The sequence below is a fragment of the Haliotis cracherodii genome, unplaced genomic scaffold (assembly GCF_022045235.1).
Source record: "Haliotis cracherodii isolate W230 unplaced genomic scaffold, xgHalCrac1.p SCAF_2, whole genome shotgun sequence".
Lineage (NCBI taxonomy): Eukaryota > Metazoa > Mollusca > Gastropoda > Lepetellida > Haliotidae > Haliotis > Haliotis cracherodii.
The window spans coordinates 59,926,647-60,070,825 of record NW_027266275.1 but is presented as its reverse complement, the minus strand read 5'-3'; the positions used below and the strand labels follow the sequence as shown (position 1 = coordinate 60,070,825).

Here is a 144,179-nt window from a genome sequence, read left to right as displayed (position 1 = left end):
AGCCCGAGGCTTATCCTTTTATCGAGAAGTTACAGGAAGTAGTTACCGTAAATTGAAAGTGGAGTTTCCGGCAGATATGACGTTCTCCTTGTTTACGCGAAATGTATATTTGGCTCGATTTCCTACAGTTTTATGGCTGCATACACTATGTTGTATCAATATACGAAGTCATTTCCAAGTCCTGATACGGATTAGCCAATCAGCTGTTTTTTCCAGCTGAAAATAACATTAACTCCATTGTCACCTATGATACACACGACTGTGTTGTAAACTAATTGCAATTACCCAAACCCCAGAGCCAGAAAGAGACGCCGTCATGCCATAAACTGGAAACGCAATAATGTGAAGAGACATTAGTAATCCAAGTAACAGTCGGGTTCATTCTTTCAGCTTTAACAAAAACATATCGATATATGATAGATATTGATATTCAATAATTTGTCTTTACTTTTCATATCGTCACGATGTGATGTTAATCAGTCGTAGGTGATATTTTATGAAACTGCTGAAATCAAGATTACAGAGACACCATAAAATGTACATGCAAGTACTTACATTCCTTCGCAAAGTGCTTATTAGGAAAAGGAACATATTTGATATGTACATGTACTCATGCTATCATATACCGCTACTACATGATATAAGGTATTCAATTTAAATGGACTCTATGTAAGGAACTTCAAAAGACCTATTGATTCGTTTTATCCGAAATTTCATAATCGCGTGAACAAATTAAGTTAATTAAATGTAAATCCCAAAACAGGCTGACATTTGCAATATGTAAACAAATGTATGCTTCGAAATACATGCAAGACGACTCGAGTAAGATTTTGATGCTTTCATTTATCCATGTATATACTTTATGACAAGTGTCCATTTCTTTCGTCTCTTGTTTCATTTGTATTTAAACATTCTGAAAACCTGTCCATCTGTAAATAACAAGTGGAGGAGGGGTATTCTAATTTGTATATCATTTTCCCTCTCACATGTATGACTAAAATATGTTTAAATTCATTGATATCCTACGAAAGAGTTTCTGACATTAATCATGACAACATCTGACAACATGTCAGGCTGTCAGAAAAGTGTCGGGGATGACTGGTATGCTACTGAATAATTAATACAAGCTACATCACATCACAAATGATACACATCCACATTATTCGGACCCAACAGTAACAATAACTGATTTGATAAATGAAAAGCAAAAGCCCTGTCCTAGATTTCGTCGGGCACCATATTGAACATGTGTTTTACATTATTCTCTCTTGTAACAGTTACGCTTTAATCGTCCGAAAACACGTCAAAGTACGACTTGGAATAAAAAGTAAATATTACAATTCAGTGGATCTCATTTTGAAATCGGGAACATGGACTTCACATCATGTAATTATGGAGAGCAGATTCGGGATTGCAATTCAGACGAGATTCAGATACACCTGGCTTTGCCCGGAGGGCGAACATACACTTTGCAGAAAGCATTTCGTGAGTGGCATGTATACATACTAAAAATGTCGGTGGATGTTCGCAGCAGAACAACATCTTCACCAAAGCACTTTATAAGTCCATGTGACATTATGACTTATCACAACAAGAACAGTAATTCACTGGATCCTGGATCCCTGCAGTGTCCCCATGCCAACCACATGTGTAGAAATGCACCACGAAATAACTTCAACACTATTCTTTATTGACATTATATCCCGATTTTCTATGTATCTGTAGGAAAGATACCTCCGATACCTCCGTTTGTCATACATGTATGTAACGCAAAGAGGCAGAGAATGGGGCTGACAAGGTAGTATAATATTGCAGCCATAAGCAGTCATCGATTTTCTTCTGCATTTCACAATAAGTATGTTACTTCCTCAGAGAATAATTATTGTTACAGAGTACGACCTTCAAAGAGAACAACACGCGGCAAGAAGTGATATTAACTCCATAATTGACCATCTGTCGTTATTTGGCCTTGTGAATGTGGAACTTATGTAAAACGGAAGACACTTTTGCGGGGAGGTAACTCTTGTGTCACAATAGTTCCGTCAACGTGTTATGTTCACTGCAATGAAATAAAATGTGTCATGTTCACTGCAGTAAAATATCAAGTGCCATGTTTACTGCAGTGAAATATCAAGTGTCATGTTCACTGCAGTGAAATATCAAGTGTCATGTTTACTGCAGTGAAATATCAAGTGTCATGTTCACTCCAGTAAAATTTCAAGTGTCATGTTCACTGCAGTGAAATATCAAGTGTCATGTTCACTGCAGTAAAATAACATGTGTCATGTTCACTGCAGTAAAATATCAAGTGCCATGTTCACTGCAGTAAAATATCAAGTGTCATGTTTACTGCAGTAAAATATCAAGTGTTATGTTCACTGAATGAAAATATCTCGTTTCTCATCTTTAAAAAAACTTTCACACTGAAGTATATAATGAAAATATTAGATAAGCGCCACTGACAATATTCATTGTGGAGAACAGTGTAGCCTTGGCCTTATTTTGTCAATGTTTCTTGTATGTTTCTTCCCACATACGTTAAACGCGGCTGCCAATTAGAAAATCGATGCAAATCTAATCATATTTACAGAAATATAATATAATAATCACCATATATTATGTTGCATCAGGTGATATTGAGAGCGTTATTCAGATGGTGCGACCAGTGGGGTACATGCACAACAGCTGTAGACTACCTGGATCACGGACACTGTTATTAACACTCGAGATTATGAGATGAAAGCGTACAGTTCGTTGTACACGACCAACCCACACAATAGCACATGGCCTGAGTGATTAAACAGGAGTTAACAACCAGCTACAGAATTATGTGTTAGTGGCTGTCGTTCGTATTTATACCTATTCTAGCTATTACAGATGATCTAATTTTCAATCATATTGGCGATATGTTTGTTTTGTGAAGTTAAGTTACATTTATATGTATCTATACCGAAATTGCATATTTTGATTTGACCGATGTTTTCGAGTAAGGTTTTGATGAAGAATAGCTGGCCAGTTACGTGTATATCTCGAATGTATATGTGGTACGTGAGATTTCATGTTTAGATAGCAGTAAATACAGATATAGGTTTTAACGTCTCAACTTTGTTTGTGAGACTTTGCCTGACCAGCATAACAAGAGTTACTGGCCCTGAACTATGTCCAAATAGCGTTATTAACTTGACCTTAAGCATGCTTAAGATATTGGAGCGTGGCCTGTTGATTTGTAAATTCCCTTATTTCACGAATTAGGTAAATTCTCATAACACGCAATGCCCAGCATGTAACACGTATAGTGATAAAATATTTGTGAAAATATGTCCATAATTTCCATTTTTTAAGTCAGCGACTCGTAAAACATTGTTGATATTCATACCCGTGATCATATATTGAATGGATATGTAATTATTCTGTCACAAACGTAAATAGCTGTCATTATTATTTATAGTCGTACATATATGTATATGTTACACGTATAAGTCTTAAACACACAGGACCTGGCTATATGTAATATAGCCCGTTCACACGCCAGCGTTTACCTATGTGAGTATTAATACACACATTGGTAACTGAACACACCATATGCAAATGGGTCATGTAAACAGATTTGCTCATGCATGCAACATTACATAGGGTGTATATTTACGTGGGCAAGATAGCTCTCGTAAAAGTATTTCTGCACATGGGTATATTTACGTGTTATGTATTTTGTGTCATGTGAACAGCCCAAATGGTTTGCTTATGTGTGCAAACTGGTCTAATACTGATTATGCCACAGTGCCAGAAGACACATGGCGGTTACCTTACAAAAGAAAAATTATCTTAACATGATTAGCATTTTGTAAGTTGTAATTGAGCACACTAACGGAAAGTGCATTCGCACATGCTATTCCGCTTTGAACAAATTGCTCCGCAAAACCTCATTTCATTTTGATAAATTGTATTTGTATCTTGGGGAAATTGCTCGCAACTGACAAGGTGTTCAGCTTCAGTTATTTCATTGACAGATTTGTTCATTATTTCGATCTATAAAAACATAATAAGGTTACTTAAGATCCTTTGTATTTTATTCTTGCTGAATAACATCTGAATCATGCCATGTCAGAAAACTTAAACCGAGTTTTAAGCGTGGGTTTACTCAGAGACAAAGTATGAAGCCAATCCATTCCACGGAGACATTTCACTCTAAGGCTAATCTCTTCCCGCTGTACATCTTCCCCATCCTCAAACTCCTCATCCTTTATCGCCGCTTCAAAAAGGCAACGGCCTTTATTACCCACGTGGTGAAGATACAGGTGGTAAGATACTAAATCCGTACGTCACACGTGTGTCGTACAAGGTTGACCTTGTTTTATTCGTTTTGATTGGATAACCGTGATATCTGTCACACAGAGACTATTTTTTTCATAAAAAATCGCGAGACGTCATTCATTTTGCAACTACAAGGCAGAACTGAAGAAATTAATGAGAACGAGAGATATTTACAAACACTTTATTAAACCGAACAAAATAGTCACACGCATCAAATTCGGTTTGCATTATATATAAGTTATGCATAGAGCTTCTACCGACATTATATAATCGAGCTATATCCAATTACAATGTACGACTACCGATCAATAGAGCGAGGGTCCCCATGAGCGTGACGCACCCGACCACTTTCGCAACTTTCAATTTGATTTAACGTAAAAGGATAAGCGTGGTGAAATGAAGTCTGTTTAAACTATCTGGACAGATATCTAGACTTACTTGGGATGATCCGGTTGTGCCATCAGTGTCCCCTTCGAAGCGTAATTTGTGGCGCTGTTTCGGGAGGTGTTGTTCATGAATGAACGTACACGACTGCACGACCAGATCACTAAAATTGAGCAGTTCTGATACAAATCATTCGAAAACTCCGTGGAAGTGTGCCTGACTTCTGATTTTGTGGCCGCAAACATCCCAAAATGTGAACAATAACATTCCCTATCTCTAGCGTAAAATGCGGTTGTCTTTTCTTATTCCGGTGGCGACCTTGCCCTACGATCGTTCGAAGCTGTCACTGACATGCAAGCAGACTTGAGTTTGTTGATTTTCACGTCTTCAGTATAGGGTGGTAGGTTTACATGAATGTCTTAGGCGAACACTCTGATTTCCCTCTTCGAAATTGGTAGAACATGATATAAATTCAGCTGATAGTTCAAGGAAACCGAACCATTTTTATTGCACAGTCGGGACACCGGCAGTGCGAGTGACCGACTGTTAGTCCGATATTCAAAGCGCGGCGCTGATGTCACTTTTCAAATTTTCTTATAGGTGTCCTTCGTGCTAACAACATGGCTCTTGAATTACCATAAGTTGAAGAATTTCTTCAAAAAGGATCTTGAGCGTCGGTGCTGTTTTATTTGCAAACACAACTGCAGGCGCATGTTGTTAATGTGCATGCATAGAAATGTCAATAATGCCCATATTTGGGCATATATCAATATTCATGCGCAACCAGATTTTGCATCCGGTTTCAGTTTGGTCTGTCAACGAACTAAAGTTGTTATGTATTTACACTTAAATATATATTTAACGTGAGTAATAAATAAAATACCACACTCATTCTCTTCAGATACCATTTTTACGAAACTCGTGAACTTTCTTAAAACCACTCGTTTCGTAAAAGTGGTATCTGACGAGAATGAGTGTAGTATTCTCTATATCTCGCACAGACTATGAAGTACAACACATGCCGTTATCACTGTAGTGTCAAAATGAACAGACGCATCAAGTCTCTTTTTGTTCTCAGCTGGCCGAAACAGTTTATTAATGGTCATCTTAGCTCGGATTAACCTGTAGTGATATGTATTTGGGAAGCTGTAAAGGTTAGCACGATTTGTGCATATGGTTTTACCAACCTGGGTTTAATAAAACAAGGCAGCATTTTCCAGTGGTTGAATTCCTTGTCTGTACCCGAGTATCGTGTATCCTTATTCACTATCCAACGTTTATATAATTAAAGAAATACTATAATTATACAGCCATTCCTGTTCAGTAGTCTGCATGTGCAGGACCAGGAATGTGAGTCTTGTCGATAATATCACCACAGTTGTGGAATCACCAGATCTCCTGGTAACAATAACTTGCAGTCTTTTAGTCGTCATCTTTGGGATATCTAACATAAATGGGACTCGTGAAGTCAAGAACAGCAATGCAGCTGTCTCGCACCCACTCTAATCCCACATTCGCACTGATTATAATTCTGGGTATATCAGTACCTAAGCCGTAATTTATGACTTGCATCGTGTCGGAATTTGTTCCCGCATCAAGCTGACACACCGAGCTATAACAGAGACATTGGTCAAATCAGCGTTAAACCTAACTCATGCAGCCAGTCGTCAGCAAACACTGAAGCGACAAACAACAGAGACATGCTAACACAAGTGATTGAGCGACTGAGTTGGCAGTGGATCACAAAGAGCGACTCTACAATAAGATTGCCGTTATGAACTGCGTTGTTTGGTTCAGATCCGGTTGCTCGGGTGTTAACTTGATATACACTGTACCTTTGAAGCTGCATTTCTCAATCGTCAACGGGAAAGATATGCTCTGTGTGAACGTTTGAATAAACACAAGTATGACACATATACTCAGATATCGTCCATAAAAGTAATAAAACTTTATCTTTAATGGTTAAAGTCTCTATACGCAACCCTACGCTTTATTCCTTTGGTAACAAATGATCAGCAGTTTGGTTACTTTCAAAACATTCATCAACAGCATGACATACAATGTACCCATGTCGGGATTCGAACCCGGGTCTTCGGCGTGACGAGCGAACGCTTTAACCACTAGGCTACCCGTCCGCCGCCAGTTTGTTTAAGAAACAGATTTCGTGATTTATGTGCCTAGATGTTTGGGGACAGCAACAGATTCATGTTTGCAGACATTATGCTTATCATGACAACGTCGTTGACATCACATTCGAAAGATGTTCATATTTGCAGTATCAGACCATCAAAACACCGCCCCGGCTGAAGATTAGAGACGTGATTCTACAAATGTGGTTTTCTAAGACTGTGGTCGTGATCAGTTCATTTTGCTAAAGGGGTGCTCAAAAGGATTAGGAATTAATGGGTAACAAAGAAATGATTATACTCACCTGTGTGCCATACTGATTTTACTAAACACGTGTAAGAATTTATGTATTACCCTCGCTCTCGCTCGGTAAATACAAGAATTATGGCACTAGTTTCGTAACATCAGTTTGACACACATGCTCGTATAATAATCGCAATGTATGATATTTAAACAATGTGCATGATTATTTCAAGAGAGTGCATGTTTAACTACGTCCACATAACGATCTATGTTTTTGAAAGCTGATAATGTGATATGTTACACTATTTTCACATGTAAGCGGTATAGTTTGAGTCATTAGAAACATGCGTACTTCTTGACACAGCTTGCTCATAAAAGGAAACACCACTTTTGTGTAAACCAATATAGCTGTCAAACACAGAAGAAAGCCAAATCCTTAATTCATTATTTTTTTAACAAAATGGATTCTGGAACTCTCTTGTCATTATTTCTTGCAGAAATACGAAACAAATCTTGAATTTGTTATCTGTTATGTCTTCTCGAAGATTTCCTTTTTGTAAGATGTGCTGACACATGTCTGCAACTGTTATTTCTTACAATAGCTCGTTCAGACAGTAACCATTTAATCTTGCCAGTTTGAAATAATGTAGTGTAGACGTGCACATGCACGGATTTATCCGATAGAAGTCATGGTGATACTGACATCGACCTCAACGCAAGCAACAGCATCCATCCCAGTATTATAGGAGTCAGAAGGTAGTTAATTGTGACAAGTAATTCAAGAAAGTAAAGTATTAGTAATTATTTTAAAATGAGACACATTCATTGCTTGAAGGTTACCACAGACACAGACATAAAACTCTTTTTTGATGAATTGTGTTTACTGACTTTATGCCTGTAAAAGGATACTTTGAATTATCCCTAAAGTACGTGCTGAACATCAAAGAAAATAACCAGATTGAATGATGTAAGTTGTTTTTGTCTGACAGCAGGAAAAGCAGCTATTAGAAAAAATACAACTTTATCTCGTTCATTGGCATTTCATTTCACTGGCTTGTGCAGAAAACATAAAAACAATGTTTAATTCCATTGTAAAACAATCTATCATTGAGAAAGTATAACCCCACGTAATTAAGTGAGATACATAAACGGATTTGTTTCAGAGCACGTTTTTGTCACAGGAGCTATTCAATCCTAATGCTGATCAAAACAAACAAAATCCTAGAAAGTGTTATAACTATTACCCTTGTTGAGTTGAATGACAACGAATGTGGGTCATTTCAGTAAAAACGTCTACATTCTATTGATTTAGATTTTAACACAAGTTCAATTAAATCTCTGCAATCAGCTTTGTAGTTACGTTCCCAGGCGTAACTGTCATTTGATTATCAGACTGCAGGTGAAGTTGGGATTCGGAAACCCACAACTTGATTCCGAAAGCTATTTAATAAGTTTCGATAGATATATAGACCAAATGCCAAAATGGTATAAAGAGTGCTCTTAATGAAGTATCTTTGGGAATCCTCATAATATCAGACTTTACTTAACCAAGTCAACATGTGCATCTATTCACTGGACAAAGATATATATTTTCTTTTTCCCGCCTTTAAATGACATCAGACCATCGAATTGGCTTCAATGTAGTTCGTCTTATAGACTGAGGGGCAAAGGAAATAATACCTCAGTTGATTCTATCATAAAATTAGCTTTCATTAAAAACACCTTAAGTTAGCGATATTATAGAAAAATCGTAATATACTGCCGCTCAAAACACTCCACATGGTTTTATTATTTAATACATTATCTAAAACTCTAAAAACAAATAAAACCCTAGCTGATGGGCATTTTAGACATCTTATCTTTAGAAATCAATAAATTTGATCTTTTTAGAGACAATCAAATTTATCAACAGTTCTTTCTATTTCCAATTACGTAAAAATCGAACTCCGTATACTTCCCCCCTCAGTTTACCTTGATTTCTTGCACAGGCATTTAGAACGATGGGAACAAACATGTCTCCCAGTTTTGCAACAGCAAGTTTAAATTTGCTTTCATGCCATTACAGTGTAGACTAAGCCTTTTCGTTCAGACGTTAATTGGTACTCATTTTAACAAACGTCATATCATGCTCGCAACGAAATTTGGTTTTACATGCCTCTCATTGAGAGGCACAGTGGTTCTAATGATAAATGGATATATTGCTTCAACCTGTATCACGTCCTACCTGTACATTCGCCTTGGTGTTCGGAAATGATAACTTTGTCGTTGTCAAGTATAATAATCTGACTGAATTAGTGGAAATGATATGTTTACCAAGTTCATGAACACTTCTGAGACCAACCGTCTCGTTACAACTTGACAACTTGCTTTTTTCATGGAGACATTTCATGAACAGCCATCTTGAATACTGTACTTGTATCAACCACAGAGACCTCACAATAGTCGCATTAACACTCATTTCCCATTTGCAATCGCAAGTGTGATGATCAAGTTTGACCTAAAACATTCCGAACACAGTCCAACACCGGGTCCAAGTGCAGGAGAAGAGTCAAACTCTGTTTCCTCTAATCATGTAAAACGCACATCAGAACTTATTTTCGTGGTCTCGTGTATTCAATAGGAGAAATACTGTAAGATGGAGGGTAGGGAAACGTCGACAGTGGAACACTCGTCTCAGAAGGATGCAAGTCAGTGGATAATATGCTTTTACGCTCTCTTGAGGGAGTCGTCATGTTTTTATTTTATTCAGGAAGAGCAACAACAACACGCATGGTTCACAGCAGGAGAATATAGCTGTTGCTAATATGCTCATAACTCAGACATAATCACTCATCTCTTGAGATGTTTATATTCAGGATGTGCATATGTATTTGTATGCAGGCATTTGAGTACAAGAGGGAACCCTGGCTTTCGGGGGGCATGAAAGTGGAAATCTTGATATATTGCTCGTGTACATGTTTTTTTAAGATATTACAATCACACGATGTCTATAATGTCTGCAGAAAAACTAATAATGTTATGCGTAAATGAAGTAGAAGTATGCTTGTGAGACCCGTTCATCATTTGAACGTATTGATAAATGTTCAAGCTTCCACGAATATAAAAATCATGGGTAATCTCAACAGTGTCATTTCATGTACTATGTATCCCTCCTCGCGGTCGTAAAGCTCAACGTGAACCTCATTGCTTAAGTGCATAGCTATAACATAAACACATACAAGGGTGATTCGCCAACATGGAGAAATACGTTTTCACTAGGTTTAATATTTCCAAAGACGATATACACACTAAAGTAGTAGAGACAAAGCCCTTTCCATAACAATAAGAAAGTGTCCTTTGTACGATTCCCACATGAATCAGTTGAGATCATGATGCTGCAGGTACCAGGTGTTCGCAAATCAAAAGAAGCAATTATGAAGCATATTTGCGCAAAGCTAGTGTCAAAACATATCTTTTTACGTTGCTCAAGATTGAGAAGCACGGTGTATACAACAGGAAATGGACTAGGTTTTACATTTGTCAGTAAGATGGCATTTACGTTTCACGAAGTCGTGATTATTATCTTTATCGTCTTTTCGTTTTCTCAGCGTGTGAGTGGTTGCATGTGACAACAAATAAGGCTGTGAAATAGGAAAATAGGAGAGTAAGATGTATTTTAGGTTTCTCCCACGCATCATCAGAATGATATCACGAATGCATTCTTGGTGGAACGTGCCAACTGGCCGAGGAGGAAAAATCGAGGGACATTTTCATGTCATGTCATGTCATGTCACAGAATACGTTCGTTAATTCATCAGTGACATATGTCTGTGTTATGTGAAACATTAAACTGCTTTTCGTGACCATAAACGTAACAGAATTTCAAATATTGATATACAGCTTCACAATATCAACAGTTTTGAATAAATAAATCCAGACAGGAAACTAAATAAGGTTTCTTAGCTGTTTCTTTCATTTTCAATTCAAGTGGACACATGAGGTGAAGATACTCATAAGTCTTAGCATTGATGAAAGAAATTATGTCATCTATATATGAATACCATATATTTATATATATACAGCAATGAATTAGATGTGGGGTTATAAACATCGCTGAGCCCCCCCCCCCCCCCCCCCCCCCCCGCCCCCCCCATTCCTCTTTCATCTTAAGCTTCTGAACGTGTCCATAATTCGCACACAATCAAACATTAAACTAAATCACACATGCCACACACAATTCCTTCATTTCATGCCAAGTTTAAAACCAAGTTACACTGTCAGGTCCAAATAAAATCAGAGTCTCGTGGATTTTCGATGTCTAAAGCAGTACCCTCGCGTTTTAGGACATTCATTTCTGAATGTAATTTTTGGAAGATTTTGCCGTTACCTCTCTTCACAGTTTCGTCATAGTTCAAAGAACCTAAGTATATATCATCCATTCGGATGACACTACAGTTGATATATGGCTCTTAAAGTGTGTTTAAATTTAGCTTTATGCTTGCGATGTTTCTTGACACAATCGATAAGATATCGATCGTAAGATAAAATAAGAATAGATAAGATCTAATAAGACTTTATTATCCCGAAGCGAATGTGTAGTGTGTCGTGAAATATATATAGTATGTTAAGACATAGAGACCAACACACATACACACTAGCGAAAGTGTTGGAACTTAAACTACTTAAACTAGGGAATAACAGAAGATAACGAAGTTTGAGCTTACGTGTATGAATTAACAAATCCATAAAACGGTTTAGTAATTAAGAACACTGCATGTATCTAGAATTAGATAGAAACACAATTTCACATTGGGGTAAAATTAGGCGAATACAGGCTGGTATGAAAGATTAAGGACAAAAATCTCCTACAGCGACCAGAGGGTAAAAGCTTAAACTTTTAGTACCTTGTTACACAAGATGAACGCCGATCTTTCATGAAAACTGCTAACTTGAAGAGTAATGTTTTCAGAGATAGCAATGTTGATTGTATTTATTTTGAACGAACTCTAAATACTCTGCATACACATTCCATGAAACAAAGATTGCTGGGTTAGGTTTCAAATGTCTTAAACGGCGAAGTTAACATACTCTTTACTGTCCCTTTCTGTAGAATATATTATTTGTAAACATTCCACAACTGTATCGAATCAATCCTGCTGTCAAGAGACTTGTACACGTATTCACTTGATACATGCAATTTGATTTCTGTATCATTAATAATAATTATCAATAAAAACAAGATCACATTCTGATTAAATTTCTCCATCAGACAGGGGTGGTATCCGTGGTTTTCTTATTACATTTTAAAACAAAATCTGTTCCCCCAACAGTCTGCATGTAGAAATATCGTTTTCTAAATAAAAACATGATTGACTTCTGTTTTGCAACTCTGTTTCTTTCAACGACGTTCCGGTAGGCTGCTGGTAAGTAAGTGATACTTTAAAATTTCATATGTACTGTAAGGGCACATTAAAGAATTATTAAAACTGAAATAAGATAGGTCAATCTTGCATTCATTCACTGCTACTACATGCTACTCCTTGATTACATTCAGTTTTATAAAAACAATACGCCCCGTGTGGGTTTGATAAGGTTTGATCTTGACATATTACTTAAATAATCAATAGCAGTTTCATTCATATAGAACATACATCTACATTAACAAAACTGGTGTCGTTCACAATATCATCACCAGCAAATGTACGGCTTTTGACAGATTGATAGCAAGTGGTATGTGGTAGTAGATATTGCTGTAAGTGTTTTTGTAGTGATTGTCAGTGTCAGCAAAGGACTCAAACGCTAATAAGATGTCGAGTATGGTAGTAGACATGAAAAGGAAATGATTAGAGTCTTCTGCCCCTCATTGTTGTAAACACATACGACAGGCTTGATCGTTCGAGGAGTTTCGGCATGGGACAGTTTCAAGGAGGTTATCTTTACCTATTATATTATAAGCGTGAGAAGAGGGTGATTCGAGGCCTTTCACGACCCTACTTGCGTCTAATTTATTTGCCAAGTCCGGATTAGATACCGTTTTGAAAACACCGAATTCCTGCCAGCTCCCATTACTATTACCAGATTTAAGAACGGAAACAGAACTCCTTCAAAACTTTCGAGCGTGACAAAATTCTAAACATTCTAAAATTCATTAGCATTTATTAAAAGGTCTGATAATAATTGTTGCTGCCACATATGTGTTCCATTGTCTTGTCTCTTTTGATTGTAAACTTAAAACTGTGTGTAATTTTTAAATGTATTAATAATACCTTGTTCTCGGGTGATCATTTACTGATTTCACAAATTAGTTATGGGTTTCGATTTGGAAATCACCTCGTAACACAAAGTATGTAGCGAATTCAGCCAAAATGCAAGTGCAAGTGGAACTGACAGTTATAATTATACAATGAAAAGTGGATAATGAATCTCTTACATCATGCTGACACAATCTAAGTAAACATTTACATTTCAATCTGCATGGATATTCCGCGTTACTTAAACACGTCAAATATGAAATAGAAAGTTACGTATCATTCATGTGTAGTTATGTATGGCGGTCTGTATGATTCTTATTATAATTATAATATTTTTCTGACGATTGCAGGTTGTTAATGCAAGTGGTGAAATGCTTGGAACGGAAGCATTTTGTTATTATCATCATTTATCTCTGACAAACGGAAGCATCTTACTGTCCATTGTGTATTGACTCTAGTTGTATCCCTCTTCCCTGGTGTGTGGTTTTATGAGTGCTTGAACTGAATGGTGTGGTGGATGGGTGTATTACACCACTCAAAAGTCTGTTCATGTTGAAAATGGTTTATCAAATCATTGTCTTATTTATGACAGACAGACAGATTTATTTGTATAAGGCCATTTGACCCATTGTACAAAATACATTTACATTTTATTTATCTAAGAGTTACCTAATTGATACTTTGTGTGTGTGTGTGTGTGTGTGTGTGTGTGTGTGTGTGTTGAGAACACGTAGAGTCTTTCTAAACAAAAATAATTATGATTAACTGTCTTTGGGATATACATTTCCCGCCGACTTGCATAAAGAGGACAGTTTTATATAACATGAAGTTCATCCTCAATTACATGACAGTGTTTTATAAGACGGCATCCTCCTCAATATTAGCAACACCCCTACGTATAAGTTGAATACCAAGAGTATTCTGTCCACATCTAAATTTGGTTATTAGCCTTCTATATTCACAATGCTTAATATTTGATAAATATTTTTCACAAACGATATTAGATTTATGCAGTTTATAGAATGAGAGGGTCTTGCTGCCTAGAGATGCATGCCAATCTTGAAACGAACAATCTTTAACTCTTTCTCTGAACATATGTACAAATAATTCTGCATTGCCAACGCCTTGTGCAGCCCATACATCCCCAAAACCATAATGACTTAGCAAAAGTCTGATATGCGATGCCCAGTTAGGACGTTTTCTATCAGCAATGGATAATAACATTTTATAACACTGGTATGGGTATCTGTTTGGACTCATTTGCAAATTCTTAAACCAATATTTAATGCATTTTACATAATAAATAGTATGAAGTGGATACCTACCACATTCATCATAGGCTACTGCATTTGCAGTCCTGTAGCCCGTGTGAAGTAAAAATTTACAAAATTTGCGGTGAACAATTTCAATCGTATTCCATTTTTGGTATCACCAAATCTCAGCACCATACATTAATATCGGAACAATTTTTTTATCAAATATAAAGAATGCTTCCGTAACCGAAATGTCACAACGTCTTATTAACGATTTAACTGACCAAAGTGCTTTGCTTGCTTGCTCACATAGAGTTTTACAGGCCTTAGTCCAAATTAATTTGGGAGTGAAAACAAGTCCCAAATATTTATAGGCGTTAACCGTATTCATACGTTCACCGTTATAATACAATTTCTCATTTTTTGACAAGGGTCCTCCCATTTTAAACACAATAATTTTACTCTTTTCAGTATTAATATCCATACCTCATTTATCAGAGTATAAATATAATTCATCAAGACGCTTTTGTAATTTTAATACACTGTCTGCAACAAGTATTAAATCGTCGGCAAACAACAGGGCAATTATATTTAACATTTCCTCTGAGATAAAAACACCATCCTGGAATTTACTTTCCAAACATATAACTAATTCGTTGATAAACAAAGAAAACAGTACTGGACTAAGAGTACAACCTTGTCTTACCCCACATGAACTATCAAAATACTCAGTAATTTTCTTGCCATAATCGTATGTTACAGTTGCTTTAACATGATTATACATACTCTGGATAATACATAAAAACTTGCCATGAATACCATTTTGCAATAAAATATACATTAACTTACTCCTATCAACCATATCAAATGCTTTTCGAAAATCAATAAAAGCGCAATATACTTTTCCTTTTTTGCGGGTGATATACTTTTGTATAATAGCTTGCAAAATGAAAATGTTATCAATAGTTGAATGATCTTTCTTAAACCCCCCTTGATATTCACCAATTATGCCTTGGTAGTCTAAGAGACATTGTAGTCTTTTATTCAGAACATAAGAAAACATTTTACCCATTATATTGAGAAGTGATATACCACGAAAGTTATTAGGATCACTTTTGCTACCTTTTTTATGCAGTGGCATTATTATTCCCGTTGACCATAATTTTGGGTAATGTCCACTGGTCAACACTGCATTAAACAAAATGACAAGATATGGAGTTAATACATTTTCAACTGATTTGTAAAATTCTGGTTAAATGGTGAAGAGCGTTTACAACATCTTGTTCGATAAAATCACACGATAAAATAGCATCTTGATTTTGACAGTCTGGGCATAAGCTATCATTATGATGTTGAAGAAACTCACTGACTTTAGCTGAGAAATTCTCATCCCCTATTGACACTGGATTAAGTAATTCCTTAAAATAATCTACCCATTGTCTTATTTACTTGATAAATAATCTTATTTTGTTCAAGCTTCTATAGACACTGCTTAACATGACTTAGCAAACCACGAATTCAAACTTTCTCATTTATTCTGAACAAAGTGTATAAAAAAAGTATGTACGAGGTTGTGTTATGTGTGGCAAATGAATGTGTGTACGGTCGTGAAGCCATGCTACAGATGGTGTCATTTCCTTCTCAGCTTGCAACCGAGCTCTGCTTTTGGTAGGGTGGACAAGGCGTCCGGCCTCGGATCTGGAGGTCCATGAATCTGATCAAAACACGCAACCAGAAAATATTATGATCACTACAAAATATACAAAAGGAACATTTGACGTTTTAATTATTACCTTACAGAATGGAGAGAAAATCTACAAGAAAAACATAATTAGATCAATTTTATAAATTTAATCTCAGAGTACGTATGAGTAAACAAAATGGTAAGTTTACAATTTAACTGACCATGTAGACACGGCAGCCTATACATAATCGAGTCTGGATCATATAAATCAGTGATTGATATTCTGAACAACTCCACATGCCGTCAGGTTTCGATGACACGCAATCAACCATGTCACCGAGGCTGACCACTGATCCGTTTTGTCGCCTCTTACGTCAAGCATAAGTTGCTGAGGAGTTTTTATACCCCGGAATCCCCATGCGTTTTGATTGCTCCATGTTCTGTAAACGAGTGACCTGACAGATATTCATAAGGCACTTTTCATGACATAACTGTTCCGAAGTCACGTCTATTGCATTATATCACTCATATATACCATCTACTATTCGTATGTTAATAAAACAACATCTGGGTTAAGCAAATAAGCATCTCCTAAATTACACCTATTTTAATATATGTGCTACCATATACACGATGACAAATCGATTGAAGTTTCCAACATTGCGAACACTGAGCAATGTTATGCTCAGACAAACTTATGTTTTGGTAGATCGCTGTAACCACGGCAACTTCTAAGCGGTAAAATATTAATTATTTCAACCGAATCATTTGACAAGATCACAAGGGATACCATTGAATTTAATTTGACTGTAGACATGGGACTCGCACTGGACTGTTCGTAAGCTTTAATGTAATTTGTTGGGAGATTATGTAAGCTGATTGAAGGATTTGTTGTATGTGCTGAGGGACTGAATGGAATGTAAAGTTATTGCATTGTAACGTGATGATCAGTGCAATCATTTGAGAAAACGTACATAGTTCAGACGGTTTGGGTTTGGTGACATCGATGTTTTCCCAATCTCGAGGCGTGAGTAATATTTGTATGTAAACAATATAAAAGAAACCCGTGAAGATTCCGGGTTAGAATAGGTCTTCAGCAACCCATACTTGCCGTAAAAGGCGACTATGCTTGTCGTAAAAGGCGACTAACGGGATCGGGTGGTCAGGCTCCCTGACTTGGTTGATGCATGTCATCGATCCCAATTGCGTGGATCGATACTCATGATATTAATCACTGGATTGTCTGGTCCAGACTCGATTATTTAAAGACCGCCGTCATACAGCTGCAATATTGCTGAGCGCGGCGTGAAACAACAAAACAACCAACCAATGTGAGTAATTTGAAATCATAAGTGTGAATGATATGAGTGACAGAAAGAGAGTGGTTTCAAATGAAGTGAGTTAGTTTTTTGGTATTAAAGTTAATTGGGTTCGTGTATGTCGTTACGTTTAGTTAATAAATCGATTATATATTCTCATTAAATTTCATTCTTCTATTTTACGATTTTAAGTGCTGATGTGGGAACTATTTCAGTTATATCACAACGTGTCAGCTTGATATTTAACATTTAAAAAAATTACACATTTACCAAGTTCGTGAATCACACCAGCACAGGTTTGGTTCTACATCGTGATTCAACTGACATACTTCTAAACTCTGCATTGAAGCCAATTCACTCCCTCACGGAATGAGTGAATAAACCATTTAATTAACAATACACGATTTTTTATCTTCACCTCAGGCAACAGCAGTCGTTATCTTCAATCTTAATAATCCAACTACAATTCATCAAGTATTTCATTCGCGGCACACTGTTTTCAACAAACTTCGTGTAACACCATATAAATATAATGTCAGTTCAAACAAATTTGAAGTAACTTCCACTCATTCCAACTAAAATTGATTCTGCCGTTATTTCTGTCTGAGGAAGAAATATCTCATTTTGCAGAATTGAAAAGTTAATCGTTGAGGAGCCGCATTGCGAAATTGTTGTAACAAGAACCATGCTATAAATGTGTTCACACACGATTGCGAGGCACTATCATCGATGGAGCGGTGAAGAAGATTGATTTGGGTACGGTGTATTCACTAATTCAAAAGCTCATCCACTGTGAGAAAGAGAGCTTTGAGCGAAAATGTGAAAGCTGCATTTCGTTCTTTACATAGTTATGTAAAATATGTAATTAGTATTAACAAGATACATGGGTGATGGTGAGTGAGAGAGCCAGTGAATGGTGAGCAATATTCCAGCTATGTCATGGCCTTCTGTAGCTGATCAAGTCTGGAGCATGAAGAAACGTCATCCCTACCCGGGCGTGAAGACATACAAGCAAACAACTCAGAGGGCCTGGCCATAGGAATCAATGCATTGTCCTCTTACGAGACGAAACAAGAGTCCTGGAAGCTTGTTCATGTTGGGGAGAAGGGGTGGGATGTTGGGAGGTCGGTGGATTTAAGAAAGTAATACATGCATCCTTTTGATGGTGTTTGTGCATTTTAAGTGAAATGTAGGTGGACATTCGTACTTAGATATTTAAATTTCCAACGATGTGATGCATATACCTTGGATAGACGTTTATCAACAGATTTTCTACTTTAGTATTTTGTATACACGCTATCTAAGATAATGCAACAAGAACCGATAAAGAACTACGGGGGCATGTCGTCATCATTTCAATTTATCGACTCACGTTAAAAAAACCCTAATCGCTTTGTTATCTCCCAGATCAACACTCAACTATATGTTTAGGTATCACACAATATCTCCTTCAGATGCACTAGCCCTAAAACTGACGGCTGATCAACCAATGGAGTGCCAAACCTACTTTTGGTCTCTATTGCACATTCAGGATTGCACGTCACAAAGAAGGTATATATATATACATGTTGACATTTCATTTTTAAGTGTTATCTTTACACATAACGGGGGTGGTGAGGTAGCCAAGTGGTTAAAGCGTTCGCTCGTCACGCAGAAGACACGTGTTCAATTTCCAAAATGGGTATTATGTGTGTAGCCCATTTCTGGTGTCCCCCGCCGTGATATTGCTGGAATATTGCTAAAAGCGGCGTTAAACTATACTTACTCACTTTACACATAACAATCTTACAGGTTTAAATTTGATAAAGCAAGTTTAAATAAAAACCAACTGAACGGATACAGATACAAGTAGATGTTATAGTAACAACGATTTAATTGTTTTGTACAGTTTGTTACACGGGGCGATTTCAGATAAATTTATGATGTTCTTTATAAGCTGAAGAAAGACACTTGCAAATAGGTTACAATTCTAATTCTAACTTGAAAGTTGTCTTTGTAGTATTTACTCAAGTGGTAACATCATACAGCACTTACCTATTGCTATGACCGTGTTTATTGGGAGTAAACATGCTGTGTACGCTAGTAGCAAGTAATGTGTCTTTGTCTTTGTCAAGGTCACTCACTTTATATATATATATATATATATATATACACCTGTGTGTGTGTGTGTGTGTGTGTGTGTGTGTGTGTGTGTGTGTCCGCATCCACATCTTTTCTGTGCCGTGGTAGACTGCTGGTTGCGTTCCTGTCCACGTCTCACAACTCGATTCCGGGATGTAGAAGGGACCAAAAGAAGAGGGTTTCACACCTTTATCCAGTATTGGTCATAATTCACGCACCGACTGATTCATGCTCAAACGGGGTATTATCTCTGTGCAACTAGGGTAACCTATACTATACTTTCTTGATCAACATCAGAAGATGTGACGTTTGAATGATTTGATTTGGCTGTAAAGTTCTTGCGTACATGTGGTTCGTTTTGAATGTTGGAGGAAAAGCCTAAAGTGACACAGATCTCAGACAATTACTTCTTGAATGAAGCCAACGAGCACGGCTATATATATCACTAACTCCACTGGACTGAAGGTGAGGTACAAGTACACTCGTTGCGCAGTTTTGTGAAAACAACCACCCGTGAGAATCTGGGTCATAATAGGTCTTCAGAAACCCATGCTTGTCATACAATTGCACAAATTGCTTGAGATTATGCTTGTCGTAAAGAAGCGACTAACGGGATCGGATGGTCAGGCTCGCTGACTTGATTGATGCATGACATCGTGTCTCAATTGCGTGGATCGATGCTGATGGTGTCAATCACTGGATTGTCTGGTCCATACTCGATAATGTACAGACCGCCGTCATATAGCTCGAATATTGATGAGCCCGGCGTTAAGCAAAAAACAAACAAACTATGAAACAAACAAATATGAACACAACCTAGAATGTGCAGGAATAAGGGACTTTAAATTTATTCCATTGCGTTTTTTTCATACGCCTCAACGGAGATATGTGATAAGCGTTCAATACTTGTGTCCTTTAAATTGTTGTTTGGCATGTACAGGTACGCTGGGGAACATCGTATGGAGCGTTTCTCTAATCTGAACGGTCTGAATTCTTCATGATCCACACGTGTGTCGAATATCATTGTTGGTACTACGCTGCACATATTCACTTTAGGTCAAATAGTCAATTATAATACTTGTGTAAGTATACAATGAAATATGTAAATGTATATAAAATGTCATTTATGCTCCACAATGTATACCGTAATATATTTTCTTCATAACAATGTACATGTGTATGTCACAAAATGTTCCATTACTGTTTTGTTTTATTCGTATGAATAAAATTTCAGCTCGGACTGGTAAAATGCTGACAGGGGAACCTGGTCACGATGTTTAACTTTAGCTTCAGGCATATCGATGATCTGATCTCGTTCAATTTGGTCAAAATGACAATTCCCTTTCACTGATTTAACCATCTGAACATAAAATAAATGAGAGCAGTGAAACGGTCTCATTTTTACACAAGATGTTTGGTAAGAGGGATGGTGTCTTCAACTTCAAACAGTTAACTTTCCCTTCAAAGCGTGTACTAGGACTCTTGCTCAAATGTTGTTTGAATGGGATTACATCATACAAGGCCTTAGTAAAGCTTTCAAAATGTTTGATGGCGGACACGTACAGGACATTTCCATACCTGAAGCACCAGTGACAAAAGTGATATCCGATCCATTTCCTATTTTGACTTGTACCATATGTTTTCCTTCTTAGTTCATATGAACACTTACATGCCTTTGCATGTGTTTGTGGCGGTTGCCAACGGTGAGGCAGGATACGTTCATCGATACGCAAAGCACCTAAACACATATGCTTATGGTATAGTCTGAATCATACAGTGGACTCGCTATTTTGCTTTTTACGCCAAATGGCTGTTTCGTCGAGATATATTGAAGACTGGTTATTCTCTGGGGTTGACGTTTTTCATGTACATTTCAAAGTGACTTACATCCGCATAGTTTCACTGGAGTAATTGAAACCACTTTCGTCGTGTACGCAGCCTCTTTGTGTTATTTTAGGATTGCGTTTTGCCGTTGAGTTTTTACAAAGAAATCTTGTAAAGCCTGTTGAGTATAAAGTTACATTAACCATACAATGACATTTAGTCACAGCATGTTACCTCCGAAGTATGTGGGGATATTTCTTTAATTCACAACATAAGTTCGTCTGCAGGTCCTCAACACTTTATTGTGAACTCCTAACTGGGTGATTAGTGCTCAGCTCCCAGATCCAACTTGCGTTGGTTTTCAATGTTGATCATATTCGTAATAAGGTAAAACGGCCAGACCACGCATTACCTCGTCTACAACCCACATGCCTCTCGTGCAGTTGTCGTCCTGAGGATCTTACCTTTGGCCTTATAAGACAACAGCATCAAGTTGCAGTCCCTGAACGCCCAAGAGTGAATTGTCCCTCAGCACCCTTCACTCGCCACCGGCAAAACAGATGCTAGTGCGTGTAACCTCTGATCTTGTTACACCCTCCATGAAGGGTTTGCCTTTCGATACTGCAAGGGCCGAGTTCGCACGGCGCCCAGTTCAAGTGTCGACATTATTCATTTTTCAAGTTTCTTGAAGATAATGAGAGAACTTTTCAAATTCTTGGTTAGGCTGTTGTAATTTTGAGTTTGTTTTAAAATATTTACATTCTCATGAAATATTTTTTTCAGATGGACAGTTAGTTTATTAATCAAGAACAAATGCCATTATTCTTCAGTAAACAATCAATAAAGAGCCTAACATACAGTAAGGATACAATATCAGATGTCACATTACTAATGCTTCGAGGCAATATGTGACATTAAGGATTTTGTTACTGTAATCCAAAACTTACTGTTACTTTATCGTCCCAATAGGGACATTAGTGTACGACCGTTATGTCCAATGAACGACTGGTAAGATCATTTACATGAGATATATATATACCACACCATGTAATCTCAGACGGTTTCTCAATTTGTTACACTAATTATTAAAATGCATTCCCAGAAATGAATTTAACTTAATTTAACTTAACAATTACCACCCTGGGCGCAAAGGTTCCCATACAAGGTTCTATTAACAAAATAGGTTCACATTCCATTAAACTTAGAAATAATTATCTCTTCAATATTTGTAAGTGTTGTTTTCGAAATTGCCCAAGCTACCTGTCAACGGTAAAACTATGTTAATGCACCATTTCCAAACAAGAATCAGTTCAAACAATCACATCTACAAAAGGATTCACATGTACCTTGAAATTAAGATCGCGTTTAAATGTGATGGTCGCCAATTTGTAATTATCGATGTGATGTTTTAGAGTTTCCAATAACGCTTTGCTTTGAAACTGAAAATAACAACGAACCCTCGAACTGAAATAGTGCGTGCAGGATCGTTTTCTATATTTTTACCGAGTTTGCGTTATGTGGTCCCACAGAGTCGATGGAACACAACACCGAATTACATTAATGTTCTGAATAGCAGCAAGTCCATGATGGCTCTGATAAACACATTAGTAATAGTATATATATATATATGTACTTATTTCTTGACACATGACAGATGTTATATTGCAGCTATTGCCATTTCATCTGGTCAAGGACACGATTTTGAATATCAGAAATAGTGCCATATCATACGACTGTAGCTCACCTGGATAAGAAGTGAACAGGTTAACAGTACACCCAAAAAAGCATCTTCAGCCTTGTTGTCAGCATTACAAATTAATGCATTTACAAATTTTCTGCATAAATATTGAGGATTAAAAACCAATGAATAAACACCGCGTATATATAATTTTATCCGGTTCTATTCAATCAGAATATCATTTTGAATATGCAGTATTTTCTGTTAAAATATGAGACTGTTGGTTCTCTTTGTGGCATATCAAGGTGAAGCTTCTTTCCACTACATGTACAAGGCACTTTCATGGTACTCGGTATGAATTAACAAACAGCAGTCAAAATTAACTGGCCTCATGGGATCATAACCGTCCCTTTCCAGATGATGAAAACAACCCGTTACGTAGCCAGCTTCTGTCTTCACAACTGGACAGCGACTCCAGCCTCCGATCTTGGGTCGGGGACACCGGCAAGAGCGTACGATCAAGTTGGGGACTTCTCTCCCAGAGGAAATACAGCATGAGCTATGTTTACATCAAGCGGACGTCGAAGCAGGTGGCCTCCGCTCGGTTGGTGGTAGGAAGCCAGCCAAGGCTATTAAGTGTGTTTGTTGACACACATCAAACCTGTTCTACGGATCAGTATTTAAACTAATATGAATAATAAGATCATCATGAAAGATGCAGTGTTTGCACTTTAGGAAAACTGTTTTATATACACTAATGGTCCAAGTTGTCACTTCGTTACGGCGTAAAAGGTAACTAAAACCATAAAGGGAATTAAACAATTAACATACGAAACCCATAATAATACAAGGGGCAGTCCTTCAATCCTCACCTCGTCACAATATGTCGACCTGCATGATCCGAGAGATGGTTTATCGATGAGGGGTCGTGTGAGCGTCAGGCAACACGGGTTACGTTAAAGACGTTGAGCAAGTCCTGGATTTTCTTATCCCTTGTGGCTGTCTTTTGACAAAGGGAAGATAACTGGATGCTGCAGAGTGATATCCCTGTAACGTTGGGTGTTTAAATTTCCAAGGAGAACGACAAGATGTGTCTTTCTTCCACTACAAATCCTGCTTACATCATGACGCCACCGCTTCGAAAATGGGGCAACACTCTTGGATGCATTCTAACCGATCACCTCTTCGCCGATACGCTCGCATCCGACCACCACGATGAAACAAGTTGAACCCGTTCTCGACCAATCAGTTTGAGACCATTGACATCTAATTCGCCGACGTTTCCGCGTTTCCGCGGTAATGACTGTAGACCCGAAGCCCTGCAGCAGATAATCGTCTTGACGATGTAATGTGCACAGATGGTGGTCCTTTGTGGGGTGGCCTTCCGCTTCGTCGCCTGTTCATTGTGTCCCTGGTAGTCATGATATCGCAGAAGTAGTCTGCCAATGGTCAGTCTGCTGCGTTCATGCAATAAGGATCTGCGTAGCCAAATGCATCAGTCCAGCCACATAGAGGTACACATACGTTTAGCCACATACAAATGCAAACATCAGTTCAGCCACATAGAGGTACACATACGTTTAGCCACATACAAGTGCAAACATCAGTCCAGACACATACAACTACTCACAAACTATAGCCACATACAAGTGCAAACATCAGTCTAGACACATACAACTACTCATAAACCATAGCCACATACAAATGCAAACATCAGTCCAGACACATAGAGGTACACATACGTTTAGCAACATACACGTGCAAACATCAGTCCGGCCACATAGAGGTACACATACGTTTAGCCACATACAAATGCAAACATCAGTCCAGCCAGATAGAGGTACACATACGTTTAGCCACATACAAGTGCAAACATCAGTCCAGACACATAGAGGTACACATACGTTTATGAAAACATACAAGTGCAAACATCAGTCCAGCCACATAGAGGTACACATATGTTTAGCCACATACAAGTGCAAACATCAGTCCAGACACATAGATGTACACATACATTTAGCCACATACAAGTGCAAACATCAGTCTAGACACATACAACTACTCATAAACTATAGCCACATATAAGTGCAAACATCAGTCCAGACACATAGAGGTACACATACGTTTAGCAACAAACAAGTGCAAACATCAGTCCGGCCACATAGAGGTACACATACGTTTAGCCACATACAAATGCAAACATCAGTCCAGCCACATAGAGGTAGACATACGTTTAGCCACATACAAGTGCAAACATCAGTCCAGACACATACAACTACTCATAAACTATAGCCACATACAAATACAAACATCAGTCCAGCCACATAGAGGTACACATACGTCTATGAAAACATACAAGTGCAAACATCAGTCCAGCCACATAGAGGTACACATATATTTAGCCACATACAAGTGCAAACATCAGTCCAGCCACATAGAGGTACACATACGTTTAGCCACATACAAGTGCAAACATCAGTCTAGACACATACAACTACTCATAAACTATAGCCACATACAAATGCAAACATCAGTCCAGACACATGGAGGTACACATACGTTTAGCCACATACAAGTGCAAACATCAGTCCAGACGCATAGAGGTACACATACGTTTAGCCACATACAAGTGCAAACATCAGTCCAGACACATAGAGGTACACATACGTTTAGCCACATACTAGTGCAAACATCAGTCCAGACACATACAACTACTCATAAACTATAGCCACATACAAGTGCAAACATCAGTCCAGCCACATAGAGGTACACATACATGTACGTTTAGCCACATACAAGTGCAAACATCAGTCCAGACGCATAGAGGTACACATACATGTACGTTTAGCCACATACAACTACTCATAAACTATAGCTACATACAAGTGCAAACATCAGTCCAGACACATACAACTAGTCATAAACTATAGCTACATACAAGTGCAAACATATGTCCAGCCACATACACGTGCTCATAAGTTGAGCCCCATACAATTCCGGGTCGGTTGAGTAGCCTGGTGGTTAAAGCGTCTTAACACCAAACTCACTCCCTCACAGTGCAGACATAAGTCCGACAAACGTGATATAAACATGAACTCGGCATGTGTCATCTCACACAGTAGGGATAGTACGCGGGCTTGGAACCTGACAATAATGGTGGCATTTTAAATATATAAAATCAAAATATATATCAAACTAAAAAGTTAGAGCTTTGGAACGCGTACATTGCCATTAATTACAGAAAGTATTGATATGTCATAAAGTTTGACAAAACTATATGTGAGACAAGGATAATAATTTATCATTAAATATTTCGCTTCAAAATATGAAAATGATATGATGCCATGCCATCTACTTCCACAGTGATGTATCTTATAATTAAAACTTAGTGACTTTATCATAAATGTGTTTATGTTGTTATAAAGCAATGGAAACGTCATGTCTGGTAGGGTGAAATTGTCATATTTCAGAAATAATTTAAAAACATAAAATAAACCTCAGGCTACCGCAAGCTATCCCACTTCATTATATGTGCTCTTCAACTGTATGAGGGAGGGGGCAGTGAGGTGAAATCCGCGAGCACGGATATGGTTCTGACAAATAAAGAACCATATTCATTATTCAGCCACGCCCAAGGGATACAACTCTACTGAGCGAGTTCCGGCACTTTAATCGACTGGACCACCTGTGGTATATAGCAACACTGATTAACAATCACGTCAGAAAATATAGGACGTGCATTTGTCAAAGCAGCGTTGCATCAAACTCGCTAACATAGATCATACCACTTGGAAACGCTTCCGTGAAAACAAATAATACTAAATGTCAGAATTGGTAAATTGAATAATTATTTCCAGTTGCATAAGAAACTTACAACTTTGTTTACCAATATACATATACCATACATTTTGTGTTAAGTGAATAACTGTAAAAGAGAGAGAGAGAGAGAGAGAGAGAGAGAGAGAGAGAGAGAGAGAGAGAGAGAGAGACGAATCACTCCTTGAGTAATATAACTCAAGAGAGAGAGAGAGATATTGTACCCATGTGGGGAATCGAACCCGTGTCTTTGGAGTGCGGTGTGAACGTTTTACCCACCAGGCTACTCCGCAGCTCTTTCAGCACTAGAGGTGTAACGGCATTTTAGATTCACTAATACTTATTTGGTGCCCTTTTTGTGGGTTGTTCAGGTGAAGACTTGACCTGCCTTTTCACGTGTTTGTGATGAATGCAGCCGGTGGGGCAGGATACGGTCGCCTTTTCCCAAACAGCTGGTATCATCACTATCTGATAGTTATTCATAAACAATTGCTCTTGATATAGTTGGGATCGTGATTTCTTGTGATTATGGAAAGTGTTTTGTTGCTTGTAAAAAGTCTGTTTGTTATTATCAAGATGTAATGTGACGTCCTTTCATACTCGGCTGATATGGCGTATGATACAGCGACTTAGAAGAGAACTAAGTAGAAATATTATGTAATCAAAAACTTTTCGACGATTTGTTTCATCATAATATGGACTTACGCTGTGATTCACATACATTAATGAGCGATGAACCGCCTTGGTGGTCTAGTGGTAAAACGTCCCCTCGGTGAACTTGTCACAATATCGGGGACCGCCTTGTCTGGTGGATAGAGCGTCTGTCTAGAGTGGAAGGTCGTGGGTTCGATCCATGTCAAACCAAAAGACGTTAAAATATTGTACTTGTTGTTACCCTGCCTGGCGCTCAGCATCAAAGGGATAAAACGACGACTCGTTGGCTCGGATACAGTATATACTGTGTCTGAGTGGGGTATTCATGATAAACTGCGGCATGGTATCTCAGTGAGCTGGCATTAGTCCGGACTAGTACATTTACAAGAACACACTAACACACAAGCACGTGCATGCACGTCGCCATATAAGTGCAATAATCTTGAGCGCGACGTTAAATAAACCTCATTAACCTCACCTCGTGAGCGATGAAGAAGATCGATGTAACATGAATTTCGTATCCGTTTATATATTCCTCTATGTCTTCACTGATACACATTAAAATACGTTTTTGAACTTTGGAAAGATAACATTATTACTTTTTGTCGATATGTACTTTTAATTTTGCACTTGGAACTCTTTTTCAACATTCCATTCTCTTGACACGTGGAACGTCCCTCATATCTTAATGTGCATCAACAGACACCGAGCCTTAATCTGGCAATTACGACTTCCTTGCGACTTCGAGCCGTCATGAAAGGAAACATACACTGAAAGGCACTGTATAAAGAACACAGTCGCTGGAAGTCCCGTCTGTCGTTTCGATACCCGGGGCACAATGGATACCCCTTGATAAGGAAGAGTCACGTATATCTGTGAACGAATCGGCCAGTGGGTTTTCCAAGCGGAGGACTGTGGTAACATTATTGACTGATCCTGGCGCAGGTGTAAGCGGGAGCGATAGAAGCCAGAGGCAAGCCGACTCTCTACCGCCGAGGTAGAGTCAGGGAGATGGACATTATTCTCGGCTCTTGGGACCCATTATTCATTGAACCGCTAAGGAGTAATAAAGAATGAACGATACAGACCTACAAGATCAGTTTCCTTGGAAAATCTCGGAGTATATGGAGATCATTCTCATCATAATGTACTCGATTATTACTATCACAGCAATTGGTGGGAACGGTGTTGTTTGCTACTTAGTGTTTGCTTACAAGCGGATGCACACAGTTCCTAACTATTTCATTGTTAATTTGGCTGTCAGTGATTTACTCTTAGCGGTGTTTTGCATACCTTTCACTGCTGCTGTTAATTTGAAAAACTACTGGCCATTTCCTGCTGTAATGTGCCCGGTGCTTCAATATATACAGGGAGTGACTGTGGTGCTCAGTTCTTACACGCTTGTTGCCATGAGCCTGGATCGTTATATTGTGATAGTGCACCCTTTCCTTAAAAGAATCACACCGAGAAAAACAGTCTTTGTGATAACGGCAATTTGGACTGTATCGTTGGCGATACCGCTACCTATATTCTTGAATTCAAAACTCGTTTACTATTCAAATACAAGTGGGCAGTGTTTTGAGGTTTGGGAAGATCATTCAAAGAAATATACATACAGTGTGGCATTGATGGTATTACAATATTTTGGACCCCTTGTGATTCTGATATTTTCATACTCCAAAATCGGCTACAACATCTGGGTAAAGAACTTCAAAAGCGACGAGGGGAACAAACGCCGATTACAGTTGGCCGCTGCGAAAAAAAAGGTGAGTGATAATTCAATAACACTGGGGTGCCAGTAAACGTTTGTGTGTCAAGCATAGGTTCTGGCTAAGCATATATATATAAACTTCATGGAATTATCTGAGAAAAAATGGTTGAGGTGAAATAACGGAACTTAATCTTGATCAATATCCTTGTGTACATGTAAATATATAATTGTAACAGTATGAAGAGTAAGGAAATAGAATAAATGAAATTCGATGTAACGTGACCATATTGATGCATCCCATATATTGATGAATGGTTGTGTTTTGAATGGACTGCCAGTATGTAGTGATGGGAACTTTGGTATCACGTCTCGGTCAATGCACGTATTTGTGACTGTTGTACTTGTACAGTTATATATTCCTAGCCTACTGAAATAGCACGCCGCACGCCTCAGTTTAATATGGATAATTCCCCACTCAGCCGGTTTATTCTGTCTCGGTGAATGGTAAAAAGCGAGAGGCAGCCAGGGTAACATCAAGTACCATCTTTTAACGTCTTCTAGTATGACGCGGGCAGGGGGTCGACCTTCCGCATAATACAATGGAGTTGGTCTGTCGGTATCGTATAATGGAACAACGTCATGATCTCTACAAAGAAGTATTATTCCCTTTGGTGAATTGAAATAACTCCTTGTTTAAATTACCAATGGGCTCTGATCAAGCATCAATACCAAGGTTCTCTCACCATCCTCGTACTCATAAGAACTGTTGCCTCTACTATATACATATCAATCTACGTATAAACTTTGTCAGAAGCAAATGGAATCTCTGTTCACGTTTATGCTAAATTTTCTTGTGTTAGGTTGCATTCTTGAAGTGTCAGAGTGTCAGAGTAAGCTCATTATTTCAACGCATTTTAACCCTCGAGTTACGTTCCTGGGAACTCAGCGACTGGATAAGAAAAGTCTGTGTATCATCTAAGGTTACACGCGCGGTATCTCGAGCTGATAAAGTATACAAGGCACAGGAAACTGCATGCAGCTAGTGTATACAGAAACACCAGAGCAGGTTGAAGAAATGGGAAAGTAGGTTTTGCCGAAACGAAGTGAATAAGGCCTATCTTGGCGACTATCAACGTAGGTCTAATGTAAAGTGTCATCATCAGCCTCTACGTTTTACCAGGACAATCCGATAAACATTCATTTCTGGATTATTTGTGGGTTAAATTGTCCTCTTCGCCCTAATGTATGCTTGCTTTGTACGTGTCTGTTCTCAAACTTAAGCTTCAAACCCATTATAAAAAGCGTGGAACCAATGATAGATATGTTCTGTTTCAAACATTGCTGTATTCAACAAAAATGGACTAGACGAGAATTACATCTTACATTTTCCAAATGAAATAAAAATCATTTCTCGTTTATCATATACATTGCCGTATATCTATTCATGTTTCATGAGTGTCTGAATCGTCGTCTCCCTGTAGACATTGTTCCAGGGCTCAAAAATGGTGTGGACAAAGTGGAAAGAGCATAGACCGGAAAGTAGCAGTCATGGGAAATACGGATATTCGTTTTGGGATCCCTTAAGAGTTGTGGAGGATCCGCGGATGCCGATTCAATTATGCAAATATACTGATAATTTGAATGTGCCTTTGTTTATGTAAACCACAACAAAACGAGATAAACAAACATAAACGTTCCACACATACACATGCACAATATGTTTTATAATCCTTCTTGAAATCCAGATCGAGAGAATTTCGCTATTTGAAAATATTCTTTTTTTGCAAGTGTTTTACAGTTATATTTTATATGTGGCATTTACAGTTTTCGTTGTGAAGGCCCATTCATGAATCACTATAGGCTACAAACCTTTTGGCATCGCAATCCCATTATGCTGTTCAGTCTTAACAAGTTCAACTTAAACTGGATAACACATCTTGTCATTCTCGAAGTCGACACTCGCAGGATGTACGATTAACCGAGTGATAACTTTACGTTACATGATTACACAGCGATTTCCATGAGGCCAACTGGTATCCGCACCTTTATGTGACCCATTTTTCAAAAACGATAATTAGCTACTAGAGTCCACAAGGTCTTATTTCACTGGCATTTGGAATTGCAGCAGAAGACTAACGCCGCCGACTTTGCATTGACCATTCTGCTTCCTTTGACTGGAATGTGAAAGACATGAGTGCACTTTATACCATAATAACAGACTGAATACTGACAGGTCCAGACATTGATGCTTAGCGTTGGCTCCGAGTATTTGAGTATCATATGGATGTTATTTTCACAATGGTCTGAGACAAACGGCTTCAGGGTATAAAGGGTTCAATCATTGTAAATATGGAGACCTCGAAAAAACCCAATGTATGTCGGTTTGTGCTGGGAATGACCCTTATCGCGAGCTACTCATTAATGACAGTCTATCCCTATGAGGTCTCAATTATAATAGTGCTAGATCTGTGTCGGTATCAACGTAAGGCGGGATCAACGGGTGTCATCGGTGGGGCAGAATACCTGGTATCATCATTATTTGGTAGTGATTCATATAAACGTGCTTATAATATAGTATAATACGTATTCGTATAATACACTCGTACAATAGACTAGTGGAGATTTCTTATGATTATGGAAATGTTTTCGGCGCTTTTATTGGAACTAAACGTGAATCTAAACAAGAGAATATTTTATGGTGATTACAAATACACGATTTCATCAATCAAATACTGATACATGATCAATTAATATTAGGCTTGAAACTTAACAATAATACGTTTATTATAAACTAGTCATTTGCGTAATAACAGTTATATTATTATTATTTATGAACAAACATGTCTTGCCGTAGCTCTTTTCAACCTCAAATCGTTAGGTGCATCGGAATCATGTGACATTTAGATAACAGAAATGTGTTTCAAAATGTCCCATCTATTTGCAGCTGACAGATGAAATAGCCTCTGGATCATATCTCATATGAACCGAGGATATGTGAGTGTACAGTATACAAGTATAACTACAACTATATGTGGCTCCAGAAATAGGTGACCCGTGAAGATTCCGGGGTAGAATAGGGCTTCAGCAACCCATGCTTGCCGTAAAAGGCGACTATGCTTGTCGTAAAAGGCGACTAACGGGATCGGGTGGTGAGGCTCGCTGACTTAGTTGATGCATGGCATTGATCCCAATTGCGTGGATCGATGCTTTTGATATCAATCACTGGATTACCTGGTCCAGACTCGATTATTTACAGACCGCCGTCATATATCCGAATATTGCTGAGTGCGGCGTTAAACAACAAACCAACCAACCAACCAGAAATAGGCACTTTCCGATTAAAACAAGATGTGGGAAATCTTGAATCCATTAAATGTCTATAATAATCAATATTCCAAGTTTAATGTGGAATCTGGCAAGGTAAATAGTTTGCTTTTAATTGGGTTCACAACCGTCTATATTTGAAATGGTATTAATCAAGCGGACAGGTGGTTAATACGGGCGGGAGAGACCGGTATTTTGGTCCATTGCACTCCATGCTGAAATGAAAACGCCACAGAGATAGATCATAAAGATTCGTAACCATGGCATGTGCTCTAGTGGTGCCATTTACTGCTGGAAGGGCAGGAGAAATTTAAAGCACATTGTAATGCCATAACATGTGCTCAGACTGGCCTTCTAAAACAGGAACACTTCAAAACTTTAATCTAATTTCTTAACTTTTAATGTCAGCGTAATTCATGTAAGTATCTATACTATACAGATGGTTTAGAATGTTTTACGATGAAGTCAGATTTATTGCGGCATGTTTGTTGAACTCTTAATCTACAATTTGACATTTTTTGAGAATTAAAATTATAACTATAATTCTGCATCATAACAATTAGTGGAAGGCTTAATCATTCAACTAGGCTTATTGGCACATTCACATTGAGGACATTTCAGTTTAAAGAAACTTAAGATAATGCGTAGATGCAGTTTAAATATCAATGTTGAAATATACGCATCCAGAAACCATTAGACCCCCCACTATCAAGGAAGTACCACTGAGGTCAATTTATATCTTGGTTTCGCCAAAAGTGAGCGAGTGAGTTGGGCTTACCGCCGCTTTGAACATTATTCCAGTTATATCACGACGTACCAATGTGGAAGGAAAGCCCGAAGTAGTTCAGGTCTGTAGTTCGGTTACAACCTTTTTTAATCCACGAGCACGGGTATGGTGCTGACATGCCTATAAATACAATCTGGGCGAACCGGGATTCGAACCCACGATCACTGACATAGGTTTTATGGCGTGCCCAAGGGACACAGGTCCCTCTGCACAGCGAATTTAGGCCCGTTAGGCCACACATACCCCATTCTCCAAAAATGACTGCATGTTCCCGTGTTTGTTCAGATGAACCCTTGACTCTCCTTTGCTATCTTTTTAAAGGTTTGGTATATTAGGTAATATTTGAATCTATACTTTTATTCATGTAGTAATTTGATATGTTATGAAGCGGGACTGGTACACACAAAAACGTCGTCTTTAAGGACAAAGATAGAACTGATACATTTAAAACAAGTACATGTATACTATCTCGTCATTGATCATATCTGTCCGTCCTTTCTAAAGCGTTCACCAGTTGTATGCCCTATGTTGCCCCATGACCTGCCGACTCCCAGGTTTGCCTCGATACTGTTCCTTCTGTCAGCATTATTCCAATTTGTGTTTGTTTTATCCAAAGTAATTTGCATCTAGGACCTGCGTTCGGGTGACTATAAAATACGGTTCAATGGGGACAGATTCTGTATGTACATCCCTCCTTGAAAGACAAGTTCATGAATAGGACTCCCTCGCCACCTTAAGACTCAATCAATTCGTTTCATATAGCAGTATTTGGTGCTACAAACATATTCCAATGACACCGTGAATGTCCATCTGTCGTTGAGTAGAACACCACAGTTCGGTCAAAGAAGGAATACTCTTCCAGGCACTGTTTGTGATAGCTGCGTACGGATCAGTGATCCTACGACGACAAAAATAGCTTCTCCGGATCCACTTTTGATCACGAGTCCATGTCTGCATAATTGCAACTATTCTATCAGAAGTTTCTTTTATGTCTGTTTCTTCTTTTAGCACAGTTTTTACCTTTATATTTAATCTCATTCACAATAAGCGCCCTGGAAATGGCGTACTTTGGCACTACAGTTAATTACACCATTCCATAACACACGGGGCATGCCGTGCTATTTAAAGTTAACCGATAATAATCGCTGGACGTTTTTTCACATAAACATCCAGAGAATTATGTGGCCAACACATACACAGATTCTAATTGTATCTGTATAATTGGAAGTGCATATTGGAACCCGAGAACCCTCTGCAGATGTTATCAACACAAACGTCTGTGATTTGTTTCTTATTTCGAAACACATGTGGTATTTTCCGAGGGCAATATGTCATTCAGCAAGTGCCTGGGAGTGGTTCAGAGTTTATTACGTAATCGACAGAGAGGATTCTGGCAAAGACATCAAGGAACGAGTTACGTACATTAAATATAATCGCATTACTTATACGAGGACCTTAGCTCTCAAAGGAGCGGGTCTGTTTTAGCACGAATGAATCTGTACCAATGTAGGCCATTGCCGTTTTATAACTTCTGGCATCATTATACTCAACTAAATGTCGGAAAGACTGCATCTCCGTGTGGCATCTCTTCAAACTATGTCCTTTATAACATTACCACTTTGTGCAAAGTGTAAAATATACTACTAAAGATTCTGAAAGATTGCTGCTCCTTGGTGGAGCAAATGCATTTGTCTATATATTTTCCTACAACCATCATTATGAGGTCCAAACCAATTATTTAATCTGCACGTTTGGACGCACCATTTTAACACTTTGTTTGTTTGTAAATCAGTTGTAAATATTTGCATGGTATAAATGATACTATATCAGTCTGTATAAACATAATACAAGAAATATAATAGACCAGTCAAACCGCATCATCGGTTTCAGTATTTTACCTATGCATGAACATTCAGAGTGACAAAAAATATTCACAACACTGCATTGCCAGAAGGATGTCTTCAACTTTCCAGTGGTCTACTTTCCCTTCATGTCGAGCAATATTCCAGTAGCTCCAGCCTTTGGTATCTACATTTCACAACTTTTGAGGTGCATTCAAGCATGCTCTTTCTACGAGGATTTCAAAGAGCGCGCTATACGAGTTGTTTGATCAAGGTTACATTGAAGACCTCAGTAAAACTTTCAAACCGTTTTCTGGTAGACGTGTGCAATTTCTTATTTTGCCTTCTTTTGACCATGTGTTCTCATGTTGTTTTAGGTGAAAAATTGACTTGCTTTTGCATGTGTTTGTGACTTGCTCCACCGATGGGGCAGGGCGCGCACACGCACACTTGTCATCACCAATAGTTCATAGTGATTCATAAACATATGCTCATGCTATATACTGAATCAATTTCTTGTGAATATGGAAAGGGTTTATAAATTAATAGTTATGTTGTAATCAAGATGTGGCATTCTGTTCATTCTCGGCTGATATCTCGTATGACAGACACAATGACGTATCTGCTTACTATGTTGCTTTTTGAGTTAATAAGGCAAGGTACAGATAGGCAGGTTTTAATGATTTATAATGCAAAGCAAAGCATAGGTAACTGACAGATTTTTGCATGCCAGGGGAGGTTTCAAATGTCCTATTCATTGAATATTTTGAATCTCTATCTTATATCTAAACTGAAGTGGAGAGATTAGCATTACCTCATGGTATTCTCAAGAGGCCAAATATACATGCTGTTAGGATATAATATACACTAATGTAGACACCTATGATCTTTACTGCAAATGTAATGCATCACACTTATCTAGCCCCGTTCCGATAGACTGGATAAGTAGTAGGAGCAGCTGAGTATACATATCAAAGAAGATAATATCACACATAGTTATTGATCCGTGCTTAAGGGACATCACTGTACGTGTACGCAGACACCGCATCCTCACCAAGACCGGCTAATGGTCAATAAGTAAAGGTCACCATCAGGTTGACACACCATCAAAATAGATTAACAGAAAATAAATAAGGTGATGAACGATAATGATACAACACTTAGCAGTATAAAAATTATATAGAACATCGTTATCGTGGTCCTTATCTTGGTGGCTGGTGTTAAACTTATGGTTGGTGTAAACTTTTAACTTTTATTGAATCCATACATCTCAACCTTGGTTGTTTCAATTTGAATATTTGAGGATAAGATGAGATATATCTACACATGTGAAATTCCAATCCTTAAACATGTAATGGAATTATATTAAGACGTTACGAATATTTATTGAAATAGCATGAAACTGCCAAGGTGGAAATTGTAATTAACCACAGATTATAATACAGTTAACGTTAATTACGTGGGTTTGCTTCTTGGATGGGCATGACTTTACCGTGGTTGAAGTAGATATAAGCTCAGATGATTAGCAGATATCCTGGAGGTATGTAGATTGTTTTTTTTACACAGAATCCCACACGGGGGTCTTTTGATTTCAATTCTATCAACACGAGTAGATGAAAGTAGCATATTCCGAAGCTACGAGTCGATTTTACTTACTATCCAACATCATTCTAAAAAGCAATGTATCAATATGTGGCCAACGTCGACGTTTGAGACCTTCATGAAATAATATAGGAGCATCACCTTGCAAAACAATATAAACTTCACTTCCTTCATCCGCCTTAAACCTTTGCAGTCTAGCTATTGCATGCAACGATACGATGTGTATTGTTAATAAAACAATACCTAAAAGGCTACGTGTGGTAAACAAATCAAAACGTCAAGTTGAACGAAAACCATTTCTTTTTTTTCACATGGTTAATTGGTCAAGAGTTTTATCTGTTGATAAATATCGCCAGTCTGTAGATGTGGCACAATTCCCTTAAGGTGTTATTGTCGAAAGTGACGTTACTATTCCATGACGTCAACGTTATTTAACGTCTTGACATGCTACCTAGTCACATCCCCACTCACCAATGACTTCGGTATACGCAGACACACATACAGACATACAGACAGACACAGACACACACACAGACACACACACACACACACACACACACACACACACACACATAAATGCAGCGGATGATCACTTAGAAACAAGAAAATCATACTATCATTACTCCATGTTTGAAAATCCAATTATAGAACATATTCAAAGAGAACCGAAACATCTGGATTAAACTTGCATTTTTTTTGCAACGTGAAGATACTCGGACACAACACTGGGTCTATTTCTGTAACTACACAGATGGAGTTCATCATTTATGCCTGCAAACATGAGTGCAAACGTCATAAAACCAACTGTCGATAATCTTGACAACTTCCTGTTATATGTTGACGGTTTGAAGTGTTACACCGTTTTTGTACTTTCCGATCGTATCGTGTCCTTCGCTAATGGATTTACTTTGATAAGAAAACACAAAGAACATATCAGTACTGCACTAAGAGTTTATTCCGAGGAACTGCTATATCATATTATGCGGCTGGTGATAAGGTTTTAAGAACATCATACGTTTCGAAGCTATCTCGACATTCATATTCAACATGAAAGTGGGGCATTTTTATGTACATCTTAAACTAATTTCAGGCCATATGGTATCATCCATAGTCACGAAAACCACACACGAATCTGTTTAAGTTTTTGCACTGTCGACATGCCTACCCAGGGAGATAAACCAGGTGTGCTTTATATCACCGCCATTCAGTTAAAATAGCTATGAAATCAGATAACAGGACTCCCTGAAACGAAACATGTCATCATGTAAGAATTAACAGTTTTTTCTCAAGCAATACTTTAATGAAACAAGTTTTTTAGCATGATTTACTCTTCGTTTCAGATATATGCTGCAATGTACCCGTAGTGTGTTGCTTTTTATCAAGAAATATGAAAAAGATACAAGTGTGATTGAGACAAGGTTGCCCAAATGTCATTTCTGTCCAAATGATTTGTTGTGGAGTTCTGCTTCCGGGCATAGAAGTGAAATGCAATAAATTCAACGCTAGCGATTACCGTATTTACAACAGGCAATGTAGCGCTGGTGTAAACGCATGAACACTCTCGGGTTTAATAAATGCCTTCCGGAAACGATAGTTGTGAAATGTTGGCATGATGTGATCACCAATCGCCTTGCTCAATGCAGGCTCGGTGGTGTTATATGGATATTTATGTTCGTCGTAAGTGTTTAATCGCAAGTAACAAATGTCAAACTACCGAAGGCGTGTTGCATTTGCATTGGGGCGAACCAGTTGAAATGATTGAAGATTGTAGTATAGGTGATGAGGGTTCTACCGCAACCCGCCCAAGACCAGGCCCGAACCCTATCAATGCTTCTACAGACGTAATTGTTTATGCAAATTATGCAATGCGATCAAATGATCGTCATTGATTACGATGCATATCGAGGAAACAATTTATTCTTAATCTCCAACCAGTTTTTTGGTTTTGGTTTTCTTTGTTCTGTGAACTTTTTTCTCGTCTTCACTTATGCCACTGGTCTTATGAGATTTTGACCGAATATCCTGTTTACTAATAACACTAAACGAAACTCCTTCTCGGATATCTTGCAATCAGCCAGTGTTGTTGAGATATGATCCTCAATGCTATTTAACTTTGCTTCAGCCAAGACACGAATACTATCATGTTTTAATGCTTTGTTTTTGCAAATAAATTTAAGAGCTACTCCTGCCAGTCCAGAGACTGCACTTCCATGCCATATATGATAGGCGTGGCGATTATAGTTGATAATAAACCAACACCGGCTACATCCTAGCTGCTACTAGCTAAGTGCAGTTTCAACACCACTAAGAGCATTCAAGGCTCTGCTATACATTTTATATAATCCAAGTCTAATAATCTGGAATCATGCCCCTTATCTATGTGATGTTTTATTTCACTTATTTGATGTAATCGAAATTCATCAACAGTATCCCTTTTTTCAGATGCTTCATCGAGCGCTGGATATAAACCCATAATCATAGTAAATTTATTATTATATTATACAAGAGGGTTTAACTGGTCGGTCGAGAATGTCAAGGGGTATACATCATCCTTTTTAGATTATAATATAGGGTATAAATATCATAAAAAGCGAAAGACTCATAATATTAACTTCAATACCATTAAGGGTTGAAGTAATAAGATTGTATCCCGCTCCGAAAATACTACTACAACGTTGACGTTCATGTCTTTTAAACCATTTAATTGATAGCCCCGGTAATATCACGAGGCCATGTTCTGGCGCATCCCCAAACAAGAATTCCACAAGAAGTGTAGCGCTTGTGGGTATAGCATTAAAGTTGTTTAATATATCATTGAATTAAGTAACCAAAGTTAAGTTAACATCTTTTAATGCTGGACTCAATAACATATAGCCTGGGCCATCTTGCAGGGGAGCGACTAACACACTCTTTCGTTTTGAGGGAATATAAGCCCCGAGTATGACCCCACTATTCATTATTTTAGTTAAATGATGTGCCTTGTCCCTCGTCACATATGGTGGGGCAATGACGATATTCAGTAGCCATTCGATTTTTGCTTCGAGTCCATGGTTATTGGCGCGAACAAGGTTGTATAATGCTTCATAGAGTCCACTAACCATTATTTATAATATGGAGTGACACGCTCAAATATCCCATATGTACAGGTTGATGTTTTACATCTAATACAGAAATCATTAGCTCTGTAATAATACCCCACCTTAACTTCTTATACTGCAATGATGACAACGATTCTGTTAGCTCTTAGTAAAGCTGAAGGACTTTTGTATTCAATATTATTTGTTGTACTAATCTGTTCAAGATGGATGCACAACTTTTGATAGGGAACTATATCGGGAAATTTAACTCCATGCACTGTTGTGTTGGGTGCCACTGTTGTGTCCAAGTGTTTTTGCTAAGTCCCTGTCAAGTTTATATAATGTGTTCCACTGCTTAAAAAATCAGCACCCCATTCGACTCATTTAGTGTGAAACTAGCTCAAAAAGGTTTTAAAATTTCATCATTGAGTGATGATCATACACTGTAATACCCATCAGATATAGTATGACAGTCGTTGTCTAGTAATAACTTATCGTTATCTCTCACAGTACTTATATTGGTCCACTGTGGGTAATACGTTATATTGCAGAGAGCAACTTCAAGTTGCCCTGCCAAGTTATCAATAGTGTGAAGCAGTTGAATAGACTGACCATTTGTTATTCCCGGGAGTGTAGCATACATATTAAATATACAAAGATACTATATTATTACTTCAATATTGGAGCTGGTAAAACCGAGAGTAGTATTGCAGTAATCGACAATTTTAGTCGATGTCTCTGGTGCTCAGTTTAAAACTCAATTCCCTGATATCTTTAGAAATTACAGGTCCACAGCAACAAAAGTTAAAACAGTACATGACTGGTTATCCAATCCGATGCAGTTCTGTCAAAACCAGCTAAACTTTGCTATATGGTGTGCCACAACAGGCTGTGGAGTATCTGTTAGTGACCATCGCGACAAACTAATACTGTTTTCTTCTTTCATGTGTACTATCAGCTTAGGCGCATCCTTACAGAAATAAGTGCACCATCAATTCAGGATCATGCATAGAATGTATCAAATAATCCGTACCATCGGCGAGCATATGAACGTAATTGTGGGGAATTAGGTTTTTCTACGAGTAAAGATTGGCGTCTGTGTGGAGTTAACTATTGTCTCGGTATTCCATACGGTGTCGCACACTCTGTTAAAGAAGTCAGCGATGGTTTATTGATAAGGGGTCGGCTTCTTCCGAGCTTTGCTCTCTCGAGTAACGAGTGGAGAGACGATCATATGAACTTTCAGGGTGGTGTTGCTTTCACCGTCCAAGAGGTTGACCAAGCACAAGATGCTGATAATGCTTGGAACATTTTAAAAAATAAATCAGAGGGTTTTAGTCACCCCGGCGCTGAAATTATTAGTGACTCAATCAGATCTTATGTTTGGGCTCTCATTCGAGCTCAGTCACAAACACGCTCAAACATCATTTGTGCGGGGACAGCTTTCAATGCGCAAAAATGTAGAGGATGCTGTTTCATCACCCGTTGATACCAAGATGTACTACAGTTGCCGAATCTAAAGTGGACTATGTTTACACCGAGTAACATGCAACTTAACGTTGGCCAAGTGGTAGGTTATAATAATATGATTGTAGTTGTAGGTTTCAATTCAGATCTTAACACTGTATCAGTAGCGCAACCAAACACAGGCAAAACAGGAATTGTCAAGTCAAGGTCATCTACTGTAATTAACAGAAGTGCAACAGCCACATGTTGTGACTCAAAATCAACAACATATCAATGAAAATACAGGGCTTATAGTAGGAAGAGTCATGACGGGTTTACTAATGATTTGGATAAATAGTCGGACAATTGCTACAATTACTGCCCAAATGGCAGTCTTGACTAATACATTCAAGAGCCAGGATACTATACCCGCTACCAGGAAGTGAAGACGCGGCTATCCCAGCGAGCTTGCCTAGTGCTTCTCCTAATGCCTTTAAATGCTTTTTATCCACTCTTTTACACCATCCTTATCACTAGGAGGTGTGCCACCGCCTATACCACCACCTCCAGTTAATCCAAGAGCCAAAGTTGATAAATCCCAATGTAGTTAAAATACTGGTAATGGTTATCCCCTGTTCTCTGAACAATATTTTATTTTTTTCGGCCAGTGTGGTATCATCATTGAAATCTTGATTGATAGTTTCTCAAATTCGACTGATTTGTGAATGAAGAACTTCTCTATTATTGGAAGCTGCTTCCAAGCGGGCTGATCTTTCTTCTAAGTTATTCAATCTTTCAGCAACTCTGCATCTGCTGAATTCATCATCTGCCAAGTTTTTGTTTTCTCATAAGCTATATGCTTGTCGAGTCCATGTGCCTTGGCTATATTATTGATGAGTGACCCCACACTGTTTGTCAAGACCTCATAACCCTCTAATACTGTACTCTAAGGATGGTGCCTGTAATGTAGACTCTTCATAGGTTGCCAAGATTTCTCCGAGGCCATCCAAGGCCTCCTTTGAGTGTTGCTAAAGTTCAGTTCGCACAGTCTGAAGAACCTTAGTAGTCTTTGCAGAAAGTTTTACTTGTGAATTGTCATAGTCTACAAGACCTTATTCATGTTATGAATAATGTTGATGCTGCCACGATGCACAGCTACTGTAGATAACGCTAGGGGTTTCCTAGTACAAGAATTTATAAGATCAATATCTGGAGAGCCATGCAGTCGCAATATTCCTTTACTATCTATTGTTAACTAGGAATAGTCACGGCCTATAGGAGTCACATACTTTTTGTGTTCTTTTAAGACATCATAATAATCATTAACAGCTGATTGCAAAAGTTCGTAAGTAAGATTCATAAAGCTGGTTTCATCAGTCCCCCTTCAACTGCAGTAGTGTCAATTAGCTTATCTAGATTAATATCATCCATTTTTTGTATTAAAAATAAGCAAACATCATTTCAATATAAAGAATGTCTTCGCAATACAGGCACAAGTTAAATCCACAACATGGACTTCAGGATCAATTAGGAGTCGAAGCAGTCTGTACCTATAACTCATAACCCAAGCACCACATTGATCAAAATCAAACACTTCTGGTTTACATTCCCAATCTCAGCGCTCATGATGTGTTAGTTCCAGAAACAGACCGACTGTTATTTACAATAATTTGACTTCAACTGGCATTAACAGGGAGTTTGTTCAGAACATAGGTCGTGCAATTGTAAAGAAAATTACGACTAAAATTTGCGGTAATGAGGTCTTGAGTATTGATGACAGCGATGTACACTTCTGTTAAATGGATCTCTGGACAAAGGCAAAAGAATGGGAAAACTTACAGTATCAAGGTATTGATAATAATATTTCAACGAGACTGCGTGTACATTCTGCTAATAATAATATTCTATATTCGACTTGACTTTGTGTTACTCGATTGTCACATGCCCTTCTATCAAGCATTCCTAGCCGATAGGTTAGAATACGAACTGACTTTTAATGACTACCACAGAGTAATCAAAACCACTGATGGGGCTAGCTATTCCATTGATATGATAACAGACCCTGTATTAGCCAGACAAGTTCGTAACCAGTATAGCCGTAAAGCCATTTTGTACGATTGCGTTCTTCGACACCAAAAGATTTCCAGGAACAAAGGTGATACCATGTGGGATATCAATCTAAACGTGCTCACTAGATCATTGGAGGGTATTTTAGTGTTGTTCGAGGACTCTTCTGAACCATTTTTCAGATATACCTAGGCGTTCTATCATCCAAAGATTACAAAAGTAAAACTTACTATCTAGGGCGTGTCTAATCAACCATATAGTCAAGGCAAGCGAACATATCATCAGTAGGATGAGATTAAAAAACTCCCTTCTATAAGACGAAGCTGAGAAGTTGCAAAAGATCTGGCTCTTGGGAATGCATCGCTGGCTGAATTCCTTACCTCGAAGTATGCGCTATGGCTCGACATGCAAACCACAGATGATGACCAACTACACGGTAGTTTGCGGAGAATAGAGAATGGTAGTTAGGGTGTAACTATACAGATAATGGAGAAGGCTGAAAGGGCTTGGAAATTAAACTTATAATTGTACGTGATTATGTCTGTGTTATCATCTGCGGGCAAATGGGCTACGGAGAAACAGCTTTTATTCTAGATATTTTACAAAGTCAATATCACAAATTTGTTTGTGATCGACTATTAACGTTAATAAAACATACGTATCAAGAGATTGGGTAATGATGGATCCCGAGGTGCAAAAAGTTGATCCCGTCGATCATTTACAAGACATTTTACGAGTATGCCACGAAAAATTCAAAGGAGAATCAATACTTTTCAAAATAGGCTAGTGTAGTGCGAGTAAACAACTTACTAAAAAGAAAGAAACGTTTCATATTTAGCATTCTTGGTCGACATATTGTTTGGGTACTTATTCAAAAATACAACTCTGTCCTGAAAGATCTCAGAGAGCAGACAAGATGGATTGCCCTGTTTTATTGCAAAATGTCTACGCCAAAATGATGTTATTTCTACCAAGCTCAAGCGAGATAAAGTCAGAAAACTGGAAATGTAGCAACTGCTCAGCAAATTTTAGCAACTGCTTAGCAATTTTAAGTTCATTTGAACACTAGCAACAATTTATGTAATAATATGGTTGGAAATCCTCATTCGTTTTGCAACAGTTTATTATTTCAGGCTGTATTAGATATATCATATTTAAATATATTAGACTTAAGTATCAGCTAGTATATTATATTAAAAAGATGGAATGCAACGAATTTCTCGAAAAACTGCTCCAAGATGAGTCAGAACCTGTATTGGAAAAATATACAGAACAACATTGAGAAAGACTTGCGGCTTTGGTAGCTGGTGGAAAATGATCCCAATACTTGAGGGGAAATTATACCACTGAAAAAATTGATAACATAACGAAGAAATAAGAAAAAAATATACGCATGTTACAAGTCTAGACTGGGAGCTACCATGACTAAAATAATAGGTTTGGCTTTGGTACAACTATACACAGCTGTCGCTAGTACGTTTCTTCCTATCCCATCAGAAAGTCTTCTTTATCTATGAGAATCTCTCGAGAAAGACCCATTTGTTGAACACACTTTAAGTGCAGTAAGCTGTGAGTTTTACCATAGATACGGAATGTTCTTAGCACCATTTACTGCCACTATAAGAATGGCTAGGTATTGTCAATTTAAACGTGTGTACCCAGCATTATAATAATGGAAGCGGAAATCACAGAAGTGAATGCGGAAACACAACAAGTGAAAGAGGAAGTTGTGAGAGTGACTAAGAACCCAGAAAAGTAGCAGCGGGTAAAAGGGGGGCTTTAGCCAAGAAGGCAAAACTACTACACAATTCAAATACTGAACACAGTTCACAATGGATTAAAACGTGGGCTCCCTATGCACTTGGAGTTGTTGTTATAGCAGCAGTATTGTTTATTAAGACTGGTGAAGAGAAAACATCACCAGTTCAAAATTTGGACGAGGTTCAATTAGAGTTAAACCCTCATGTAATGTTAAAAAGCATGACTACTCCAGTTACGGATGTAGCATTCAGCAGTTGTTAGTGGCTTAACTATAGGCTATGCTCGCAGAGGTAAAATGATAGTTAAAGCACCACCACCCAAGCAGAGACTTGGCTGATTTGCATTTAGACAAATGATACGTGAGGTGTATTAACTCTTTCATCACTGGCTGCCCCAGAGTTATGTCCCTTGAAACCCTGCAGTCCCTGACACTGACAAGGCCTGCACGCTGGCCTCCCTGGCAGTATTATTGGAAAATCACACCATCATTTTTGATGCACTTTTTCTACCAGAAACTTGCTTTTAATATACATTTATCATATGCCATTGTAAAGAGGATTAAGTATACTTTAATATTCTTTGTTGTTATTGTCTCTAACCTTTGTCATTTCCTAATTACAGGTGTTTACAAGTGAAATAAAACTTGAAAGCACTGAAAAAATGAAAACAGACAATGAATTTTGGCTCAAATTGTATTAAAAATCACAAAAATAAATCACATATACAAGGTAAACATAACACAGTGGTCTTGTCATCTTGGACGGCACAGGTAATCGCAGGTGTTACAGGTAAATTCTCTTCATGCACATCTGTAAACAAATAAACAAGTTTACAACTCTTGGTACTGACTTTGTTTTCTATACTGATGTCACATATTACTTATGATACACTTACAGCCTCTTTAACAGGTAAACTTGTTAACGCAGGTAAACTCGTTAACACAGGTAAAAACACAAATATTTAATTTATTTTGTTCTTTTTCAGGATTTGAAACAAAAATTAAGTATTTAAGTTTTTAAAAAGTAATTTATCACATTACCTGAACATTGAACCACAGCTACTATAAGAATGACATCACAGGGAAGATATCACAGATTGATCTGAAGAGGGAAAGATTGTTAAAGGACAGAAAGATCGTAAATTCAAGTTCTGCAAATATAAAAGTTGTGATAACATATTTACAATACACTGCTATTTACAATTGCTTAATAAATTAAATCAGTACTTTATTAAATCAATTAATAAATAAATAATTTTTACAGTTACTAAAATTTAAATTTAGATGTAAAAAACAAGAAAACAAACATGAATATAGAAATAAATTTTATTCAAATTGAGCGAATTGCGATCGGAAAAATAAATTTAAAAAAAAAGAAACAGATACATCATGCCACTCACCTTTGTTGTTGTTGTGATCGCTCGTTCACGTGTAGGCTGCATTCTCATTCGTCGGACTGATAATCTGTTCAAACACAGAATCATTGTAAAACAGTTGGAAAAAATCAATAGCATGACTCTTCACTCACCGTGTCAATATATATATTCTTGAGTCCGGTCGCCTCTTCAAAATCCCTCATGTCTCCACTGTTGTGGTCCCTCTGCCACTCCCATTCTTGAAAGTTGGCGGGGGGTACACCTCGTCGAAACCGTCAAAATCTTCACCAAAATATTCCCGAAATTCCCTCTACCCTTCGCTTAAATTATTCAATTTAAACACATTATTATTTCCGATAGAGTCGTTGTTTATCATCTGATCGCTATCCGAATCGTAGTTGGCCGCCATTACGCTTGATTTACGATTCAAGCGAGAAAAATACCTGTCGCGAAAACAGGTGACATCCGCCATTTTCGCGCCAAAAAGACGGGGAAATTCAATCGAATGACGTGTCATTACGTGTAGATCTCGTTTCCATATTTAGAACGAGATTACACACGAGAAAGGAAGTAGAAAGAGCGATTTTGTAAACACGCTCGCGCCGCCCGATTTATCAGGCAGCCGTGTGGGGGCTTGGACAGTAGCCGCCCGATTTTTCGGGCAGCCGGGTACTGCGACACGGTTTATGCTGCCCGATAAATCGGGCAGTCGGGGAAAAAGGGTTAATAGCCATGATGTTAATCCAGTGTAGATTTACGCTTATGGGGAAACCCCTAAACTGTAACGAGCGGTGTGTCGGCCTAGACTGTGGAATTCATTCTTACTCACTTAGACATGGTAATGTTAACTACACATGTTCTGTATGTTGGATTGGGGTCAAAGGTCATTATTGTTTTTGCAAAGCTCACGGCACTGACAAGATTCAAAACCAGATTATTTATGATAGGATTGCACCAATGGGAGGAATAGGTTTCGGAGAATCAGTGTTTAGACATACTAGTATGAATAAAAAAACATTTAGATATTTGTTTTATTTTGCGTATACCATTACATCACAATGGTTTATGCCAGAGAGCTAAAAGCTTTGGCAAAACAATGTGGTTTATGCGGTTATTATCGGATGAGAAAAGCAGAATTGATTACCTAACTCAGTTTGGAATACAACAAACCTCAGACTGTTAGAGAACTGAAAGCTCAAACAAGAAACCATGGGCTGAGAGGTTATTCTCGAATGAGAAAAGCTGAATTGATTGCATTACTGAATGATAATCAAACATTTGCAACAGAGTTAAGATTTGTACCCACAGATCATGCCATTGGTAGATATCTAAGAGTTGGAAAATTGATATTAATTCCATCATGGATGTTAATGATGTTAAACCCATCGCATCCCGAAAATTAATGAGGAGCTGGTATTTTATACTATTTAAATTATCTGACACTCAAATTGTCATTAAGTAAAAATAATGCAGATGATAGCGTTGAATATACCGAACTTAAGAATAGAGATTCTGGTTGGGGCATGGATAGAATGGATACTTTATATTTAGACATAGCAAATTATATGCCTTTGAAAGGTGGATCTTATATAGATTTGCCCTCATATTATAAGGTGAAAAAGCCATAATTAATGTAAAAGATAATGATGATAACTGTTTAAGATGGACATTAAAATCTTCCTTGTTTCCTGCAGATTCTAAAATTGCAAATAGACCTTCAAGCTTTCCCAAAAACAAAGGACTCAACTTTGAAGGTATAGATGCGCCTACAGTAATCTCACAAATTAATAAGGTGGAAAAGCAAAATGATTTAGCTGTGAATGTTTTCGGGCATTCCAAGGGAATTGTTGTATACAGGTTGAGCTCCGCCCCAGAAAATATTCCCAGAATCAATTTATTTCTGGTCGAAAAAGATGGGAAATATCATTATACATGGATTAAGAGTTTAAGCAGGCTATTATACAATCAACCACCAATAAGGAAAGGAAATATTTCTGCGAAAATAGAAAATACCGAACTTAGTACTGAATATAGTTTTTCATACAAAACTCAAGAACACACTCCTTGTGGGTTTGGATATATAGTTTCAAGGTTGTAGTTGTACCATCTGTGCTGGGTGGTTTCTTCCCAATTAATCTTGTAACTTCATTATTCAGGGCTGATACTCGTGTCACCCATTCCATTGATCTTAATCGATCTGATTTCATTCCAATCCCATACTGATATCCAAACAAACTTTCTGCTAATGTCCAGTTAAATCTTTCAACAATAGCTTGGCTACGTTTGGCCTCTTTTTCGCCACGCCTGATAGCAACATCGTGCTTTGTTAATAGTTTAGTTACTGATCCCATAAACTCGCGACCAGCATCCCCTTGAAACAACTTGGGCCATTTTAGTGGTCCGTGTTTATATATGCGGCTTAGTGTATTAGCTACTTCTGTTGAATCTTTGGAGGTTAATGGTTCAGCCTCTTTGTAGCGACTAGCTGCATCTACGGTTAAAGTGTATTTATATGTTTTGCGTCTTGCCTTATCATGAGGAAAAAACTAGAGGTCAGCCTGATGAACTTCATTCATTGTGAAAATATCAACCTTTTTCCTCAGTATAAAACGAGGGGCGGTAAGTATATTTACCATATTGCTTGTTTCTTTAACCAATCCTTGGCAACATCTTTGGATACCTTAGCCACTGCAGCAATCTTTCTTTAATACAACCATGACGATCGTTGGGTCGCATCGCATAATTTGCATAAAAAAGGCCTCCGTAGAAGCATTTATAGGGTTTGGGAATGGTCTAGGGTGGGTTGCGGCAGAACGCCAATCACCTATACTACAGAGATACAAGACACGATTGAATACGGTATCCGTCATCGTCTGGGTCATTATCGAACAAGGATTCTCATGTTGTCTATACACTGTTTTATGATCACAAATATTGTTTAGTTTCACGCTAAGTAGTACAATATAAACGCCAAATCCCTTTCTCTAATTATGAGAAATCACTGCTAAACCAATCCTCATTCATGATGCGCTTTTGACGTAGCACATAATTAAAAACTCAGTATTACCTCAAATGTCCGCTTGGTGACGTACTGGCGTGAGAGTGATGGAGTCGCTGACAACAACGCTATATGCATACTTGTACTGATTCCTGGATGTATATGTATAAGCGCTGCATGGTTTATATGATATGTAGATATGGAGTCTGTTTTTTCCCGATGAAAGTCGATTCTCATGTCGTTGATTTCCCTTTCCTTCAGTCTTATTTCCAAATTCATTTGAACAGGGCAAAGAAATCTTTTGGAATTATGTTCTGAAATGAAATGAATGAAAATATTTATTGTTTATGGTTAAGAATCTTCTTGGTGTGTTATAAGGATTCACAGCTACATGTTATCGACTGATCAATCTCTCTGTTCATCAACGATTAATTTGCCATATGCCTGACGTAAATAGACTGTTATTTCTGTTCACCTTTTATCGACTGTAAATCAATGCCCATTCAGTTTAGTTCATGCTTTCAGGAAATTAATATGCAGCTGCTTGACATGTGGTAATTGCCCGCAAATTGAGTTACAGTTTTTTCAGCGACTTTAACTCATCGCCGTTAAGCAATAGGAATTCAGGTGTGGAAGACTGTAAACAGACTGTATTTCCTTTCCACGTTTATTTATGTCTGACATTTTAAAACATGGTTAATCCGTCTACCTTAAAAATCCAAAATCTTTTTTTTGGACGAAAATAAAATCATTTTTGAGATATTTTTTATTTACAGAAGCGTAGTAGGGCCACGGTGAAATACTTCTACGTAGGACTTATTATCTCCTACGTAGGACTTAGATTCTTCCACGGAGGACTAGGATCTCCAGTGTAGGACTTACTATCTCCTACGTAGGACTAAGTATCTCCTACGTAGGACTTACTACCTCCTACGTTGGACTTACTATCTTCTACGTAGGACTTACTATCTCCTACGTAGGACTTATTATCTCCCAGTGAAATGCTGAAATGAAACACTGTCGAGGGTGCATTTTTGAAACAGGATACAATATGTAAAAAACATTGTGTGGCATTAAACACACCATATTTCGCTGTGCAGAGGTATGTAACCAGGTCGGCATCTCAGAATAGCTCTGACTATGCTTAAGCATTGCTTGGGATTTTCTTCCACATTACGCTGTCCTGCTGATATATACTGATCAATAAATAAATAAATAAAATCGAAAAACCTACTAATCAAATACAAACAGCAAAACGTTTTCCATAATCACAAGAAATCACGGCTAATAGGTGCATCGATTGTACAATTCATGAACATGTGCTTATGAATCACTTTCATATAGTGATGATACCACGTGTTCGCGAAAAGGTGAAAGTATCCTGCCCCACCGGTGGCATCCGTCACAAACACAAGCAAAGCGGCTCTCATTGCATCGGAATGTGAACATGAATCCTATTATAAAATGTAATGTAGATATACTGTACCAGGAGTCAGGCATAACCGGCAGTCAGTGAATGTACATTCACGTGACAGTGGCATGTCTCATGTAAAGTTGCTATCCAAATGGTTAATAACTAATTCATATATACATGTGTACTTCCACAGACACAAGTTGAAATCACAGGTCGGCGTTTTGTCAGTTCATGTACCCAATCACACTGCATGTAATACTGCTGTTAGATTTTACCAGAATAGAAAAGGTCTTTCGTCACTTTGGGATTTCATCTCAATTGAACAAACTAACCTCCTTGATATAACTTTTCAAATAAAACGCACCTTTGAAAATATACAAATTAACTGTCTTTAGATATTGACTGTAACATGCAATGTAAACTTGTATTTTTCATGACTCCCTCATGACTTATATGACCTCGCGCAATATATTTACTTCAACAAGTAATCTGTCCTTTTCATACTTTTAAACCGCTCTACCAATTAGTTGTACACTGTACCAATGGTACGGTGGTGTTGCCTTCATCAATAAAGAATGTCTTCATTATACTGGAAACAAGAGATTAGTGAAGCACTCAGATACTCCCTAGCTGCACCATTGATCGTGTATACTTTCTATAGTAGTGGCAGCTAGATTATGTTTTAACGGATGTCAACACAACATAATTATGCAACAATGCATGTAGATTGTGTTGCAAAACCACAGATCACAGATCCATGTAGGCTCGTCTTAATATTAGGATGTCTTGAATTATAAAGAACTCCACGCCGGGATTTGGAATGCCAGGCACAAACAACATTCCTCACAGTCAATGTCACACTGCCAGAAACTCATTAACTTTTTATGTTGTTTATCAAGTTAAAGGGTTCCCTTTAGAGTTATTCTACAGTTTACTGGCAATAATGAAGGCATCCCACGAGCAGGAAATAACTCTTGAGACTCTGTTCTAGTTTCCACCAATCACTTTCCAGTAGAAGAGAGACAAGAGTCTTACAGAAGTGTGAGAATGAATATATTAACATTTGAGAGATTGATAATGGCGAACAGGTGGTCATGTTCTATATAGCAATGGCATTAGACTAGTGTTTGAGAATGTGTGATATAAAAATGAAAAAGTCCACTGTCGGTATGTTTTCTGTTAAAAAAACACACAAATACAAGTGAAATATAAACAGTCATCAGTACATGACATTTTTTCCCGGTTCACGCGTTGTCTTCCTGGGGCAACACTGAACGAAGTGCATAACACCAAAACTGAAAGGCAAAGCTATTTTTGAAGAATAACTTGAAATGTATCTGCTTCCCCTTTAGGCCTTTGTGTTTCTTTTAATATGTTAATATAATCTATATTTCTATATATTGCTAGAAGTGCGGGGATCTGGTGCTGCTGATCTGCATGATACAATACTCGGAACCGTCATGATTTGAATATGGTGCAGCATTCGTGTGAGACATTATCCGGACTAAGTGCCATTGAATGAGTTTGGGTCAACGCCGATTTGAATAGTATTTCAGTTTTGTATTAATATAAGCTACAAACCCCTTTTACATTGTACGATTCGGCTCATGAATCACTATCAAATAGTTATGATACCAGGTGTTCGCAAAAAGGTGAGCGTATCCTGCCATCACATCGTACCTGAGCGTGTCAGCTTGATGTTAGAGGAAAACTCGAAGTGATGCAGTCTTAGCAGTTCAAGCTCTTGGTGAAACCCACGATCTCGGCTATGCTGCTGACTAACCTAGACGCATAATTAGGGTTCGTCAATGAGACGAACTCACGCTCATAGCTATAGGTTTCATGCAATCCCGAGGGAATAATTCTGCACAATGAATTGCAACGTTTTGACATCTTGGCAACCCGTGCCCTCAGCCATACTGAGTGCAATGTCACCAATGATACCTTTAAAGGACAGTATAAATGTTAATAGGAAAATCTGTCAACCAGAGGGACCATATATCTCTGTTTTACACACCAGTCGATAATGGGAGGAAACATTAGAGCCGGACCCGAAGAGAGCGATGAGAGAGAACATTCGGAACAAAACATCCTCCTGAAAATAGTACTTTAATGGACACTGCAATGTAGTGCTCTCATGCACATACATTTTATTGTGATTAATTGTTCCGTATATATTTGCTTAATACCTCGTTCTTAAAAAAACACGCGCATTTAGTTGCAATCTCACTTGGTAATTATTGATAGATGCTGGTCCCAATAGGTAGATAATTGAGAAAGATGAGACGGTTTAACAAAGATAAAGGACGTCAGCTTATGCTGTCGAGTCATTGAACAGACCGATAAATCTAGCGCTGAGTACATGGGTATATATATATTTAACCTCTAATACACCTGACTTAAAAGTCAAGGTAGGATTTCTGAACGTTGTTTTGGAGAGGCAGTTTCAATGGCCTCAGCAGGTTAATTATGGTTTCCCAATACAGATGAGGTCTTTGAATATAGTAGAATGTATCCATTTGTATTTCTGATTTAGGAATGTGTCTCAAAGTGGACGAAACAAGATTACTTTTAATTAATGGAGTACGTATAGAATACACTGAGACCTTTCATGTCGTTATTCTGGAAATCCGGCAACCCGGACAGTTACAGATGTAAACATCCTTACTGAGGTGAGGTGCGGTTTTACGTCACATTTAAGTTATAGGACTTATATAACGACGTGCATTCATTGATTGTACCACTTGGGACTAATGTCAGAAAATTGTAAATATGTTTTGGTGACATCCATCATGTCAACGTTTCCTGCGCGTGGGCACAGAGGTTATAAATCTTTATTCCGATTACCAGAACACCAGTGAGATTGGAAGGAGTTTCTAAGCTGTGTACAATCTGGGCTACCGAACGATTTCAAACAATTTCCAATAATCAAATTATTTTTTCCGTTTGAGTGAGCTGTAGTCCTTCAACTGAATATTTTCATGACAGCAAGAATGGTGTTAGAATACAAAGTAGGATTTCTTCTGTAGCACCAGAAATAATTGAACTTGTAGGGAATTGGACATCGCTGGACCACTTCTCGATTGCTTTGATAAAGGAAAGGTTATTTGAAGTCTAGACGAGATTAAACAGTCATGGAAGCTAGTTCTGAATTCTTGATCAAATAGTACTAAGCAAGGCAAAAATACATGACCAACATAACATCGTTTTGCATCCCAAGGGGAGAATCTAGCACCGAAGGGTGTAGTGTACATAGTACATGAAATGAACCTTCGATTAAACTGTCACCTAGGGCTAGGCTTAATCTTGAAATTAAAAAAGAAAAAGAAATCTTATTAATTGCAGAATGCCTCAATGGATATTCGTTCCATGTTGCGTCCTCAATATCATGTAAGTATATCCCTAGTATGTGTCTTATATCATCATGTAAGTATGTATCCAAGGTTAATGTGTCCTTTGTAGGCGGCTATACAGTTACATGTTAATACAACTCTCAAATGCAAATAGACGTGACTAATGCCCAAATATATCCAAACGTTAGAATGAAAACGTGTTCCAAAATAGGTTCACATATCGATAATGATAACTTCAAAATAAGCGCCAAACATATCATGTATTCACTGTTGTTAAAAATAATATTTTGCTTTTCTCGTCATCAAAACGTAAAGCGACGTCAAATGCACAATGCGTTCTTTACCGTGAATGCATTTTGGTGTCCTGTGTTTCCACTGACGATCTTTTTAACACAATAATCTTTGTTTTTGATGGCGCCTTTACTTTGATACTGACCATGTGCTAGTCGGGCCTGAATCGGGCCTGAAGGTTAGCCATCGACCACTCATTCAAAGTTTCGTATGCTACAATAACGATGCTTAATACAATAAAACATGGTTTAAGTTAGGTTTAAGGTACATTGATGATCTGATATAGATAGATTATGGTCAAATTGCCTTCTAATAAATTGCCTTCTACTGATTGAAATACCTAAGCTAGAAATCTAAGAGACATTGGAAACCGCCTCAACTGTTTCATATTTAGATCTATGCATAAAAATTTAGAGTGACAACAAGATATCGACAAGAGGGATGACAATTGTCCACGTTCCTTTATTTCGGGAAAAACTCCAGCATTTCAGCATGTGATGTCTTCATTTCAAAACTTTTGAGGTACAGGCGATCATGCTCTTTCTACGAAGACTTCAAAGAGCATCAGACCCGTGAAGATTCCGGGGTAGAATAGGTCTTCAGCAACCCATGCTTGCCATAAAAGGTGACTATGCTCGCTGACTTGGTTGATGCATGTCATCAATCCCAATTGCGTGGATCGGTGCTCATGATGTCAATCACTGGATTGTCTGGTCCAGACTCGATTATTTACAGACCGCCGTCATATAGCTGGAATATTGATGAGTGCGGCCTAACACAACCAACCAACCAACCAACCAAAGAGCATCATGGGACAAATTGTTTGATCAGAGTTTAACCAATCAAGGCCTAAGGTTTTTACTTTTTTATGCGAACAATTGACATGCATCTGCATGTGTTTGTGACTGTTGCCTTTTCCCGAACACCTGGTACCATCACCATTTGAGCGGACTCTTATCATTATGAAAGGGGTTTTGTCGCTTTATTTACATAACCGTGTGCTTGTTTTAGCTTTACTTGGGTTTTATACACATAAGTCCTGACTTAAGGGTTTATCACCAGTGTCGTTTGCAGAAAGGTAATTCCAAGTAAGGTGTAGGTAACGTGCTACTGTCGGTCTTCCAGCTTTTCAGTATCGCTCCATTACTTCCATAACATGTAAGGGCGGTGGGGTAGCCTAGTGGTTAAAGCGTTCGCTCGTCACGTTGAAGGCCCGGGTTCGACACCCCACATGGGTACAATGTGTGAAGCCTATTTCTGGTGTCCCCCGTCGTGATATTGCTGGAATATTGCTAAGAGCGGCTTAAAACCATACTCACTCACTCCTTAACAAAGAACTAGATTCAAAAGGACCTGCAGAGATTGGCAGGCAAAGGTTAGCAAAACGAGCTGATTCAGAACAAAAAGGTGAGGTGATGTGAAATGGGGTTTAACGTCGAGTTCAAGATTATTGCACTTATGTAGCAACGTGCATGCACGTGTGTGTATGTATGTTTGCACTAGTTCGGAGTAATGTCGATTTTATAGTGCTAGCCAACTTAGATACCATGCCGCAGTTTAACATGAATACCCCACTCAGACACAGTATACTGCCTCCGAGCAGACCAGTCCATGTTTTAGCCCCTTAAAGCCATACAGGGTAACAACAAGTTCCATCTTTTAACGTCTTTTGTAATGGCGCGGCCGTGGATCGAACCTCGGACCTTCCGCTGTCTGGGCGGACTCTCTACAACAAGACCACGGAGGCGGTTGAATCAGAACAAAAGATGGAAACACTCGTATGTGCTTAAGTATAATCTAAATACACTTACATACATCGTTTTCTGCTGAGAACCTGCGTGTGAGAAAATTTCAAATTGTTTTTTTGTGGGACAGAAACATCTCATGCAGCGATGAAGTAACACAATCTATGTGTGGTCTATCAATCACCCCCCTTACATGTCTTAGCTTATATTGTTCATCTACGCATTCTTCTGTATCCAAACTATGGAAGATTTAAAACTCTAGGAACTGGGTATCCACAGAACATGGCACCAATGTTTGCCATTTATCATGCTCTTTAGATAACAGCCTGACACAAGAAGCCAGGAATCCTCCGGTGCTCTTTTGTGCCAATTTGGGTTCAGATGTCTCACATTCCTCTCTCGAAAAAGATGAAACCCTGTGACAGTATTACCACAAATCAAAGTGTCTGTCACGTCTACAGTTGGCTGACATCACCAGAGGTTATTAAGTACAAAGGTCTGTAGGACATCATTACTCTAGTTGTTGCCGGGTTAAGGTTTCATGCGACGCATATAACGTCATTCCTTTTATGTCATCTACTTTGTTGATATATGTAACATTTTCCCCATTTGAACTTTTTCGTAAAAGTTTGTTTTCAAGAGTTACTGTAGTTTATTTCAATGTAAATGGCAAATGGTGGTTTTGATAGATTAATGCAATGACACTCCCTATTATCTGCGAAAATCCAGGGTAGAATAGGTCTACAGCAACCCAGGCGACTATACTCGGGTGGTCAGGCTCGCTGACTTGGTTGATGCATGTCATCGTATCCCAATTGCGTGGATCGATGCTCATGATATCAACCACTGGATTGTCTGGTCCCGACTCGATTATATACGGACCGCCTTCAGAAAGCTGGAATGTTGCTGGCTGCGGCGTTAAACCAACCAACCAAACAAACAGCGATCTTAAACATATCCTCTCATGTTGAAATAAAGCGACACAACCCTTTCCATATCCAATAGAAATCTCAGCATAAAGCAGAGTCGATTGTACAATTCCGACTATATCATGAGCATGTGTTTGTGAACCACTATCAAATAGTAATGATACCAGGTGTTCGCGAAAAGGTGAGCGTATCCTGCCCCACCGGTGGCACCCGTCACAAGCACATGCAAAGGCAAGTCAATTGTTCACCCGAAGAAAATATATGGGAACATATGGTACAAGTCAAAATAGGGAATTGCATTGGACATCTTTTTTGTCACTGATAAGTCAAATGTCCTCCACATATCTACCATAAAACCTTTTTAAAGCTTTACTGAGGCCTTGGATGTTGTGACCTTGATCAAACAACTTCTGAGCAAGAAATAACATCCAGGTGTAAAGTCACAAAGAGCCTAGCCCACTGTGTATGAAAGATAACATGGTAACATAACAATGTACGATACATGTAATGTAGTCATTGGCGTGAAGAGTTTAAAATGTAAGTACTTTGTCAAATCCTTCACAGTTACAGTTGAACATAACATCGTTTCTCCTTTGACAGTCACTTTGAAGTTGGAGTACTAAGTAAGGATAACATATATAGATGAACACACGTGATAATTGTGTTAGAACCTACACCAAAACGCCGCTCCTAATTGTAATAAAGAAGTTGTTCATTCATCTACCTTATCACATTATAACATCGTTTCGTTTACATTGTTATAAATAATTTCAAGTATTTCTATGTCATTTGACTGGCCAACCATGCAATTAGTTTTGCCTTTATGTTTCCATGAATAGAAAAGATTTAGGCCGCGCCCACTAACGAACTATTTGCTGAAAATAGAAAGGGCAGGATTAATGTTACAAACAAAAAACACCCGGAGTGCACACGCGGATACCTGTTTTAACGTTTATACTATTATTATATTGTCAAAACAAGTCAAATATGAAACATTTATCTGTAAAATGAACATCAGTTTAAACTTCCATGACATGTCCAGGAGGTAGACGTGGTCAGAGGTGAACAGTATTGCCTGACAGACACGAAGGTCCATGAGGGGCTCAGACTGAAAGGACTTCAGGCGGTGATACGTTAAGTGGCTGTAAACTCTTGGGAAGGCCGACTCTCAGTCGTGTTGGAGCGTGACATAGTATCCCTTTAAGTTGTTTGTTCCAGACACAGACGTCAAAATTGATGTCAGAGAGACTGAAAACGCCATCAATATGGACATTAGATTATGCAGAATTAAATGATGCAAAAATAGAAAAAGAAAGGTTAACGTTACCAATACGCATATCTCCTACAAACAAAAATAAAAGGAAAGTTCTTATTTAGAAATAATAACTTTACAATATAGAGTAAGTGTGTGCCTTCCTAGCTCAGTGGCGCAGGACCAAGCCCATCAACGTCTAGGTTACGTCATACACAGGACCAAGTCCCTGAATCCCTCGAAAGTACTCCCTGGATCAGATTAGGTTTGTTTGTTCGAGTCAAATGATGTTTTCATTCCCCATGTTATTACCTTTTAAACAGGGCATGATTTACGTATGGAGAACAGCTTCGCGCATCTGGAAAATTATTTTCTGGATCAAAAATGTACGCAATGTTTCCATTTTTTTCCTAGGCCACATTTGTTTCGCGCGATCAGTTTTCTAATACAAAACTAACATGATGTGAAGGTTTAATGGGCGACGTGGGTGCCCTGTGTTACTGTTAGTACCCGTCATAGCCATTATGTTGTTATAATATTGACGTTTTCACTCTTTAAGGGTGCGGCAGTCGGTTAATTAAGAGCTTACTTTACCTGGATTAGTTAAAACGTTTCTGTATTGAAGTACAATTGTGAATTCGTTGCCCTGTAGTAGAATCGGTTCAGTAGTTCATTCTAGGTTGGTTCTTTGGACCGCATGCTAAACAGTGCTTATTTTAGCGCGTATACAAGGGAAAAGGCTGCCATTAAGGAAGTATATGAAAGAACTGACTTTGACGTGTGAGTTAAATGAAGTATGAAAGTTCACACCCTAATTCACTCACAAAAAGATAATTTCCCTTTTTAGCTCCGCGCATGATCTACACATAATTTCATATAGTGTGTGAGACTTCACAGACATACAACAACTGTGGAGTCCTTCAAATTGATTCGAATCCTTCGAAAAGATCCAGACACATATTCAAGGAGCACTATGGATCATACTATCTTAATATTATTCTCACGCCGAAAGTAAATCTTAATTAGTAACAAAAGAGTTGGGAATTGGGAATTGTTACTCCCTCGGCCGTGTATACAGGCCTGGTGTCCACCTGCCCGCCCACACCACCACACTGCCCCAGCAAAGCCTGTCCTCCATGACGTGATAATAACAGTACTCCCATCAGCAACATTCAAATTACACCTTGTTTCGTATCTGAAAAAGTGCATTTCGCCATCGAAATGTTGTCTCTCGAAGAGCTGCCGTTTGCTGCCGGTAACAGATTCATAAACCGATGCACCTCAATGCAAACGTCTTTGAGAAGACTTCTGACTGTGTCGACATTCACGTTGAGTTTTCTACATGTGTGAATAATGATTGTCGGTTAAAAAAAGTAAGTGATTGAATGATTTTATTTGGCAGTGTTTCATTTATGTCACGTCTTGTCAGGTCTATGTTCGAGGAGAGCGCAAAGTGATGCAGCTCTTAAACCTCTGCAACTTTGATGAAACCCATGAGTACGGTTATAGTGCCGACAAACCAAGAAACATAATAAGGGCTGTGTAATTCGGTTAATAGGCTTTGAGTACACACAAAACATTCAGCAAATGTCACTAACACTAACATGAATCTGAACAGAGAAAAATCAAAGGATCAAAAGAAAGTGATCCGATTATTTGTTCACAACGGTTGTATTTCGAAAGTATAATCATTTGTCACTGACGTACACAATAATTTCCATCATAATTATGTTACATCATAATAACTATAACAGTTCGGACGGAGTCAGCGGTCAAAGGCGCCAAACGAGCTAGCACCAGGTGCTGAGATCGTATCGCGTTGGTGACCGGGTTGTTATTCAGCCATGGGACCAACAATCTTTACAGTGTTGTCACTACCCCTAGTGCACAGTGCATTCACCCTATATGTCCTCAAAAGGACCCACTGGTCCAATGGTAGTTGACGGGGTGGTGGAAACACGATTACGACACATACACCCCAATTACAAGTGACTTAGTTCAAATGTGTCTCTGTTCACCAAGCAGAGATTGGATACCCGATATAAGAGGTAGGTGTAAAAAACCTCCAGCGCCCGAGGTTTTGAGAATTGTAACTAGTGGGGAACAAATAGATCGCAGTTGAGCAGATGATTGTACCTGGACAAGGACAAGTGCGGTATATAAATATGTAACATATATAATATATAATACCGCACTTATATCCCCAACCAAGTTTGAAACGACGTCATATGATGTCCACCCAGCCTGGCAGATCTCCTTTGACGACCCAACTCTGAGACTGAACTCTAACTTTGTGATAAGGACGTGTGCCCCCGCAAAGGACATGTGTGATACAGGACTGTGCAACAAATGTGGTCTTATGTATCGTGATCCAGTGACACAGGCAGTTGTTGAGTGTGAATGTACGTGTGATATTCGGGATAGAACTTGTCCCCACTGCATGGCCGTCCAGCGTAGACGCTGTCTACACCACTGTAGACCTGCTTGACGGTGGTTTCCTGTCAAAATGGGACGTCTGGCGGGTCTTCGAGCGACAATACCTGCACATCTGAGGCGACGACGCACGGTTTGTGAAGATATACGTCAAAGGCCAGGGATGCTTTTGGCAGTCCATGTTGCTGGGTGGAATCGATTTCGTAGGTGTGTTGTTCGAATCCAGTTGTCTTGTCGATAATTGGTTACGCTTGGCCTGCCACTCCAAAGATGGTCTCTGCTGACTGCATTCGTATGTTGCCAACGTTGCCATAAACACCAAATGTTGTTTCTGTGGACGTTAAATTGTCTTGAATCATCATGTTGACTGATCCTGCTTCAAGCATACCAATGGCTTGCAGACGCCCATTTTCAGACAGGCGTGGCATTTCGTAATGTTAAATAATTGCGTAATTTGGTTGTTTTTCTGAGTGGTTGTTGTCAGCACGATGCTAAACAATGCATATGGAATCCCGTTAACGCACATGTTTTAATACCCATTTTGGGGTAGTGAAATGCATGGGGCTTGCATAAAAGTAAACTTTTGCATAGAATGCATGCTTTTCTGTAGCAGTTGCGTTTGAAAACTAAACTTTAGTTGTTTGAAAAATACACTAAAATATTGGTGTCACAGGAACTTTTGCTTTTGAGTATATTTTCCAGTCCATCATCCTATTCAGATGGGATAGGGTAATTACGTTATTAACATTGTAACATGTAATAAGACCATTCTAAAAGAGTTTGGGATCTTACATAACAATGGCGATCATATCACCCACCGTCGTATGGAGCAAGTTAAAGGTGTGATGTTTCATATGACATTGATTATTGCTTAAATATGTAAAAATGACCTAATCGCATCAAAAGTGCCTTATGATGATGTGAGGTATAATGTTTCATTTGATTTGGTCAGAGGAGACCAGCAGAATAAGACGTGCCATTTAACTCAAGTTATGGATTGTTTGATTTCTTAAATATTTTCCGATATAAGTAGGACCAAATCACCAGTGTCACACCACACCGCATGGTAAGCCTGATTCCTCACACCAGATAATTAGACGCCGATGGCCACAATTTAGTAATCCGATAGACAGAATACTCCTTGAGTTTGTATGATGAACAAACTTTTGAGACGTAGCTGTAGGGGACTGTCCGTAACGACATATCATGTTAGTTCGATCGACACCATATGGCTACATCTAATTGACAAAGCCCAATCGATCTTCTGTCTTATGAAAATTCTGATGTTCTTGATCAAAGGAAAATGGTTGCTTACGGTTTGTTTTCGCCTACTAGAGTTGCTAAAATTGGAAAAGGATTAGAACGGTTAGAATGCTTATAAAGTAATGGGCAGTGTTTGCGTGAATGATATATATGATGTAGAACCTAGCTCGTTCCTCCACACATGTGGATACACAGTAATAACGTTTCCGAAAGAGTCAACCGCAGAAGTTTTCGGAATTCTTTCTCCAACCAATTAGAACAACTGTGAAGAATATGGCTTGAGGCTGACTCCAATCACAGACTGATGTATTGATTTTGTCATTACTTTAAATCTTTCAAGCGACGAAACAAAGATGTCAATTGGTACAGTTAACTTAAACTTTCTCCAACTTTGAATTTTGTGCTTCTGGGGGGATAAAGGGCCCTTATCAAGATTCTTAATCAGTCACTCGTTCGCAGTTGTCGTGGGCGGTCGAGTAGCCTAGTGGTTAAAGCGTTCGCTCGTCACGCCGAAGACCCGGGATCGAATCCCGACATGGGTACAATGTGTGAAGCCCATTTCTGGTGTCCCCCGCCGTGATATTGCTGGAATATTGCTAAAAGCGGCGTCAAACCAAACTCACTCACTCGCAGTGGTCGTCTCTGGTCTCTACGGTTTGGTGTGGCGTGTAAGCCTGGCCACACCCTTCATCTGTGTTTACCAGGATGCTTTTATAAGGATGTGGAGTGTCGGGCTGATATATTCCAGGTAGCAACCACTCTATCACTTGTTGATATATATGATGAAGTGTCGTCTATTTTATTTCTAGTTCAGGTGGGTTAATCAATGAAAGGGAATTGGCTATTTGACCTTTATTGAATGATATCAGATCATCGATAAACCTTAAGCGTAATTTAAACTTTAACTTTTACTTTAGTTAGAGTAATGTTATCCATGAGGAAGCTCAGCATTTCATGTATTGTTTTTACAGTAAACTTCTGATAATATTTGTTTCCATATTTGACAAAATTACCCTATTGACGATGGAAATGTAACTATCTCTATGGTCACCACGTATATTGGCAAACACCCCATGGATCGAGAAATGAAGTTTTCCTAAAACTTGTCGTGTGACACAGTGGTGTACACAGTTGAAATGTTTTTGTGTTTGACATAATTGTTCTGTTCAGAGGTTGCACAAATTCAAGAAAATCCTTTGAAGTTTTGAGAATCCCCATGGTAATACTTCCTTTGTCTCAAATACTTTCTATGAATATATAGAAATTAAAGTGACACAATCCTTTCCATATTCATAGGAAATCTGTAAAAAAACAGAGTTGATTGTAGCATTTCTTGATTGCGTTAAGGATTGTGGTTCATTTCTGAGTCAGGGAGTTCGTGGTACATTTGCAAGACACAGCAATATATCTCACTTTGTACGTATGGCCACCTCCATCAGACAGTGCCAGGGTGTTACTTTCAGGATATTGAGTGTCAGGATGATACATTCCAGGAAGCAACCCCGCTATCGATTGTTGATATGATGACGAAGGATCGTCGATATCTTGCGCTGATGAAGCATCAATTGTGAAACCTCCTGTTGAACATGCCCAACGCTGATGTACTTCGCAAGAACGTGTGCGGTGTGATTGACATGAAGAGATTGAAATACATGTACAATAAAGTGGTGCTTCACATTTAAGTGTACTTCAACTTTCCTTGTGGAAGGTCGGTGGTTATCCCATTCCGAGTCATACCAAAAGACTTTACAGATGTTGTTACCCTGTTCGGCACTTGGGGGCTAAAACAAGGACTGTCGCCTCGGAGTCCGTATACGACTCGTATGTCTGAGTGGGGGTCCTATGTACAAATGTGGCATCGAATAGCATTATAAAAGCGGCATTACTCCCGACTAGTACAATCAGCCACACACACACACACACACACACACACACACACACACACACACACACACACACACACATTTACGTATGCACGCAAGCACGCACACACACGTCGCTATATATGTTCAATAATCTTAAACGGGACGTTAAACCATTTGGTTTGGGCATCGTACTATTTGATGTATTGTTTGACCGCCTTAAGTCTTCGGAGGTTGACATAGCAACTGTCTACATCCGCAATCCATGTAACAGAGCGAAAGACGGACTGAAGTTTGATCATGATGATATTTGTGACCTTCAAAGGTGCAAGATAGGAATACAGAGATTTGTTTTTCGTGTCTGAAATTTATTACCTTACTTTTGGACTACCTATATGTTATCAGAAGTAAAGCTTCGATGATGTTTTAAATAAGGTTGTGACTACAGCGCATCAACAAGACACACTGATATATCGGTGCTCGGGGCATGGGGTTATTTGTTGGCACACAAACCTGTGTTGGCACGATTGGTAGCGCGTGTTAACGTTATATTCGTTGGGTTTGTTTTGACAAAAACAAACTCTGTCAAGAATAATGTGAAAACATAGTGTATGAAAATAGTAATTGGTCATAAATGATTACGATATTAGTTTATAATGGACACATGTAGGAGGCAAAAGATGTTGATAGCTTAGTTACTTGACGTTGAACTGCTTTCTTGCTGGTGAATGTAACGTTTTGACGTGTATATTTAGAGAATATCTTCTTGAGGTTTCATTAATTCCAGAAATGATTGAGGACTCTACAGGTGTTTAGTCTAGACATATATAGCTGCTGGTGTTAATGTTTAGAACCCGATCACTCACCATGCTTTGTATGTCTGAACAGGACAAATCCCCTGTTGGCAAATCGATTCATGTCAGAAAAACCACAATGCTGTGTATGTGTAGTGAATGAAAACAAATTGTCCGTCTCTAAGTACATGACATAATCTTCATCTGGGAAGAAAACTGTCCTTCGAGAAATCGAAAATAATTTGTTAATTGTTTAATATATCGATAGAAAATTAAAAGAAATAATTTAACATCAATGTCAGCGATGGATTGTAAGCTAATCTAACACATTAAATCTTTCTCTATATTAAACAAACATCCCCCAAAAGAAATAAACTAATATAACAAGGTGTGTATTTATATTCATTTTTCTTTTTTATCAAAGGGCCGGAGGCTTTTTGTACAGTAACAATAAACTTCGTTTTTACTTTGATTTTGACTCCAGCGATATTGCCATATTCAAACTGATGTAAAATCGGGAAGAGACCAAAGAACAGACTGAAGAATGACATTGAGATAAATGGCTTTGAAGTAATGTAAAGAATGAATCTTTATATGAAAAAAACGTTTACCTTGGAAAAATATCAATATGTTCATACACGCATATTCAGTTACAAAAAACAGTTTCTGTTCAGCAAAACACACACAATTCTACATCCTAATGAATCCCATTTGAAAGCTTATGGTGTGCGTCAACAGAGAACTAAGAAAAGACTAGTGTATTGGATTATAAGAAACACGTTTTCTATGAGTTTCTGGTATAATAGGCCGTTTGGGATTATGTAATGAAGAATGTTGGCAACTCTGTGTTTGGCATCTCTTGACTACATTTCGGTTAAATACACTCACTGCACAGTTGAATGAATAATATCTGCTGGTGGTATCCAAATGTGTCCAACATCTTGGCCTGTAAACGTATAATAGGTATGTAATCTGTGAACAATGAAAACCACATGGGCACTCAAATGATTCTCTCTCTTAGTGTATTCCTAGAGCTGCCTAAGGTTACAGAAGAAACAATCTAGTCGGGTATAACATCACACACGTTTGTTGAAAACTTTGATATTGTACAAGGACAATACAACGATCCCACGTTTGAAATAATACATTATATTGATTAAGACAAGGAGAGCTGACATGTATGTATCCTTGTTCAGTCGACGTTGGGAACTTTTGACATATTGTGGAACATGTCCTGTTTGTTCAGATCGAGGTGAACATATAAACGTGATTCATCCATGTAGGTTTTATCAAATGAGTTTAAAATGTTTGTTCCTCTTCCTATTTATACTTGTGACGTAAAGCATTAACTCACTCACTCACTCACTCACTCCTATTTATACTAGCATAGCAACGTATGTATCCGCTGTTTAATATTTACTTGGAGCAAATTAATGTCATGATGTTTGTAAAGGATGCACTTATTACGGATAAAGGGGCTTATAACGTAGGATGGGATGAGTGATGGAGAGCATGCTGTGAGACCGACACATATAGGATTAAGAGATGCAGTATTGCTACCAGGCAGACATACCTGTATTATTTGAAGGGATTAAGGATTAAATGTTTGTTTTAATGACATAGGGACCGTGTCACTTGTGGGGGACAGTGTACTAGCGTTCACCAAAATTTCATATGGACTTTCAATTTGAGTGAGTTAGAACTCGTATCCAGTCAATAGCTAAATAAATGTGTCAATGAACTTGAACTTGAGTTCAATTAGTGTCGTTTGCTAATAATCATATTAACATCGTTCACCTAGGACATAACTAAAGATGCGAAAGTGTCTTTTACTTGCAACATGACAAGAGCACAGTTAGATATCAAGCTTATTCCGTTTGATCGTGGAGGTTGGATCTTGATTTGCCAAGGATACATGTTCAAAGCAAGAAGAAGAGACTGGGACTGGGACTTTCAAGACTTTCAACTACGAATGACAACCTTACATGAAGAAGGACACAACAGAAGGATCTTTAAATTGCCTACCGAGATTAAGCCGACGTCAAGACTTTCTCATATTGCCCACAGACAAGGTAACTTAACAAACAATTATTTTGTTCAAGTTCAAGTATTCTGTTAGGAAACTTGATTAGCAAGTTACCGTATCATCTTCTCACACAAACTCTATGGATATCTTTATTGATATGCTATGTTCTATTTATTGTATAATATTTCTCTTTGTTGTGTGGATGGCCAGTGGATAGAAACACTTGATACCATGCCAGACAACCCCAGATGACGTTCCCTCGCCGACTACGACACGAACAACTGGATTAGGGCCGCCTACACACCAGCCAGTGGAACCATCATGACACTGATGGTCCCAAGAGTAACAATCACCTGGAGAGTTGGCACGGTCGCCTCAAGAAGCTCGTTTCCAAGGCTCAGTCGTCGCTGTTTCAATTGGTTACCTTTTTGAAACTAGAAGAGATTGTTCTGAAGAACGATGAAACACTATTAGTGTAGTAAAATATCGTCAACTTGACACACGATTACTCATTCTCCAGTTACAATTGGAAAACAGAATGATGCCCGCCATGGAATGTGTGGTTGAAGTGACAACATGTCTTGATTTGATTATACATACAAAAAAACTATGTATTTTATGAAAAGACCTGGAAAATAAACACTGGTTTAAGCACATGTTCGTATTTTATACTTCTTCCCCCCAAAACAATCCCCTGATCCTATTGTTCATCTAATCCCTTTACGCAGTACTGCCAGGCCGACCTGCTCTGGAGAGACCGTGTTTGATTCACTTCATGCGTACAAATACATGAAGTCCATTTTTGATTTCCCCAAACGTAGTGTGACATGGAGAACTTCTAAAAGCTGCGTAAACCATATATACTCACTTAAAATGTAATCCTTATTATTTTGTCATATGCAACTACATGGTCATGTCAATTACATTGTGCCTATCCAAATAAAAGCGACAGAAAACCGTTTCCATCTACCATTGTATGACACCGACTTTATAAAGAATGTGTATGTGAATACCTGCCAAATAGCGATGGTGCAAGGTCTTCGTATCCTGTGCCACTGGTGGCACACTGTACAAACACATGTAACGGCACGTCATTTGATTATCTTGATCTTGTGGATTTTTTTTTGTCACTCTGAATCTTTATGCTTCTAAACTTGAAACAAATGATGTGGTCTTAATGGCCTATTTTATTATTAGTTCAGGTGGTTAAGTCATTGGAAAGGAATATAGGGCTATAGGACCCTCATAGAAAGATATCAAATCATCGGTATATCTGATGCGTAAGTTAAACTTCTCTGCCAAATTCCCTCGTTTTGATTTTGTCAATCCGAGCAGAAATTCCGATTTATATGCATACAGAAACATATCGGCAAGAAGGATAACACAATTGTTGCCAATGGGAATGCATAAATGTACGTATTGCCAAAATGTCTTGTCCCCAATCATTTCACATATTGTTTTCACAATAAACTTCAGATGACATAAGCTTCCATTTCTGACAAATTATCCAGAACCTTTGAAGATTTGAGATGTAGCTATTTCTATGGTCACCACGTAATATTGACAAATACCCCATGGATCAAGGAATAAAGTTTTCCCTTGCGTTTGTGGTGTGGGATGGTAGTGTACAAAGTTGAAAAGATCATATGTAATGGCATAATGAATTACAAATGTAGGTTCTTTTCTTTGAGGTTTTGAGTATCCACATGGTACTAATGGTATTCTAATTAATTCGTCTCAAATACTTTATGTGAATAAATAGAAAGTCCTTCTCAGATTGTATTGAGAATCATGTGTAATCTGTGAGACTGGGATTTGGTGGTACATTTGCTGAGTCAAGCAATATACCTCTCTATTTACGGCATTTTATGGAACTTTGGTATCCAGTACAAAAGAGGAATGGGTATAGCAAAAGGTTACACTACTGATGCGCGGTTTTGGCAGATTTCGTCTTGGCCTTATATGCAGCATTATTTAATACACCATCCCTTATACCAGGTTCTTTGAGAAAAATGAATAATGTAGTGCTGCTACAATGTAATGGCTATATTCGTTGAGGTCTTGTCGGTGGCAACCAGACTTTGGATGTCAGCTGCCTGTGACAGAATCGGTTTATTCCAATTTTCATTTTCAGTTTCTTCTTTTTCAGTTTGTGCTTTCTACTAATGAAAACATGGCGCACTAACTTAACCCATTTTGAAAGATGTTCAACGGGTTCATTTTCTTTTATGGCACATTGTTTGGCATAAGCTTCCACAGCATCCATAATGATTTTAAAGTTGTGATCTCAATTGGTCTGAGGTTGCTCGTGATATGTTGGTCCGTATTTGGTCATGAATAACTGACAAAGGATATTACCGTCAATAAAAGAGTCACCTGGGAGTATATGGCGGTTGGTTGCAGTATAGGTCAAGGCAGCCACAACTAGTGCCAAGTCCACGTTCTGCAACATGTTCCTATAACTGAAGAGCTTGGTTGACATAGTTGACATTCTTGCCCTCATATAGCTGGAATATTGCTGAGTGAGGCGTTAAACAACAAACATAGGGTTCCTACTGGAAAATGAAACTGTTGGTGTTTCCTGAAATTTGAAATAGTATGATGTTGGGAAACTGATAACACATGAAAATTAGTGCAAGACGAATGGTCATAATGAACCACTTAGAGCACTGTACGAACCTTCTTGTTCATATGAATCGATATTTCGGATATACAGAATGTACATTACCAGACATGCATTATATAGTATGGCTCTTAACCATGAAATAGCAAGGATGCCTTTAGGTTTTGCCTGACAGTCGCCGCACTTTGCTGATCATGTGTATCTCTTCAACTGTCTTTTGACACATTGATCAGTCATTTCAAGAGTCAGTATCATCTGCAAGGTAAAAGCATGAAAACTGCGTTTGCTTACTTCTAACTCGAAAAGGGCCGGTCGGGTAGCCTAGTGGTTACAGTGTTCGCTCGTTACACTGAAGACCCGGGTTCAATTCCCGATATATATACACAATGTGTGAAGCCCATTTCTTGTGTCCCCCGCCGTGAAATTGATGAAATAATCCCAAAAACGGAGTAAAACCACACTCACTCACTCTAACCCGAAAAGGATTTGTAATGACAATCGTATGATGTCAGTAGTAGGTCACAGTGAACTATTTGCAACATATAGTACATGCTACATACATGCATATTAATGTTGTTACGAATAATTCCACCTAAGTATAGTGTACTTCATATTTGGTTTTCTATACAGGACACCCCTTGGAATGTACTTGAGATACCTGTCACTGATATTGAAATTCACCCTCAAAGGCATATGCTCAAAATGTTAATAAATACATTTGTTATATTTGTATACAGCGACATTGATTGATTATACAACGAGAGAGAGAGAGAGAGAGAGGGGGGGGGGGGGGGGGGAGAGAGAGAGAGAGAGAGAGAGAGAGAGAGAGAGAGAGAGAGAGAGAGAGAGAGAGAGACGAATCACTCCTTGAGTAATATAACTTTCTTAATAACGTTGTCAGCGGCAACATTCTTTCTGTTTTTAAAGTAGCATTGTACATGTATGTGACATGTGTATTGATTTTTCCAACTGGAAGTGCAGCGCTCCTCTTCTTGTGGATGTGTTTCTTGAAGCATATTTATCGGAATTTCTGCTCGGATTGACAATATCAAAACAAGGTGATTTGGACTGGAAGTGTAAATTAAGCTTCAGGTATATCGGTGATCTGATATCGTTCAATAACAATTAAAAAGTCAATTCCCTTCCACTGATTTTATGTTTCATATTCAGATCTCTTCATCAAAATCTATGCATAAAAATTCAGACTGACAAAACACTCTCCACAAGACTCTACGACAAGAGGGATGACTTCCTTCTACTTTCCAACAGTCAACTTTCACATTGTGTCAAGCAATATTCCAGCAGCTCCGGATACAGCCTTTGGAGTTTACATTTCACAACTTTTGAGATCAATCGAGCATGCTCTTTCCTTCCAAGATTTCAAAGAGAGCCATAAGCCTCTTGCTCAGAAGTTGTTTTTTCAAGGTTACAACATTCAAGGCCTCAGAAAAGCTTTCAAAACGTTTTATGGTAGACATGTTCCCGTGTTTATTTCAGGTGAACAGTTGACTTGCCTTTGTATGTGTTTGTGACGGGTGCCACCGGTGGGGCAGGATACGCAAACTCCTGCTATCATCACTGTTTGATAGTGATTCACAAACACATGCTCATGATGTAGTCGGAATCGTACAATCGACTCTGCTTTATGCAGATATTTCTATTGGATATGGAAAGGGTTTTGTCGCTTTATTATTATCTTCATCATGTCACTATGCAACTGGTTTTTACTTTCTGTTTAATGAAACAAGAAGAATGTGTCGTTCTGATTTTAAATTGGACTGCATTTGTCATGTGTGTCCCCAACCGGAAATGATGTCACTGGACATGCCTTTAGGTTCCTCACTGTGTTACCAAGGTAGGTTCTGGTATGATGTTGGAGGAATATAATATTTTATGCTTGATGGCTATGATAATTATTATACTGGAAATGCATAGTGGTATGCAATGAATACTGGGGACCACTATAAATGGTGGTGAGGGGGTTGCATGTACAAGATTTGAACTACAGATTTTCTACTTATATTCTGTCAATGGACAAAGATATAATGTTTTTGACTGTAGATTCTGAATGGATATTAATGATTTTGATTAGTTTGATGGTTGTTGTAGAATCTAGTATATATTATTGATTCAATAATCTCTACCAGTAGTATATTGAAACTATTGCTATTTTCACACACTTTGTCACGCTTAGTGATTGTGACATTACAACGTTAACGTCACACTGTACAAATCATGAACGGCAATCAGCTTTAACTCCTTTGTAAGGTAGCAATTTATGAGTTTTAATTTCATCTGGTGTAATAAAGGCTGATAGGAACCACGTATCGTCAATTCCCCGTGATTCAATATAGTAAGACCTTCAACTTTAATTCGCTTTGTACAGAGCATCTGTAGTTCGTCGCAAGCGGGACTGTTCAAGTCTGGTTATCTTCATGACAGGTAGTGTTGTCATTGATAGGTCAAATACGACTGATGTCAGAAGCTTAACTCTTTTTGCGAGTTGCCAATTCCAGTTTTAATAATGACTGCTGTCAGAAGCTGAAATATTTTTTAAAGAGTTGTTGACGCCTCGTTTGAAAATGAGAATAAGAAACAGAGCATTTTATTTACAATACATGGTGCATTGATCCGGGAGAATTAAACGCTATTTTGTAAGGTGACAGCGGTAAGTCGTCTATCAACGTTACAGATGTGATTTGTATCACCAGTAGTGAATTATGCTTGTCGACTGCTCTGTGCTAGACAGAATAAAACATTATGTAGAATAATTACATCCTATTACTGTCACAGTGTTGAATGCTGTTGTGTTGGAGTGTTGTTGGCAACTTGAACAATAAAGGTCGAACGTCTCAATCTTGCGTCATCATGAGTGAAGGTGTCTTTGATCAGTCGACTTGAATGACTGCAGGTACTTAAATATGTGCGTGGGATTATTTTAGATTTTGTTAATGATAGTTTTGACAGTTTATGACATCCAATTTCAACACTAAAATATGCGATGGTACACATTTGCAAAATCTAAGCGGTTATTATATAAAAGTTCATCGCGTTGATATTGCTGGATTTTTTTTCTAAAAGCGGCGCATTCACTCACTACTATATAACAGCAGGTATTATCTAAAAAAGGACAAAAACAAACCAAAAATTGAAAATCACGGCAAATGAAAACATGCTTCCCTTTGATCTCCTCTTTACGCGTATATATTACCGTCATACAAATTGCTGAACGATAAAATGTATGGTGCTAAGTCTTTAATCGTATTTTGTTTCTTTTTAGGTTTGCAAATATTCTTATGTCTGTTTTCCATGTGCACATTTGATAGTAGGCAACGAGTTGTGCCTGTGGATACGTATTAACTCCCTCACTCCCTCACTCACCGACTTACTTCCAGAAATTTGATGGAGTAATTCAGTTTTGTTACAAACCAACATTTAAGGTTTATTATCAAACTTTATCATTACGTTAACATTCGTTTGCACTTAATGATATTATCCAGACAATGTTTTGACTGAACATTTGAATAACTGCCGAACGGATCCAATCTTTCTTGTCAAGCGTTAGCATGAAAGCATTTCTTTCATAAAGTGCATGTCATAAGTCAATTAATTACAAGAAAACATATGTTTCATAATTCCCCTGTTGTCTTATGTAATCCACTTTGCTAACCAGAGCGACTGCGATGCTCGATAATGTTGTCATGCAAGCATGAAGTTATATTGTTGCTGGCAATATCCATGTTGTGTAGATATGAATAGACTGTGATCGTTTCTATTCGCTCATCTTCAAAATGAGGAGACTCAGTGATAATAATAATGTACTATGTCAGTAACACTTGACATTTCAGTGTAACAGTATACCACGTAATGCCTCTGCGAATTACAATCAAGTAAATCGGAACATAATTCACCGTGGGAAGAAAATTACAGGACGTCAATTTGAACGCAGATAGATGGTGTTGAGCTTAAGACTCGTTCAGTCATTCCCACCATATAAACAGTCGTCGATTCCGTTCTACAGCCTATTGAAAATTTGTTCTATCATCCCGAACTCAATCGGTCCCGATAGAATTGTTATATCTGAAGCATATATAACACTTTAATGCCACTGAAACCATTTTGCGGTCGATACTGGACGATTAACTGCAAATAGAATGAGATTATTTTCAGATGATATTACCAACTTACCCGACAAACAGTCAATCCGATTGCAACTGCACTCGTATTCATTAGTTCAAATTACAAATGGTATCACATTGCAATACCACCTTAGTATTCAATTACAGTAAACTACGGTTATAACGAACTCAAAGGGACCACTAATTTTAGTTCGTAATTACCGTAGTTCGTTATAAGCATATATACAACATATATACATCAAATTACCGGGACTAAAAAATCAGTTCGTTATATCCTTCAGTTCGTTATAAGCCTGTTCGTTATAAACCTAGTTTACTGTATCACCTATACAACTTGCGCTTGTACAAATCTACATGTAAATATCATGTGGTCCCACTTTGTAAATGATTCTCATTCAACGTTTGTCGTTTAAGGTAAATGTATATTCCTACGATTCATGAAATAGTGAGTGAGTGATTGAGTTTGGTTTTACCCCGCGTTTAGCAATATTCCAGCAATATCACGGCGGGGGCCACCAAAAATGGGCTTCACACATTGTACCCATGTCGGGAATCGAACCTGGGTTTTCGGCTTGACGAGCTAACGCTGTAACCACTAGGTTACCCAACCGCCTCATGACATAATATAAATGATATATAATTAATACAATCTAATAAAGGTAAAGGTAAACTAATTCAGGTAAATGGTAAAACTTCATATGATTGAGTGCATAACATGTCATAAAAAACTATGATAACTAATAAATAAAGAAACAACACCAAAGATTAACCAGTTTCGATCATCCGCGGTGAAAGTTATATAAATGGATCACTAAAAATCAATGATGACACCAGGTGTTCGCGAAATGGGGAAGCAAGTCCTGGCCTCACAGGAAATGAATAAGCAGTCTGCTCAGACACCTGGTCGTGTGATTGATAACACAACTAAGCATTGGTCTAGACACTGGCCAACTGTAACTTACACGATGGACGCCCTTGGTACTATCACCAAGGTCACGGTCACTTTGACCTCCACGTCTGGAATTTGTATATGTATATAACATTGGGCCTGAAATTCTTCGAGTTCGCTTGTAATAACTGTTTGAATAAACAGTTTCATATAAACTCAAACAAAAATACAAACACAGGCTGGAATGTTTTGGCAGGGAGCAGTTCAGAAGCCCCGTATAACAATACCAGAACTGGGACAACGTTACATGCCAAGGAACAATCACAGAGTTCCAACATCTACTAAAGTGGTGGTTCTAAATTTGTTATCATCCTCAAGGAAGAAAGCCCGCAATTTGATTGCGGATGCCTGGAATGCTTATAGTGGCTCAGAATAATATGTCAGTCTACTCTTTTTAAGTTTAGTTTTGTTTATATTTGTTATTCAACGCCGCAATCCAGTACCACCGTAATATTCAATCTATGTAACATCGAATAGTCGAATCTGGACCTGACAATCCAGTGATTGACGGAATAACCATCGATCAACGCGACTGGGATACAATGATATATTACCGAGTTACCGAGCCTGATCTGCCGATCCCGTTCATCGCCTCTAAGGACAATAAAATAGCATGGGTTGCAGAAGATACATTCTATCTCGGATTTTCACGGGTATAATATAAGTAGCGGGACTATTATACCATTATTTGTAAATAAAACTCGAGCAACACCAGGAAAGATATGTCCATACTCTTCAGACTATTTCAGACAATGCAAACAATTAACGACATGGTGCAGCTTCCTGATACTCGGTTATCACATTAAAACTGATTGAAATGTAACAACAGAACAAAACTACTTTGAAGTAACAAAACATCGTGACTTATTGGCCAATGGTCGTTACACATTTGGATTCATGCATAAAAAGACACTTAAAGGGAAACACGATACATTCTGAGAGTGAACTGCCTTTGATGTGTGCTGGACTTAAGACCAATTTCCTTCTTCTAAATGGTGACACACAAATCGATATCGGGTGACTGGAGGGTCAGCGTTGTCTTGTTTAATGAAAGAGAGAATTAGGTGATTGGTCACTTTGGAAGGCGATCGGGAGAATGTTTACTGCACCATGTACCTGGAACGGTACTACAGAATAGGATATACGGCCATGGCCGTGGTTTGGTGTTTACTGATGCTCAAATGTAAGTCTCCCGCCTGTTTTGTTGAGTGCTTTAAATGATAACACATCGCGACTTGAGAAGACTTAAAGTATTTTCTTATCCATGTCGAGATAGAGTCATGATACAAGGATATCATTGAGTGAATGTGTGAGTGTTTACGCCGCTTTTGTGGGAATTAGAATTCGGTTCTTTCAATGAACGAAATTTTATCCTATAATCCCGAGGACGGTCTCTGCCGGAAGTCACGAGTCACTACTGAGACCAGTAAACTTTAAAAGTAGCAATCCGACGGGTCTCAAATTCAAGATATTCGGAATGTCAGATATTTGGCTTGTCCCGGAATGACACGATTAGTCACGAGACCGGTTGAAGCACTGCCGATGTAATTTGGCGACACTCGTCCCTTTCCGTTATCAAGAAGATCATGAGTGGTGAGGAATGTGCCGATGTGAAACGAACCCAAAAGTGCTCACGACTCTCGAGGGTCACAAGTACGCAATGACTGGATTTAATAATTCACTTGAGGAGTTTGTCACAGAAGGTGGGCGGGAGGATGATCTGGATCATACTGAGGATCTAAGATGCTGGTGACGCTACGAGGATGAGAGGAGCTTCATCTGAGCACGTTTCGCAAACCAATATATTCACACAAAATTGCTAAATTCCTGCTCTTTCGACGTCTTCCATGAAGAATATATACATCGAAAAATATCAGTAAACAAGAACGTGCATTAATACTTGCACTCTTCGACGTTTCAGTTCCCAGGCTTTAAATACACAAGGATGTACAGTCCATCTAGGCCCCGTTACAAAATACTTTTGATCCTCGCATTGTTAATAGATGAATCTATATACACTGAACTGTATTGGATACGTCACTGAATGAAAATAATTCATGCAAATGTCCCATCGAAATATCAATGCATTCTTTTAAGGTTTCTCGTTTGTGACGTTAGTCTGTATCCAAATTACTAAGGCTTACAAAGAATTAGAGAAACCATGCTTTAGGATGACTGCATGCTGGCCAGATGGTTGCCAATGCTTTTAATGTCCACGTGAGAACCATCTACAGATTACAGCAACGATACCAGTCTTGGTATGGCGCTAGTATCGATACAAGAATGTTGGATCCACGTATTGGTGTGTCGTTTGTCAGAAAAGGCACGATGAAACGCAAGTTAATTTTGATTTTCAGGGAAGGTATTTGGGACTTTGTACCATGGTCGTTTATTAAGCTGCGTTTTGGCGACCCATTATATCTATATTGGTCTCACCTTCTGACCATTAACATTAAATTTGGATGCAGACTAAAGTCAAAAGCGAGATACCTCCAAAAATGCATTGGTATTTCAATGGGAAACATTCATAAAAGTTTGTTCATGAAGTGACGTTTCTTTTGCGGGTCGGTATATTACAAAAGACAAAATAACCTCTCACACTGGTATGGTCGACACATAGTACTCAGCCCGGCGATGAATGTATGTATATGATAACAAGATGTGTGAAGTGTCAATCAATGATATGCGTAATAAACTGCATTCATACACAATAAAATCGAAAAATTAATATATGTAAATCAGATCCCATCTATAACGCCTATTGCCCCATGAATTTAGTAGAATCAGAAAAATACAATAAATGTGTTGACAGTAAGAATGATTTCCCTCTCTGGTGCTATTCTTGGCTGATTTAAAGACAAGATCTATGACCTGTCCTTGGATGACGTCACAGGGCATTATGTCGCCGGTGTAACTTGGAATTAACCTCTTGCATTATGTCACAGGGTGGGTAATGTGACGCGTTTGTAAACTTTATAGAGCTTAATTATTAGTGCAGGTGTCACGAAATATATTCGCCCCCAGAATAAAATCTCCCCCCGGCGAATTTATACCGGTACAGTTCCGCCCCTCTCGAAATAAACTCTCCTCCACCCTACGAAATATAATCTCCCCCCAGAATATCCCCCCCCCCCCCCCCCCCCCCCCCCCAGGTCATTTTATAAATACTTGCCATGCAGTTCAATAGTTGATGTTATTTTGGGTTAGGTAATGTTGTAATCTATTTTTAGCCATTGATTCCATTACTTTGCATAAGTTTGAAGTTAGGGATATTGATCTATATGAGTTAGCTTGATTAGCTGGTTTATTAGGTTTAGGGATTGGTATGACTAGGGCCTGTTTCCAGGGAGTAGGAACCTGTCCGTTTAGGTAGATGAGATTGTATAGTTTGAGTAGTGCCTCGAGTAGTTTTAGCGGGAGATTTTTAATTATTTGGTAAGAAGTTAGGTCAAATCCTGGGGCTGTGCCCTTTTTCCTGTTTTCGATTACGTAGAGGAGCTCCTCAATTGTGAAGGGTTGGTTTATTTCTAGATTGTTATTGTTTGGTTCTTTTGTGGGTTTGTTTTTTGTTTTAAGTTTATCTTGGAATTTTTGGCTGAAGTTGGTGTTACTGCTAAAGGCTGAAAAGTGGTTGGCGAGATTATTTTCATAATCATATTTTTTTTAAGTTGTATATAACGTATGAATCCCTTCTCAGATTCACCGCCAGCCCGATTGTAACAATTACATGAATCTATTCTACATGCTAATCATTTCGGGAAGATGATACACATTTCTCTATATTTTGGGTTACTTTGCTTATATAATTTCCGATTATCATTCTTAGTTTTTCTCTTCTGCTGCGGTGATATCCATCCGAATCCAGTCCAGATTTAAAGATTATATATCTAAACGTACGCAGTCTTAAAGACAAAGTAGATTTTATCAGTGCTGAATTAGATAGTTATGATGTTGTATGTTTAACAGAAACCTGCTTGCACCATGATATTCTAGCCACTGATATTACACTGATACCATTTTCATATCGTAGCCTGTATTAAGGAATATATTTTAGATCTAAAATCAGAGTATAACGGACAGCCTGAGCTGGAGGCGCGCGTGGATATATTGACAGTTTTTACGTAGTTAGTGTTAAAACCGAATGTTTGCGAGGATTAATAAGATTTCTGAATTCTGTTACAACAGTAACCGTACATGTATTTGTTACATTAAGTCATTTCATTCAAATTTGTTTGGTATGATTATGTCTTATAATTATTTTAGGATGGAAGGTACAGTTACCAAATAAAATATGCTGAAATATCGATTCAATATGACCATATTTCATAATCTATTTTTTAAAGTAACCCTCCTTACATTAAATATAACTATTTAAAGAATATAGTACTTAAAGATATTGCAACAAACCGAATAATCAGGGGGGAGACTTTATACTGAGGGGGGCGCGAAACATATCCGCCCGGGGGAGATTTTATTTCAGAACAGATTCTCCGAGAATTTGTACGGGGGAGAGTTTATACCGGGACACAGGCACCCGGGATTGATTTATTACTGATTTAATCGCACAGATGCACAGGTGGCCTAAGGCACCGCAATGCGCTGTGCAGAGTTGCGTTTCTCAGGCGTGCCAGAAATCTATAATCTTAGGTTCGAATCCCAGTTCACACTTCTTTATTATGAGGAACGCGACGTTTTGGAGTATATGCTTACACCTTCATCATGTGAATGAATGCTATACGGCAGAGGGCATATATATGTACACGTAAGAACAACAAGAGCAAAAGCTGGTAACTTAACTGGAGAAGCCAACAGGTAATTGACGCTGATAGGCGATAAGCAATAGACAATGGAAGCCAACACTGTACAGTAATTAGCGATGATAGTTATGGACAACTGGAAGCCAGGACTAAATTATCACTGACAGGTAAATGGCATTGGACAATGGGCAAACGGGAGGCCAACCCCAGGTTTGGTCCTTTGTCATGCATATCTGTGTGCATTTCCTCCAATGAGCTTCTACGATGTTATTCTCATCAGGCTTTCCATCCACAACTGATATGGAGTGAATGACAGTGTGAAACCCTGACACATTTACTCATATTAAGTAAATGATAAATGACCTCTGAACAGTAAAGTTTACAATCATAACCATTACTAGCATTGTAAGAGCTTAAAACAATCGCTTAGTTGTAAACTGATTAGTAGGAGAGAGGCCGTAGATAGATTTATGTGTGTCACGAAATTCATTACCATTCTAGAGAAGGAGCATTGATTTAAGGAACGTACATGCCACCACCTCAGTCGGCTACAGCGTCTCATGTGCTTCTTCACCTGTTTTACCCACCACCAGTTCACATCACGTCGACAGAAGGCAATCAGCAACCGTTCCAGTTATTTCCGGGTTTTGCTTTGGAACCACACATTACTTTTATCTCGTATAATGTAACACGAGCGTGGTGACTGTGAAAGTTCATCACTAGCTTCGATCTTGCATCGCGGTAACATTGGAGCTGACTCGTTCCAATAGTTTATGTGCTCTGGAAAAAACAACAAATACACTCTTAAAAAAAAACAACGCACAGGTGTTTTGAGAATTCCAAATAGATTTCCCCCAGCAATCGTCATAAAGGTCCGTTAATCCTGTCATGCTTGTTGTGCATTGCGCGCGAACACATCTCAAAATGTTTTTTGTAAACGTTTATCAGCAAAAATGCAAAGGATGCACGGAAATTTTTTCAGAAAAGGTTTTAAGCACTATGCACGTGCAAAATGTTGGAAACAAGAGTAGAGACACTGACTATAATAGACCCGTACATAATTTATCAGTTCATTACGAATTTTCTGACGTGAACGGAGATAGAAAATGCCAAGATTAACTGCAGCTGACCGAAATATCGCCATAGGACGTTTGGAAGCAGGGGAGTTCCAGTCTGCCGTTGCAAGACACTTCAACGTTCACCAAAGCACCATATCTCGACTATGGGATCGATATACCCGCAATAATTCGACTCAAGATCATCCCAGAGGTGAAAGACCAAGAGTGACCACCACTGCTCAGGTACATCCGGTTGCACCTTCGGAATCGATTTGCTACAGCAACGGACAAGTGCCTGGTATGCGAAGAATTTCCGACCAAACCATCAGAAATCGTCTGAGGGAAGTGGGAATTCGAGCGAGGCGACCAAAAGTTGGACCTGTCTTGCGAGTTCTACACCGTCAACGACGTTTCCGGTGGTGCAACAGATTTCAGGAACTGGCGACGCGTTTGTTTCAGCGATGAGTCACGTTTTCTTCTTGAACGACGGGTTGGAAGACAACGTGTATACCGACGTCGACATGAACGTTTTGCGCCGAACTGCGTTCGACAGGTGGACCGATTTGTTGGAGGTAGTGTCATGGTGTGGGGAGCCATATCCTACACGGGTAGATAACAGTTAGTGGTTGTCCAGGGCAATCTTACAGCAAACCGATACATAGACCAAATTCTGCGTCCTCACCTCTACCCAACTTTAGACCGCCATAGGGAGCTGTTCCAACATGACAACGCTCGGCCCCACACAGCACTGGCAACAGTTAATTTCCTTGTTAATGAGAACATCAATGCCCTTCCATGGCCGTCCAAATCGCCTGATCTCAACCCGATTGAACATCCGCGGGACGAACTTGATCGACGCGTCCGTCAACGTCACCAACGTCCCCACACACTGGCACAACTCGCCAACGCCTTACAGGAGGAATGGCAAAGAATTCCCCACGAAAAATTCCAATCTGTGCCAAGGAGGTGTCGATCAGTGACGGCTGCAAGAGGTGGTGTGACCATGTACTGACCATGACGCCCCCTTGTGGCTACACATGTGCAATGACTGAACTGAATTAATGCTGACAATGACGACAATGCTTTTGTCGATCACTGTGTCTAATTTCATTCGATTGTGCTCACGTACATTCTGTGTTTACATCCGCTTAATAAATATCCTTATTTTTTAACTATGCGTTTCATTTTTTGAAGAGTGAAATCTTGAATGAATCGGCGCGCTAAAAATTGTATTTCTAGTGGATTATATACACTTACTTGACTAATTGTACATTAAGACTTTTGAGAATAAGACCGCCTCCGTGGTGTAGTGGACAGTGCGGTTGCCCACAGAGCGGTCGATGGTTTCATGATCTCCTGGGTATATAGGTTTAAGGATGCTTATAATTGCATTCATATAATTTTCATAGCTATTTTCCCCTTTACTCCAAATTTTATCTGTTTCGGCAGATAATCTAGACTGGTTACTCTCTTGGGGAGATAAAACGATAACTCGGCTCAGAGTCAGTATACTGTGTCCGAGCGGGGTACCCATATGCATGTTAAACTGCTGCATGGTATCTCAGTGTCCGGACTAGTTTACGTGCATACACGTCGCTATATAAGTACAATAGGTTTAAACGTGACGTCAAACCCCATTCACCTAACCTCATCAATTTCCTGAATAATCTGAACTTGAATCCCATCTAATTGAGGGTATACAAGTTTAGATATCACGAAGTAAATGTCTTAAATGAGCTGTTGCGTGAAAGAAAAGGGCAGAAAAACGATGTAGGGGACAAGAAAGATACATTAGCTTCTAAACCTTGACTACGCTGTGCTATTAACGAATAGTAATTTCTCATAAGAACTTTCTTCATCATAAAAAGGTGAATTAGATTGACTGACCTAGTATTCAAACATGACTTATTTTGGGGGGGGTCTAACACTGATGCTGGTCGTTTGGACACTTAATACATGTTTAGCTATCTAATTATAACTATCCCAAGGAAGCCATCAATAATGGTCAAACAGAAAATGCCAACGTCAGAGAATAACCGCAACAGATTCTATTGGACGTAAAAGGCAAAATACTATGAATGGATCACCAAAATTCAGTGATGACACCAGGTGTTCACGAGAAGGGTGAGCATGTCCTGCCAAACCGGAAGCACTCGCAATTCACAGAGCTTGCATAAAAAAGTAAGTATTTGTTGCCTGACGCATCACGGGAGTATTCCTGCCATACGACGGCGGCCTGTAGAAACCTAAGACTAAGACACCAGAACTATCCACTCGTTTCATAAAAGTGGTATTACACGGGAGCTCGTTCAGGATTCTATGCATCGTATGATGTTGTTAAAGGGCTTTACAACGAGATTATAAGCTATACATATGTTATCATAAACTCAGCAATAGACTTCCGAGATATCACTGATGTAAGTAAATAGTTATTATTCCTTGAAAGTCGTGTAAGGGATTAAATCAGTCAGTAATTGGACGTAATATTTCCATCATCGCAGAATGAAATGTCAGTATGTTATTTGCAATTCCTGTTAGTAAGAGATTGAATCACTTAAAGTAATTCAAAACCCACTTTGTTTGTCTGTAACACAAACTGTATTATGTACATCTTACAGTTAGTGATTACCTTAATTACATACAGTGAGACAATCCGCCTCCGTGGTTTTGTAGATGGAGAGCGGAAGGTTGTGGTTCAATCTCCTTGGCGCGTCTTACTAAAAGACATTAAAATATGGTACTTATTCTTACACTGCCTGGCGTTCGGCATAAAGGGGATAAAACATGTACATGGACTGGTCGGCTTGGAGTATAATTTGTCTTAGTGGAAGGCATGTTAAACTACCGCTTGGTATCTCAATGGGGGCTAGAACAATAAAGACGGTCTAGTACAACCAACCAAAGACACACATGCATGCATGTCGCTGTGTAAGTGCAATAAATACCATTCACCTCACCTAACATACAGACACCGTCTCAGTCTGACACAAACCATCAATTATAACTTCTATAGTAAGCCCGAAAATCAGCAGGAGATCGTGGGACAGAGACTCCGCATTGGCTCAATTATCACGTTACAATACATCACGTACTAAACATTACGACACCGACATTCATACATGTCTAATGATGAAAGATAGTTGGTAATATTATCACTACACTTAGATTAACTTTGAGAATATCTATAAATGAGATGAGCCTTCATTTCACGGCTTAAACTTATCAGGGCACGGGAAAATGATGATTATGTTACGGTTATACGAAACTATCCAAGACAAGTTTACTTTTAATGTAGAACTTAATTCCTCAGGGGCTAATTGTTCACGTATTGGACAAGATCATGTGAGTTGTGTGTCTTGTATTTCCCAAGAACCCTCTGGGTCAAAGGGATGTTTTAAAAGATGGGATTTTCAATTTTTCTGGGATTGAAAGCGTTCAACTAAGCGTTCAGCTGAAATTGGGAAATGGTTTGAAAATGAGATACTGGATGGATATGAGAACTATTTTGAGTGTAGCGTTCGCAATCTGTGTTGACAAAATGCAAACGTTACCTCGAGATACAAAGGATCAAGAGTTACATATCTAAAGATGTAAAGATGAAAAGAATTACAGTGATAAAACAAGCGTCTGTGGATCGCTACTGGGATGCGACAAATCCCAACTGTTATCCATAAGTTGTGTCTGCGTAGTCATCCGTCAACTTCTAGGTAATGTCTATCAAACAATACTTCCCGTGATTGTCCAGCCGCTTAGTAACTTGTGTTTCCTATACTCAGTTTTTTTCTGACTGAAGTGACTGAATCTTTAGTCGATTAGACAGTTTGATATTCAAACGTTCTCGTCTAATTTATAGTCCAAGTGACTTTTTTTAGGAATTGGCCCTCTGTGTTTATTTCACGTTATTTAACCCAGCCGAAGTTATTTACTCATTAGAGCTAAGCACATGTTAGTTACTCTCATTAAATTACTGTAATACAGTTGCTTAGCTATGCCGCTTGTATTTTTGCAGTGATGTAATTAATCAGTGATCTTTGTCAGTGCAGATTGTTTTGATCTCTGTATTGTCATCTATTGGTACAATTAGTTGTCAATAATTAAATCACCACGTTGTCATTATTACTTATTTCTTGTTTAAGGACACCCCTGATCCACACACAGCTCCGTGACACACGCACGCACACACACACACACACACACACACACACACACGCACGCACGCACGCACGCACGCACGCACGCGCACACACACACACACACACACAAACAAACACACACACACACACACACACACACACACACACACACACACACACACACAACACACACAACACACACACACACACACTCAGACCCACCGGTTCGCCCCGATTATGTTTCTTGGTTTGTCAGCACCATACCCGTGCTCGTGGGTTTCACCGAAGTGGTAAACGTCTGAGACCTGCATCACTTCGGACTTTCCTCCCACATTAAGCTGACACGCTGATATAACTGGATTAATGTTAAAAGCGGCGTTAAACCTAACTCACTCACTCACTCACTCCATGCGGCCGGTAGCCAGCCAGCATAGCACATCTGCCACAGGCCAACGTAATGTGACGATTCTTCACATCTTTCACGGTCCATTCAAGATATTGCATAATGCTTTTCATCCGTTTAATGTTTGACAAGTCGACACATTTTCATAAACAAATGTCAAAGAATGGTTACGCTTCATTCCGAAAGTATCCTAATACGTGAAAATCTACTTGCTTTTGCGTAGTTATCCTTTGTTTACATTGGTTGTACGGCTCCACGTGCTGTCATCGAAGCCCAACGGAGAGCTAGCGATACGGTTTCTTTGATGTGTAAATATATATTGTCATGCAACTCGCTGTCTCAGCTGTAGTAGCATATCTATATAATTATGCAAAACAATATGTAAAGCGCCCCCACACACACACGCACACGCGCGCGCGCACACACACACACACACACACACACACACACACACACACACACACACACACACACACACAGACACAGAGACAGAGAAAACATAGTATGACACAACAAAACGTTTCTGTCTACGAACAAGTGACTTGCCTTCGCATGTGTTTGTGACATGTGACACCGGTAGGGCAGGATACGCTAACATTTTCGCGGACACCTGGTAGTATCACCATTTGATAGTGATTCAAAAACACATGCCCATGATCGTACACTCGACTCTGCTTTTGGCATAGATTTATGAACAGTGGCTTTTCGACGTGAATGTTGTATAATTACCCTGCTGACATTTAACCGTAAAGCTCCATGGCGAACGCGTCCCAATCGTTCACGAATATCCTGACGTGATGGATAGAAACATATGATATAGAGCAGTAACATAATTCATAGAACTGATTAAATAGTCGGACATTCACCTTTATCATCCAAAACTGGCTCCCACAGGAGATATCGCTTGGGTGAGATCAAGCGATATCTACACTGTAGATATCGCTGCAATGAAATTGCATCACAATGCTTTGCAGACCATTGTGACGTCACTGGATACCATGACGTCACAATCAATGACATCACTAATGGCTCTGCTACTCAACCTGTTAGCAGTACTTTTTACACTTAAGACACTGCTTATTATAATCTACAAACTGAAAAAGTTGGATAAATAATCTCACCCGAGTGTCTTTTGATATCAAATATATCAACACTCATTGATAAAAGTGGAAAAATCATCGGCAAGCCTAATTGATATCAAAAGACACTCGGTGAGATTCTCTATGTCTTAGTGTTTGGGTACAACTAGGACAATACAAACATGGTGGAGCGCAGGCTTTACAACTTCAAAACAAGAGGATGACTGTGTACAGTTCGTTTCTTTCGTTACTGTGGGGATTTCCTCGTAAATCTCTACACTCGCTGTTAAAGTGATACCACAAAACCAAACAAGTATGACGGTTGCCTGAAAACGTGCGTGCCTCAATGGAAAGCACCTTAAGTGTTTAAAAAATTCTCTGCATTCGTAATAACTTGATATGGAACTGATGCAATCAGTAATCCCAGATCATATTTGACCAGTGAAGATGTTTCAGAGGGATAATTATGATATTACTACGTGCACACTCCATCTTCGTCTGTATCGCCAAATTGAATTGAGGCATGGCTTGGAAAAAGCACATTTTACTGCCGAGGTCTGAAAGCTAAGACTTCACAACATGAAAAGGGTAATGCTTACGTTATTGATATTTTGACACATTTAAAGATTATTGCTGAACGATTTTATAATAAAAAGGGTTGCATATTTCAAGTGGATTATTGACAAGTGAACTTGAATTCATGCAATGATGCATGTTCAAGTTTAGTTTAGAAATTAGTGAGGAAAACCATTGGTCATGTGAATTACATAAAACATCATTACCAGCGTTGCAAAGATTCTATGTCTTCATTTTACAATAGGCACTAAGGACAAGGTCTAGACCTACATGTACATGTATATTGAACATGTGTGCACCAGTTCATGAAGCCTTGTATTCACAGGAGCGAGTACAGTGTAAAGTTGTTTGAATTGTACGTAACCTGCACCGATTCTATCAATATGTACTTATGGGAATTGTCTGAAAAGCGGGGCTGGCTTACTGATTGTATAAAGGATTATGATAGATTGAGCGTTTTGGGTTGACGTCACTTGTAACATCGTTTCCATTCAGCAGGGAGCGTCAGCTAAATACGGATTTAAACGCTTATCACTTAGCTAAAACAAACGAATAAGGGTATGACGGTGACAAATCAAGGGTGATAGGGTTAAATCTAGGGTTTGTATGTATCCAACTATTAGGCAGCTAAGACATAAAACTACATGTATGTCTTAGACCACTGGATCATTCTGCCCTAAAAGAGTAATTAACATTATTTGAAGGGATCATTGAAGATAAGTGACTGACACCAGGTGTTCGCAAAAAGAGTAAACATGTCCAGTGGAGCACCAGTCACTCACATTTTCCGAGACTGATTATCTTTTGGCAGTTGACAATTTATTTCATTAACAGGTGCCAGTGAGTAAAGCGCGTGTAGATTCCATGACTTTGTAAAGGTCAAAGCATTGAAGACTAAATATGCTCCGTAGCCAGGCCACTCCGTCTTTGCTCCTTTTGGCGCAGAATCATCTCAACTTGGAAATTAGACAGCCCGAGTGCCTCTGCTACTTGAATATGGTTTTTTGTATTCCCAATAAGGTCTGATCTACATGTTGTACCCTTGGTCCAAAAATAACTGTTTGCCGGCTTCAGGGATAGACCAGAATCTGTGTTCAGCGATTCACATTTCTGTATCTTCAGTGATTGCAGCAGACCTCCCGGCTCTCAGAGAGTGAATAGCACAGACTCGGGTCCAATCATACAATAATGAAAAGTGAGTTTGTGTTTGGTTTACGCTTTAAATCTCAATCTTAATAAGTACCGTCCAAAATGCAGCAGGACGTCCATGACCGAACGACTTCTCGACGATATTACATCGAATCATTATTTAGAAATCGTAAAGAATCAAATGATACTAGAAAGTCTGAGTACAACGAAAATTCAGTGGCGTAGGCACACAAGTTTGCATCATCAAAGAGAAACATATATTCAGTATACATACGTTTTTGTGGAATAAACGTTGATGATGTTTGCTTTTTTCTAATCAGACGAAGTAATAATTGATGTAATGCTACTTAATTTTTTAGATATGCCGATGATGTAAAATAATTTCGGAAGATCAGTTGCTTAGGGCGCGTTACTAGAGTTTCAATTTGTGTTATCCAGGCTCTAACCTATTGCAAAGTGTAGCCCCTGGGACGAGACGATTTATATTAGCTTTCGTGTGTATGATTATCAACATACATTACGACGCCCGAGATTTAATAAAGTAGCATTACAGAGATCACAAGCATGCCAACGTGAGCAACTGCTACTAGCCAGTAGTTGCAATTTACCTTATGCGCATAAGATATATGGAAGCAGAGTTCTGTAGAAGTCTGTCTGGGCAATAGCTGTTTGTCTAGTGATGTCTTGTGGTTAAATTTAAAGGCACCAGACTATACGTGTCTGTCTGTCAATAAGATTACTATGAAACACTATGATCTTTTTCAGTTATTACTCATTTCGGTGGTGTTTGATCAGCTGTCTCGTAGGATCATTTTTAAGTATTCCCAACGAAAGCTGGTTAAATGGATTATGGTGTAATTGCAGTTTCTACATTTTGCACACAATCAGGAGCGAAGCATTAGTTTGTGAAAGTGGTTTTAGGCCACGGTAACTAGGTGTTCTCTGTTGATGAAAATGGACAACATGGTTACGGCGCTGTCATCAAGTATCTCCATCTGAAAGGACCCCAACAGCAATCTCTGCAGACATGGTGCCAACTCTAGGGGATGATGGTCCCTCCTTTACCACTGTTGAGAGCTGGGCAACGGTGTTCAAGAGGGAGGAGGGAGCATTGAGTATGATACACTGCCACAATTAAGGAAACTATTGATAAATACATGATGTGATTGTGGATTATTGGCGACTCACTACACGCCACCCATCTTCCCGAGGCAAGAGAGATAACTGACTGTAAAAGTCCAGTTTTCATCCTTGCTAGGCTGGAATTTATTGGATCAATCGTAGCGCCACCAGTGGCTATTACGAGTTATGTCACTTCTATGTCCATCCTAATGACGAATCAGATTCCACCTCTAATATCACTTGCATGTGCTTTAAACAAAATGACGGCGCACCATCAAGACGATCTGATCCATAATCAATATCTTTATTGTAATAAAACGGGTCCTACTTCGCGGAGTGCATCACATCACGTCAGGATCTTGATACAAAAACATGAAAAGATATGTTATATATATGTTGACGTTAAATTGACGGTACACATGCTTTGCAATTTCTGCACCAGACGTCGATTTCGTTACGCGATTTTGATTGGACTATGTATAGACTGGTTAGTCAAAATATAACTCCATAATTCCTGGTGGAAACTGGACCTTTATAATCAGTTAACTTCCTTGCCTCAAGAGGATGCACGTCATATAGCCAATACATTAGGCATCAGTCGCGAGAGAGTTGAGAAGAGTGTGAGGAATGAAGTGGTTTCAGCTGGCTGTATTCCAAGGCTTCCTGGTCTCTGATCAGAAACGCTCTTGGTTTATCATCTCTCGTGAGAATTGAGGCCGTTTTAAAGCAGACCCATCTGACATTATTGAGCGATTGGATAAGTTTTCGGTTGACGACGATAGGTTCAGACTAAACTGTCTCTGTCTGTTTTATCAACTGACAAGGGGATGGCTTCAGCATACATGCGTGCGTACATACATACATACATACATACATACATACATACATACATACATACATACGCGCGCACACACGAACACACACGCACGCACACACCCACGAACACACACACACAAACACACACTCACGCACGCACGCACGCACACACTCACACGCACGCGCGCACACACACACATGCACGACTGAACTATCATGCATCAACTCTTCGTCGGAGAGTAGACAATTAAATTGGCATGATAAAGTAGTCGGAGCATGCTTATAGACATCATATTTCTTTGCCACATTACACATAACGTTATCTTGCATATCCAATATTTGATTATATTGTAAAGGTCTACTTTGACGTTGACATGCAATGTATGTGGTGTGTTTCAGGACTTGCCAGTTTCAGCTTGATTACAGCTAGTCACTCAGTCCATGTAGGCTATTGTAGACTGAACACATTTGTGTATGAACTTTTGAGGGGTGTATCTTAGTCAAGGGTACCAACAGTTTGATGCTACTGGAGACCCTCATGTTGAATGTCAGAGATACATCTGAATCAGTGAATAAAACTTTGAAACATGCACAATGACAATAATTAGAACAATATATTATATATATCTAAGCATGAACCAGAGGAGACGGTTTCACTGGATGGATACACCTGAAGCTTATGTTAATTTTTCTTGTTTTGACTCTTGCAATCCGAGCAGAAATTCCGATTCATATGCATAAAGAACCAGATCAGCATAGAGAGCACAATTGGTATCCATGGGATGCCTACTTTTTTGCCTACATCACCTGCATTCATATTTCACATATTGTTTTCTGAGTAAACTTAATTGGACATAATTATGCTTCCATTTTTTACAATTTGTCCTGAACCTTTGCTGTATGCATGGGCACTACGTTCAGTAACAAACATCCCCATGGATTAAGTTTGTGGTGTGGGACAATAGTGTTCAAAATTAAAAATCACATATTTTGACACAATTGAACTTGGTTATTTTCTGAGATTGAAAAAATCTAAGCAATTACTTTGAGATTTTGTATTAATTCCAATTGTCTCAAATATTTTCTATCACTGTTTGTGAGGATTTGTATGGAGCTTTGGACTCAAGTAGAAAGAAGCAATGGAAACGTGAATTCGAGACAAAAGTTAATAGTGCTAATGTGGTTTAGAACATGTGTCTAGGTAGACGATTTGGCACTGTGATGAATGAATATGCAAAGTATTTCTGCTGAATATGTTTTTAACGCACTATTCCAGCTATATGACCGCGGTCTGAAAATAATCAAGTCTGGACCAGACAATCCAGTGATTGACATCACGAGTACCGATCAACGCAATTGGGATACCATGACATGCATCAACCAAGTTGCTTAATATGTATCTGTTGTTATCAGTATATTGAAATGTGTGGGGAGATTCAAATGTGTATTTCACTGCAAATGGTTGATCCACCCAAACAACCTAAAGTATTCACTCTTGGAGAGTGAAAGTTGTTTGACGCCGCGGGCATAATATTCAAGCTAATCGAGCCCGGACCAGGCAATCCAGTGACTGAACACAACCCCCTTTTTGGGGGCAAATTGATATGCAATCGGTGTTACCGAGTCTACAAAATCGATTCCTACGATAATAATGAGACATGGTAATCTATTTGTACGATTGCGAATATATTACGAGCATATATTTATGAATCACTGGTAAATAGTTATGATACCGGATGTTTGCGAAAAGATAAGCGAATTCTGCACCCGTTGTGACATCCGTCACAAACACATGCCAAGGGAAGTCAATTGTTCACCTGAAAAAAAATCCGGGAACATATGCTGCAAGTCGAAATAGGAAATTGCATCGTACATAGTGTCCTCTACATGTCTGCCATAAAACTTATTGAATACTTTGCTGAGGTCTTGCAGGTTGTAACATTGATCGAAATGGGTTCGTATGTGTTCCAATTATCAAGTATATCGAACGGAGGTTGAGATGAAGGTGGACTATTTCGGATTCACCTAATTACAATACATCCTTTACATTTCCTATCTGACTTACCAAGAAGAATGGCTCGAGTCTCATTCCACGGAAGGACCCTGACAATACAGGGTCATTGTGCTGTGGGATATTCTTTGTCCTAAACCCATCATTTCAGACTGCCATCAGTCATGTTGGCTCGAAACTAGTTGGATTCTGCTACTCAATTATATACAGGCTACCCTATGATATTGTATCCACTTTTTCGTTATGTATGAATAGTTATAACTGTATGACTTAAGTTTCATGGGTAAAAATTGAATCAGTTCCTCATTTGATAGAAGCGTCAATGCCTTCAGGTTATTTATATCTATCTGTAACACTTAAAGTGAGACACATTCAAGAACATACACTCGCGGATCACTGTACATGTTGCGCGGATGAATTCGGAAAAACGAAGGAGCATGGTCTGCCCTGCCAAGAAGGTTCAAGGTAAAGGGGAAAGGTGAAAAGTGAAGTGAAAGTGAAGCGTGATTTGGCTTTATAAAACATTCCGCGACTGACTTTATCTTGTTTGTGTGGAAGACGACTTTTTCAAAGTGTGAAGAGTCATACTTGTTATATAGACAGATGAATATATTATTCCGTTAAAACTGATACTATAATGTAATACTCTTATTGTCACCAAGCTTAAGGTGTCCGAGTTGAAGTGAAGAATAGAGAATAACTGCGAAGTAACGTTTATACAGATTGTTTATTCAAAACGTCAACGCAAGCCAACAATCAGTCTCGATTGTTTGCTGAAACAGGACGTGAAAGGCATTATGGTAATGAAAGGTATATGAATGGACCACTGAAAATCAGTGTTGACACTAATCAGTTGTTATTACATTTCAAGATCCGCGCAAAGAGGCGTGATTTCAAAATCCCAGGCAATGGCTTAAAACACAAATCACGGTTCGATAAACCTGTTCTGGTATCAGTAAATCAGTACATAATTGTTTCGTTGTTATGTTCGATATTTAAAGAGTTAATGATAGTGTAATAAACCATCTCGAATCCATCGTAAGAAATATGAATGAACAATGAATATACCTAATTCCAAAAGGTTTATATTGATTCAAATGTGGGTGTTAAGTCAGTATCAGAAATTTATTATAACTTCTTTGACTGTATCAAAAACCTCAGTCTGTAGAACATAATCCTGTTATACTAAATGGGGAGACAAATCAGTCGTAGAACATACATATTGAACTAAACCATTTATTTGTCACACCTTATTTGACAGTAACCACCGTTATTCAACCCTAATCCAATACTTCGCTCAGTATATCCCGCCATAAAAATTGCTTGAATCAAAGGTGGAAGCTCTCAGACACTGAGTCCATCGAATACATGGCCAGTGCCGATAATGCGCGGCTGGATGTATGCCTGACAGCGAAAGCATAATCATGTACCTCCTTCCAGCCTTTGTGCTCAGGTATACGTGTAAGATGCAGAAGGATAAACGAGCCTGAAAGATGGATCCACGGTCGATCACCACATTGTGACCGCGGTGTGCTATTGCACACGTACTTAAGACAAAATAGACCTGCATTTATTGCTATTCAGTCATTCATTCACTGCTTCCAAGAATCAATTGCAAGGTCAACTAGATGCTATTAACAATCCCTGTCATCAACAGTTGCCAGGAAATAGACTTGAAGAATTAGTGTGGCAGATCTCTGATTACTTTATCATATTTACCCTATTTACAATCCAAGAAGTATCATTGGTAGGTACAACCTTGGAGAATTGGATAAATCGTAACATCCTCAATGCAAATATTGTATCCAAAACATCGAAAGCGACGCGTAAATAAGGTTAATGTGTACTTTAGTTTCTGCCTATCAAATTCAAAGACTGAAACAAAAATACGGGGACTTATATATAAAGGCTCCATGCGTTTGTGTATGCGTATTCTGACAGCACAGATTAACTGCGCTCTTGGATTGATTATTGTTTCGCCTAACAGATGGTTCATTATTTTGGTTTGGTGCTTTAGAAATATACAGATCACCTAGCCAATGTCAGCCTTTAATATATACTGAACCGCACAAGAAACGTCACCCCAAGTAACATTGCATGAAAAGTTGTCATTTAAATATATATGTAATTTTTGTCAAAGTTTCGAAAATGTAACATTAGCTTGTCTGGAAAAATGAAATTTGATGATAGAAAAACAAAGCAGATGACAACAAAATCGATTGCCCAAACGCATCACGGCAATGGCTATAGTAACCCGATGCACGTGAATGCACGTCCCCCATATCTTGCCCTTTAATAATCCACATAGATCGGATAACATTGACAAGAAATCAGCGACACCAAGCCCTTGGACGATTGCAAGCTGGACAAACCGCCCGGCAAGTAGCCAATGCATTTCAAGTCCACGTAAGGACCATATACAGGCTCCAGCAACGGTACCGGACCACTTACACTACAGATGACTGACCACGTAGTGGAAGACCAAGGGTCACCACCCGACGTCAGGATCGTCAGATTGTGTGACAGCATCTTCAAGATCGCTTTGTTAGTGCGGACGCCGTGCGTCGATGATTGGCGAGCAGACACCTCCACTGTCACAGGCCACACCGAGGACCCATTCTGACACCACGTCATCGCCGGGACCGTCTGCAGTGGGCAACACAGCACCAGCATTGGCGCCACCAGCAGTGGAGATGAGTCCTCCTCTCAGACGAGAGCCGTTACTCTATCTCATCAGCAGTTGGCAGAGAGAGAGAGAGAGAGAGAGAGAGAGAGAGAGAGAGAGAGAGAGAGAGAGAGTCTTGCGACCCCGCGTGGAACGTTATTCGGATGCTTGTGTTTTTCAGAGAGACTCGTGGTGTGGTCCGAGCATCATGGTGTGGGGTGGAATTGGTCCTACACAGAGGGTCGGCCCTGTTGTCTTCCAGAACATCGGTCCTGGGAGAGGCAATGGTGTCACAGCAGCTCGGTACATAGATCAAGTCTTGATACCACACGTCATACCTCATTTGGCACGTCGCCACAACCACGAGTTTCAGCATGATAACGCCCGTACCCACACTGCGAGAGCAACAAGAGACTTCCTCCAGCAGAATGGCATCAGAAACATGCAGTGGCCTGCCCTCAGTCCCGATTTAAATCCCATTGAGCACATGTGGGACGAGATTCAAAGACGGCTGAATGACGTCCGACCAAGGCCGACAACTGCAGCTGAACTGCGTCAGGCGTTCCTCAGAGCGTGGGCTCAAGTGCCTATGGCCTTCATCAACCGCCTCATCCATTCCATGTATTGACGTTGCACGGCAGTCATCAATGCACATGGCGGACACACGAGATACTGACTTGTGATGCCACTTTCTCAGAGTCTAGTGTTGTGTTTCACTTTAAGAACATTTGACACTTTAAGTTCAACCTTGATGATCAGTTTTGCCAAGTTTCATATTCTTGATATGTCTCAAAGTATGTTTACAGTGTTTGGACAAATAAGGTGTCTCATATATCTATCCATGGTGACGTTTCTTTTGCGGTTCAGTATATCTGTTAATGGCCATTAATTCTTTCTGTCTGTTCCATCAACTATATATCTCAGATATCCGGTCGGATATCGAAGTTGAATATTTCCGCAGTGTTGTTAACTGCGTTAATCTGTCTCGTTAGATCATGCTCAGGTTTTGCAAAAAAACAGTAATTAAGAATTATATACTCTGATTAAACATAAATGTATCAACGGCAGTGTGTCATCAAAGTAGGAAAGAATTCATATCCCGATCAGTCAAAGAGTTCAGCAATTTCATTTCTTTGTATTCCCACACCAAGAAATTGAGGACAGCATTGATGTTCAATCATTCAGCTACTTAAAGAGGCCAGAAAAGTGACAGAGGCATGTTTTATTCATGTGCATTCACTTAAGGCCCTTAAATGCCAGAAACACAAGCCAGGTCGAAGTGACTAGACATTGTAATTGGTCTAGGGCTGACTTCTAGGATTATATTGGAAGAGACCAAACAGTAATATGTCAATTGTCACTTACATCCACTTTTTAAAAAAATGCAAACGAACGGCCTCAAACAGTCAAGTGACCCGAGAAGAGTCATTACATTATTTGCCTCCAACAAGCTAAAATAATCCTCTATTCTGTATGGTGCTAAGAAACACTGGTGGCCCTGATCAAATCAGAGGCCCTGATGTGACTGCTTATTTGTTACATTTCTTTCGTAAAGTACAGGTGGAAGATCGCATTTAATGACTGGACAATCTCATGTCCATTTCGTCTAGATTTTAAAGAGCGTCTCACGACTCTTGCTTAAAAATGGTTTGATCAGGGTTATAACATTCAAGGCCTCAGAAGAGCTTTCAGAAGGTTTTATGGTAGACTCGTTGAGGACATTTCCAAATGTGATGCATCAGCGATAAATGTGATGTCGATACAATTCCTATCTCGATTTGTACTATATATTCCTATGTTTTTTTTCAGGTGAACTATTAACCTGCCTTTGCATGTGTTTTGTGACCGGTCCCACCGGTGGACCAGGATACGGTCACCTGTTCGCAAACACCTGGTTTCATCACTATTTGATAGTGATTAATAAAGACATGTTTATGATATAGCCGTACAATGGACATTTCGGATGCTATAATGCTAAGAGGTCTGTTGTTTTCTTATTCGGTTTAACTTAAAATCAGTCGCTGGCATCAGTAAATATAATTTTGTTGTGATTAGAAACAATATGTAAATATGCTTATAACATCGTTATTTCGTAACCGATTTACCTTTCATTAATATATACTTATTAAGTTGTATTTGTTGCTACCAAAGACGAAATATATATGAGGACAGTGGGTGTGAGGTATTCACAAAAAGCCTAGCTTGACGATTATACACAAACAGCTTACTCTGACATTTTGAACAATTGGTCAGAAATGTGAGCAGGTGCAGCAGGGAAGGACGGTTGTTTTTTTCAAGCATGTAATCCCTTTCACGACGGAGATTAGGTGTGGGACATTAATGGATGAGTTACTGACGTCTTTGGGACATTTCGCAGGGACGATAATTGTACCAGTGGGCAACTGTGAATGAGTTTATTTGACAAAAGCCGCACACGCAGATGGCGATTGCTTTTAGAACAGTATAGGTTCCAAAACACCTGAAAACATTAAACGTGTACCAATCGTGTAATGGTGATTTACTAAGTGGCGAAATAAATTGATTTTTACAGGAGAGGATGAAAGCCGCGGAGATGATGTACAGCTGAGTTGAAAATGAAATTTAGTCTTTAACCTTTGGAATAATTCTAGATATTTCTGACATGTAGTGCCATGTAGTAATTCGATTTCAACAAGCCTATATACAAACCATCCGTTCGACGTTTCTGGACATATGACGGTCCATTTTGATAACCATTCAAAGTGATCCTGTATCTAGTTCGGTTCTAACAGGCTGGTGTCGTTGTCTTCTTTAAATGCTTCATGAATCATTTTAAAAAATAATATGATTCGTAGATTTTCTCGATGTTTTATATACATTTACGCTTGAGTGAAGATAACAAACGTCGAATGCTAATGTGTATAACACCCTTCATGATTTTACTTGTTAATCCGATTTGATACATGCATCTATTTTGCAAATTACTTAATCTGACAGACCATATGTAAGTGTGAAAAGAGCATGTTTTGAAATTGATGAGGGTTAAACTGTCTGAAAACCAAAGTTACGTGATTCCAATCTATCTTGCAAGAGGTGATACCCTAGTTACATAGCTACAGTGTACATGTATAAATCTTACGATAGATAATTCCTAGAACAACGTTCATTCCTATACTGGAATTAACTCTGACATCTTATAAATTCATTAAGTTCATGGTTATGACAGGTGAGACAAACGTCCCATGTAAAAGATTATTTCTTCTTATTATTTCTTATATTTATTATCTCTCTTATTACTTATTATAACATATACACATTTTCTTACATTACCAGAGGCAAAGACCAATTAAGCTACCTTTTCATTCTAGCTACGTATCAGTTATACCAACGAAAGTACAGTAAACTACGTTTATAACGAACACGCTTATAACGAACTGACGGATATAACGAACTTATTTTTAAGTTCTGGCCATTTGCTGTATATATGCTGTATATAAATGCTTATAACGAACTACGGTTATAACGAACTAATATTAGTGGTCCCTTTGAGTTCGTTATAACCGTAGTTTACTGTAATTAATTTCACTTAAAGAAAGTAATCCGTATGCATGCTGGCAGACGCGCTTGCCAAGACTGAAGCATCAGTTGAGTGTAATTGAATATCGACGAGTATCCTGTATCTAAATACGTTTGCGACTAGACATTAATAACCAACATACATATATGAACAGCTGCATATGATATACAATATATATGATATACCTGACAATTCGCTATGTACTGCAAAGTACATGTGATATATACGTGTATGCAGTTAATGTGATTCAATCATGACAATGATGTTTTTGTTTGTTTTGTTTGTTGTTTAACGCCGCACTCAGATTGACAGTGATTGACATCATGAGATGGCCGGAATATTGTTGAGTCTGAACAAGTCTAAATCACGACGTGCTGCTAAATACCAAAGCCATGTTTCAGATTACCAGACTTCGTGATTACTTTTAAAAATGAATGGACGTATGCTTGTTGAAACAGGAAAACATTGAGGCACAATGATCGTCTGTTCAGAAACCAAGATGTTCAGAGAGCTGATAATTTGGTTGGATATGTAGCACTAATGATAAAGAATGAACCATTTTTCTTAAAATTGTAAAGGAAACATCAAAGAGGAATTGTGCTGAAAAGACTTTTTGTTGTCAGTGATATTACAGTTTCCAAAGAGAATCAGAGAAGCATACAATCCGAGATATATCTTTAAATCCTCGTATCAATCGTAAACGTAATTATGTTCTTTCGGCGCTTCCTATTGTATAGCGATAGCAACTTGCATGCTCCAACATGGTATTTTCTTCAGCATTGTTAAAAACTCTTCTTTTTCTTTGTTGCAGATGATAAGGATGATGATTACCGTCGTAGTGTTCTACGCTCTCTGCTGGCTCCCAATACATGTGATAACCATTCTTGGTGACCATGACTTTCTCATATACGATCACCCATATATGCCTATCATTTGGTTGCTGTGTCACTGGCTTGCAATGAGTAACAGTTGTTATAATCCAATAATTTACATCTGGATGAGCCCGAAATTCAGAACTGGTTTGTTGATGGCCTTCAACAGGTGTTCCCGGCGTAGACCAAGTAACAGCGAGTCCGACGAGTTTATTGTACGAAAAGAACGCAAAGAAAAGGATCGAGAGCCAGAAAGAGAAAGTATGTGCTACTTGATGGAGGTCCATGTGAACAGGAAGCAGCATGATGTCAGGTTAACCATCAGGAATGGGCACTGTGGTTTACCGGTTCAGATGTATCTGGGACGTGAATGTAATTGTCAGAACGAAGTGAACACAAGCATCCATAGTGATACGTGAGGCTACAGTAACGTCATGGCCAAAATTAATATTCTATTTATGCTATTACAATGTTGAGTTTCTATATGCTTTACAAAGATCTGACTGCGATATTGTTGAAATAAATTCTGGAACTATTTTATTCTGATTTCATGAACACTGTTGTTTTGTCCCATGCATGCATTAACCGTACGAACACTTCCCTCGATAGTTGGGAATTCAACATGTTTGTGCCTTAAACATATATTTCATAATGTAAGGCCATCAAAGTGTGAATAATATTGTATGCTACTGTCTCCTTTGTTCTTCAATATATTTATCCATTTCATATTTTGTTTATCAAACAGTAAGAGCATGTATTTACAGTATAGACATCCTTAACAGTTTAAATAGACGGTTTTACTCGGCTGTCAGTAAAATTACAGGAGCGTGTATACGACGTGGCGGCAAGTATAATACACGGTTCTGGACTGACAAGTGACTGACATCAGGCGTACCGGATTACGATGTCATACAATCATTCAGGCTGGTTGGTTGGTTGGTTTGTTGTTTAACGACGCACTCAGCAATATTTCCAGCTATATGACGGCGGTCTGTAAATAATCGAGTCTGGACCAGACAATCCAGTGATTAATATCATGAGCATCGATCTACGCAATTGGGACCTATGACATGTATCAACCCAACCATGTAGCCTTACCACCCGATCCCGTTAGTCGCCTTTTACGACAAGCATAGTCGCCTTGGTTGCTGAAGACCTATTCTAACCTGGATCTTCACAGGTCACAATCATCCAGGACACACATTGTGAGGTTAGGGGAAATGGGGAGTAAGGTCGCGTCCAACATTATTGCACTTACATAGTGATGTACATGCACGTGTGTGTATGTGTGGCTGTTTGTACTAGTCCAGACTTAAGCCGATTTTATACTGCTAGCCCAATGAGATAGCATGCCGCAGTTTAAAGTGAATACCCCTGAGACACATTATACTGACTCCGAGCTGACCATTCCTTGTTTTAGCACCTTAAACCCGAGCGCCAAACAAGGTAACAGCAAGTACCTTCTTTTAACGTGCTTTGGTTGTTTTGCGTCATCTATGCTAGGGGTAATATATATTTGCATACATTCACAATTCGCATGTAATTTTGCGTGCCATGAAACCTTGCTATATAGCCAAGGCCAAAATTCAATCTTTTTATTCAAAGTATGTGAAATGTGATGCACATATATGTTCAGTTAGTAATGATACTCAACACATTGTGTATGTGTGTTTGCGTATTACGTTTTTACCTTTGCCTTTCGTACATGGACTGAAATTCTCACAAATGCATTTCTCTGCAATGTAAACACCATCACCTCAGAAACCACGGTACCAAAGAAGTGAAACTATATATGCTTGTTCACAAAAATGCTTACACGCAGATTTGTTTGTGAGGTTTAATTTCAAGATTGTCGACACGGGAGCCATATTAGAAATACAAACTATTTATGTCCATTACCCAGCCATTGTGTTCCAAGAATATAAACATTTTGTTAATACTTGACATAAGCGAGAACGGCATACTCGACCAATGCCGTGCTCTAAAGTATTCTCAAATGCACTTTTGTCTCTGCGAACTTCTTTTCCTTTTACATTATCAAGTCCTCTGTATTTGCACTGAAATGATATTTGAATATAAATGAAAGGGACTGTCTATGTTGACATTTTCTACTATTAACTAAATAAACAGGCGAACTACAAAAAAATATTCTTTTACATTTTTTAGCTAGAAGCAACAAAACCCTTTCCATTATCATAAGAAAGCTGAAAGAAGAGTCCTTTGTTCGATTCCCACGACATCAACATGTGTTTATGAATCACTATCCAAAAGTGATAATACCAGGTATTTGCGAACAGTAGCTGCTCTTAGATGTTGTCATTGCAGAAAAAAGAAATTGATGAAACAAACTGACTGAGTATGCTCTTTCGACCATGTCGGGCGGTGGGGTCACACCGAAGTTCCAGGTTCGATTCCTTACATATGGGTACAATGTGTAAAGCCCATTTCTGATGTCCCCCGGCATGATTTAACTGGAATATTGCCACACTCACTCACGTGCTATATCGACCACGTGCCTTTTCTTTGAGACTCTCGCATCTCTTGTCTATCGACTCTCGGCTGTATCCATAACTTGGAAACCAAAGTTTGATATTTCATTTTTATAGTTTCCTATTGGTTACTTTCATATTGATTATCACTTTAATCTGGAGTATCGTGGACAAGGGGTATGTCAAATGAAACTTTATGGATTCCAAGGGTAAATCCAATCATGTGCGCTGGTGTCTTGAATCAATTGGAGAGCCCATGTCCCTTAATCGTATTAATGTGTGTAAGGTCGATACTTGATCAGCCATTTAGAGAAATCGTGTGTCACTTTCAGGACATATAACCATTACGGAAATGAAGCCGTGTTGAGGTGTTCGGAGAGAGAAGGTACACGCGAATAGGAGCCGAATTAGCAGTATCAAATGTTTGCCAAATATTTGGCTGATTAGGCCACGATCAGACTGCTGGGTTGTAATTCGCATGGTGGTATTTCAGGCAAAGGATATATACTACTGAAAAGAGTTAAGTGAGTGAGTGAATGAGTTGGGTTTAACGCCGCTTTTAAGAGTATTCCAGTTATATCGCGGCTTGACAGCTTAATGTGGGAGGAAAGCCTGAAGTGATGCAGGTCTCAGACGTTTACCACTTCGGTGAAATCCACAAGCACGGGTATGGTGCTGACAAACCTAGAAACATAATCGGGGCAAACTGGGATTCGAACCCACAATCATAGGTTTCTGGCGTGCCAAAGGGACGCAACTCTGCACCACGAATCGCGGCGCTTTAGACAACTTGGCCACCCGTGCCCCCGAAAAGAGTTAAGGACCACCTGATTCTTTCATATTGCTACAATTAACCTGTGATGCCATGACTGTAGTATTTACATGTTTGAGTAGTAGAATAGGTATATCATGCATAATGATTATAATGAATTCCATATGACTTAGTCACAGTGCACCACTAGTGTTTGTTCTTATAGTGACAGTTTACACATATATACGGTGTGGCATCTGAAGTTTACATATCTTTACCAACACTACATTGTAAACTCCTCCAATAACGTAAAGGAAATGAGATATTAACAGATATGTACAGAGGTATCGAGTGATGTAGTGGATGGATAAGAAAGAGTAAGGACTAGATGTAACATGAACATCAACAGATAATGTTTGGTACTATTGTAAGGGTGTAGGGGAAAGGAGGGAGAGTGTAGTAAAGATATGAACGTTTGAGATGACTTGATCATCGCAGATACAAACTAGGATATTGACCTGTGTAGGTATAACGAATGAACCATTTGATCATGAAAACAAGTTAAATTTTTGTAAGTCATCACTCCAGTCCTAGCGACCTTTCACAGAGCTGTCAAATGATTAATTGCAACAATACCCTTTATATTTTCGTAAGAAATCTCGATTGTACAATACCGACTATATCATGAGCCTGTGTTTATGAATCACTATCTAAAAGTGGTGATACAAGGTGTCCGCGAAAAGGTGAGCGTATCCTGCCCCACCGGTGGCAAGTCAAAGATGACCCTACCCATATGCACGGGAGGATCTCTAGCAGTTATTTTTCAACGCTGGTCTTTCTTATGACGGCCGATCATAACATTTATGTTTCACGAAGCCATTCTTCTTTTGGAGAGTACTTTTATAAGTTGTATAACACTACAAACTAACATCATGATTGAAACGGCTAATGCAATTGGATGGGACAATGACATGTTAAATCCATTACAACCTGATACTTACTTATTTTAAACACGACTCACTCTTTCCTGCACCCTTCCTGTATTTCAATTCCAATTTCCTAGGTGATATTTTGGTCTTTGATATATCTAAGACACAGAGAAAAGCGACAAACACTCTTGGAGTACTCGGGGGATGCTGATCGAAGATTTGATCAGTGGCTAACTAAATAGGACAAGTGTGATTTCAGCTGACCAGACTCAACCATTCCCTTATTTGCACTGGTGTCCTGAGTAGCATGGCTCACCCCCCGTATCCTCTTGCTAAATCGTGACAATATAACCCTCAAGGAATACAAAATAATTGACGACAAAATCTGATAATCATGGTCAATGTGGTGGTCCATCGGTTGCGATGAATCATTTGTCGACAAAACCGTTCTGGGAGGACACAAATTATCAGTTGTCAGGAGGCAATTTACAAATGGTCTGGTCGATATGCATGCACGATTGTGTACATTCTGTCTTTCTACACAGGCAGTGACTCGAAAACCTAGCCTGTTGTACAGCTATTTGCATATTGCTTCATCATTTTACATGTATAGTATCGTGTCACTTTTAGTGATCTTGTGGTTGAGAATGTGGAGGTTTCTCTTCTCATGTATCTGTTGCTCATGTATCTGTTGCTCAGAAAAGGGTTTCACACATTGTACGTGAGGAATCGAAACCGGGGCATCGGCGTGATGATCATGAGTGAACGTTAAAACCACAAGGTTACACCATCGCCCACGATCACATACATGTACAGTGGGGTTCTAATCACATGGAAAAGAGAACTTTCACTCACGAATAACCCGGACGTTCCAGTAAAGACACAATGTATTTACGAAGGTGTTAAGGATGCCCTACCTATCGGCTGTACACATTGTGCGTGGATTCGTCACAGCTGGACAACATTTTGGGGTTAGTTTATAAGGGCAAGTTCACAAGGAAACGAACCTATTTTTCGTGTACTTTTTCCACATTAAAAGTGTTAACCTAGTAGTGTCATAGGAAAAAATATAACAATATCACAATTAATTAACATATTTTTTGTATTAAAACGATTTATATTTTTCACTTTTACCAAGTGTTCTATTTCCAGAACAAAAACACCATGGCTTATGCCTCTTGCAATATGACGTCATTGGTGCCAATTGATAAACATTATGACGTCATCATGCTTTGTTAGAGCCGCTTCACGTGGTGTAGGTACAGGTGTGTGATTCTAGCGTCTCAGATGCCAGCCAGCATAGTGTTATGCTGAGTCACCACTGCGCCGGAGTGTGTCGTAGGCCATGTTGTTTTACCGCAAACTGGTACTTGATATCTTTTGCGTTGAGAATAGACAGGGACCCAGTTGAATTGGCACCAATTACGTCACAATCTAAGGGGGATAACTCTGGCCTGTTTAGCTCGAAAAACGAAGGCGTCATAACGGCATAGCATTTTCACACTATTGTGAGCTTCCTGCTTTCAATGTGAAAAAATGAGTTTATATTTTCAAACACAGATACTAACTAATTCTAAAATTGCGATTTGTTTAGAAAAAGAAAGAAAGTGATTTTTGCGTGTACACTTCCCCTTTAAGTCTGCTATGAACAATTGTATCACGGCGTCTTAACATGATGTGGGGGGAAATCCGAAGTGACTTAGACTTAGTGGAACCCACAAACACAGGAATCTGGAATCAAACCGACTATTAGAGATATGTGGCACGCCTAAGGGACGTAACTCGGTTCAGCGATTGTTGTGCCATTGTGAATAGTACTCCCCCATTTTATCAAATTCACTTTTTGGCACCAGTTTCTATTTACACATATGTCCCTCGGCCAACATAAGTTAAGGATCTGTCCTTTATCAATCATTCAAAGATCAAATTTCAAAATCTTGCTTTAAAGCAATACCGTAGCTTCAGGGAAAGATGCTCATAGTAAAATTGACTTAAATATGTTAAGTCAGTGGTCGACATGGTGAAAGTGAGGCAGCATATCATTGTTGTACTGCCATGGCCGGTCGTTTCCCCAAACATTGATCAAACGATGACTCAGTATCATGTTGGTACATGTATGTTGCTATTTATACCACTTTGTAGGAAGCACGGTTATTTTTTTCCGTTAGTATATATACATAAAATGCATTTTATCACGGGGATATGCGCTTTGCTACACATGTTAAATGCATGCAAATCATAAAACATTTTTATCCCCTTGAAATTGACTATCGGACCCAATAAATTTCACACACCTTCTGGACAAGGTTTCGCAATAATGAACATTGAAGGACACTTATACAAAACAAACATCTGGTTTCAGTGACTCTGTCCGACATCTGGTCCCTGCACGGACTGTCTAATTTTATTACACAATTAGAGTGATCGCTGAGAGTGTTGACAGGATCTTCTAATAATATTAACCTACCAGAGGATCAACTCCCTGTTGTCGTGTCAATTATCCACTCACAAATTGCACTGGAAGGATAAATGTTTATATATGCTAATGTGACATCATATTTCTAGATATATATGTTGAATGCGTTTCATTAAAAAGAGATGCGGACACAGTTGTCACGTGCTGAATCCCAAGTTGAAACGCGAAGATTAACCCAGAAATTGGTTCGTTCAGAACTAAATTGTAAAATCAGTAAATAACAACACAAGATTAACAAGCAAGCAACAAACTCTATAGAAATACACAGTATTAGGTTTACAATCATAAAAGGCAATACAGTGAGTCAAATATGTGTAAGCAGCAATGAATAACAGGGTCTTTTACATTGGTAAGTGCACTCACGAATGTCCAGAATTTGTCACAGTCGCATGTCTTGGATGAAGCACGTGCTCCGTTCTTGAATCCAGGAAACACTGCTTGAAGCAGGTAGAAAAGTCAAATACGCATCCCGTCCGCACTGGGTAATTATAAGTAGATGCGTACATGTACGTCGCAAGTCAGATCGTGGAAGGAGGCCTAGAATCGCTCTCGTCTGGATCTGTCTCTTATAAAGTTGGTTTGTTTGTTTGTTGTTTTACGTCGCACTTAGCAATATTCCAGCTATATGACGGCGGTCTGTAAATAATCGAGTCTGGACCAGACAATCCAGTGATTAATATCATGAGCATCGATCCACGCATTTGGGATCCATGACATGCATCAACCAAGTCAGCGAGCCTGACCACCCGATCCCGTTAGTCGCCTTTTACGACAAGCATAGTCGCCTTTTACGGCAAGCATGGGTTGCCGAAGACCTATTCTACCCCGAATCTTCACGGGTCATCTCTTATAAAGTACGGCTGGCTTTCTAGAAACTGCTTCCTCAAGATAGTTTGTCTGGCTCGAATGAGGTAGTTTGAATGAACGCCACAATCAACATTACTACCTGGTGCAACAAAACCACTGCCACATACACATTTGACCCACATTCCTTCAAGTTCCCATTTACAAACAACAAATTTAAAGGGGCAAAATTTAAATTCTGGAGATGACACTCACTGAATAATTTGTAAACATAATCAACGATGTATTCGAATTCGTTGATGAGTATGTTAAAATAAGCACCAATTGTTTCAGTATCAGCGAGTTATTGTCGGCGTTGAAAATTTGATCACTTGAACCCAGAGTTAATCAAATTGTCTACGACCAATTTTCTATCTGGTCATGCATGATCATTATCAAATTGTCGATGGACAGTAACGCAGGGGACACAGCAATCTTATATTCTCTGCAAGAAAATCAAGTTATCATGTTATGATTACCAACATGAAATGTGTAAACGGGCGCAAACTCTTGAATGGCAACACATCGATAACCCTGTCACCACAACAATACATCAGGCAGTGCCTGACTTTGGCACCACATTCATGTTGACTGAATTCAATCTACATTGTATGCCATGCCAAACATAAACGTTGAATTTGAATAGTGTGCAAGTTACTACATTCGCCCTCAATAAACAGCGTTTTTATAACAACGTGTATTTCAAAACGCACATAACAGGCTTTCACTCATTGGATACGGATAAAAATGGTATTACAAAAATGGTATCGTTTCAATGTGTAAACTAAATTTCCATCATGAAGTTTACAATGAATCTTTCTAAAACGTAATTAAATTAGGATGTAATTAGACATCACGTCATAAATGACCTGTGATATTAGTCAACAATGCATTTGAGAACATAAAATCATTCGGGCACGTGTATTTGGTAAGGACACAACAAAAGAACGCACACCTTCACGTCGCAAAACCCGCACGTATCATGTACAGATTCATAATAGTTTAACATATTACTTAAGTAACGGTACAATTATTGATAATCTAAAGACGTTCGAATGCAGATTCTATGAATGTCCACTGACCTCCGATAAACTATTCGTCCAGACAGAAACAGCGTAGATAAATATACTTTTTATACAGTGACTACTGGAAAACATTACTTAACCTGCGCGTAACCCTTTCACGTTAATTTTGTATTAAAACCACATTTTAGTTATCAGTTATCAGTTTTTTCATCGTTAAGTGATGGATAACGCTTTAAGGCTGTGTGTCTCTCAACTTCAGATTAGCTACTAATTATATGCTTTGTGGCGCTAAAATGTGTTACTGGATCAACGTGAGGCGGAAAGGAAAACATGAACGAAAGAACAGGACGTAACTGTTCAAACAACTGGCGTCAGATCGACCGATTCGCTAATTCAGTTTAAACGGATTAAGTCCAGTGATTGTGTAGGAAGATTGCCCCCAAACTGATGACTTTCTAAACAGAAAAAGTTGAGGAAATCTATAAATTTATCAAATTAGACTCATAACCTGAGGTTACTGCCAAGTTCGGAAGGAAAGAGCTGATCCTGTATTGTCGCTGTAACTTCGTTTTAAACTGGTGCTAAGATAAACACAGATACGACAAGTCCGCCCTCTAGGGGTGTTTGGTGCGTTTTTCGTCATGATTTTTCACTTAATTGGAATTTGAAATGAGTAAGGCGTTCAATGCGTTATTCTCGTTCGTTGCATGTTGAGAATGGAGATTGAAGGTCCCAAATATTTCCAATCAATTAGGGCAAAACTATCAAAGGAAGGATACATTGAAACATGTAACTTAAGATTCATATATTGATAGATTCACATGAGCCGTCCATTTCTTTTATGAAATATCATATTACAGCCTCTTTAAGGATGATAACTGAACAATCTTTACAAATCTATGCCCGTATTTAAATAATGATGACTTGCTGAATACATCCCAATTCCGGCAATGTCGGCAAGCCCTTTTTATGGACGGGTGGTTACATTTAACATTTTAAAGAGAAAATGTGCCAAGTGGATACTTGACGGCCATTATCTGTATCTTTTCTCCCATTACAGATTGCTGTATCGCGGCAACTTTTTGATCAGATCGTTGGGCCATTGAGTTTATCTGCGTTGCCCAGCTACATTTAAGGGGATTAACTCACTACCATCTCAAAATATAATCGTCTCATTTAAGACGTCATGAAGTTGCGAGCGTATTTTCGAATATATATACTGAGTGAGTTGTGGTAACACCGCTTTGAAAGTATTCCCATTGTATCACAGCGTGTCAGCTTAAATGTGGTAGAAAAGCTCGAATAAATATACATATATGTATATTTAAACATGTGTACATTTAAAATTTAGGAAGCCATCATGCTATAATTTAAGAAGACATCGCTTGATTGTTAACGCCGCTTCAATAGAGCTAAATATTTAAAGTGTTTGGGGGATATACATCATCTGTGAGTTCATACTCTCCTTTGCTCTCAATATAGAGGTAATCGAAATGATCTACAGGCCATGTTTTGTTTGTTTTTTAACGCCGCACTCAGCAATATTCCAGCTATATGACGGTACAGGCCATGTAAAGTTACATATCACCGATTAACCAGACTCATGAACTCTCATCTGTCACTTGGCTGATTTGTCGTTCCGTGCTCACTAATATATATGTAGGTAATGAGAGCTCTTAAAAAAACAGTTGGCGGTCGGGTAGCCTAGTGGTTAAAGCGTTCGCTCGTCTCGCCAAAGACCCGGGTTTGATTCTCGACATGGGTACAATGTGAGAAGCCCATTTCCGGTGTCTTCCGCCGCTGGAATGTTGCTAAAAGCGACATAAAACCATTCTCACTTACTCACTTAAAAAGACATACATGTATAAATTCGATCAAAAAAGGTAATCTAGATCCCAGGAATGACGATGAATAAATTATTGAAATCATGTCGGTACTTCAAATTATTATTTTGTTACTTGGAATTATCCTCCACTCCCTGGAATTATCCTTTTGTTCCATTGAAATCATGTCGATACATCAATTTATCATTTTGGAATTATCCTTCAGTCTCCGGAATTATGCTTTGTTCCAATGAAACCATGTCGATTCATCAAATTATCTTTTTTTGTTACCTATAATTTTCCCTTTTTTTCCATTGAAATTATGTCCGCATTTCAAATTATCATTTTGTTTCCTGGAATTATCCTTCAGTCCCAGGAATTATCCTTTTGTTCCAATGAAATCATGTCGGTACTTCAAATGATCGTTTTGTTGCCAGGAACCTCTTATTTTATGATAAAAAGTATTATTGTGAAAAGTGAACAGCTTCTACAACCTTGGTACAAACAGCAAGACGCCAATTATAAAAAAATCAAATTGTTGGCATGGAAACTATATAACAAAGTGGTAGAGAGGAATGGTATACAATATTCAATGTAGCTGTTGGGATTATCCGAGTAATCCACACACTTGAATATATACACACAACAGTACAGACGGAGGAGGCTGAATGCATGTGTCTGAATAATATTTTGTCACTCATATTCAACTGCGTGTATTAAGTTTTGGCATATTTTCTTGAAAAAAGGTCTTTACTCATGTTTATTTGCAAATGCTTTTGTCTAGCAAATAGAGAGCTGACAGGTCAATTTGATTTGTAAATAATTCATTTGACATGTGACGTTATCTTAAGCTTAAACCGATATTAATGTCAAAAAGCGGCAGTGTTCCTCAAATAACATGAAAGCCTTTACTGTCAAAACGTCCTGAAGCACTCTCTCAAGACAGAATTAAAGAGTGCTTTTAAAATGGTATTAGTGTTGATCGTGCTTGCTCCATGTGATTCATACCGTAAGGGCATTCGATCCTTATTCTGTTAACGGACTTTGCTTACAGCGTTGAACAGTAAATTATGTTCCTGTCTGTACTGATCCAGACATGTAAATCAAAGCGACAAAACTCTTTCCATATTCAAAGAAAATTTCTGCTAAAAGCCGAGTCGATTGAACGATTCCAAATATATCATACGAATGAGTTTATCAATCACTTTCAAATAGTGATGATAACAGGTGTTCGCGAAAAGGTTAGCGTATCCTGCTCAACGGTGGCACCACTGACAAACATATGCAAAGGCAAGTCAAGTGTTCACCTGAAGACACAAAGGAGCAAATGGTACAAGTCAAAATAGGGAATTGCATTTCACATAATTTTGTCGCTGGTGCTTAAAATTAGGAAATGTCAATAATATTCATGATTACCCTAAAAAGTTCTAATGGGTTAGACATTGACAAGTTAGTGAATGAGTGGGTTGGGTGGCAGCTTTCAGATATAATGGGCTTTATACATTGTACCAATGTGTGGAATCGAATCCTGGTCTCCGGGATAATGAGCGACTGTTTTAGCCATTTTACTACCCCACCGCCCTGCATTCTAATGAAACACGTTTCTGTGATTAGGGAGAATTTTAAAGCGAAAACCTACCAACTGGCTATCGAGTCAGCAAGACAGGATTATGTTTATACTGCAAATTTCTGCACTCATTGTATGTGACAATGCCGTCACGTAACACTGCTGACTGGAGTAATGCATAATCCGCTCATCAACTACAGAAAAAAAGATCGATCATCGAGACTTCATGGAGCTGTTGGTTTTTCGCATGCTGTCACATTTGTTTTATGGTGTTTGGAAGAGGCATGGATAGAACCCCTGGCCCCCCAAAAACGTACGACAATGTTAAACAGTTTGGGTTGATTGTGAGCAGGACATCGATTGTGCCCATGTGACAGTCAGTGATAAGGACGTACATGTGCTCATGTAACAGACAGTGAACAGGACGTACATGTGCTCATGTGACAGACAATGGTCAGGATATACATGTGCTCATATGACGGACAGTGATCAGGAAATACATGTGCCCATGTGACAGACAGTGATCAGGACGTACATGTGCTCATGTGACAGACAGTGATCAGGAAATACATGTGCTCATGTTACAGACAGTGATCAGGAAATACATGTGCTCATGTGACAGACAGTGATCAGGAAATACCAACGCTCATGTGACAGACAGTGATCAGGATATACATGTGCTCATTTGACAGACAGTGATCAGGACGTACATGTGCTCATGTGACAGACAGTGATCAGGAAATACATGTGCCCATGTGACAGTCAGTGATCAGGAAATACATGTGCTCATGTGACAGACAGTGATCAGGAAATACATGTGCTCATGTGGCAGACAGTGATCAGGAAATACATTTGCTCATTGGACAGACAGTGATCAGGACGTACATGTGCTCATGTGACAGACAGTGATCAGGATATGCATGCGCTCACCCTATTACATCAGACATTGGGTGGCTATTGCAATTTGCAGGTTATCATAACGCTAACGTTTAATGATTTGTTTTAAGCACCAGACTGTAATCCCCAAATGATAACATATGCACTTTATGCCATAATTCCTACGATGCATGAAAATGGAATGTAGTATTTACATGCATAAAATCACGTACAACACGCCTTGGATCATTTGGAGATAAATCCAAAACACATCTGCAAGGGAATACCTTTAATGTTTGACTTCAATCATATAAAATGTAATTTTCCGCATAGTCTCTTATTACCTTTTTATGCGTTTAAAACGTGCATATTTACATCTCGCTGACGAAAGTCAACTCATCTAATTTCAAATCAATAACATCCGGTTATGAAAATAAATAAAAAATAAAAAAGATAAGGGGGATTTAAGCCGAATCTTTTGAAGTTCATCCTTGGCAGAAAACAGTCCTGAGGAAGGTATGATTTCAGATAAAGCAGCAATAATCTATAGTCCTCAAAGGACTAACGTTAAGGATTGATGACATGGTAGCATGTCTTTAGAGATACTAAAACTCTCTTCTAAATACACAATGTCATGTTTACAGTACAGAGTATTTTTATAAATCTGTTGAAGCTTAAGCATGGCAATTCTTTCTGTTTCAGCAGAATGTATCGATTGGAACAAAAAAGGCTGCTTGGTCTGGCGGCGCCCACTCAGTCGTCATCTTTCTGCATTGAGGCAACATTTCTTTTGACCTGTTTGCAGTGGAACATCAGAAAATGTCGTATCACCGAGGAAATCGAAAACATTTCTGCTTCACGTGTTTATATTCGCTATATAAAAGATTCAAACGAAATATTATTAAATAATAAAACAACTTTCATTCGCGTATGCGGACGTAAGAAAGGTTTACCATCTGTATTGGGTTTTTATAACAAGGCAACGCTTTCAGCGCCAGCAAGTAAGTAACATTTAGACAATATTGTCAGCTGTTCCATATTGGAGCCGACACGTAGAAGCGTAAGCTGCAGAAGGGCAATATATATATCCGATATATATATATATAGCTTTGTCTCTTTAATGTCAAGCACCAAGCAGCGAAACAAAGCTCCATATTTTAACGTCTTTTGGTATGACGCAGCCGGGGATCGAACCTCTCCGGGCAGACCCGCTATTCACTAGACCACCAAGGCGGTCCGTGACACATTGAGCTTACAACGTTAACAGTGTTACAATTTAAATCTTGTTGAAATCCACATTTAACGCAATTAACTGACCTCAAAGTAAAGCCTGCTCGCTATCAAATACAGGCGGCTAACCACCTGACCATGCAGGAATCGGGATCTCCTCACTTTGCCACCACCTATTGTTCCCAGTATGAAAATCAGTCAGGCATGCTAATTGGTTAAACAATAGAAGGCACCAGGGGTCATCTCAAAATTTTGATATTTTTGATATGCACAAAAATTTCATTATTTTATTCTATATAGCACTTCATATTATAGCATTAAATAACATTACATTTAGCATTTTGATACATTCATACACATATTTACAGTGTATTTCATTATGTTATTCTATATAGCACTTCATATCATAGCAGGTTAGCTCAACTCATGCATACCATTTAACTCTGAGAGGTAAATTGAAGGTATGGATCTGCTGTCCTTCTTAACCATGTTCTTCACTGAGGGGACAAACTTATCAACAGCAATTTTGGTATGGTTTGCGTCATAGTTGTGGATGTTGTTGACTGTGGTGATGAAGTCGTTCGATGTGTTGATGGTAGCTGGGCATGTTGATAAGCAACACTTCCAGTGGATGCTGGTACCTCTGGTCCTCTTCACACGATACTTGATTGAGGGGGTGAACTCAGATCAGTATTTGGTGACTTTGATATGGCCCCCATGCTTGTATAAACATTGCTACAGTTAATCCCTGGTGGCCTGCTGGCAAAGTGAGGATAAACCCAGGAATCGAACCCGTACCGACTGATTTGTAAGTCCGAAAACACCATGTGCAAGAAATCTGAACACGTGATGGTATGTGATCAAAGAGGACCGTCTAATATATGTCACAGTAGTAGCAAGCGATCACTTTATGATAGTACATATAAGTTTATTTGTCGTGGAGTGTGAAGGCTGTTGGTGCCGGTTACAGATAATGAACAGTCAGATCGCCGCCGTCGGGTCGGCTATCATTCAGCACTTGCAGAAGGACTATTCTGTTAATTGGCATATGGGCACACTGAAATAGTTCACAGAGGTGTTGGAGATAAGTGGCAGAGAATTGTCTTATCTACATAAATGTGAAGCCTTAAGAAAAGTAAGGAACATTGTTGTGATCTTCCCTCGTACATTCCCTTAAACATGTTACATCACATCAAACGAGTACCAAAGTTTACGAGCAAGTGTTATGAGCGTAAAGAAATAAAACCAGGTGTACCCAGAGTAAAGGATAGTTATAACAGATAATATCAACGGGCAGCTGTTGGGGTGTAAGCAGTGGATTGAAATATGTTATCGCTCGGATCGAGTCTAGCCCTGCATTCTTTTAGGAACACTTTAGAAACTAATAGTTATCGCTTCTTCGCACATTCTTGGTGTTAATAACGAGAAGGTTAGTTCTTAATTTGCATCGCTTTTCTAAGGAAGATGACTGCGTTGCAATGCAGTATCGATACGTGATTCATGATCAAACACTCGGTCGATTCACAGGTGACACAGCAGTACTCAAGTATATCACTAGAATCTAATCGTAGCATGAGAAAATCTTGTGAATCATAGGCTGACATATTGTGGGATATGTAATGGCATTTAGTGGACCTGTGCATGCATGCAGCATGGAAGTAAAGGAGGACTCTAGACAGGCCACAGGACAAGTCACCACAAAGACATATTATGAATTGGGTGCGTCAGTGAGTGACGTGGTTTGAATCATCTTTCAATACAGTACATGTGAAAATAAAACCTGATTGAGTGAGGTGGGTTTTACGCCGCTTTGAGCAATATTCGAGCAATATCACGACGGGGGAAACCATGAAATTGGCGTCATTGGCTTCACCTCGCTTTCACAAATGGGCTACCCCTTGACCCTGTCAGTGTTTTATTTGTGGGAATTGATATCAAAAGAAAGTGTACACCCCTGTTTGATGGTGACTAATAATGAAACAACAAGAAATGGTTATTCGATGGTGGTGTAATTGATACGGGTATTACAGTTTGTGTTTTGGACCTTAATTTGCAGTGTTTTGGCGACTGTTTACAGCCTAGTCACATTTCGAGAGCGTTTGTAATTGTTTTTAGCCAAATCCAATTTTCGAGTGTATACTCTCTTTTGCCTGGCGGTTTATAGAGTCGAAGTAGTTCTAAGACGTTTACCTCATTGGCTAATCAACAATGAAGGGTTGACAACCAACTGCAAAATATTATGGTTACAATACCCGGGATGAACCTGGGATTCGTGTGCCAGACCCATGTACACTGGGACCCATATTAAGATTTAAATACATTTTGCAACATTTGGCAGTTCACTGCCACCTTTCTTTCTTTCAAAACCTCAAATAAAATGTGTGAATATGTTCAGCATGTTCCCCAACTTCCAATTGATATATCTTTCTGCATTAATACAATCATATCTAACTGGGGTAAACAAAATTACGCGTTAGTCCGTCCAGTATAAAAATATCAGGGCAAAGTAAAAGAAGATTGACGGTATATAAAGAATCTATGACAGTTGGTATTGGAGTCAATATGACGACTGTGTAGGATGGGCGATCATCTGAGAAATTTGGTGTATCTTGTATCAGATCGGAGCTGAGAGGTTTAAGAACTTAAAACTGATACCCATATGGCCCGTGTCTGTTGGAGAATGAGGTTAAAGAGGGGGATGGGTTTTGATTAAATACAACAAATTCGCGATCGTAAAACAAGCACACAAAGTGATTAAGACAGTTTGAGTATTTCAGTTACATCACGGCATGTTAATGGAAGTGGAAGCAAATCCCAAGGTGATGCAACTCGCAACATTAAACTCACTGCTGAAACACAGGAGCAGGGACAGTTATGGTGCTGACGAACCTAGAAACATACATGGAATTAGGACGAATGTTGTATTCGAAAACACAATCATAGGTTTCTGGTACGCCATAGGGAAGGGACTCTCCACAACAAAGTGCGGTTGCTTAGATGACTGGCACTACACATGCCCAATATATCGCAAGTGAATTTGGAAAGCAAACGAAGTACATGTTTATCACTGTAAGCACAACCGCAAGCAACGTTTAAAGAATATCATTCCAAATGCAAAGCTATCCGCTGAATAGATATTCCTGGTTCGAACTGGTCTACGGTTCATATGCTTGTCTTAAGAGTATTGAATAAATCAGATGGCTCGGTAACATGGCTGATTGCGCGCCATGGTTCATTGACGGCATTGGTCGTTGGTCATGACATTAATCACTGGTTTGTTTGGTACTATCTTGAGTAGTATAGACCGCCCTAATAAAATTCGAATAATGCTGATATGCAGTGTTAAACAAACACAATGTATCCTTGCATCTTTAAACATTGACCTTCCATGACAAGACTTCAGCGTATCAGCGTTTTGGTGCCCACTCTACATTCTTAAAAGGAATAATTTAAAAACATAAGATCAACACTTAATTAAAACGTCTTTAAATTATGCCGCCTTTTCAGACGACACGTTTCCGTATTCCTATTGTTCAGTTGCAGCGCTTGACATACAAATTCAACCAGCAACGTCCAAAATCGTTTCCACATTGAAGTGAGACACATCGATCACTTTCAAAATGTTGTATCAGACATTAAAAGGCAGTTGTAACACAGTCGTTTCTGTGACTGGTACTACGCTGATTTAAAGCCAAGATACATGTCGGACACTCTTGCCTTCGCTGAATGGCGCAAAGGTAGTATGCATAGCTGAAGAGAAAATAGTTATCTCCGACTTGTAGCAACGGAAACGCGTTTAATGCCACATACAGTGAACTACGGTTATAACGAACTCAAAGGGACCACTGATACCAGTTCGATATAACCGTAGTTCGTTATTAGCATATATACAGCAAATGGCTGGGACAAAAAACTATGCTCGTTATATCCGTCAGTTCGTTATAAGCGTGTTCATTATAAACGTAGTTTACTGTAATTGGTGTATCTGATATAATAGGTATCACATTTGCTTGAGAGTTCAATTTCAGTGAGTTTTTCGAATGAAGTTAACATTATACATTATCTCTTATTGAGTATTGTACTTTGGGGAAATATTTGGTTTATTCTCGAAACACAAAAACAAAATGAACATATTGGTACTTTCAGCACGGGCACAAGAAATACGACGTTTCCAAATATGCTCCTGCTGCTATCATGGGACTCTTTGGTCAGAGCGGAGCCATATTGTATTGACGCCATCCAGCTTTTGCGGGAAATCAATTTAACGCACGCGTCGCCTGATCACGATCTAAATGTTAACGCGAACGTTAGACTATTATTGTGCTGAAACGTCCCGAAAATATAAAACTGTCGACTGAGGAAACATTGCGCTGCCAATGTGAGTGGCCGCGCTATTGGCTTTAAACTCCGTTGGTTCCAAATGAAACTCCGGGAATCAAATACATGTCCTTCATTGCTCCCACAAACCTGCAAATACAGATTTATTTCCTAATTGCCAATTTTACCTAAGGACCGGCCACTGAGAACACTGTACCCAATTGATTTAGTAAGTTGGATGTATAAAAATGGGTTGGCATGAAGTCGTTTGTCATATGTCAGTTTTGAAACTTAAGTTCCTTTACACTTATTGGGTTGATTATGAACACATTAAATAAAAACACTTATTTGGAAGATAAATGCAACAATAATTATGGGGAGCATCATAACTAAATCATGCCAATGCATTAAGCAGGCGTGCAAATCAATAAAAGCAATTGTGAAATATAGCAGAAAACGTCCAGATCATTCGGTTTGGTTGTGACCGGTAGGTGATGCGACTTTCAGTAATGCCTCGTTGAGATTCGGGAATGAGGTCCCCAGTATCCCATGCTTGTGTCAGGATCCGACTAACGAGGGATGACCGGACATAGTGAATCTGTTCTGGTCTCCATTCAATAAGCCATTTGAAATATATATAGACAAGTGTATACAACTTGAGTATATTAAACCAAACACATACTTTAAAAGGCTGGGTCACTCATTCGACACGGGAATTCAATTAGTATCAATGAAAACGATTGTATTCATTTCATATTCAGTTCTTTTGCGACGTACCTCCTGTCACATTATAAACATACAGAAAAGCAATAAACACATGCATAAACACTATCGGATATACCATATAACAGATTACATTCCTCAGCCTCCGGGCGGACTTCGCGAGTTGTCAAATTTATTCCATCAATTAAGGAAAAAAAGAATATTCCGTCATTTTTAAGTGGTGTTTAAATAACAATTAGTTAGGCTGTGTACGGTCAACGACAAAAGAGGCATTGTTTAATTTGAATTAAATAAAAAAACGTGTTTATCTCGTGTCTGAATGCAATAACATATTATTACCGTCTATCATTAAACAACCGTTGTTTCTAAAGACACTCTGACAAGGTTACAACATTCTAGGACTCGGTAAAACTTTCAAAAAGTTGTATGACTGCCACGAGGAGGACATTTCCAAATTTGACGCATGAGTGAATAAATGTATGTCCGATGCAATTCCCTATTTTGACTTGTACCATTTGTTGCCGTGTTTTATTTCAGGTGAACAGCTGACTTGCCTTTGCATGTGTTTGTGACGGGTGCCACCGGTGGGGCCGGATACGTCCACCTTTTCGCGAACACCGGGTATCCAATTGTTTTTAATAGTGATTCATAAACACACGATCATGATACAGTCGGAATCGTACTTTTAGCAGATATTTTTTATGCTTATGGAAAGGCTTTTGACACATTTAGTCAAACTTTCTAATGTATTCTACAAGCAAGTAACCAACATACCTACTTAAGTAGCATATTATTGCAGCTTTATTTTCAGTACCTTGATTCACAAATGAAAACTAAAGCTAACATTCTTCACTTGCACCTTTCAAAGTAAAATGATATACGTGTAAGGCATTTCGGTAATATACCCATTACTAAATAGTCCTGACAATAATGGCTAACCAGTATACTGTATACATACTAAATGGTGTATTTAATCTGGTGAAACTTATAAGACCGTGTCAAGTGGTTATCGCGTCGGTATTGACACAGTCGACGGAGGCTAATGCTTTGTCTGATAACAGTGGTCAGACAACAATGAAACAAAAGCTTTACATTAGACCCGATACTATCATCTTTATATGTTATATATGAAATACACAGTTGGTCCGATTAAGTTATAAGATATTTACGTATGTAGAAAGAATACTAGATCGCGTTTAAGAATAAGTGAGTGAGTATCGTTTTACGCCACTTTTAGCAATATCTCAGCACTATCAGGGCGGGTACCAGAAATGGGCTTCACACATTGTACTCATGTGGGGAATCGAACCCGGGTCTTCGATGTGACAAGCTATAGCTTTAACTACAAGGCTATCCCACCGCCCAAGAGCGTATAAGAAGAATATATGATTCATCTCAAAACTGATCTTTATCATATAATGTCATTCTTAAATTTTCTCGTCAAAAACATCCCCGACAGTGCATAAACACTGAAAGTTTTCATCGAATGTGCGCATTAATATATTGCGTCACATGATCAATGATTGGTACGTCGGGCAAGAACACTCTTGTGATATACATGTTGTTTGTATGTTGTTTAACGCCGCAATCAGCAACATTCCAGCTATATGACTGTGGTCTGTAAATAATCGAGTCTGGACCAGACAATCCAGTGACTGACATCATGAGCATCGATCCACGCGATTGCGATCTATGACATGCTTCAACCAAGTCAGCGAGCCTGAAAACCCGATCCCGTTAGTCGCCATTTACGACAAGCAAAGTCGCCTTTTACGGCATGCATGGGTTACTGAAGACCTATTCTGACCCGTATCTTCACTGGTCTGATATACATGTTAAGTGCCGGGCAAGAGCAAGCATATCTCCATGTTTACTGTGGTTAACGTGAAACAGAAACAGGCTGTTCAGTGGTGATGTACTTGCATGTGATAAGCGACACAGCATGCATAGTATCAGTCAGAAGCTCACAACGTGCACATGGTGTCTTAAGAAACACAGGGGTCTCACTGTTTACAGTCTCACAGTACACGGCAATGAATGTCATACGTTTGAGTTGGTTCTCTGGTATCAAACGCACTAAATAGCACGAGCACCGATGTACGCCCAGTCTCGCCCCCTCATGGATGTCGTCAGCCGACCGCTGGCGTCATTGGGAATTCGTTGCCATTCGTCCCTCAACGCGGCTTCCAGCTGTTCATGGTTCTGTGATGGATGGGGACGCCTCCGGATCAGACGATAGGTGATATCACAAGTGTTCAATGAGGGTTGAAGTCTGGTGAGCGAGCTGGCCATGGAAGAACAAAGACGTTGTGCGCAGCCAAGAAAGACACTTGCAGTTTGCAGCCTAGCATTGTAGTGCTGTAAGAGTGTTCCCTGTTGCTATTGCGAAGGAATGGTAAGACCACGGGTTGAATAACGTCATTACTGTAGATCTGGCCGTTGAAGTTACCACGGATGATGACAAGTCCCGTCCGTTGTTTGCCACAAATTCCTCCCCCACCACCATCCAATCGTCACCACATGAACACTTCCATCAGGACAATCATTATGGAATGAGCAGAATCTGCTTTCATAAGTAAAAAGTACTCTCTGTCGGTCACGCATCTGCCAGCGGTTTACTGCCCTTGGCCAGTGCCGTCTTCAACGTTGATGTTCATGGCTCAAGGCCATCCCGCCTTAAGGGGTGGTGGACTCGAATACCTGCGACACGGAGACGTCGTAGCACAGTGTATCGACTAATGCAGCGTCCTTACGATGTTGCTGCCGCTGTGACGAACCTGTTATCCTGTGGGGTAGTCACCACTGGTCTGCCTGATTTTGCCCTGTCCTGTATGGTTCAAACAGTCTGGCGCGCGATGGTTGCATGTCTACAGTTGAAGTTTCTTGCAATGAAGGTGTGGTTAGCACCCATTTGCCTCATTCCGAAAATCCTGTCCCACTCTCTTTTTTTTGCAGTTAAACGTGGCAAATCTTTTCTGTTTTTTTTTTTCATCACCCGTAATGCTTTGGCAACGTTTGGCAACGGCCCTGAACAAAGGGTGTTTAGTGATTTTTAATTGCTGCACGTGCATCTTCAAAACCAACAGGTTGTGTTACGTTTGCAGTGTTTCGGCAACTGTTTTCAGCCTAACGTTTTAATAACGTTTGGAATTTTTTTGTGGTGTAAAGCTCTAAAGACGACACATTCACGTGACGATCCGGGGTAGAATACGTCTTCAGCAACCCACGGTTGCCCTAAAAGGCGACTTTGCTTGTCGTAAAAGGCGACTAACGGGATCGGGTGGTCAGGCTCGCTGACTTGGTTGATGTATGTCATCGATCCCAATTGCGTGGATTGATGCGCATGATATTAATCACCGGATTGTCTGGTCAAGACACGATTATTTACAGACCGCCGTCATATAGCTGGAATATTGCCGAGTGCGGCGTTAAACAACAAACCAAGCAACCAAACCATTCACCACACAGCTGAGACTGTTTGTTTGTTGTCCTCGTGGGGACGCTATATATGAACAACGTACAGCTATGGAGACACAGTCTGAGACATGACACACCTAGGGTGACACAACAATGTACAGCTATGGCGACACATACTAATTTTGTCCAAGACAATAACTACATGTATAAAAACTGTATCAAAGAAAATATGTCAGTTATCTTCCCAAACTACGTCTACATATACTACAATTTGTTTGACCACTGGTACTATAAGGTCTTCACATACAAAAAACGGATGAAAAGGACCCAATTATTGGTTAAAAGGGATCCCCGCTGCATACTCTAAATGAACAAAGGATAAGTTTTAATAACATAACAGTAATAAGACCTTTTTTCAGTATTAATACCCTAAAATGTCAATTGGAAGTAAATATTGCCAAGAAGGGGCTCACTACAATGACTTATTGGATCCATGATTTGAAGCGGCAGTATAAGAGCTGTGTGGGGGACCTGTCCATGACCGATCGATGTCTTTCAGTGTGAATCGTACAAGCATGAAAGATGCATACTTTTGTCATATTTCAGTGTTTAGAAACATTTCAATTTCAATGTTAAAGTGTACGTAAGACAGTGAGTGGGGATATGGTGATATTAATATCTTAACACTCCACACCCCTAACATTAGGCTATTCATGTAGTTATTTATCATAAATGTCATTTTTTCAATTAGCTTTTTGGATTCAAAATGTGCCTCATGGAGAATCCAGCTGCCAAAAATGTCAAACGAACACGTTACCAACAATATGTCTCTTAGATAGTTCATAATGTACGCTGAAACTGTTTAATCTTATTCATATGCTTGGTTTGAAGACAATGGAAATAGTATTTGTCTTTGACTTGACATCGAGGTGTATTAAATGTGGAGGAGAAGTCCAACCTCTTGTCAGTGGACGTGTTGAAGGAGGCTGAAGTATTCGACTTGATCTACTCGTTTTGTCTTCAGACCGGGGCAAAATGGCGGTGTAGGACCTCAAAGTCCGTCGAGGGCAGCTGTGACCCATCTACTGGAGCAGTTACGTATCAAAAGCAAGATGTTGGATCCACTTATCAGTGCTGAATACGACTATCCGCCTAATGATTGGCACATTGGTTATCGGATATCTCTGCTAGATGTACGATGTTCTCACCTACGATGTGAATGTTGATTGTTTTTTTAAAATATTTTTAGGATTGTAACGTCAAAAACAGTACTATCACTCTTCCTCACTTTACTTTCTCTAGATCTCCACCTGCTTCATGAAAGAAAATGGATAAGCTGCTTTCTCCGCATCAATGTCATTGACCTATGTTCAACACTGACCTCTGTAATGGCTTAATTGAAGAATTATTGTGAAGTTCAACTTTAAGAACAACATACTGACTCAACTTCATTTGTGTTTCTAAATATAAAAATCGATAGCACACAACCAAACGAATAATTGAATTGATGCATTGACAAAATAGGTTGATCAATAAAGTTTAGTTTGTAAAGCCTCCGTTACACTCTTAAAAACTTTGATCAAAGTTGGGCTGTTTACACTCATCAAAGTTTTTTACAGGCCGTCAAAGTTTTGGCGGGCATTATCTTGCCAAGATGGATACTACTGACGAAGAATGTTTTGACAATATCACATGTATTTTGTGTATTGCCATGTTGAAAAGACGGAGTCGGGGTAGACAAAGGCATATTTGGTCCCGAGAATGGCTGCTCGTTATTGAACCAAATTGATTAATTCTTCCAACATCCAAAGAGTTTTCTCACTTTGACTTCCGGTTGATAAGGGGTAAATGTTCCGTTCATTTTGATTGGCTAAATTAAATCATAGTCATCAAACTTTGATTTTATTCGACGAGAAAAAGGATCGGTTTCTATTCAATCAAAGTCCGTCAAAAACTTTGTCAAAGATTTTGACAGCATGTTACACTATCAAAAACTTGGTCAAAATGGACTTTGACCAAGTATTTCAAGTTTTTGATAGTGTAACGGGGGCCTAAGGGACAAATGTGGGGGTAAGGGGTGACACAGTAGACATTTTACGTGTAACTGCTCGTTTTGTTCTGTTCTTAACTAACGTAGACTCAATAGGGTTGACTGTACCATGCGACCATCACTTGATGTAAATAGAACATTGGAATAGATTGAATTAGAACGATGAATGAAAGCAGACTTAATATTATTTTCCTTGCAAACTACAACATTGACATTTGGAACTATCTGAAAATGACATCTGTTTCAATACGATAAGCGGGATTATATTGGAAATTTCAAACATAAAATCTCCAAGGGGGACAATAAATTAGGAAAAAAACATTCCACTGAATGTTGAACTCCTTCGATTTTGTAAATAATTGCAGTCTGAAGCCGGAAACCGTATTTCAATAAAAATACATTGACTACCTTTCACTAAAAACATTAGTAAGATTTACGCAAAACCAATTTGATCACCCTTTTTCCTTATGCTTGAAAAACTAATGCTTCCGTTGCTATACGCTGTAATCCCCAGACGTCAGTAATCTGACACTATATCATGTCCACAAGGATATCCGTGAACGTCAAATCAGAAACGCAGGTTTCTGTGGGGATTCTCAGCTAAATAGTGGAAGAAAGTCAGCAGCCAGAGAATGACTACTGAGCATCAACATTGTACCAATTCCCACATTTACTGATCAGGCAATCACATCAACTAGCATAAACGTCTCTCTGGGTTACGCATTGTACACGCTCATTCGAGCAGTTGGTATGATGGAGATTTATAACTGTCACTTGTGAAATGAATGTCTGCTGAAATAAGAATTGTATGTTCATTCTGCAGTTCAAACAATTGTAGTTTGATCGATTTTCTTTCTTTACGACAGGTCTCGTATTTCTTACAACAACAAAAAGAAATGAATGTCGGCATTTGTATGGCAGAAGTACTGCTGTGCGGCGTCAGGCAACAAACGGAGACTTACTTTTTCGATTTTCGATGGACATTATGTGACTTACGGTTGCTGTAGTTAGGGCAAGACATGCTTTCCCTTTTCGCGAATTCCCGGTGTCATCACTGATTTTCTGTGATCCATTCCTACAAATATCACCGCTGCAGTAGACGCACGACGGCCCACTTATTGTTTAAGTGTAACTGTATGAAGTGTAACTTTATGATATAACATTATCTAAATAAAATATTACATCATATACCTTCGCGTCATCGTCTATATAACCTCAAACACTCTCCTGAACTAAGATCAAAATATGTACACTGTCAGTAATTGGTGATATCAAACGTACCAGCCTCCCCGTTCCGATACACACAGCATCATCCAGACAATCAGGCGGAAACGTATCCGGCGTGTCCTTTACGTTACCGCTGTCAGGCTTAACAAGCTACACTGACAAAATAGTGTGGTGCTGTACATGTTTGTGGACAGATCATGAAAAACTATGTACGGAAACTACATTGATTGCATATGATTTGGCTTCCTAAATAAAGATCAATAATAATGGAATAAGATCCATGTGTCCGAGTCTACGTTATAGTTCGCAACTTCCTTTCGGGAAAATGTCAGTTCGACACAGACGCTCCAACAAATGATGCTAGGCAGTGCAAATCTTTTTAACTCAATCATCTTCGTTTTGAGTGTAGGATTAGGGTTGTGGGAATGTAGGATGATTTTCAGTGATTCATTCATAATACTAACTTCTACAACAGTCATGCCTTTTGCACCGCCAGATGATCGAGTCTGATTGTTCTCTGCGATGACGTTTTCTATGTCTAACTGTCAGATACGACTATGACAAGAACTCAAGGACCAGTCAAGAAATTATTTTGCCTTAAGCATCAATGGATGTTTCATGTGCTCAAATCAGTTACTTCAACGCGAAAGCAATGTGTTATTCTGTATCTCGAGTGAAAGCACTGTGTGGAATGAACAAAAATAGAGATCAAATAAGACAGTTCTATTTAAATTCGACCGGCCGTTAATAAGATGAGGTGAAGTGAAACAGGTTTAACGTTGTCTTCAAGATTATTTCACTTATACACTGACCATGACGTTCATGCACGTGTGTGTGGCTGCGTGCACCAATCCTGACCTATGCCGGTTTATTTGTTCTCTTACACCAAATCCGAAGTTATCTTAAAGTTTGAATGCAGATTAAGACATATGGCAGGTGTGATTTCATGATTGTGTGTATGATTGTTATGTTCTTTAAATGCACATGCATCCAGTAATCAAATATGACCATGTTTCAGAAGAGTAAGTGCTGTCTTTATTAACATGATGACTTATGCTGAATGTGACCACAGATATTTTCAAGCAGGTGCCATTTGGTGCAGAACTGATGATGGTGTGGGTAGCTTCCTGCGCACGGAAATGAAGCTGGCTAAAAAAGCTAAATGTTTTGTTTCTATTGTTTAAGGCCGAACTGCACACGTGTACATATAATAGCTATTGAATGCCCAGTTATTTTGTTTCAAAAAATAATATTACTAGAGACGTCTATGGGAATACATTTGGTTTTGTGTAACCTAGTGCTAGCCCAGTGAGGTACCATGCCGCAGTTTATCATGAATACCTATTATACTGGATACTGATCCTCTTTTGTCAAAATTGCAGTTTGTTAGTCGTTTAACGACGCACTCAACAATATTCCAGCTGTATGACGGCGGTCTGTAATAAATCGAGTCTGGGCCAGACTATCCAGTGATTGAACTCATTCAAATGGGTTACAATAAGTTACAATCAACCATATCATCGACTTTTACGACCATCTCCATTCAGTCGCCCCTTAAAACAAGCATATATTGCTGGGGACCTATTTTCTTACCTTCAGTCCTGACTGTTCGAAATAATAGTTACTTGCAGTCGTCATATAGGAAGACGATCTCCATGTACATGTATATATAACTATAATATAATACACCAATGTTTCATTCGCAATTGAGGGTGGTGGCCTCATGGTTAAAACTTCGTTCGTTAAACCGAAGGTCCGAATACGATTCCCCACATGGCCAGAATGTATGAAGACCATTTATGGCGTCATATTACCTACTCACTCATTGCATTATGCGTATAATATATTATAACATATACTGCGAACGGTATGCAGAGAACGCAGCTGCAGTAACAAATATGATGCGGATTTCTGATATTGATTTTTAAATTGGTGAACAGGTTACCAGCGATATATAACAATAATTATCTTAAAATGTGTGCATTTAACAAACCTGGAGTCATTTCGAATTCGCAATAGTACTTTATACGGCTATATTGACTAATCGATAAACATTCATCAAATATAATGCATTAGATAGACATTTAACAAAACAAAATCCATTAGGTTTCAGACACTTTGTTACAATTCAGGAGAACGGAGATGATCAGTGCCAGGTTTTATGCCAGAACCCAATTTCTTTCGTTCCATCTAAAACGATTTTGTTGATCATGATCATGCGTTTATCACGGTTATCATATTCTCAGAGAATTCGTAGGACATGTGTACATGTAGCCACGAAGGTGCCTTTAATACCAACTTTGCTTTGGTTGACGTGTTTTAAGATTGCTATTTCTGTAGACGTTCCTAATTGGTCACTAGAGCTACTGACAAGCCTGCATTTGTGCAAAAAGGTACGTCATGTAAAAGGCAAGTCGAACTATATTTGCCCGATCGTTAACAGCAGCATCTCAGAAACAGAGTTAAGCAATCTGACGAACGATAATATCTAGATTGAACTAAAAGAGTAGTTCCGTTTCAGCAAGCTCTCATCAGTTTTTTTCCAATAAGGATAATAATTATGATCATAACTATTTCATTACTTTTTTAAAATAAAAATAAAAATAAATAAAAACATGGATGCCCTGCATGAAACAAATATACTAGTATTCAAAGCCATGAGCACTTCTGTTAGGCGCCCTATCTTCTTATCAAATGTAGAATCCATATGCCATTGTGATTTATGTATACATGTTGCACAATGTAAATGTCTTATTAGAGTGGAGGCGCGGGTGACCAAGTCGCGGTGCAGAGTAGCGTCCCTTGGGCACGCTTGAAACCTATGATCGTGGGTTCGAATCCCGGTTCGCCCTGATTATGTTTCTACCATACCGGTGCTCGTGGGTTTCACCAAAGAGGTAAATGTCTGAGACATGCATGACTTCGGGCGTTCCTCCGAAATTAAGCTGACACACCGTGCTATAACTGGAATACTCTTCAAAGCGGCGTTAAACCTAACTCACTCACTCTTATTAGTGTCGACTATACATGCATGTTGCCTCTAACGCCGTATGCATATCATACATATCAAAACCTATATTCTTGGTACTGAAGGCTTTCTGTCCATATGGTACAATGGGCAGCTGCCAGCAGTAGAAATGATAAGGTTTAACATACAGACAAACACAGAGGTTCGTCAGTGAAAAATATCATTCATTTGCTTTATTAGAAATCAAGTACCGTGCAAACTTCGTACAGAATTATGATACTAACGACGGATTACTGCCCACGACTTCATCAGATGTAATTGAGAGTTGTCATTTCATGGACATGTATGATATTTCGTGAAAATCCTACCTCTACATCTTTGTAAATGAAGTACATGATATATCATACCCTATAAATAAAAAAAGCACTTGTAAACCGTCTTAAGAAATAATTAGTCTAGCCGTCAACTGAAGCTGGGTTATGCTTTCGAAATTATTTCTCTGATTTATGAGGCTTCGACTTGCCACACGTATAGGGAGGGGTTATCTTTCATCTGAAAGGGCGAGCCTTCTACTTAGCGAGTCAGGAAATAATCCAGAATGACTTCCAGATGATGGTGTATGAGAAACCAGAGTGTTCCGACTCCAATCGCAAAAATTAAAGCTAAACTTCCAAGATCGATCTTTATTATTTCTTTTTAAACTCATCAAAACACATGTTCATGTCTGTGTTTTGTTTTGGAATCATTGTATTTACATCGTATGATATGAACTTACAGTTAATGAATCTATTTCTAATGATAAATGGAGTTGTTTTAGAAAAGAAGACACTGTGTATCTTGCTTTCATTCCTAACATATTTATCTCATGCGTAGTCTAGACAGATTAGTCGACCCGCGCCGACGTGTATGTTATCTCTGCTGTAATCATGTCAATCGTAACATTTTGGCTCCTTTCCCATACACAAACTCATACACAGAATTACATGAAACTCCTATAACGTTCAGATACAGGCATCTCCGACGGAAAAAGATATTGTTTATTCCAATTACCGATAAAGTCAAGGTGAAGGACCACTCGAGACCCCACCACGCAGATTTTCTTAAGAATACCATAATTCGACAAAGTACTAATATCCGCGTTACAAAAATAACAAAAAAGAGTACACAGGATGGTTGAGAATATGGAGAGAATCTGTGCATTCAAACTGAAACAACTGCAATTGCGTGACTGACAAGTAAGGCAACTGAAGATGACAAGCGGACAATCCGCTATTAAATCTGCTTACGCTACACCATCTTCATTATTAAAAAGGCAAGCTTTTAAGAACAACAAAATTAAATCTGATTAGATGTTAAGCATCCTGCTTATACCTGGTCACGTTTGTTGATAGAGAGTTAGAAGTTTCACATTCGTGATGAAGTGATGGAAAGGTGATCTTGGTGACAGTAGATATGCATATGGTAGTAAAGTAACATAAGCGTGGGATCAGAACCAACAATGTTGGCAGCAATGGTATGGTGAATACTGTCTATCTACCTGAAGAATTAGATATTCAATAAACATGGATCAGGCGAGCATCTTCTGACTTACCTGTGCACTTCTGTGCAATTAATGTCACACCTTGCTCATCCCTTTTCCTTATATCATTATTCATATTATTTAAAAGGCGTAGGAAAGAAACAAAACTCAAATAGATTGGCAGTCATTGGTTTGCTTTCTCATTTTCTAGATGTAGAAGTAGATGTGAGTGTGCAGAATATTATAATAATAAGTCAACTTTCCCTACAAATGTTACCAAATGATGAGAGACAGTACAATAATTAAGGTATTTAATTTCACTAATTAAATAGGAACTGATATATTATCGCAAAAATAACCGATTTCCATTATTAGGTGTTTCAAGTCGTAATACACTGTCTCAAACTGGAGAAATAGCCATGCCACAATTCGAACAAATGCTCAATTTATTTTTAATTTACTACCTTAAAGACGTTTGTTACCAAAACCAATTCTTAGCCATGTACATGTGCCGATGATACGGATAGAGGGGCACCGGATTGTTTTCAGTGTTTCTAAACAAGCACCATGAACATTTGATATGCTTTCTTCTGACAGAGTCTTGTGTGGCCTGAAGTTCTTGAGTAATCCTTCCTTAAGCTGAGCTCAGCCGACGGGATGGGAGATTGAGAAACATCTGTAACCTCCTTTCATGAAAAGTGGCTTGTTACATCTCATCTGTAGGATTGCCATCATACAACAAAAGAGTAAAAATAACGCTTTGGGTGAAAGGGTTTGTTTGTTAATCAATAACCTTGACATAGTCATCTGATGAGCAACCTTATGCCAGAGGAACTGTGCATCTCCGGAAAACATTGAGGAGGACCGAGAAAAGTGCAACAAAGTAACAGTTTGCATCCCACTTGCGATCCGTAGAGATCCAGGGAAGAATAGGTCTTCAGCAATCCATGCTTGCCGTAAAAGGCGACTATTCTCGTCGTAAGGGGCGACTAACGGGATCGGGTGGTCAGGCTCGCTGACTTGGTTGATGCATGACATCGTATCCTAATTGCGTGGATCGACGTTCATGATGTAAATCAGTTTATTGCCTGGGCCAGACTCGATTTTCACAGACCGCCATCATATAACTATCACCACTGTCAAAAGAACATGACAATCTTACACAAAATCATCCAATCACAGCTGCCAGATGTCTTAATCTGCTATCACAACTGAATTTGACACTGACCAGTGACATATTATATACTGTCACTTAATATTGTTCTACCGCTCTCTTGTGTACTGTCGTTGTAATTGGTGTACAGTAATTGTATTGACTTGTTGATTGTGTACCACTTGTCTGTTGTTTGTTGGTTTAACAATAAGTTCTTTCACGTACGGATTTCTGGGTTAACGTATTGTTTCAATTTGGGAATAGACACTTAACACAATACAATCTCAGTAACATATCCCTGTTGTGTCTAATTACGCGATGGAATTGGACCGTTATTGTTCAAGTTCGATATATTTACTATTTATCATTTCATAAAATTTTATATCACAAGTACCCGATAGAAATTATTCTTAGATCTTTGCCTGTTTTACACCGCACACAAAGAATATTTATCACATGCAATGGGAGCTGCACATTCTCATTAGTTAGTTGGTGTAAATACAATTCTGTAGTTACATTATAAACTGCCGATCAAAGGAAAGTATACATTGTCAGATTTAATACCTTGGCTAAAGGAAACTGAATTCAGGTTGAAAACGATTACCCAAAACACACCCAACATTGTTGAAATTGTTTGTGAATTTGGTATAAAAGAAGATTTTTGAGGATAGCACGACATGAACATGCAAAAAGGGTATAACAAGCAAGCGGTTTCATACCAAAACATCACAGGACAAAAAGCACACGAGAAAAATGACAAGGTTATAAGCAGACCAGCGAGAGGCCTTGGAATGTTGCTGATGGGGGCTACGCATGTCCACATTACAATATTATTGCAAGAGCTATTGCCAGACTGCTTAAGCGAGGCCTTCAGACTGGGCACACAAGGAACAGGCCACGAAGTGGAAGACCACGTGTGACCACCCCACAGGAGGGTCGCCATCTCGTCTGCGCAAACCATGACGGTGACGTCACTGGCGTTGACGGGACTGGGACGCCGCATAAGCAGACACAGAGTGTCTGCATGAATTTGGACCTACAGACCCCACCGCGAAATGGCCTTGACCTGTCGACTATCGACGAAACTGGCGTCAGTGGTCCCCAACTGTGCGACGTGATTAATCATAGGTACTCACGTAGGTACTCGTAACGTCTTGCGACGAAAGCAGGTTAAACCTTTTCAATGCTGATGGTTGGATGCCGGTGTATCGACGGAGTGGTGAAGCATGTGCTCTAGGAGTCATCCAACATTTTCACCCTTTCGGAGGCGGTAACGCCATATGTGCGGAATTTGTGGTGGAAGGAAGACACGTAAGATCTGCTGACATTTGAACGTCCAACTTTATAGGGATGTCGCTCTGCAGCCGACTGTGCTTCCCTTTCTCACGAAACATCTAAAATAATATGTGACTATTCCATCAGCATAATGCCTGGCTCCATACTACCCGAATAATCCAGGACTTTCTCAACATCTACAACCTACCCGTATTGCGCCGGCCGCCACGCCGATAGAATATCTCTGGTATCCTTATCTTGGGCGACAGAAAATAATTTATAATTGAATTACCTTTTCCATATTCATAGACCCGTGAAGATTCCGGGGTAGAATAGGTCTTCAGCAACCCATGCTTGCCGTAAGAGGTGACTATGCTTGTCGTAAAAGGCGACTAACGGGATCGGGTGGTCAGGCTGGTTGATTCATGACATCGATCCCAGTTGCGTGGATCGATGCTCATGATATTAATCACTGGATTGTCGGGTCCAGACTCGATTATTTACAGACCGTTGTCATATAGCTGGAATATTGCTGAGTGCGGCGTTAAACAACCAACCAACCAACCAACCATATTCATACGAAAGCTCTGCAACATTGAACTACTATCAAAATATGATGATACAAGGTGTTAGCGAAAAGGTGAGCGTATGCTGCCCCACCGGGGGCACCCGTCACAAATACATGCAAAGGCAAGTCAATTGTCAATCCTGAAAAAACACTCCGGAACACATGGTACAATTAAAATTTCATCACAATTGGCACTGATCTTTCAAATTTGGAAATGTCCTCAACATGTCTACCATAGAACCCTTTGAAAGCTTCATTGAGGTCTTGAATGTTATAACCTTGATCAAACAACTTCTGAGCAAGAGTTGTATGACGCTCTTTGAAAGCATGGGAGAAAGAGCAGGCTCGATTGAACCTCAAAAGTTGTGAAATGCAAGTGCCACCAAGGCTGTAAATAACCGAGTCTGGACCAGACAATCCAGTGATTGACATCATGAGCATCGATCCATGCAACTGGGATCGATGACATGCACCACCCGATCCCGTTAGTCGCCTCTTACGAGCAGCGTAGTCGCTTTCAACGGCAAGCATGGGTTGCTGAAGACCTATTCTACCCCGGATATACACGGGTCAAGTTTGTCATGTGGGTACACCACTATCCCACAAGTTTGTAATTAAGTGGTGTATAAAGTTGAAAATGAAATGTTTTTACAAAATTGAACCTGGGTGTCTTCTGCTATTGTACGTTTTGGAGAATCCACATGGTATTAATTCCACTTGTTGCAAATACGTTCTGTGAATATAAAGAAAGTCCTTCCTTGGTAGTATTACGGATTATGTTTAATCTTTGAAACAGGGATTTGGTGGTGCATTTGCCGGACCATTTATCTCTCTTTGTACGGGTTGCTATGGAATACAGTACAAAAGAGGAATAGATCTAGACATGCTTCAAGACAACATCAAGAAAACATCCGGGGGCACGGGTGGCCCAGTCGTCTAAGGCGCCGCGATTCGCTGTGCAGAGTCGCGTCCCTTAGGCACGCCTGAAACCTATGATTGTGGGTTCGAATCCCGGTTCGCCCTGATTATGTTATGAGGTTTGTCAGCACCATACCCGTGCTCGTGGGTTTCACCGAAGTGATAAACGTCTGAGACCTGCATCACTTCGGCCTTTCCTCCCACATTAAGCTGACACGCCGTGATATGGAATAATGTTAAACGCGGCGTTAAACCAGACTCACTCACTCAAGACAACATCCAAACCTGCCGAACAACGTACAGCAGTTTGAAAGTGCCTTATTGACATAGTGGGGCGTCTTATGGACGCTTATGCCATCAATGAGGCGTCGCTGCCAGGTTCTGTCTGAATGCCCACATACATTTAGGTCACACACGATATTGATGTTGCCTTTACAGATGTGCAAAAGAAAGCATTCAGAAGCTTTGTTCAGACTGTTATCATCTGTTTTGTTTCGTGATAAGTGTCTTATGTGTTTGATTGCTGTTTCTAGAGTGTCATGACATGTCTTCTTTTGGGTTGATGATTGCATTTCAAAATTTGTACATTTTGTGGATTTTGCTTTTAAAAACAGTCCAAGCAGGTGAATACTTTCTGTTGATCCGAAGTTGAGGAAGCTATTATTATGACTATTAACAGATTAAAATAAAAAATGCAGCAAAGAGGGTTTGAGTGATCCTGGCATAGTCAGGCTGGTTAGGCTCATCATCAGCTTAGGGCCCTTGCCCCCTCTACACGCAGCACAGGCAGGGAACGGGACTTCTCCCAGGAAGCGCTGCCTAGTCATACCCACCCAGCGCCTTTCGGAGAATATGAAGACTCCCCAACACTGCAGCCTTATGCAATCCCTAGATTCCCTGGCAGCAAACCTGGGTACTCTTCCAATGTCAGTTATTGGTTGGTTTATAACGCCGCTCTCATAAATAGTCCAGCTATATGACGATGGTCTATAGATAATCGAGTCTGGACCAGATAACCCAGTGATTGATATCATGAGCATCGATCCACGCAACTGAGATACGAAGACATGCATCGACCAAGTCAGCGTGCCTGACCACCCGATCCCTTTAGTCGCCTCTTACGAAAACAATGGGTTGCTTAAGACCAATTCTAACCCGGATCTTCACGTCAATCAACAGATTGGGAGGTACCAAACCTAAGGCACCGAGAACAGTGGGGAGTCGGACAACTTGGTACTTGGGATGCAAGCGTGACATTTTGAAAGCGAGGTCTACATATTTGCCATGTTTTTCCTGAATCTTGTCAATCAAATTAGTGTCAAAAGGAATATAAAATTCAAAGATGTAATGCTAAAATGATTTCATCAGTTTTATTAAAAAGAGACAAGATCAGATTTGTTGGCCTGTACAGGTCTGAGGCTGTATGCGGGCCCATTCCAAATAATTCTGTATTTATCATTCTCCATAACGCTCTCAAGATAGTCTGGGTCGTTCCATGGATGGAACTCTGTTAAAACCATAAGCGTGGAGAAGATGTCGCGTAAGATACTGTGTTTGTGCCAAAGCGGTTCATCCACTGACATAATCTATTGCATAATCTACTTTTCATATTTACATTTTGATTCAAAATCACACATTGACGGTTTCGAGTGGGAAGTGACTGGTCCTGAGCAGCAAAGAGAAAGCCTTCTGTTTCACCTTTCAGGCCAGCCGACTCCGCAGGGTTGGTGCACATCAACTCGATGCAGTGGTCGTTCAGATGGTCTCTCCTTGAAAACTGGGCTGATTTGATATGGCACTTCGATTGCTTGATACTCAATTCTGCACCGTCCAGCAGTACAGAACCATCAACACAATCAACATTGACATAGAGATTACGTCCCACATCCTTGGCTCGTTTAAGAAAAAAACTGTAGAATGCTTTGTTTCCATCATGAGTCTCGACATGCTTCACAAGAGGATCATCAGACAAATAACAAGTCACCAAAACATCTATCATGAAAGGACGGGTACAGCATTAGTATTTGTGGCTTTAACTTTATTGCGAATGTTCAGCTCTGAATTCCAGATTTTTTTTAAGTCTGCTTGTAGACTCCACGAAGTTTTTCCTTGAAATGGGCATTCTGGAGTACGTATAGGCCTGACCTTCCACGAGATGGTCATTAACTCCACCCCAAAGTAAACTGACTGATCTTCCCTTTTCTATATTGACACGTTTCAGATGAAGAATGTTGCATTTGTCAGGTTTAAAGGACATGCCGATATCATTAGAAAAGGACTCGATAATGAGGATCTGTTTTTTTAGTGTGGATCCTCCATTGGCAATAAGTTCAAGGTCATGTTACGGAGGCAAGATGTGTTAGGGATCTGTGGTGAAGAGGTCCAGGATGATAACCTTCCTCTTTGCTAGGCAAAAAGCATAATGGATTTAGTGACAAACAGAAAAGCAAAGGACGAAAAGAATCTCCCTGAAATATTCCCCTTCTAATAGAAATGGATTCCGATGTCGCCACTTGCCCCTGCGAATTTATCTCAAGTTGAGTTGACCAGCAATTCATTGAAGACTTGAGTAAAACAAGTGGTCGCTCGGGGAGGTCAATACATTCCAATGACTTCAAATTCCATTCGTTGGGTACAGAATCATTAGCTTTTTTGTGGTCTATCCAACACATGGAGAGGTTACGGTGGTAAGTTTTAGCCCCTTCAAGGATCATTTTCTGAACTAGCAATTGATTCTTACAACCACAGCATCCCTGTCTGGCTTCTTTCTGTTCCATGTAAATAATGTAATTGGAAGCGCAGTATGATGACACGAGATCTGTATGACATCCTGTAAATATGTTGTACTGTGTATTCAGACACGTAATAGTGCGGACGTTTTTATGGTCAGTCATATCACCTTTCTTTGGGAGAAGTATTATTCGACCTTTGCACAACTGAGGCGGAACATCCTCTGCGTCTTCAATAAAATTTAAACAGTGAAGTAATGGTGTTTAGACACATGGGAACAGTTTCCAATAGCGGTTTCGAATACCGTCAAGCCCTCGTTCCTTATTAGATTTGGACTTTTTAATAACACTTGTCAGGACAATAGGTGTAATGAAACACCACAATGGTGACCTAATGTTTTTGTGTACACTATCAGTGTAATAAGTTATATCCATGGTTCTTCGAGGTTACAGTTGCCGGGTATAGACCACAACTGTTTCCAAACATTTCACTGGAATCCATGGTGGGTCTTTTCTCATCACTGCCATTGGTTGCTTTTAATTGCCTGTAAAATTGTTTTTAATTAGATTTGAACAATTTATTTTATTTTATGAAATTATTTTTCTTGACTCACTTTCTTTTTCTTTCTGTCCAAACCTTTATCTTTGCCTTCAGAGAATCAAGAATTTCATTTCAAATTTTCTTTTTTTGTTGTCTAGTACTTTGTTTGTAATTTGTTCCAAATAATTCTTTTGGCGTTTTGACATTGATTGCCCTGGGGCACGTAATTTTAAACAAAGTTCTTTCCAGGATATATATTTTCTTGTTTCATTTAGTTATATTTGAAACAGGTTTTTCTTCTGATGATTTTATATATTCATTACCCTTTTGTGGCTCAGTGTCTTTGGAAACTGTATGAAGTTTCACCTGTGTTCGAGCAGCAGCATAGACGAAACACTTAGTGTCATGCAAAGAACAGTCCGCATTGAGTAAAAGATATGATGTCATTTATTTTTTCAAGTTAATTCTGTGGAAATGATTGGTTAAATATTTTTTTAGGCCTCCGTTTCTGACCCGGATCTTCACGGGTGATCTCTTGACTGACGAAAGGATATACACCTTATCATTTTGACAAATATAAAGTTGTTTAAAAATATATAAACATGGACCATAAGAATACTTGGGATATAACTGGATATAAAGTATAATCTAAAGTGAATGGGAAGTGCTGTGATATTTATGACAAAGCCAGGGTAAGGTGTCATATGTGCACAAAGGAAGAAAAGGGAGAATATTTAAGCAATATGTGTCGGGTGTTCTTTGACGTTTTTGAATGTTGTCAAGTTGATATTCCTAAGAGAAAGAGGTTTTCTAGTTAAGGAATTTTCCCAAAGAAAACGAAATGGAACGGAGGACATGAAATCACTTACTTTTAGTGTCAGTAGGAACCTCCTATTTGACACCAAACGGTAAACGGTATTTTAACTTGAGAATCCCCAATCAGATGAGGAGAAATGCAAGAAACTGTCACCGCTTGAAACTACTCGTATGACGTTGTGTCTCCCGGAAGTGAAGTTGCGAAATAACTGTAACACTTCCGGCCTAGGCAATGTATGGGCGCTTCGGCCACAATCCTCTAACGACCTTTTCTGGGCGTTTCATTTACTCCTCTAACGATTATCAGAAACAACTTACCGTATTGTATACTGCCACATAACACACTTGATTAAAAGGCTCCCCAAAGGCTCATTCTTTAAACAAATCGACAGTTTTAATTAACCTTATATACCTCAAGCCCAGTATAATATAATGCATCAGTAGGTAGATGATAGAACGTCCCTATTGATTATTCAGCAGTATGTGGTTGAACGGCTTGGTTTGGACAGGGTTTGTAACTGAGGGTGGGTGGTATGAGGCAAAAAGCATGGGGTTTGACGGTGAAACTTGGAAGTGTGCATCGCTGTGAGCGGTAAACTGATGTATTGCTGTAAACAACGCTATGATTCTGTCACGAAATTTGTAAATAATACTTGCATATGCATGTCGTTGATATATGTATTTATGAAAGTGTTATTTCATATAATGTTCGTTTAAAGCCGACCCGTGAAGATTCCGGGGTAGAATACGTCTTCAGCAACCCATGCTTGCCGTAACAGGCGACTATGCTTGTCGTAAGAGGCGACTAACGGGATCAGGTTGTCAGGCTCGCTGGCTTGGTTGATGCATGTCATCGTATCCCAATTGGGTGGATCGATCCTCATGGTGTCAATCACTGGATTGTCTGGTCCAGACTCGGTTATTAACAGACCGCCGTCATATAGCTGGACTATTTCTGCGGCGTTAAACAACCAACCAACCAACCAACCAAAGCTGTTAATGCTAGCGCTCGAGGCAGCCGTTAGTGCTCTACATTTTACCTGTCTGCCCACAGGAATTAGCAATCTTTGAAACATGTTGCTCAATGTAGGACATTTAGAAACATACAGCAGTCAAAACGACCGCTGTCGCTCTTCCTCAGCCATGTTCGTCCCACGGCGCTGCCATATTTCACGCCCCTGACGTCGGCTAATGTATCATATGCAACTCGCTTGGTAAGCACCCCATTTCATTGCTTGGAGTTGCTGCCTTCTGCAAGCATTATTGCTTGAAACGTAAGTTACAACTTTTACAACAGAATACGCCTCAACTGACAACCACCATCGACACAGTACTTCGTCTTTTTTTACATGTGTAATCTCGGCCCCATAATGCAATTGTGGATGTCTCGAGTCGTCACGTGATTAAACTGAACCAAATTGATATAAAAGTGAAATTTGAATCTTACTTATTGCTGCATGGGATTTTGGATAACAACACACTGAATAGATAAAAAATTGTTACGAATTTAAGCCTAAACTCTCGATTTTAGTTGTGTTTTATTTTGTTTGAAATTATCTTTTTCTCTCAACGTAAGAGTAGAGGCAATTAGGCGGAACAGATCGTCAGTTAGCCGTGTTCGAGGATTTTCAATTTAGATCGCCGTTTATTGCGGATTTTAACCCATCTCCAATACCACACACGGTTAGTCTTAAATTCGGCTTCTCAAAAAAGTACTAAATTAAAGTCGGCTCTACCCATGCCGTAGTTCAGGGAACAAATATATCATACATGGAGTTTTCTTCACTCTCCCACACAGAATATATTAATTTTGTGCTTTACATTCTGAAAAGATGTTTAACCGCCCTACATGTACATTTTTATATCAAATTTACTTTCAGATATGACCGCAAATCCAAAACTTGTACCATTTGAGTATACAGACCCCATAGCGTGAAGCAGTAACATTATTGGCGTCACACCACATTCAGTGACTAATCGAATTTATGTGGTCGGAGTTACCAGCAGTGACCCCTCGTAGCACAGCACGGCCGTTCTTATCAGTCTTGATGGTCAACTGAGAGGTGTTCGGTATCGTGGTGAGGTATTATTGAGACCAGGCGTGTTACCCTTTGCGCTTTGGCTTAGTCGTCAGGTTGAATTCCAGCATCATAACCCTCACTCACACGTAGCTCGTGTGTCAATCTTTTTTTGAGGAATGGTAATATCCTGTTATTGCGTTGGCTTGCTTAAGTCTTGCCCTCAACACAATTGATCATTAGTAGGAGGGACATCGTTTTGCCCAACGTCCTCTAGCAGAATCTGAGTGAGTGAGTGAGTTAGCAATATTCCAGCAATATCACGGCGTGGGACACCAGAAATGGGCTTCACACATTGCACCCATGTCGAGAATCGAACCCGGCTCTTCGGCGTGACGAGCGAACGATTTAAACACTAGGCTACCCGACCGCCCCCATTTAGAAATGATTAATCTTGTCATCAATATAAAGATAAAAATTGCAGCTTTTGTAATCATGTTCAAATGTAAGAAAACCGCTTCTTTTCAAAGATTAATTAAACCAACATTGCTTATATATTAAAATATTACATTGGTGATATCAAACTGATATCAATATCTTAACTTACCATAACACAGCGATCCTGGTCGTTATTAGCATTCACCCCTCGTGTCATCCTTTTATGCTCCATAGCTACTACATCTGCCCTTGACCATTGATTTTCCATTTTACTAATACGATCACCTATTTTTCCCACGAGAATATATACGATACAATTTCAGAAAACACGAGTTATTGCAAGCACATCTGTATGCCAAGGTCACAGTGTCCTGTTGAACTGTTGTTATTGTCAAATGACAGAAATGGAGGAGAAATAGGATATTAAAACCCTGCTGTGGTAATTGATCACCTTGTTCGACTGAAGTCTTTTTGCTCTTGGAATTAACGTGAAATAAATAGGGTTGCCAAGCCACTGCGGTCTTAAAAAGAAATAAACGGATTTCTTGGCAATGTTCATGAATGAATAATATTGTACATGTAGGTCAAGCGGCCACTTTACAGGGGTGTGGTCATTACATACAATCTTATCTTCATCCCGAAAGCCGTACCCAGTGATTAATGTTCTTCAAAATGCACAGTGATATGCTTAAAGATAATCGAGTTAATACAAATCCATATAAAGCACATTATAATGGGTAGGGAAGAGGCAGCTCTTTTTCCCACCACAAGAAGTGTGAAATAATTATATCGGATATTCAATAAGGCCAGAATAGAGACACAGAAGAGTCTTAATTAATGAATATAATCACCAAAGTAGACAAAGTACACATATTCACCAAAACTGTGAATATTAACTACTTTCTATCATAAATGCTAGTTTCTTCCCGATAATGGAAGTCCTTTCTAATTTATTAACGCCAAGTCCTCACTTAGTAATACGGATGTCTTCGTCCCACAACGATAATATGTCAACGACTGACGTTAAGCTTTTCCAACGTAGTCTGTCAGATACAGAGCATGTCAAGCAGGTGCAAGTTGTTAAGTGATGGGTATATTTGGGCGATCTATCTCAAAACAAACCAAGAACAACTATTTCCGTCTGTTCAAGAGGTATTTCAAGCGTTCTACAATCTTGTTGAGTTAAAGCAAATACCCTTGTCAACGCAATAAAGACAACATTGTTGCCATCATGTTTAATAATAATGATGGCGAAGAGTTATTATAAATGTTGGAAACATTGAGCTTCTTCATTACAACCTCAGTTATAACAAGAGGATATTTTATGTGTCGAGTGTCGAAATATCATTGTTCTCTCATCGAGTGACGGGGGAAGAGGAGATATATCTCCTTTCACCCCGTCACGAGAATCCAGAAACATGATATTTCACTCGCCACATGGAATATCCTATTTATTATATAGTTTTTGTGAAGTTGTCTACCGGAAAAGTAAATTATTTCATTACAAATGTAAAAGTTTGACACATATATTCTCCCTACCTAATACACAGGGACGGTTCCCCACCCCTTATATTTGCGAGTAGTTTCGTGTTTAAATTATAAATAACAGTCACAAATATATCTAGGGTCACGAAAATTCTGTATCATACATATAGATATGATTATAAACAAAATCAACTTAAAAATATACTTGAAAACTACGAAACCGCTGTTGAAAGCGACAGAATACATGCTGGTCAAGTAACAAAAATGGTTAAAATGTCTCGATTGACGAGTAATGCGAGAAATTGACAGTTTTCTATGAAACATTGTCAAGGGAAAAACATACAGCATGAAGCGATATTAACTCCATAAATGACCATCTGTTATTATTTGCCTTGTCAATGTGGAACTACCGTAAAAAGGAAGTCAACAGTTTGTGAACGAGCCAGACACGATAAAGGGAAACAATTTGAGGTCACACTTGTAAGACAATAGTTCCGTCAAAGTGTTATGTTCACCGCAGTGAAATATCAAGTGTTATGTTTACTGCAATGAAAATATCACTTTTTTCATCTTTGGAAAACTCAGTCTTTTACAGTGTAGATACACACGATTCTATTATAATGGCGAGGCTATCTGTAAAGAGTTTACACAACTATTGTTCGGATTCATGTATTTATGTAACAACTAAAAACATGAATGCTTGCATAAAACCAGTACGACACACGTCATAATCCCTGCTAATCACATGTTCGGAAACCCGTGAGTATCCGGAATGGAATAGGTCTTCAACAACCCATGCTTACCGTAAAACTGTTTTTCCCCGGTTTGCAATCCACGCTGTAAGGGATTAACAGTAGTTGTGCTTTTACAAGCGAAGGGGGCTACAAACTACAAATGTATGTTTTATAATGATTGTTTCTGAACCGCCTGAACTAAGACAAGGAACACCTACTGACTGGAACCAAGATGCAAATGTCTGTATGACAATTGATATAAAAATGATATGTCCCAATGTACAATGGAAATAATAATTTTGAGATGACCCACGCCACTTTCTATTGTCTATCCAATCAGTACGCCTGAATGCACTCCCTCTTCGAAACAATAGGCGGTGGCAAATCGAGGAGACCCACGTAAAGGGCGACTATGCTTGTCGTATACATAAGAGGCGACTAACGAGATCAGGTAATCAGGTTCGCTGACATGGTTAAAGCATTTCCCTGTTTCCTAATTGCGTAGATCATGATGTCAATCACTGGATTGTCTGGTCATGGCTTGAATAGTATAGACCACCATATAGCTGGAATGCTGCCATGATCGGCGTTAAATAACGTTCAAACAACAAAACATGTCCGGAAATGCCATTGTGATTGATATCGAGAGCGATTCGTTCCTCAGTCGACATACGTAACATTTTCGTATTTTTACAGAGCCGAAAGAGAAATTTAGTTGATTTGTTAGTATGTGTAAGTGTGTAAATAATTATGTTAATTGGAAGTTTCAGGTTTGTTCAAGGCATCGTGGTAGACAATCACTTTCAGCTGTTGCAGACAATTTTGCAAAAAAACCCTACAGTTTAAACTTCCTTAGATTTTTTAAGATGGATTGAGCTGGCACTTTTTGCTTTTTTGATACCCATGCCGTGCGCAATTTGCTTCATGGCATAAAAAAATGAAAAGTTAATATTTTTTTATGTAAAAGTATTTAGAAATTTAAAAAAAGGTCCAAGGCCAAAGCAATCTCTTTTAGATAATTGAGAATGACCACAGTAGGTTGACATATGTCTGGCTATCTTGATCAGCTATCTAAGCAGTTCGTTGCAACCACGCTATTGCAAACAACTGTTACATCCTTTCAAACTTTTCTCTAAAATTACGTGATGGTATAAACTGACATGTGGAGATGTTCCTTATACCATGAGAGGACAGAACTGACTGTGTGGCATATACACTCAAAATACATGTTGTTTTGTTGTTCATCTGATCAATGACAACTGAGGAGAGAAATGTAAGGTTACAACATCTTACAACCACACTTGCCATGTATGATGAACTACATGTGTGTCGTCGCTCGTTTTGCATGAGTGAAAGAACCAAATGATTACTCGTTTCTTTTTGGCTTTTTACGTTTCAAAAGCACATCGTAAACACATGAACATGTCAAAGTTCGACCCTTCTTATGTTTTGGACCGGAATGCCTGCAGCACCTTCTTACACTTCTGGAAACACCTAAAATGTGTTTATGTGAATGGATAGCCCCCAAACGACAGCCAGTTATGGGAACAGAAGTCACGGTGTCCAGGAGATACTAGTTGTGTCCACACTCAACTGCATAGATCCACACTCGAGAACAAGGTACTGTCACCACGCCTGACGCGATGACAAAGTTTGTGTTAATGCAGAAGGTGGACTCGATCAGTTAATCATCGGATTCCCTGATGGTCTTTCTTCATAACACAGAAGAGCGAAGCGAATGTACCAACAGTTGTTTGCGTTCTAAATTAACAAAAACAGCACAAGTAACTCGGGCAAGCCAAATTATTAACCAGTGCCAAAATCGGTAAACGACTATTTGCAAAAGAATATTCACACAATTGTTTTCTTACATTCAAAGCATAATACATATTGAGATGTGACGTAATCGGAATTATAGTGATAATGCATTAATAATCTATGTACACAGTCATGTGAACTGTCATTATCAACATAAAAGAATGACCGAGTTATGGTTTGGACACAATCACGACAAGTATGTAAATATCTCTATTTATCATATAATGGGTAGGTTTCTCGGCAGGATAAAGCCAACGGATAAAAACGATATCCGTTGAGGTCATATGCGGATAGAGATGCAAATATCAAAAGTCAAGTAGTCCCTACTTTCAGTGGTTATAAATAAACATGTTATTCGGCGATCAAGTCAGAATTAACCATCTTGAATCTAGATATACCACAGGTAAAATTGTCAAAAGAACAAACTAATATACTGAAAGTCATTGTCTACCTGTGATGTGGCTAGGGCATTTTATAAGTTTTGGCAACTTTGGAGATATAAATTCCGAACAATTTTGCGTCTATTGTTGAAAATTTGAATCGTAAGAACATCC

At 39.0% G+C, this 144,179-nt stretch overlaps 1 protein-coding gene across 1 annotated transcript; it reads left to right on the top strand.

Moving 5' to 3' along the window:
• Positions 1-28,394: 28,394 nt before the first annotated feature.
• On the top strand, positions 28,395-99,413 carry LOC139469335 (RYamide receptor-like). The gene is made up of 2 exons (XM_071251476.1): positions 28,395-29,410; positions 98,842-99,413. Exons 1-2 carry the CDS (start codon positions 28,718-28,720, stop codon positions 99,319-99,321), a joined length of 1,173 nt encoding a protein of 390 aa, XP_071107577.1. The 5' UTR covers positions 28,395-28,717; the 3' UTR covers positions 99,322-99,413.
• The last annotated feature ends 44,766 nt before the right edge of the window (positions 99,414-144,179 follow it).

What these genes read in the sequence shown, in the direction of transcription:
- LOC139469335 (XM_071251476.1), top strand. Translation starts at nt 28,718, where the DNA reads ATGAACGATACAGACCTACAAGATCAGTTTCCTTGGAAAATCTCGGAG. An exon ending in TGGCCGCTGCGAAAAAAAAG is followed by an intron (nt 29,411 to 98,841) that starts GTGAGTGATAAT and finishes TCTTTGTTGCAG; the next exon opens with ATGATAAGGATGATGATTAC.